This window comes from Borostomias antarcticus, assembly GCF_949987555.1.
Source record: "Borostomias antarcticus genome assembly, chromosome: 7".
In the NCBI taxonomy this organism is placed as follows: Eukaryota; Metazoa; Chordata; class Actinopteri; order Stomiiformes; family Stomiidae; genus Borostomias; species Borostomias antarcticus.
In genome coordinates, this window is record NC_140240.1 from 7,248,353 (window position 1) to 7,392,531 (window position 144,179).

General features: G+C 42.7%; 5 protein-coding genes across 8 annotated transcripts; 4 read left to right on the forward strand and 1 right to left on the reverse strand.

Annotated features, from left to right (window-relative positions):
• Positions 1-41,984: 41,984 nt before the first annotated feature.
• Positions 41,985-44,643, forward strand: cstf1 (cleavage stimulation factor, 3' pre-RNA, subunit 1; the record flags this gene model as incomplete). Its single annotated transcript, XM_084441038.1, has 5 exons — positions 41,985-42,153; positions 42,245-42,522; positions 42,631-42,828; positions 43,007-43,397; positions 44,384-44,643. 5 exons carry the CDS (start codon positions 41,985-41,987, stop codon positions 44,641-44,643), a joined length of 1,296 nt encoding a protein of 431 aa, XP_084297164.1.
• A 10,201-nt stretch (positions 44,644-54,844) lies between these two features.
• cass4 (Cas scaffold protein family member 4) lies at positions 54,845-61,202 on the forward strand (the record flags this gene model as incomplete). The annotated part of the gene is made up of 7 exons (XM_084441009.1): positions 54,845-54,997; positions 56,318-56,710; positions 57,435-57,518; positions 57,756-57,869; positions 57,959-59,296; positions 60,484-60,567; positions 60,786-61,202. 7 exons carry the CDS (start codon positions 54,845-54,847, stop codon positions 61,200-61,202), a joined length of 2,583 nt encoding a protein of 860 aa, XP_084297135.1.
• Positions 61,203-62,355: 1,153 nt separating this feature from the next.
• LOC311311410 (constitutive coactivator of PPAR-gamma-like protein 1) lies at positions 62,356-78,274 on the forward strand. 3 transcript variants are annotated; one of them, XM_084441109.1, is made up of 18 exons: positions 62,356-63,086; positions 64,275-64,521; positions 64,610-64,692; positions 65,169-65,297; positions 66,440-66,530; positions 70,188-70,285; positions 70,409-70,662; positions 71,195-71,273; positions 71,381-71,602; positions 71,816-71,987; positions 72,249-72,498; positions 72,744-72,858; positions 73,547-73,756; positions 74,049-74,247; positions 74,651-74,789; positions 75,771-75,867; positions 76,061-76,135; positions 76,545-78,274. In XM_084441109.1, the coding sequence occupies exons 1-18, from the start codon at positions 62,613-62,615 to the stop codon at positions 76,851-76,853; spliced, it is 3,243 nt and encodes a 1,080-aa protein (XP_084297235.1). In that variant the 5' UTR covers positions 62,356-62,612; the 3' UTR covers positions 76,854-78,274. The 3 variants fall into 3 exon arrangements, with proteins under 3 accessions (XP_084297235.1, XP_084297236.1, XP_084297237.1); XM_084441110.1 differs by having other exon boundaries at positions 71,828-71,987; XM_084441111.1 differs by lacking the exon at positions 76,061-76,135.
• Positions 78,275-79,186: 912 nt separating this feature from the next.
• On the forward strand, positions 79,187-98,962 carry phf2 (PHD finger protein 2; the record flags this gene model as incomplete). Of its 2 annotated transcripts, none has more annotated exons than XM_084441539.1 (22): positions 79,187-79,284; positions 82,582-82,667; positions 82,832-82,940; positions 83,244-83,404; positions 83,911-84,052; positions 84,193-84,379; positions 84,570-84,732; positions 84,919-85,006; positions 85,157-85,263; positions 89,187-89,278; positions 89,415-89,504; positions 89,967-90,332; positions 90,483-90,599; positions 91,443-91,558; positions 91,728-91,906; positions 92,076-92,143; positions 92,881-93,047; positions 94,094-94,407; positions 95,411-95,506; positions 95,609-95,718; positions 95,881-96,175; positions 96,531-98,962. In XM_084441539.1, the coding sequence occupies 22 exons, from the start codon at positions 79,187-79,189 to the stop codon at positions 96,617-96,619; spliced, it is 3,240 nt and encodes a 1,079-aa protein (XP_084297665.1). In that variant the 3' UTR covers positions 96,620-98,962. The 2 variants fall into 2 exon arrangements, with proteins under 2 accessions (XP_084297665.1, XP_084297666.1); XM_084441540.1 differs by having other exon boundaries at positions 94,115-94,407.
• Positions 98,963-141,275: 42,313 nt separating this feature from the next.
• Positions 141,276-143,886, reverse strand: barx1 (BARX homeobox 1; the record flags this gene model as incomplete). The annotated part of the gene is made up of 4 exons (XM_084440789.1): positions 141,276-141,443; positions 141,593-141,677; positions 141,854-142,145; positions 143,685-143,886. 4 exons carry the CDS (start codon positions 143,884-143,886, stop codon positions 141,276-141,278), a joined length of 747 nt encoding a protein of 248 aa, XP_084296915.1.
• Positions 143,887-144,179: the final 293 nt, after the last annotated feature.

Consider the following 144,179-nt stretch of genomic DNA (forward strand, 5'->3'; position numbering starts at 1 on the left):
GGCATCCATTATTAGAAAATGGTTAGTCTGTGAGAATGATCTGCTAACTACTAGCTATGGGCTAATTAGATACTTGCATCAAGCACCTAACTTCAATTGCTTCTGTCAAAAGAGGTGAAGAATCGCAATCTCTGAACCTGAGTCTCTCCCTAACTCTCATAAGAGGACCTTGAGGCCCGATGGCGGCCTCGTGAGCCTAAGCCAAGGCCGAGAGATAGCCGCCGCAGGTCATCACCTGACCGCCGCAGGCTGTCACCTGATCGCCGCAGACCGTCTCCTGAGAGCCGTGGACTGTCACCTGACCGGCGCAGGCCATCACCAGAGGCTCTGGAGGTAAAGTCTCGTGACCCTCTTGGCCTGCCTGAACCTGCGGTGCCCGAGTGTACATGCCTTTATATAGAAGGGAGGACGGGGGAGATTATGCACCTCATGATTATGCACCTCAAGGGAAGAGGTGGCCAGAGAGGAAAGGGGGCTACGGAGAGCGAGTCTGGACACCAAACCATCTGAGGTCAAGATCGACCTCGGGATGACCTCAGGGTTCAACTGGAGAGCAGGAGGGAAAAGACGAAGAGGATTCGTGCCTATATGCCGCAGCAGCAGACCAAGGAAGGGGACACTTCAGTTCAGTCACCCCCAGAGGATTCCTTCCAAATCATGCATTTTACATTAAACAATATGCGCTTAGTTTGACTCAATGTGATTGGAATGCATTGGATAGTTTTGAGATGTCACATCACTCTCACTCACAAGGCTCTGAGGGAAGTTCACTCACAGAGACACGCAGGTGACACAGCTGGAAGATACCCGATTGATTAATGTTACATGTGGTAAGTAGTCATACAGTACTGTACTGTATATCTACTACTATCGATTGATTGACATTTAGATAAGGTCTCAAAATATGAAATGTTGCTTGCATGTGTGAACATTGACCTGGCTAGCTGTAATGTTTAATCGACCATGTGCAATATGGCTAGCAACTGCTTCCACAAGGTGCATTTCTGTGGATGAACATGTGCATTATGAGATAAAGACATCCTTTGGGTTGTCTGACGTAGAATTTAGGATCCAGTACAAGGAGCAAAAAGTCCAAAACTAGAAGGGTGCTCAGAGAGCACAGACATCTGCCCCATGAATGCTTTCCAAACCCTGTCCCTTGCTGTAGTCTCTCTAGGCTCCCTCTTGTCTCCGGCTGGTCTCTCTAGTCTCCCTCTAGTCATCATCTAGTCCCTCTAGTCCAGGGGTGTTGAAAATTGGAATTGCAATAAAGTTCAATAAAAAGAGAATTTAGATTTGGAACTTTAGAATGGCAGAGATGCTTCCTTCTATCTCACAATTAAAGATAAATACTTTTTTTTTTTTCAATTTGGTGTGCATGGCCAGCATGAATCTGCAACTATGTCTAAGTCTGCAAAATTAATTTTAAGAGTCATGTTTTATAGAAATGTTAATAGAGTGGATGTCGAAGCACAGCCAGGGCACACTGGTGACACCACTGCTGTGAAACCCATCATGGAGTTCAGTGCCAGCTAAATACATTCTGCTTGCTTTCTGTAGTCAGTATGAATCTAGTGCTTGTTGTGATAGTTAGTGGTGGTGTAGTTTAGTTTCCTAAATGCTATCTAATGTTAGCCCCATATCTATTTTAGTTAAGATTAGATGTAGTTAGCCCCGCCTACTGTAAATTGGCTCAGGAGAGCCGAGCCAAGGGTAACAGGGCTTTACATGACTTTCATATACCCGAATGGTGTACAGATTGCACAGGAATTAAATGGCACTGGATGGAATGATCAGGTCCATTTTCACATCAGAACCAAGTCGTAAACCATACCTGAATGTATTGTTCTGGTGTAAGGTGGTAAAAGGATCACCGCTTGGCCTTTACTGCAAGAGATTCTTGAAAATAATGTAAAAGAATTACAAACTAGTGAATCTTCATGGTCAAGGACCGGGAACTTCTCATCACAACAAGACTGAACTGGAAGTTATGCATTATATAAGAACAAAAGGCAGAGGCATTGACATGTCATTTGCAGTCCAAGTGAGCAGACAAGGGGCGTGGATACAATTCACTTGCAGAATATTTAATCCAGTTCAGTGAACTTGGCGAGCTCACTTCAACATTCTTACTTGAAAGACTGGATGAGGGCCAAGGTATTGAAGCAGCCATGGTTGTGAACAAAGCTCAATACCATCAGACATACACTGAAGTACAATCGAACCATGCTGCAAAGAGCACAAAAGCGAGCACTGGGAACAAGCAGTGAAAGTCTTGACCCACAGACAGAATATAAGTGCACAAAGTCCCAGTCATCAAGTACTTCTGAAATTAAACAAGACACCTGCTTCTTCTGCAGACAACCTGCTGGCCATGGTGGCCTTCATGATGTTGCAACATATAAATTGGACAAACAACTGAGTGGTTCACCTTACTCTCAGATGCTCTGCTCAGATGGTTTGTGCAGGAAGACAAACAGCTTGTCACAGATGATGTGGGAGTCCTCAGTAAGCTACCACTTCCAGATTTGTGTTCAATTGCTCCATGTACACATGAGGAAGCTGATGGTCACATGTTATTACATGTTGCCCATGCAGCAAGAAATGGCCATCGGAAAATAATGATTCAAACTGTTGATACTGATGTTGTCATGCTGGCTATGGTAGTGGCTGAAAGTCTACAGCCAGAAGATGAGCCTTGGTTGGCATTTGGAACTGGAAAGAATTTTACCTACCCGTCCTTGCAGCAGGGCTAGGGCCTGAGAAGGCACTTGCACTTCCAGTGTTCCATGTATTGACGGGCTGTGACACTGTATCAAGCTTTGCTGGCCATGGGAAGAAGACTGGGCTGTGTGGACTGTCCTTCCTGAGCCTACACATGCCCCGTTGAAACTTGAATCTTCTGCTGGAGGATGGAAATACAGTTGTGGTCAAAAGTTTACAGACATGTATGTCATGGCAGTCTTAAGTTTCCAATCATCTATACAATGATCAAATAATAATGCTTCTTCTTACAATAATGTTTCTCAGCCGGTAGACAAACATACTCCAGGAGCTTGCTCGATCGTCTTGTTTAAAGGGGTCAGGGAAGAATTTTTACAGCTCACTTTTCTGGCCCCCAGGTGATACTGTTTTTTTTTGCTTCCCTCTGGAATATGTAGGGGTGGGATGTATGCCCACCTCCCTTGTTCTCTGTAAAGAGCATTGTGTTGCCTCTGAGTATGAAATGCGCTATACAAATAAAGTTTTGATTGATTGATTGATACAACTCATTTTTTTGTGATACAGTGATTGGAGCACATACTTATTTGTTGCAAAGAACATTCATGAAATTTGGTTCTTTTATGAATTTATTATGGTTCTACTGAAAATGTGACCAAATCTGCTGGGTCAAAAATACAGCAACATGAATTATCAATTTAAGTGATGTAGTAAGTTGTGTCAATGAAATTAGCTTTGTGGCATTGCCTCATAACTTCTTGTGACTGATTATGTTTGACTAAAGCTGGTGGTTTCTCTGAGCCTATTTAAATAGGGCTCATTTAATACAACCATTAGACTCGGCCACAAACGCTACAATGGGAAAGTTAAAGGTGCTCAGCACGGATCTGAAAAAGCGGATCATTGACCTGAACAAGTCAGGAAAGCCACTTGGAGCCAGTTCAAAGCAGCTACAGGTCCCAAGATCAACTGTGTAAACAATTGTTTGTAAAGTGCATGGCACAGTTGTGTCACTGCCACGATCAGGAAGAAAATGCAAGCTATCACCTGCTGCTTAGAGAAAATTGGCCGGGATGGTTGAGTCAGCCACCAAAAAGCAGTTCTGCAATGAATTCAAAGCTGCTGAAACACAGGTGTCAGTGTCCACAGTTTAACAACGCCATGGCCTGAGACGCTGCCGTGCAAGAAAGAAGTCCGGAAGCGGCACCTTAAGGCTTGACTGAAGTTTGCTGCTGATCACATGAACAAAGAAAAGGCCTTCTGGAGGAAAGTTCTATGGTCAGATGAAACAAAAATTGTGGTGTTTGGCCATAATGACCAGAAATTTGTTTGGAGGAGGCAAGGTGAGGCCTTTAACCCCATGAACACCATGCCTACCGTCAAGTATGGTGGTGATAGTATTACGCTCTGGGCTTGTTTTGCTGCCAATGGAACTGGTGCTTTACAGAAAGTAAATGGAATAATGAAGAAGGAGGATCACCTCAAAATTCTTCAGGATAACCTAAAATCATCAGCCAAAAGGTTGGGTCATGGGCGCAGTTGGGTGTTCCAACGGGACAATGGCCCCAGACACACATCAAAAGTGGTAAAAGAATGGCTAAATCAGGCTACAATTAAGGTTTTAGAATGACCTTCCCAAAGACTTAAACCCCATCAAGAATATATGGACAGTGCTGAAGAACGTCCATGTCAGAAAGCCAACAAATTTAGCTGAACTGTCAAGAGGAGTGGTCATAGAGTCAACCAGAAGCTTGTGGGTGGCTACCAAAAGCGCCTAATTTAGGTGAAAATGGCCAAAGGACATGTAACCAAATATTAGCATTGCTGTATGTATATTTTTGACACAGCAGATTTGCTCACATTTTCAGAAGAACCATAAGAAATTCATTTTCAGAAGACCCATAAGAAATTCATAAAACAACCAAACTTCATGATTTTTTTATGAAAGTTTTTGTTCCAATCACTCTATAACGGAAAACAAGAGTTGTAGAAATTATTGGACACTCAAGACTGCCGTGACATACATTCTTTACAAGTGTATGTAAACTTTTGACCACAACTGGACATCTGTCTGGAGGCTGTTGCTAGCTTTTGGTGACACAGCAGTGCCATTCTCTTGTTCAGTGTTTGGATGAGCTCATTGTTACCCGTCAGTGTTCTTACTGCATAAGGAAGTAGAAGGTGCTTTGGTGGTTTATGTTGACCACATGCCACACATTATGTTATGACTATGACTGAACCAGAGAAGTGACCCTCTGTGTTCGAGTCTTGGTGTGATGGTTCGGTGTGGGACCCAGGCGCAACAGGAATGGAGGAGGCAAGGAACGGTTAAGCCCGGAGGGGCGATTTAATAAGGTAACACAAAGGGGGAGCCACAAAAAGGATGCCACAAAAATATAATAGGAGAGAAAAAATAGGAGCCACCAAACTGCCACTAAATAATAAAAATGTTCTTGGCTCAAGGGAGCCGGAGGGATCCGGAGGTGGAGCAGGGTGCGGGCTCTGCTAGCTGGTACAACTCAGCAGAGGGGGTCCGGGATACTGGAGAGACGAGGAGGAGAGGCAGGGTGAGTGATAGTAATCACGAGCAGGGAACGGGAAAAGCACTACAAAATACAGGTAAGTAAAATCGTAGGCTAGGCTATACTTTACCACATAAGTTTATGGTAAGATCTGGCGATGAATGGAGAGTAGACCAGGTTCTTGTAGGGGTTGAAGGTGATTGCAGAACGAGGGACAGGTGTGGTGATGATGAATGGGAAACCGGTGAGTAGAGCCGCGCCCGCGTCATCGTCGGAGACGAGCGCGCCGTTCTTGTTGTTGCGCACGGGCCGATGTGCTGGGCATGTCGGGATCCGACTCTTCGTCACCGGAGTGGGAGGAGACTGCCGAGTCCGCGGAGCTGGCCGGAGACGGGGAACGCCCGGTAGTGAGGGGAAACTCCGGAGAGCCAGAGCGTCGCATGCCTGGGCCGAGGCGACGTGCGGTAGAGCGCGTAGGACGCCCCGAGCGCGCAGCGGGCCCAGAGGGGAGAGAGGGAGGCGGTTGTGGAGGCGAGGGCATGCGAGCCGTAACACTTGGTGCCAGGATTTTCGGTGAGCAGTCCAACAAGAAGCCATTCTAGTTGATTTGGTATGGAGATATGAGCACTACCTTTCACTCACTTCAGATTGATGGAATGGGCAGGGAGTCACAGTCATCTACGGTCTAATGATTGATCTGATACAGTATGTAGTCTGATCTATGTTCTTGTTGAAATTGGTTGACCTGGCGCTCCAAACTTTCCTCTCAATGCAGTTTTAAAACAAAAATTAATTTGTGTGTGGATGTAGCCTAAATGGTGATACAAAAGTTATGCTATACCTCATACTGATACTATATTTAGCTTATTGAATTCCATAATACATTCCCTTCAAATCTCTGTATGTAAACATGGTATTCATGCTTTAGGTTATGTTACTGTATGACTTAAGACAACAGTACATGTTATTTGGGGTAGAGCCGGGACGAAAGTACAGCTACACCAGCCATCATTTCCTTGTCTCATTTTCACTGGAATGTTATTTGCGTTGTCTTTCTTCACCCCTGATTTCACAACTTTAAAGACCACACCAACAATTAAAAGTGTGACAATGAATGATGAATTTAATGAATAAGCTGAAGTAGTGTATCCCCCCCCGCATGGTACCTGGATAGTAGATAGAACTAGATAGTAAAGAAAGTAAAGCGTGCCTTCTGCCCTTTGCAAAATAAAAAATACTTTTTTCATTTTACATTGTCTTTTAGACCCCTTGCGTTTAACGAAATAAAGGATAGAGTTGTTTTTAATTAAAACAAACAAATTAACTGCTGCTTGAACTCGGCAAAAACAGATGGCCTACAATGACAGCTTAACTCGGCCATCCTTAAAGTAGAATTAAAAGACATCCCTAAAAATAAGTGAAAGGCTAACCCCACATTTACATGCACAGACATATGCTTTCCCCCCACATTTTTTGATTGCTGAATGCGTGGCTGTAGACTACCCTCTCCAGCTTAAAGTATTTAATCAAGTCCTCCATATAATGGATCCCTGCCTCCTTGCAGACCCAAGTGGCAAATGGCATCTCTGTGTTGACGTTTAGTAAACTGAATGATTATTTGGCAAATTCTATTCATCTAATATCTTCCAAGTCGGTGGACAGTATCAACATACTCTTCCGTGTTCTATGACCAATCTGAGGTGATTTTCCTGAGCGGTTGTATCACATCCTCCCTGGTATTTTCACCCATCTTCTCCCTCATTCCTTTGATTCTCATGTTCCACCACCTTTTGTAACGGCCCTGCTCTCTCGCCTTTTCTCTGAGATCGTCAACTTCTTTGAGTAGGGTGGATACTTTGGTTTCTAAGACCGATATCTTCCCCTGGCATTCCTTCATGCTGGCTGCGTTGAACTCAATCGACTTTTTGAGGTTAGCAATCAACATTGTGTTCTGAGTCATCTTCAAATGGAATTCCTTCATCTTTTCTTCTTGACTCGAATCTGGCTGCAAGGGCATGGATAGCCTCTAGTACATCTACAGAAGAAGGGGGTCACTGTGTTTGGACACTTTTAGAGTATGAGCCTTTTAGGGGGCGTAGCAGGTGGGGAATCGCTCGTCTCATCAAGACTCCGTTTCTCACTGCCACTGCTAGCCGTGTACTCCATTTCCATGGCATACTTATGCCCCGCCAGAGCACTTATACTTATGCTCCAGCCATCTTGCTGGAAGTTCTCAAGTCGCCAAGTTGGCAACACTACCCCAGGCTAGTGTAGGTTGACGTCAAGAACGTTTGTTCGCTGTGATTGGATGAATATTGTTGCATGACTTGACCAATCAGAGGCAGAGTAGGGCGGGTTATGTCTTCTAGAAGAAGAAAAAATGCCCGTCATAGCTAGCTAGCCAAACCAAGCTACTGTGTCATTCACACGGCCTGGGTCTTACAGAAGCCAAACAGAAAATGTTGGCTTGCTGTGATGCTAATTTTCACTATGATCTACTCCATTCACTTAACAGCGATCAGAACAGCGGTCGCCTTCTGGTCGATCTGGTCAGCAAAATCAACTAAATGTCAAGAGGTGGACATCACTGGATTGTTCTTGGCCTACAGAATCTAGCAATGTGCTTTTGAGCAGTTTGGTGTTGTTATAGGCATCTTGGGTCCTGGGGTGGGCGATGGGGATATAATGGACTAAAATGGCCAATTACTGATTGTGTGCTTCAACGTGTATCAGAACTATTAGGCTACTGAAAATCCTCTCACCTACAACTATTGGATTTCAGTAGTAGGCCTATGTGAGAGGACTTTCAGTAGTATTTAAAAGGTAGGTTTTAGTGTATGGAATATGGCCTACAGCATGGCCTCTCAAACAAGAGAACTCCCCCAACTAAAATCAAGTTTCTCTTTTTTTCTTCTTTTATCACTGTGTGATGTAACATGCTGAACCGATTATAATAGTAGAAAACATCAAAGGGACTGTTGTTAGGCTCAGATGTTAGGCTCCAATGGGAATACATGATGTAATGATGGATGATGCAATGTATGAACTCTATGACAAGTGCAGACCCGGTTCTTTACGACCACTTTCAGCATGTCATTTTAAAGCTCCTGGTTTGGATGTTGTGATGCTGATGAGGTCAATGGGGTGGAGATTCATAGTTCTCCGGACCACACTCTTCCTGTTTTCGACTTGGAACGCAACTTCTTGGTCCCAGGAGGTCTGTCTTACGGCAGGAATCTCAGTTTGGCAGTTTTATGGAGCCCACACCACCTCAGCAGTTGCCTCACAAAGCCCCACAAACACTCAGTGAGATAATTTACTCTTTAGCCTCCCACAAGTGAGAAATAATCAAAAAAACACATGCACTCAGAGTACAGGAGGAGTTGGAAGATCCCGTTTATCTGGTTGCAAATTAAATGGTGCAGGGTGTTGGTTTACCAGTTTTGACTGTGAGCACGGCATACAATCTTTGTCCATTATGAGGCATTATCATAGTATGATTATCTGTGCTAACACAACTAATGATCACTTAAAGTAGTTCTTTTCACGTTGTATTTATTCCTCACGTGATTGATTTTTTCAAAACTCATCAACTGACTCAAGATAAAGTTTAGAGAAACCGATTAAATAAACACTGTTCTTTATGTTATTAGGCCTTGTAGGGAGGAGACGGTTCACCATCTTTGTCTGATGGTTTTCAAAGGAGATTAAGTGATTTACTAGAGCAAATACAAATTATGCAGCCTCTCAGGAGTCTTTGCCAAAAACCTGACATCATACTGCTTCTGTTTTCTTTAAAACACATGGCTCACTGGCCACATGGAAGCATATTCTCTCTGCCTTTTTTCCACCAAAATAAATGATTAACTACTTTCCCATTGCCAGTAGATGAGTAGGCCTGGCTGTTGTGTTTTTTCTGATGTTTATGTATGTTCTGGATGAATAAAAAAAAAAACTGGGTTGAAAGATGGCCACTCAGTAATTCCAATGAAAGCTGCGCACCCAGCGCATGAAGCTATTTTTTTTTTTTAATTGTCATACTTCCTGTGGGCCCAACTCACATGCGCAGTTGTGTTTTACTTTTTCCCATGGACCACTGCGGCGCTGCCATAGACATACATGTAGATGGGGAAAGAAGCAGCTGTAACTCTGTCTCTTTGTGGCTTCTAAATAAAAATGGACCCAATGATTTAAAACTTTATGATTCAAAGAGTTGTTTTTGACTTTGAGTGATTCCTAGAATAATTTTCATTATTATTCCTAGCTGATTCATTCCCCATGTATGTCTATGGGGAAAAAGTATTTTTGGACCCAAATTCATGTGACTTGCAATACTGAGCTTGGCCACTACGCCAAATGGCTTCACAGCCAGTGGCAGACTGGGGAAAGAATTCAGGTCGGGCAACGTAGCCCCAGTCGGCCCACTGAACGGGCTTTCCGATTTGTTGAGCGGGGGGGTGCTGAGTGGACCGGCCCATCGGGATTCGTCCCGAACGTTCACAGCCCAGAGGTCTTCCTGGGGCTTGGGTATGGGGCTTGGCTTGGGGGGGGGGGGTTAAGTTACCTTAACTCCCAGATGTCATGTTTCTAGGGTGATTGGGAAAAAGACAGTAAAAGAAGCATGGAGGCTAGTGAAAATGTTACATTGGTTAGCCCTACTTCTTTTTTATATGTTACTTATTCAGTCTCTCTTTCAAACTCGGTTCCAACGTTACGTGCAGTGACAACTATCATACACAGAAAAGATCAGTAAAGGGCCCACACCAATATTCCTTCAGGGGGGCAGAATTCCTAGCAACAGTATGCACCTTTAACTACATGCAGGCAGTGTATCAGTTTCAACTCTGAGAAGCATCCTGAACGTGTTTCTGGTGATGAGTGTCATTTGGCAGCCATGTTAAAATCAGTGATTGGGCCCAGAAAACACTGACTTCTTATGTCGGAATGGTGTAAGTAAACTTCAATGCAGTCATATGTACTGCAGATGGCCTGGCACAGGAACAAAACAAAAGGAGTACAACTAGATTAAAAGATGATACATAATATAGAAAATATGCTTAAGCTGTGGCTTCAAAGTGCCATGATGCATAGCTGTCATTCTGAGCATGTGTGTGTGTGCAGATCTCAGTCTTCGTAAGTAATTCAACTGAGCAGGTTAAACAAGAGCAGCCACAACATATTTACACAAAAATGCTACACCGCACGTCCAGGTTCTATTGCATGATAGACCTGTTAATCCTTCTGTAACCTGAGAGGGTGTATATTGATCCACGGTATTATTTGGTAGAAAGAAAGAAAAAAACAAAGAAAGAAAGAAAAATAAAGAAAAAAAGGAAGGAAGGAAAACTGAACTGAAGATCACGTCATGAACCTGAAGTGGGTAAGAATTCCTCCAGTTCAACAAACTTTGACTTCAGGTTTGACATTAGTCTAGGCCTGGCTTTCCCTTCTACATGATTAGGTGTTTGAACACGCTCCACAAGTCCTGGTGTTCTTGTCCCTAACATAAGAAGACCTCCCCGAATCTTCAGTGAGCTGCCTGAATCCCTGAGAAGCCTTGAACTTTGGGCCATCTCACTGGGGACTAGTAATAACCCACTCTGAATAAGTCGGGGGGGGGGGGGCTCTCTCTCTCTCTCTCTCTCTCTCACACACACACACACACACACACACACACACACACACACACACACACACACACACACACACACACACACACTCTCCCTCTTTATCTCTCTCTCTCTCGCCCCTCTCTTTCTCTCATTCTCTCTTTTTGTAAGTCACTATGGTTGGTTATTGTCTCCTTTGTAGCTTCAAGTCACTAATGGATTCTCATTATTTCTAAAGCGTGTGACCCCCAATCATGAAGATAAGCCATATCAGTCAAACACACTACACACAAACACACACATACATACATACACACACACACACACACACACACACACACACACACACACACACACACACACACACACACATCTAAAGGACCCATTTGAAACAGCTGATGATGATGGATAACAGACTCGGGAGCAGAGACCTCTGCAGGCACACTGGGAGAGACAGCTGTTTTCTCCTCACCTCTCCCTCGACTAACCTCTCTGCTCCCCAAAACCACATGCCTGATACAGAGGTTATGTTGAGATGGAGACATTGTAAGAATAAATGTTATATACTTTGCTAGTCACTCCTACTGTGGCTGAAACGGGCAGAATATTGTATAAGCTTGTAATTTATTACAGGCGGATATTACACAAGGGAAACCATCCAACAGATGCAATACATTAATTTGTATTTAGTCCGGGTGTGATGTTGCCTTTGATAATAGGGTAGTCTGTTCTCCTAACCAGTCACAAATGTTCTGTTATTTTGCCATCTGCAATTGATTGTAATTGTATTACAGTTGATGGGTTCGAGGTGATTTAACAAAGAGCCTGTGGCTCTTTTGTTACATATGTTGACTAATATATTCAGAGTACCTTCAGTAGGCCATTTTATAGTACTGCTATGCCTGTTAAGTGTGCCTACAAGGAGTAAGGTTTGAAGGAGTTTTCAGAATACCTTTTATTCAGCTTTTCAACTCCTTAAACAGTCAGTTGAAAAAGGACATCAAATAATGTGCAAGTTGAAAAGAATAACATCAAGTAATGTGCAATATAGACTGAATTGACAGTTTTGCTGTCTCTTACACCTCAATACCTTAACTCCAGCTTCCAGGACACATGACAAAAAAACAAAACATCTGTACTTTGAGAGTATGAAATCAAACAATAGCACACACCACCAATCCTGGCGTTCTCCCATTTACACAAAGCACATCAACGATTTATCTGTTGGATAGAGCAACGGACATCAACACCAGACAGATATAGTATCTGACAGAGCTTGTGCTCAGCATTATATTCCATATATGGTAAGCACCTGGTGTGTCGTCCTGCCCACAACCACCTGATGATTGTTGTCCAAGGCAGCCTGATTTGGCGTGAGACCCGCTTGTACGGGATCGTTTCCTGCATGCACTGCGATCCTGTGCCCAGCCAGACTGACTCACCATCTGTAACCACTGTCTGAGAAAGGGATGACATTCCTGTGGCAGATCCCGCCTCCCCCTCAGGTGCCCTGGGCTGTCCTTACGTAGCCAGAAGTACAGAGTGCTGTATGATTCATTATGTACAGGTGTCTGACTGTGTGTTTATAAGTGTATGCACTCAGGGCTGGCAGGCTCACGTGAAAGAATGTGTGGGAGCGGAAAGCTAGTTTGAATGGTTTCGGTTGCATGCGAGAGAGAGAGACACATGGCATCATGTGACACATCATGAAAAGCAAAGCTGTGAGTGTCTCGTCAGCGTTTGTGTCTGCTCGTGTTCCTGTTACAACCCCTGTCTAAAGCTCAATGATTAGCTTCCCCTCATCGTCATCACTACTGCTGGTATCCTCTTGGTCCTCCACGCTGCTCTGCACTGCTCTTAATCCACTGGTCAGTAGCGGGTAGCTATAAAATTGGCCAGTGGATAACACAGAGCAGTATTTGCTGGAACTGTCCTGCCTCGCAGATACATTATTGAGTGTGGTGTACACTGATGCTGCTGTCAGCTCCCCTCTGTCTGCTTTGTCACCCGGCAGTATGTGTGCAGAGTTCATAGTGTTACAGGGCTGTGTAAAAGTGTCCATGGGACCACTGTTGCCTGGATGAGTGTCCCTGGTCATTCCACCTGGGGCTAAACTGACATGATCAGGTTGTGACACTAGGATGGAACATGGGGAGTCTAGTTTAACCACAGGCAAAGGGCTTGGTGTTTTGGGTCTTTTTGATGAAGATAGTGTGCTGCTGTAACATGTTGTTATAGAGCCGCCATGACCTGTGGGACTGGTCTCTCTAGCATGGAACGGCTGAGTGGTACATAAAAGGCTGGTCTCACTCTGGCATTGTTGTCGTTGTTTCATGCCTGGGCGTTGGTCGACTTGGAGCAGTCGTTGGGGGAACAGAGAACTGTCAGTCTCCATTTCAAGCTGTGAGGTGTTGGGAATGCTGGTGTCAATGTTGCCTGGAGGTGATTGTCTGTTATTCGAAGTGATTGTCTTCTGTAGGGGGAATTGTGTGCTGTTGCAGGACGACACAGCCTGCATCTGAGAAAGAGGCTGGTGGGACTGTGTTGACAGCCCACAGTTCTGAAGAGAGTCTGCGTCGTACTGCTCCTCATAGTGCTGTTATTTAGAGAAGAACATTTGCGTTAGCCAGCATAGATGAAGGAATGCCACCGTAACCCAGCTGGCTTATTATCCACTTCGCTGAGCCATCTTATTACTGTAGATCAGTGCAGGTGCATTTTTTAAATACTTTGAAGCTTACCTCTCCTTTCATTTTCAACCAGTATACAGTACATGCAACAGAGGCATATTATGAGGTTTGCGTTTTTATACATACAACATTGTTTTGTTACACAGCTGTATTGTGGTAACTAACTAAAATGAAAAATGGTAGATGTCAACTTGAATTTGTTGCTGAAGACTGTAGAGCAGCATTGCTCTTGAGGTGTACTAGTACAGCACCTGTATATAAAATAGGTTTTATGAATTGTGGAGAATATTTTACCTTGGAATTGAGCTTGTACACCCACTAAACAGTGTAGTGGGGATATATATGATCCACGTTTCAATAAGACTATTTAACAAGAGGAAAATATTTTGATACACATTCAATAGAGCAATCATATGGTATTATTACTATCAAATAATTCACATTCTTTACATACACACACCATACAGTTTATCAAAATTCATAGCATTGTATAGCATATAGTATTGGCTTCATTAAAGGGATAATTTTGTTTTGTATCATGCAAATGTCTAAAGGGTAGCTACTGAGTCTGTGGTTCATGTGAATGAGGGCCATGTAATGGTTGCAGTGCCAATATAGTAAGTGGGACTTGGTAGTGTAGGATATGTCGGAAACTTTACCCACCTCTGGCTTTAAGGCATCTGTCTTCAGCTGGGTATGCAGGCCACCTGCCTCCATTCTACCCTCCCCCTGTTCTGGTACGGTGTCCCTCCTCGAACTTCTCCCTCCTCCATCTTTCTTTTCCTTTTCTCCCATGCTTTGCTGTTTCTCCATGGGTGGGATTGCGGGCTCCTGAGCTGCTTGGTGGTCCCTGGGCGTCTCGTCCGGGCTGTCTGGCTGCCAGGGGGGGGTCCTGTGGCTAAGTATCTCCTCCTGTGTCTGGGGAGAACATCCTGATGGGGACCCTCGCTCCACAACCCCTAGGGGCACAACAACAATGAAGAGCATTTGTGTGTGTGTGTGTGTGGGGGGGGGGGAGGTGTTATGTCCTTCACTCATGTCTGGGTGTCAGCTTGTCTGAGGATCCCTAGTCGATATGAGATGAGATGAGAAGGATTAATGTCAGGTATTTTGCTCAATGATATGCTGCCGATCCAGGGGATATTTTGATATTTGCTTATTATTAGGAACTACCTACAGATATAGATGGTAAAATGCCATGATCATGAGATCAATAACACTGATTAACACTGATATTTTTATATTTTGCAAGTGAGGTGTATTTGACTACACCTTCTTGATAGCTTCTACTGGTATGGTCTATGGCCAATCTAGAATAGTAAAACTGCTTTCTTGAACATATGGTTTTTGAATTCCACACAAAGAATCAGTGTAAGGAAAATAAGACATCAACTTATTCACACTATAGCCCTCGCACATATTCAAACTATAGCTCCCACATCATATTTCTTCTTATGCTTATTATTATTTCAAGGCTCATGGCAAACCCAACATCAGCCCACTCAATAAAACTAACGTAACCGCTTCCTAACATAAACAAAGACACACAGACTAACATATGGTCCAACATAATAAGCTGTGGGAGATATTTGTAATTGATGAAAAACAACTGGTCTGAGACTCTGGTCCTGTTCTGTTTGGCTGAACTCTTGCGGGTGCCTGCATGTGCAGAGATGCTTTAAAGAAGATCCTGGCTCAGATTGCCTGTCAGACGTCTGGAACGGATACAGACCCCATGCCCCCTCTAGCCCAGGGGTCTACAGCCTGAGTAGCCCCAAGGGGATCCACTGCCTCCAGAGTCTTCTGTCCTGATCCTGAAAGCATTTGATCAGTCCAACCCATGGAGGAATTGTACGCCACCACGAAACAGACCAGTAAAGCCAAAACAGATAGTGTGGACCAACCCCTCCCTCTAGTACAGAATATTTATTAGGCAGACTAACAAGCTCTATTTTTTTATATTATTCTCTAAATGCTTTGCTTTTTAGAGCCAGGGAGATTTTTTTAACTTCATGTTGTTTCAATTTAGTCGTTAGTGGAAAAGTGAGGGCTCCTTTGTTTATCTTGAACTCCACTGGCCTTTTTAGTGCATTTGTTTGTTACTGAGACTAATCTGTTGTGACCGCTTACCTTTTGAAATCTTTCAAATTGGGCCCTACTGGCAGTATTTTGCCCCACATAGATAAAATTGCTACAATCAGGACCTGTCCTAATCCATTGCTCTAGTCAGATTTGATTGTTATGTACAGTTACAGTATGTCACTGTTCAGGGGAGGCTCTTTTAGAGGCAATGTTTAATTAAGGGCAAATATACTGTAATTCTTACTGTGAAATAGCAAGATATCGTTTGAGGACTAGATACTTCACCTTTATGGTTGAAACACACAGTATAACAACTAACCAGGGACAGGAGTCACAAATTAGCCTTGGCTAGAAACCCTACTTTAACACAGCTGTTTCATGTTATTGTAACATGTGACAATGTAAAACATTTCCTTATCATGCTTGAGAATTTAATTTTGCATGGATGTTTGAAAAGAATTACTGTACTTGATTTCACCAATTATTTGATTTCACTGGTCATTTCACCCTCACCAGCTGTCTCATAGAAATAAAAGCCTAGGTGCAAACAAACTTCCTCAAAGTGCACTGTGACCAAAGACATATTACCGAACGGGCCTACCGGGCCCAGACCCAGGGGCCCAAGACCTCAGGGGGCCCTTTGCATTTCCTGTTGCAGGGACACCGATAGAAATTTAGGGTGATATTCCTTACACCAACATAAAAAAAACATTAATATTTTGAACAGTTTATAGGGGCCCACGTCTTTTAAAATAAGAGAGAAGCTTGTGTGGGCTACATATTTTCTACAGCCTACTTGTTAATCTAATGGGTGGGAATGTAGGCTACCTTTCCATAGATAAAAGAGTAGGCTATAAAACTAGTCTATAGAGGGCACTATTAAAGTTTGTGAACTCGAGATAGATCACACAGGTGCAGGTCACAAGGTCAATTGGTTCATTCTGTTTGATCTTGACAAAGAACCCTTCATGTAAAATGGAGCACCGTCACATATTAAGCGGAGCAGCAAAATGAAAGATTTGAAAAGAAAAATAGGCAGTAAGATGCTTTACAGCAGGTTCCTCGCATCTCCAGTTTTTTAAAGAAAACAAAATGAGAACAACAGTGTTGCAGCGGAGGCTGTAGGGAGGTGGGGGGAGGGAGGGGGGCCCAGGGGCCCATTTTTTTATGATCCATCTATGACTGTGACAAATAGGCCCCAAATCTCTCATCAAATCCACCCACAATTCCTCCCACACCACAGACACACATCCCAACATATCCACAACCTTGGTGCCATTTTCGATATACCCCTCTCATTTGAACCACGTCAGCACAGTAAAAACAGCCTTCTTCCACCTCAAAAACATTGCCTTCCACCCATCCCTGTCTGTCTCAGCTGCTGAAACTTTAATTCACGCCTTCATCCCTTCAAGACTTGACTACTGCAAGAGTATGCTCCATGGCACACTCACCAAAGTTCTCAACAAACTTCAATACATCCATAACTCTTCAGCCCGTCTACTCACTCATATCCACACAAGAGATCACATCACCCCTGTCCTCCAAAATCTCAACTGGCTTCCAATCGAACAATGGATACAATTTCAACTCCTGCTCACCACCTTCAAAGCCCTCCACAACCTGGCCCCCTCCTATCTCTCTGTCCTCCTCCACCAGCACACTCCCTACCGTACCCTCCGATCTGCTCACGTCAACCTCTTGACCCCTCCCCCAACCAGAAAAAAACACCAAACCTGGGGTGAATACCGTCCCCATCACCGCCCCCCACCCTCTGGACCTCCCTCCCCAAACACATCCTTAACTCCACCTCAGTCCCCACTTTCAAATCATCCCTTAAAACCCACCTCTTCAAAATTGCTTTTAATATTTAAAATTTGAATGAATGATGAAATTAAGTAACCCTGTTACTTCATTCATTTTGTTTTATTTATTTATTTATTTATTTATTTATTCATTCATCATGACTGTTTATTGTTACTGTTTTCCTCCCTTATTTTATTGTAAATGTTTTATCACAATTTTTTTTATATATTTAAAGTCTCTTTAGCCTACTTTGAAAGCGATATATAAATAAAAATACATTATTATTATTGTTCTTATCATTTTATTATTGTTATTAATATTATTGTTATTATTATTATTATTATTTAAAAACATTATATTGCTTTGTCTATAATGAGATACATGGATGGTCTGCAACACAACAGCAGAAGTCATTGTGATGACAATATGATTATTTATCAAAGTTAATTATTGTTCGTCAATATACCATGATCACTTACTGCCACCTTGTGGAGCAAGAAAAGTATGATTTGACATTCTGACATTCCTTGTGCACAGCTGAGTCAGTCTCTTTATTAAAGAAGACAGCAGTGTAATTAATTTAATTGAGAGATAAGGATCCTACCTGTTCCTGGGCCCTGGTTGCCCAGAGGGAAACCAGGATCATCTTTGGGCCTGTCATTCTGGATGCTGCAAGGCACTGGGGTAAACTGGATCAGCTGTGTGTCACTGTGGTTAGAAGATGTTTTGTCCTCTGATTTACACAGACTCTTGTCTTGTAGAGGCAAATGTTTATCCAAAGCTCCAACCTTGATACCCTCCACACCGGCATGTTTTAATGACATCTCGCAACTAGATAGGATTTCTGAGCTCATAGGTTTCAGTTCCATGAGACCACTAACATTATAAGCCCCTGTTTGTTTTGAGTCTTGTTCCCCTGGGAGGTCACAGGCTTGGCTATGGGGAAATGAAGGCGCCTTGTTGGGGAGGGCCACATTGCTATTAGCATTAGACCACTGACCAGAGCATGCCTGGAGGGGCAGATTGGATTCTCCATGCATTCCCTCCAAAGTAAAGGCATCCGGTTCAGGGGTTTTGTGCTTGGTTTTGTGCTTGCCCACATTACATGTGGCTATTTGATTCAGACGTTTGTGTTTGCTTACATCTTTCTGTAATCCATTTCCTGAGCTGCTATTCACCACAGTAGAGGGATATGGGGAGGCAGTGGCTGCCAGGCAGAGTTTCTGTTGACCAGACAGAGGCTCCGAGATCAGGCCTGTTTGGTTGATAAGCCTCTTTGGCAGGGGGCACTCCTCTGGGAGCAAACAGAGAGGGTGGAGATGTTCCTGTGCTTGGCTCATTGCTGATTTCACACCTTTCCAGGAGGTAAGAGATGCCGTAACACCGCCTCTGTTCCTCTGTTCTTGGGTGAGCGTGTGTCTGTAGGTTCCAGCATGCAATAGTGGGTCTGACAATGCAGAGGAAACATGCCAGCAATGAGACAGCTGTCCTGTTTTGGTTGGAGGAGTCACTAGTTCCACCGTCACTGGTTTCTCTGTCTGTACTGTACTGTGCTCTGTAACCGTTATGCTTTGTGAGGATGACAACTCTCTTGGATCCATCTGATTTGGAGATTCAGTAAAATTACGCCCTGTATCCGTGTTTGTACTCTCCTGTGCCTGATTGACGTAGCCTTGGTCTTCATTTGCGCTACCCTTTGGATTAGTCCTTGTCTCTGACCCCTCCACTACCAAACTGAAGTTGGAAAGGCCAGATGGTAGCGTTTGGTCCTGCATTTCAATCTGGGGTTCTATGAGAGCCAGCTGCTCATCAGATATGATCTGCAGACAGATTTGGAGATCTGCCGTCCGAACATGAAAAACATTCTGAGCAGCTGATTCTGAGCCACTGTATGGAATGATGTGGCATGGTATGGTAGCTGGCTTCAGCTCCTCAGTTATCCTAATGTTATCCGATAATGCTGCAGCTTGTGAGAGAGCAGGACATTGGCTTTGAGTAGAAACAGCAGTCAGATTCTGAACAGAGGCTGTGATGGTTGTAGCGGAGAGATTCGGTGTAAAATCCACAAAAGGTTTATTATGTAATAAAGTTGTGTATGGTTTTGCATCCTGACACTGCAGTATGGCTGTGGTTGTTGTTACAGGTTGACTCTCTACTGAGGCTTCGTTTGTAGCTGCTTGTCTTTGTACGACTGCTAGGGTAGGCCTAGCTCTGTGACTCTGTTCTGTGATTGGTAATGCAGACCGATTGTGTGTAGTGGCTTTTTCAGAAGATGTTGACTTACTCTGTGAGTCTAATCTGCTTGTTTTGCTGTGAGTATGTGATGATGGCAAAGTGAAGAGATCCCTACATCTCTTTTCTGAGGATGATGTGTCTTTCTCTCCTGTGGTCATGGAAGTTGACACCTGGTAGGATGAGATGGGACAGGTGGCATTATGGCTAATCCTCCCTTTGGGTTGATTCAAAGTCAGTGTTGACGACCCTGAGCTTGGATCTGCAGTATTAGGTAATTTGAGCTGGTACTTGGGTAGAAAGCTTGTCTTGGTTGTAGTTGGGTTCTTGGAGAAGGATGACATGCTCATATAGGTCCTATTTGTCTTCATCACACTTGGAGAAGAGCAGGTCCCATCACCATTGACAGGGGCCTTCAGCATTGTACTGGTGTTGGAGTCAACTTTTGTCCCCAGAGAACATCTGTTATCATCAGTTCTCTGCTTCTTCCTCTCTGAAGGAATATGGCTTTCACAATGCTGCTGTGGTGAGACACAGTCAATGTGATTTCCTTCATGCGTCACCCTCTCTGCAGCAGATCCACTACTCTCAGTGCTGTCTGCATTGCATGTGTTCGTAGATCCAACATGTGGTTGCAGTGTTGACAGAGATATTTTTTTCATGAGGGGACTTTTTATAGAAGAACATAAAGAATGAAGGTGGCTGGCTGTTTGATGTAAATTCACACACGTGACAAGGGGCAAGTTGGCAGGAAGGCAGGATTGATGACACACTGTTGAACTGCTTCCTGTTGCCGACCCTACTGATGGGACCAGCTCTTTGTGCACTGTCGAGCCTCTCCTCTGAATCCCCTGGCTCAACTCATGCTCTAGCTTAGTCACAGACTTCCTAGCCTTGAGAACGCCAGTTTCAGCACCATTGTCTGTACTGTACAGCTTTTTAAAAGTTCCGCCCCCATACATGTACCACTTGTTGTAGGCAAACTTCTGCGTCTTTTTCCTGCGGTACTTTCGGCTGCCTGGCTCCCCACAAATGTCAGCGCTGTCCCCATCTGAGCTGAGAATATTGGGACAGACCTCCGTCGATGCCGTCAGGGCAATGCCTTCTGGTGCCGGGTTGCAGTCCACGGCCCCCTGGCGGACTAGTGGGCGGTGATTGGTCACCTGCTGGTCTACAGAATTTGTGGCAAAACCTGCTGGGTAATTGAGTCCTGAGCTCCCTCTCCTGGCTAGAGTGATGAAGTCCCTGTGGTGGGGGTAGCTTGTGCCGCTCCTCTCAGACTGCTGGATCCCCACGCTGAAAGGCAAGGAGCTGCTGCGGGTCAAAGGGGCATGTTCCAGGCTAGTGGAGCATTGGGTGGGCGCAGAACTGTACAGAGCTTGCCTCCCTCCTCTGTCTGCTCTCTGCCAGCTCAGGTTAGAGGGCCTGGTGGTCCTTATTTCAAAGTGAAACGAGTCTTTGTAAGTGTACGGCATTGGGAGGTCAATACTGCCTTGCTTGGACAACATGGTCTTCCGAGGCCTGACATTCTCCAGGTGTTTGTCGACCACCACTGCATCGTTCTCAGATATTAGTTTGGAGATCCGCTCCTCCAGTTTCCTCTGCTCCTGCTCTGATACACTGGCTTTGGTCTCTGGTGCAGTGGGGCCAGGCTCTGTGGGGATGCGTGCGGTGGTGTCGACCTGTTTGTGAAGCTCCAGACTGGACTCCACGCAGGACTCCGTACTGGAGGTCCATGGGTGCTCACTGCTCTCGCCGAAGCCCGAATCCGTGCTGTCGTGGCTCTGCTGGGACTTCCCTCTGGATATGGAGCTCTCCCACTGCTTGGAGAACAGAGTGGCCTCCTGCCTCTGGAGGGGGAGGTGGCGATTCTGAGTCAGTGGAGGCTTTTCGTTTTCTAACCTTTTTTCTTTTTCTCCCTCCTTCGTTTCCTCAGGGTCGCTCCTACCCTCGGATGTCTTTGCATCCTGACCCAAGGAGACTTTTAGGTCATTCGTAGGGGTTAGAAGGAGGCCTACCAAAGCTGCCTGTTGCAGGGCCCAGCCTGTGTCCGGTCCAACCTGACCAGTAGGGGGCAGCACGGATCTGGCTGATATGATGGCCGGAGTGTGCTGTGCGCTGACCTCAATCCCCTGACTCCCAGAGTCCTCGCTGTGGATATCCAGAGAAAGGCTGGAGTTGCAGGTATCCCTGGAGCTGTGTAGGCTGTCCTGGCTGCCCAGGCTGCTCTGCTCGGACTCCGAGCAGAGGCGGGCATGGGTCTGGGTGCGCTTGTGCTTGTAGAGGTTGCTCTGGGTCTTGAAGGAGACCCCGCAGGTCACGCAGGGGTAGGGCCTCTCCCCGGTGTGGCAGCGCAGGTGCTTCTCCAGCACGCTGGGCTTCAGGCAGTCGCGCCCGCAGTGAGGGCACTTATGCTTCCCCGCCGACTTGGGTCTGGTCGCCGACAGGGCCGCCCCGAGGCCGGATACCTGCTGATGCAGCTGCAGCCCTTCGGGGAGGTGGAGCGTCAGGAAGGGAAGCGTCTCTTTGGAGCACAGAGGAGCCATGGAGAGGCGCAGGGCAGTGGATTCCTGGGGAGCTGCCTGTGGATGCACCATGTGTACTTGTGGGTGTGGCGGGAAAGCAGGCATAGCGTGGAGGAACATAGTCGTCAGCGGGGCTTGGACGTGCATCCTCTCTCTCTCTCTCTGCGCGGAGACTGAGCCGTCGAGCACGGTAACGTTCACAAAGCCTTGCTTGCCAGTCTCCATGGCAACGGTGCCGTTGCGATGTTCTGGTGCGGGTCTCTAATTACCTGCAAGAGAAACACAGTTTTCATTAAGCCCTTCGCTCACCGGGATCAAGAGATAACTCTATCTGTTTGAATTCGGAATGCTGCTCCGGTGTAGCTCATATCGCAGAGAATATTAAGCATAATTTGCTGAGGACATGTGGCTATTAAATTTAACTGTATTGAATAGTGTACGAATACCAGAATGATGTGCAACTTACGGTTATATGAAACATAATCAATGATGACTAAAAGATACTCTATGCAAAAGATGCTGTAGGGTGAACGTTTAACAACAAGATGAGGATGAGAAGGAGGATGATGGCAATGGAAGATCCATGTTTAAATCTTACATTACATTTGCAATGTGTGACACAGTAGAATGTAAAATAGGGTTATTTTTGATGACCGGCATTTGTTTAAGTTGACCTCTGAATGTGTACAAAACCAAACTGATACTTGCTCAACATTTTGCATGTAGCGCAGCCGAGAGATTAAAATGAAATCACGCACACACATAAGCTACACACACACACACACACACACACACACACGGCAGAGAGTATGGTAAGCGTGTAATTCACCCCAGAGAGAGAGACAGAGACTGTATTTATCTCATCTGTTGGAATATGTTGCCTATGGTACCAGTCTGAAAAAAAAACATGATGATGATATGGAGTTCTGTACTCTCAAATAGGCTCATTATATTAGGGGCGTGTACATTTCAATTAATACTATGAGTTACGTGAGTTATGGATAATGGCTGTGCCAAAGAGCTGTTGTTTGTTTAAAACTGGCTGTTTGAGGTCTGTGCAACACAAGCACATCCACTCCAAATAGACCTACAGTATTCCTTCAGCTTCATGTCTCTCATCAAAACATTGAACTTTCAATTGGATACCATTAAAAATGCATAACAGTTAAACTGTAAATATATGGTGAACCTGGCTCTCATTCGGATTTGCATATAGAACGGCCATTATGTTGTTTTTGCTCTTCCTCATAACGTAACCTGTTTTCATTTCCCATAAGCTATGAGTTTCACCCAAGTACAGGTACAGTACAGGAGTTGATCTACGATAGATAGATAGATAGATAGATAGATAGATAGATCATATTAATCTATAGATATCTATATCTATCTATCTATCTATCTATCTATCTAGATCATATCAATATATAGATATCTCTATCTATCTATCTATCTATCTATCTATCTATCTATCTATCTGTCTCTGTCTGTCTATCTGTCTATATCTATCTATCTAACTGTCTGTCTGTCTGTCTGTCTGTCTGTCTAGGCCTACTTTATTTTAAATAAAACCTGATCTGCTTCTGAATACTATGCCTCAAGCTGAACTAGAAATGAATGAAACATGTCACATGTGATCTACAGGATATAATACGCCATTTTGGAATAAAACGAAATGCAGTGTAACAAAGCCATTTGACTGCTTGGGCTAAACAGACTTCAATTTTGGCAACTGAATGGCTGTATTCATGAGTGGTCATAGACTACTGAACATAACACTATAAACATGTAAAATATGTTTTAAAACACGTTTTAATAAAAACATTTCTTGAACCCTATCAAAGATTAGAATAAGATTAATTATAGAAAACTTGAGTTAAATTCTATAATGGATACATTGGATAGTTCAACAGGAACAACCTGCCAGAGTCAACAATGATCACTCACCTTCCCATAAAGTTGCACTGGGCAGCTCCACTATTGTAGCTCTCCCACTGACCACATTATGTCACAGTCAAGTGGTTAACCTACAACACCCCTGTAGTAGACACAAGTCTCTAAGTCATCACTGCTCTTTAAGAAAGTTCTTTCTCCCAGGCTCTTTTTCAGCTCAACCGTTTTTTTGTGTTTTTTTTTTTTAGTTCTCTGCTCTTTGCAGAGGAACCGTCTCTCCTGAAGAGGAAATAGACTGCCTGTACAGTCATACATGCAAATTTAAAAAATAGGCACTAGAGAACGGTGAAAGGAGAGAGAGAAAGATAGAGAGAGGGGAGAGAAATACTTAGTGGGGGGAGAGAGAGTGGGGGGAAAGAGAGAGAGAGAGAAAGAGGAAGGATGAAGGGAGAGGAGGTTGTATAACGACACTGTTAAACAAAGCTTTCAGAGAAGTTGACAACATACATAGAGAGATCAGCAGAGCGGCAGAAGAGATGGAAAGACGAATCCGAGAGTCAGATATTGCAGAATTGAAAGTGTCAACAACATCCCTGAATATAAGGAATTAGTCCCCTGACACATGCAGGCTTACCTTTCCCAGTACACCTCTCGCAGGCTGGCTAACTGGCTTTACCTTCAACAAACTGAGAGACAGTACCTGAATTCATGCTGATACGCTCTCCCTCCCCCTCCCTCCCACTCTCCACCTCACACACCCCCACTTGCACAAGGGCACAGGAAAGAGTATGTGGGTGTAGTCGGTTGCGTTGTTTTTGCAGAGACAGAGATACACACAGAAGAGATGTATGATTGGACTTGAGAATTGACAAAGTCCCACCCACCACCACGACCACCGCCATGTTGTTGGCTAGTGTGTGTCAAGCTCCATATGTGTCCAGGACTGTAGGTGTCCTGTGTGTCTGAGTGGGCAGCTGACAGGAGGCTGCTCTCTGAGATAAGAGCAGATGCAGTCTGCAAGTGAGAACATTCAAGAACTATAATTCTGCTGTTAGTGGAATGGGTAAATAGCTAGTGCATCATTTCATTCATGCATAAATGGGTAAAAATGTAAACGACCTGGACAATCAATCAGCCTTGTATTTCTTCCTTGACAACAATAATGTTTGGTAATGTGTTGCCCAGGCTCAAAATCTAAGCATGATTTGTTTCTACTGATTATTGGTGATTAAATTAATATTTGGCTCAACAGTAAATGAGAGTCAGCGTGTGTCTCAACTGGTTTTGAAACTGTACAGTGAGAGTTGTGTCTGAGGGCTCTGTCTGAGGGCCTTTGCTCTGCATCACAAGAGAAGCTGGTGAGGCATGCTTTGTTGTGCCCCACCCAGACTAGAAGCCTCTGATATTCTGTGGACACAGGTGTGAAGTATTTCTGAAGTCTCTGTTTTAGGCAGCAGGAGATGTACACATATGCATAAATGTTGGTCAAGAAATCGGCATAACACCAGTCTCCAAGGCAACTAGCCTACTAACTAGTCATGGCTTGTGTTGGCATGGTAACCAGAAACCTCCTGCCATCCACAGCATGTGGTGGTGAGGAGTTTTGGCAAGAGAATTCGAGCAAGACTGTTATGCTGTAGGCTATCTATAGGGAATGTAGCACTAATGTTTTAGGCATACACATAGTTGACACTTGTGCTTGACACTGCTGTTCAGTAGCCTAGAAAAGGGGTATCAAATGAAACTGACCTGATGATCTTGTAATGTATTTCTGTAGACCTACATGCCAAGTTTGGTGTTATTCACCATGATTGGACTCATGAGAAATGGATGCAGGAAGTGAGAATGTGTGACTGTGTGGGTGGGTGCTGATGCTTTATGGTGTTCTTGCTCATGCAGTTGCTCAACAAACTTCTCCAACACTCAAAAATCAAATTGAGAAGTTTGAACTGTGTGCAGAACTGACATTCAACTCTTCATATCACAATGAGGCTTCATATTAGATCAGCTTGTCTTATGTCTCATAGTTCCAGTTAGACTACACACAGGGTCATAGTTTAACACAGACGTTTATTTCACAAAGGCCTACTTCATTTTGAGTTATATTGTTCATAAAAAGTGTTACACGTCCCTATGGCTCAGGGGTGACATGCACCAGTTCAATCCTATAAGAAGGATGGAAATAGATAATAGTGATGAGACAGACTGCAGTTGTCCTTCTCTTTAGCAGCCATGCAGATGAATGCTTTATTCCATACACTCAGCATACAGATCTCATATTCTCTTTTCTTTCCTCAAGAAACAGTGTAATGTATAATCTGACACAGTAATAAAATATGACTGAAATGTACTTTGTTCTCTCAGAATTCGCAAAAATATTTCACATATAAAACTAATAATCACTCACTTAAAGCTTACTGTAGTCACATTCAATAGATCCCTATAGACATGTCTGATAGTCACGTGACACATCAGGTGAAACTAGACCAATACTACCGAGAACAGGATAAATGCTAAACTAAAGAGAGAATAAGTACATAAATCATTAAATAGTCAACATGGACATAAGTAACTAACTCCTATTCAGATATCATTTTACAGAACCTCATTTTACAGAACCTTGTACCGACGCTACTAGTTACATACAGCTAAGCTGACCGCATAATGATGAATGGCAAGCTACTATTGCTAACAGGATAAGCTCTAGTAGGGTTAGCTAGCTACTAGCGCACACTATGGCACCTTAAAACGTTTTAAGTCATGAAATACAAACGAAATAACATAGGAATGGTATTTGGAGCCAGATATAAAACAGAGAGCTATAGGAGCTTGAATGATGTGATCGATTCACAGGTACAGGGTTCGCCATCTCGCGGTTATTTCAGAACATATTTAACCATGCATCTTCACACTTACAAATGATTACACACTCACAGAATAATTATGATAGTCTCTTCTAATATTCTACCCATGCTTGGTGAACTTATACCAACCTATAAGAAGGATGGAAATAGATAATAGTGATGAGACAGACTGCAGTTATCCTTCTCTTTAGCAGCCATACAGATGAATGCCGGAAGAGAGTCAAAGACAAACAATACCCCCTCGTAGTCTCACACCACTCCCCCTGCTGGTAGCAACGGATATTAACGTATCCCAATAGAAAATTAGCAAATAAGAAGTAAATTAAATTATAAATGTGAACATATATTTAGTGTGCGTCACACACTCCCCAAAAACAAGAGATGGCTCCTGACATATTAAACTCTCTCAACCTATCTACACTCAAAATGTCTGCACCCCTAAATCCTCAAGGTAAGTTTCTATACTTAATAGACATATGTGGGAATACTAATAGGCATTACTGCAGGGTAAGGCAGTACTTGGTATGGTAATATCTGATTTAGATATGTGAACTGATAGAATGGAACTGGTGCCACTAGCATAGGGGATGCACACCAAGCTGCTAAACTGTTGACTGCAGAGTAAGGCTGAAATGAGGGCTGGCCTAATGTTTGGTAAGTTAAGGTTTGTGCTGGTTTTCTCTCTCGGTTTGACCTAACTGACTGTGTGTGGTTATCAGTTGTAGGGGACAGGGTAGGCGGGAGAGGTTCCTCTTCACATGCAGATTCAGCACTCCGTTCCTGCTCACTGTCGGCCTCTGGTAACTCAAGCTCTTCAGGTGGGCCTTCCTCTATTGTTTCCTCTGGCACTCCTGGTTCTTTCGTTTCCTTTCCAGATGTCTCCACTCTAACATTTTCTCTTGCAGGTTCAGGGTAATTACGGACAGAACGTTGAGGATTACAGGTAGGTACATTGCCAACAGAGTTCCTCCGAGGATTGCTGGTAAGTACATTGTTCTCTTGTCTTCGTCCATTCTCTGTTGGTATTCGCAGCCAGTACCGGTACTCAGGTGTATCATCATCCGACTCCGTCTCACCCTGCTGGGACCGTTGTCTTCCACTCTCTGATGCTCTGTCTCTGTCATTCTTCCTCTTCTTCCTAGAGGTTGTTGCCTTTACTGGTGTCGGTAAGTCTGCAGGTAGGTCGTTCAACAGATGTAGCAAATTTCGATGTAGGACCCGTGATTTCGACCCATCTGTCTCTGAGACTACTCTGTACACTGGACTGTCGTTGACTCTTTCCTTGACAACATAGATTTGTCTCCCAGTAGTTAGTTTTCCGGGTCCCCCTCTCTCTCCCAGATTATGTACTCTGTCACCTGGTTGCAGGATGACCCCTCTCACATGCCGGTCGTAGTACCTCTTCCCTCAGGCACTGGACTGTGCCGTTCTCCGATGCGATCCGATAAGCTTCAGTCATTCTCTTGGCCCAGCTCTCTGCATAGCCCCTTGGTGTCTGGGCTTGCTCGTTGGTGTTCAGCCTAAACAGGAGGTCAACTGGGAGGTATGGATGGCGACCATACAGCAGGTAGAAAGGTGAGTGTCCTGTCGACTGCAATAATCCGTGTGCAATTATAAGCATGGACGATCTGAGGGAGGTGCTCCTTCCACCTGGACTTCTCTTTTTCAGCAAGGGTCCTCAGCATTTGCAACAGGATCCTGTTAAAGTGTGTGATAGTATTTTAAACTGATCTAGTCAAAAGATTTACCAAGATACGTTCAAAAGGTTAAGTCTGGTTTATTGTGAAAAACAATACGAGCGCAAGGACTTCCTGAAAAACGCAACAAGGGTGGTTTAGTCAGCGAAGTGAAGTCTAGGGGTATTGCTGTGGCTTATATGCAATCAAAACAAAGGTACAGTGCTTCCAGGATGTGATTGGCTACTGCATTGTACATATGAATGGCAGGCGTGGCCAAGAGTAAAGACATGTGACATGAGAAAAAGGCGGTAGTTTCTAAGAGGGACAAAGGGATTTGGGGGAGGTGATGACTTACAAAAGGAGTGAGAGGACAAAGGTTTAAGGTGTTTGGATGTAAATTCCTGAACAATCCCCCATTTGTGCCTGAACAGGTACACAAAAATAAAATATAAAATCCAAACACAGTGTAAACAGTCAGCTATGCTATACATGTGGAAAGGAAATAATCTCTCCACTAGGTGGAGCAAAAAAAAAAAAAAAAAAAAAGTTTTATTTTTTTATTTTATTTTCTTTCCACGAGCAAAATCACGCACCAAAACCCCTTGTTTCAGAAATTTGACAGGAAACAAGATAAAAAAAGATGACATGATTATATACTATTTATAGTCTAAGAGTGGACAACCATTCACCAAAAAACTTGATTTAACAAGGCAAAAAAAGATAAAATGGTTACCAGTGTAAGAAGGGCAAAAAACCTCTTGGTCAATTTAGAGGAAAAACCCAAACTTATTTATCAACTCATGTTTCAACCATTGTAACTCTTGTAAACAAATATGATATTTTTCAGATTATTTCAAAGTTCATTCACTCTTGTGAATAATCGCATGTGATGTCCTATGGAACATAGCTTCCATGTGTGCGTCTCTGAATGTTTAATGTAGGTTCCAGTGTGTGTGATTAGAGGTGCAGTCATTGCTGTTGCGATTGTCCATGTTGTCATACCACAACCACAAGAAGGAGGTGACCGGCAAGGTCAGTCTCCGATTGCTCATCAGAGGAGAGGAGAGTGTGGCGGTGACTGTCAAGGTCACTCTTGTTCACAGTGTATATCCAACAGTCATTTAGGTGACACTTCTCTTTTGGGCAATAGAATGTCACTGGGGAATGCAAGGCGTCTTCTCTTCTAGATCGCAACTTCAATGTCGCGTTGTTTGAATCAGTTATGTTCAATGTTAGTTGCAGTGTGTGCAGGTGTGTGTGCGTGTGTGGTGCATCTTGTGAGGTCATGGCTGTGGAGTTTCTCCATGTTGCCATCATAACGATCATGAGAAGGAGGTGACCAGCAAGGTCATTTTTCCTCCGATTCCTCGTCAGAGGAGAGGACAGTTGTGGCAGCTCATGGCTTTGGCCTCTGAGCCCTCTGGTTCAGCTGCATCCTTGATCTCCTGGTGTTGGCGATCCCCTGGTGGACCGTCCTCTGCTGCTTGGACCCGTCGGCAATGGCTTGCATGGATCCACGAAGTCCTCTCAGATCGCTGTCTGCGTGGTGAGTAGAACCTGGTACGGCCCGAGCCACCTCGGCGAGTTCCAGCTCCTTCGTCTGTGGTCGCGGACCAGGACCCAATCCCCAGGAGAGATGTGATGCAGGAACCCCTCCTTAGCCTCAGGAATGGCGGTCCTCACTCTGTTGAAGACATCCCTGGCATGGAGAGAGTTCAATAAAATCCATTATTACATGTTCCCATGGCCCACTTGGCCGAGGATGTGCTGACAGTTCCATTTTTGACGGGTAGGTTCCTCCCGCAACATCTACTTCTCTTCCATGTTTTCTGGCCTGTTCTCAGGCTGCTTATCTGCTCCTGGTAGTCTCTTGTCTCCCCACTGGGCAGGTCCACATAGAGCGGTCAGCCAGCGAGCTCTCGGCAGGTGAGGAGGGAGTCCCTGTCCTGGTTCAGCAGGGTGAAGGTGCGGTGGGACACCACACAGCCAGGGCGCCAGAAGCACGTACAGGCTCTTGAACTGAACCCGGTCCATCCCTGTACTGCTCCACGTAGGGCCGGCCCGGGTCGTGCTGCTGGAGGGCTCACCTCGGCGCTCCCGCTCCCCCAGTACAGGCTGATGAAGTGCTCCGTCTGTGGATCCACAGATGAGAGAGACAAACAGAGACAAAACAGAAGAGCAAAAGGAGAGTCCTCTGGTCTGGTCTCCCTGTTCCCCTCTTTGGTCAGGAACGGTTATTCAAAGTCTGTTGGAGATTCTCAGAAACATGGTTAAGCGCAAGCTCCTGCTTTGGGGAAAAAATGTTGTTATTCAGTCAGGAAAACTTAAACAGGGTGTCTGTTCAAGTGTCATTTAGAGCCAGTCTGCAGTAGCCTACAGTGACATCAGGGGCAGTGTTAGAATGAATTCAACACGCCCAGTCCCTAGTCATGATCAAGGCAATTGGATTTGGCTCTAGAATTTCTCTCGCGATTTTATGAAAATAAAATAAAATAACCACATTCTCGTCTCAACAAAACAACACCCCCTAAGGGTGAAAGCAAAAATTTCCTGAAGTCAGGATAAAAATAGAGATGGGGCAAAGAAAATGACACTAAAATGAATTGGCTTCATTTACAATTAACTAATCAAAAAAAATCCATCAAAGCTCCATTTTTATAGCTAAAAATTTGTATATCTAAAACCTCCCTCTTCTGTCATTTGAGGACAGAGTATTGGGCACTGCTTCGGACAAAATGGTCTCTTCCCTGTTTCATACTTATCTGTCGCTCACAGTGAGTCGGTGACATGGCGTTGGCCTTGCATCTCACGAACCCCAGATCGCCCATCTGTAGGGAAACAGGCCGGTAACCTTCATCTCCACCTCCGGTCCTGTGCCCGTCTCCTGGTTCGGCATTCACCCATCACTCCCGGAACGACAGTTGTCCCGTCTGAAACAGGGAGAACACTCCAGAAATGTCCAAGAATGACCCTCAAGTCATTCGTGACTCCACACAGTTCATAGCTTCATGCTGGCGAGGGGCAACCACTCCTTGATAGCCCACACAATGCACTCCAGGAAAATCTGAAAACATCAACACAGAACTTCACAGAAACAGAACATCCTATAGAAATAGACTAACCCTAAATTACTACAAAACAGAACAATCTAACCAAGGAGACGTGTACACACACCTGAATTAAAAACACAGGTGAAATGTAGGCGACATCCTCAAGCTTTATCGAACAAGACCCGCTTAAACAGAAATGATATATAATGCTAAACATCCAGTAACCTCATGTTCCTACATATATCAGAAAGAGAGACAAAACAAACAACAGTTAAACAGACAAACAGCAGGTTCCAAGCAGTCCCCAGGAAGGCATGATCCAGGCTCCTCAAAGACCTGCCGCCCAGGGTCCATAGCACCTGAAAAATAAGACTCAAACACAGACTGGGTTCAATAGCAGAGGGGAAGGCCTAAAGCCAACTCCTCAAGAAACACATCATCATTATATGAATGAAATTCATACAGTAGAATGCATAAAACGAACAGCTTATGGCCATTCATTGACTATTGAAACAAACTCCTGAATCAAACACACATTCAAAACCCTGTCAGAACCCTGTCAGACTTTTGAGTTCGCATCAATACCTAAAAGATCATCCTCCGAAACATTTACAACAACTTAAGACTCAAAGGCTCTACATCTATTTCATCCTCCCACCATCATGCACAAACCTTACGTCCTCAGCTATCTGTCTTCTCCTATTTATTTACCTTAAAAAAATCTCTCTATCTTGGCTAGTTTAAATCTCCCTTATGGGTTGTTCAAGGGAACTCCAGCAGGTGGCGCTCGACCCCAAATCGGAGGCTCTTCCTTCCTGACCTGTTCGGACGAATACCTGGTAGAAAGGGGCGCGCTTAACTCGTAGAGAGAAGGGGCGTGGCTAATGGCGGTGGCATTGTTAGGGGGTGTGATCATGGCGCAACAAGTCGAGGGGGGGGGGGAAATATAATTTTAAATCAGTTATTCTGCTGGGGAAATGGCGGAGAGACTGTCTGCTGAATCTCCTTATCTTTCCTTCCTGACCTAAAAAAAACTCTCTCGTGCTACTCTCCCAAATCTTAAAAACAGACCAGTCTATAGAATTAACAGGCTTTTCCCTTAACCTAATCATCTCAACCACCTCTAGCTGAGCCCGAATCTTAGTATTTAACACTAAAATGTCAGATGTGGATGTAAGAAATCGAAAATGCTTTAGCACATAACGAAATCTGCCAACAAACGCTCGCAGAAATGCTTCAGCGCAACAATCTCCTCAGGGCTAGACAAAATGCAAGTTAGCAGTAGAATCCTGTTGCATATAGCATATTTTAATAGCTGGTGTTACAGGGACACCTAGTGGTGCTCCCAAAATGTTGCATGTAAGACCCGGATGTTGTATGTGGACATGCGCCGTTATATTATACCTCCATGGCGTGCGCGGGGGAAATTTAAAGAAACAAATCCCTAATAACCACGACGCAGCCTAAAACCCCAAAACAGCAATGAAAGGAAACCTTATGGTTAACTCACGGCGGGAAAGAATACAATTTCGAAAGAAACAAAGACACATTAACCCGCTTAGTACTCACCCAGTCAGGAAGTTCTTTGTTCTCTGGCTCAATGGCGGATCACCGGGAGAGTTGTTTTCCTGCGTCTCCTAGACAACCAGCTAGCCTACTGGAATCTAGCAGTTACGAATTTTAACAGTCTAAAAAGTGTACAAAAATACTTACAATACTTTACCTGGATCCATGGCGCGCGTAACAAACAATACAAAGCAAGAGCCGAGGCTCAACAGTAAACACATACCAACACCCCCGTGCACATACAAGACAGAAGACAGCAGACTAACACGGGAACGCAAAACAAAGAACGACCAAAGACGAACAACGACATACGACTAGCATGCTCGAACTGCACCAGCCACTTGGTCAAGGCTAGACCGGATGTCTAGATCCTACCAAATACTGTACAGCCACTTGGTCAAAGCTAACGCTCGTTAGGTTTACCAAGCCACCCGGGATCAAAGGGACAAACGCTTCTACCAGAAACGCGGATTGCAAAACTCTCAATCACGCCCTGTAGCTACATTTGTTGGTAATCGTTCTTCAACGAAACATCAACAATCACTTCAAAGCTAGTTGGCAATCGTGCTAACACGAACATCAACAAACGGGGCTTAAGCTAGTTGGTATCGTTCTGAAACGAAACATCAACAATGAGGCTTAAGCTAGTTGGTATCGTTCTGAAACGAAACATCAACAATGCTCGCCCTACCCTCGGTAGGACTAAATACCCACGCTGGGGTTTCTGTTTTCAACAATCCAGACCAACACAAACTGAACCAAATCAAGGCAAATACAACTCAGAACCATAAGAGGGTTCGTTTAAACGTACCTGTGAGCCTCAAGAATCCAGTGGAAGAACTGAGGAAATAATCTCGGCGTGCGCTCTGGCGCAAGAGAGAAAATTGATTTTCCAACGCCCACTATAATGGACCGACACGTCTGCCGATCAATTCATCCACTGGAATCCCGAAGCAACACGCAGGCAGTTCTCCCATTACCATCCCCGTTCGCCAACTGTGATAGTATTTTAAACTGATCTAGTCAAAAGATTTACCAAGATACGTTCAAAAGGTTAAGTCTGGTTTATTGTGAAAAACAATACGAGCGCAAGGACTTCCTGAAAAACGCAACAAGGGTGGTTTAGTCAGCGAAGTGAAGTCTAGGGGTATTGCTGTGGCTTATATGCAATCAAAACAAAGGTACAGTGCTTCCAGGATGTGATTGGCTACTGCATTGTACATATGAATGGCAGGCGTGGCCAAGAGTAAAGACATGTGACATGAGAAAAAGGCGGTAGTTTCTAAGAGGGACAAAGGGATTTGGGGGAGGTGATGAATTACAAAAGGAGTGAGAGGACAAAGGTTTAAGGTGTTTGGATGTAAATTCCTGAACAAGTGCTCACCCTGTGGATGATATGGGGTTGTTCTTGAGTGTCCAACTCCACTCTAGCTCTGCAGGGTGGTGTAAAGTTCGTTTTCAAACTCGCGACCTTGGTCGTGGTGGAGTTTTGCAGGATAGCCAAACCTTGGGACAAAGTCATTGAATATTCTCTCTGCAGCTGTCTTTCCTGACTTATTCTTTGTCGCATAAGCTTGGGTGTATCTGGTAAAATGGTCAACGACCATTAGAATGTACTCGTAGCCACCTTTACTGGGCTCCAGATGTAGGTAGTCAATGGAGACGAGCTCGAGTGGTGAGGTAGTCGTAATGCCGCTCATCGGTGATCTTACATGGACAGCTGGCTTCTTTTGCTTTATGCACTGGCATCGTCTGGTGACATAGGCTTCCACATCCTGTCTCATAAAGGGCCAATAAAAACGGTCTCTCACCAGGCTCAGCACCTTCTCCAATCCAATGTGGCCCATATCGTTGTGCAGCTGCTGGAGGACCGTTGGTTTGTACTGGGCAGGTAGGACTAACTGATGTCTGTGGCTGGTCTTCAGGTATAAGAGCCCATTTTCTATGTGAAGCTTGTTCCACTCGTGCATCAGTTTCTTTACAGCACCACTGGCTCCCTGTCTCATCTGCTGGGTAAGTACTGTATTTGTCTCTTTCAGCTTCATTATTGTCCCTATGTCTAGATCAGATCTTTGGGCTTCGACCAGCACGTCGTGGTCTATCGCAGGCATAGGGGTTGAGATGCTGCCCTCAGGTGGGCTTGTTTCATATCCAGGGCCGCAACCCAAGCAACCTCCTGCACTTTCGCGGCTCTGCTCCCAGGATGTATGTCAGGGGGTTGTTATTTGTATAAACTGTGAAATGTGGTGCATAGAACAAGTAATCTCGGAACTTCTCGCATATGGCCCACTTGAGGGCGAGGAACTCTAGCTTCCCAGAGTGAAGCCTGTAGTTCCGTTCAGCAGGGGTTAGAGTCCTTGTGCCATACCCTGTGACTCTCAGCTTCCGATTCTGTCGTTGATACAGGACTGCTCCCAGTCCTTGCTGCTCCGAAGCGTCAGTATGGAGAACGAAAGGTGAATTGAAATTTGGGTAGGCCAGAATGGGCAGATTGGTCAAGGTATCAATCAGTCTGCAGAGGACTCTTTGGTGTTCTTCACGCCATGTCACCGGGGTTCTCGAGGGTAACTGAGCATCTTTTCCTTTCCCTCTCCTGAGTTTTCCTGGCCGGGCATCTGATATGGCATCTTTCGTTTGCAGTAACTCATAGATTGGACTGGCGATCTTGGAAAAGTCTTGGATGTATGCCCGATAGTAACTCAGGAATCCAAGGACCCTGCGGACGTCCCCCACAGTGGTAGGTGTCTTGTCCCTTAACGCGTAGACAGCCTACAAATCTTTTGGGTCGATTCGGACACCTTCTGCTGATACTAGACGTCCCACGTATCTCACTTCGTGTTTGAAGAGTTCACATTTGGTTGGTCTCAGCTTCACACCATGATGCTGTAGTGCTTGGAGAACCTTCCTCAGTCCCTCCACATGCTCCTCAAATGTCCTGGCATAGCACAGCACGTCATCTAAGTACGGGATACAACATTCATCTCGCAATGAGTCTAGCATCCCTTCCATGCTGCGTTGGAAAGCAGCTGGGGCGTTTGTCAACCCGAAGGGGATCCGTAGCCACTCGTAGAGACCCCAAGGCGTGATGAATGCTGTCAGATGGCGTGAACCCTCAGCAATGAATCCCTGATGATATGCTTTTCCCTGGACCAGGATTGAAAACCAGCTATAGCCACCAAGAGTATCGGTGAGGTCCTGGATCCCGGGCAAGGGGTGTCTATCGGGCACTGTTTTCTGGTTCAACAACCGATAGTCGATACACAGTCGGAGTGTACCGTCCTTCTTTCGAACACATACTACTGGCGCAGAGTAGGGAGATTTAGATTTAATTGTCCAACCTCTTGCCAGAAGATCTTGGATGTATTCTTTCACTTCCTTGTACAGAGGTTTCGGCACAGAGGTGTATGATTTCTCTACTGGAATATCATCCTTGAGTGTGATGGACATCTGTAAGCTCGGAATGCACCCCATGTCGTCTTCGTCTCGGGAGAAGGCCAGTGACTCCTCCTGAAGCATTTTCTTGACTATCTTTTGCTGTTCATCACTGAGATGACTCACATTGACAGGAGGGTCCCATTTTTCAACTGGAGCGTCTCCACAGGTTGATGGCTCGGTCTTGTTGACTTCGACTCTATCTGGTTGTTTGGCTTTCACCGTCTGCTCAGTCTCCATTATTTTTGCAATAGGTTGGATGCTTCCAAGTGCAGTCCTGCGAGGGAGAACTACATCATGCCTAGTGTGATTTCCGATGGAGACTCAGACAAAATCATCAGCTTCAATCAACCCATCCCCCATATCTAGCTGCTGGAGTTGCATATCATCTTGGCTGTGTTCAAACAGCACGACTGGCTCAGTAAGGTCTAGGTGCACTGGCACCTTGCATTTGACATGTGCAACTTGGCCTGCACGGATGACGATGTCTTGTAACCCAACTTTAACTAGGGCAGGGCCAACCTCAGCCGCAGTCTGTGTCTGGATGAAGTTCACTATTGTGGTGGCTTTCTTTCTGTAAAGTGCTAGTTTTGTCAACTTTTTGATTTGAACCATTGTATATCATAAGTAACCTTAAAACAGGGCTAAACATGATTTTTCCCTTTACTACTCATTTAAACATGTTTGATTTTACCAGAACTTCAAGAGAAAAATACTGATTTAAGACCACCTCAAACGGGGAGTGCGACCGGACTCTAGCAAAACTCATGGTTTTATTCAGACATTGGAAAGTGCATTTATTTAAATCATTTGGGTGGACAAAATGAGAGGTTATTTTTGAATATGATCCAGGATAGACCAACTTGAGGTCGAGTGGAAGAAGAAGAAGAGCCTACAACTTAAGCTGAATAACGAATTAGGCCTACTAGTTAGGCTAATTACTAACTTAAGAATAGGATCACCCTAATTTGGAAATGTAGGCCTGAGAACAGGCTGACCAAGATTTCCTTTGGCTGAAGACAGGCAGCCCTAAATAAATGAAAAATGAAACTATTTTCATAGATAGGCTAACTGAGAGTTAGTCTGACAGGCACACGCATGCTCAGTTTTGCGAGTGGTGCTGCGATAGGGTTTCCATGTAACCCTGATAACTTATGGCAACGCTGAGCAGAGCCGTTGATAGTATATGACGCGGACTGAAGGTCATTCTCGTTGTTGTTGTCATACTCGAAACGACACTGTGTAACCCAGATCTGATCATGCTGCTACAGACTAACGGCGCTCTTGCATCCAGTCTGAACATGGCGTAACACACTTTAGCGCCCTCGTCTGGTTTCCACACATCATGACCGTAAGTAGGCTATCCTACGGTATCTCAAGCCCTGCTCTTGGATTTACTTTACTTCCTCAAAGGTCCTCGTATGCATTCTGAACTCGGTAGATCTGATTTTGTCCATGATGCTCCTTATACCTGGAATACTCTCCAACAGACTCCAAAGCTTGAGGTACTTCCTTCAGTCGCAGAGTTTAAATCCATGGCTCTTGGCATTTGTACTTCGACCTGTAACTGTTTTAATTATTATTATTATTATTATTATTGTATATTGTATTTGTTCTGTTGTTATTTGTGTATCTGTGTGATGGGTCCGCACTCATCCTTCTCGGCGACTTCAACATCCAGAGTGAGAAATTGGAACCTCTTCTCTCTTTCCTCTCCTCCTTCGATCTTCACCTCTCTTCTTCTTCTCCTACTCACAAAGCTGGCAACCAGCTGGATCTCATCTTCACTAGACACTGTTCCACCCCTAACTTGTCTGTCACTCCCCTCTTTCTCTCTGACCACTATTTCATGTCCTACTCCCTCTCCATCCCCTCTTCCCCTGTAACTCCTCCTCCTACCCACATGGTTACCACCCGTAGCCATCTCCGCTCGCTCTCCCCTACCGACCTTTCCACTGCCATCACCTCAGCCCTCCCCGCCCCTGAATCCTTCTCTCTCCTACCCTCTGATACTGCCACTGATCTTCTCCTCTCTACTCTTTCCTCTTCTCTGGACAATCTCTGTCCCCTCACCTCCAGGCCTGCACGCCCAACTCCACCTGCCCCATGGCTGTCGGACTCAGTGCGTACTGATAGACGGAGCCTGAGAATAGCTGAGCGTAAATGGAGGAAAGGCAAGCTCCCAGAGGACCTTCTTAATTTCCAATCTCTTCTTTCCACATTCTCCTCCTCCCTGTCTGCTGCTAAAGCTGCTTTCTTCCGCTCTAAAATCCTAACCTCTGCTTCCAATCCTAAAAAACTCTTTGAAACCTTCTCTTCACTACTCCAGCCCCCACCTCCTACTCCAAACTCCTCCCTTCTCCCTGATGATTTCGCCAACTTCTTTGACAAGAAAGTTAACGATATCAGATCCTCTTTCCCCCCTCCCCCGGTCAACGCTCCGTGCACAAACCTCACCCCCCCACCCTCACCCTCTCTCCCCTCTCTGCTCCCTCCCTCCTCTCCACCCCCCACCTTATCCCACTTTTCTCCCCTCTCCCCCAACGAGGCCCTCAACCTTGTAACATCTAACCGCCCCACCACGTGCTTCCCTCGACTCTCCATCAGTCTGTTGCACCCGAACTCCTTCCCTTCTTAACCCACCTCATCAACGCATCTCTTGTATCAGGATGCTTTCCCTCCGCTTTCAAGACTGCCAGAGTCACCCCCCTCCTAAAGAAACCATCTCTCGACCCCTCTGATGTCAGAAACTACAGACCGGTTTCCCTTCTATCCTTTCTATCCAAAACACTTGAACGTGCTATCCTTAACCAACTGTCTTCGTACCTCCACCAGAACGATCTCCTAGATCCCCACCAGTCTGGGTTCAGGGCTGGCCACTCGACAGAGACTGCCCTCCTTGCAGTGATGGAGTCACTCCATGCCGCAAGAGCGAATTCTCTCTCCTCTGTCCTGATACTCCTAGACCTGTCAGCAGCATTTGATACGGTAGACCACCAGATCCTCCTCTCCACCCTCGAGGAGAAAGGCGTCGCTGGCTCTGCACACTCCCTGTTTGCATCCTACCTGACGGGCCGCTCCTACCAGGTGACATGGAGAGGGTCGATGTCGGAACCGCGTAGTCTGACTACGGGGGTTCCACAAGGGTCTGTCCTGGGTCCTCTCCTGTTTTCCCTCTACACTTCATCTCTGGGCTCTGTCATTCGCTTGCACGGCTTCTCCTATTACTGCTATGCCGATGACACCCAACTGGTCCTGTCATTTCCCCCTTCTGATACACAAGTGGAGACACGCATAGCTGGGTGCTTGGCTGACATCTCGGAGTGGATGACGACACATCACCTCAAGCTCAATCTGGACAAGACTGACCTGCTGTTCCTCCCGGGGAAGGGATGCCCGCACCGGGACCTGGCCATCACCATTGAAGACACAGTGGTGACCCCGACTCGGACTGCGAGGAATCTGGGTGTGACCCTGGATGACCAACTGTCGTTTTCCACACATGTCACATCCGTCACACGCTCCTGCAGATTCATGCTCTACAACATCAGGAGGATTCGCCCTTTCCTCACTGATGAAACGGCGCAGGTACTCATCCAGGCCCTGGTCATCTCCCGCCTGGACTACTGCAACTCCCTCCTCGCTGGGGCCCCAGCGTCAGCCATTAAACCTCTGGAACTTGTCCAGAAAGCCGCTGCTCGCCGGGTGTTCAACCACCCCAAGTTCTCCCACACAACTTCCCTCCTCCGTTCCCTACACTGGCTCCCTGTAGCGGCTCGCATCCAGTTTAAAACTCTGGCGCTAACCTACAGGGCAATGAAAGGAACAGCCCCCTCCTACCTCCAGGCCATGGTCAAACCCTACACCCCCTCCCGACCGCTACGCTCTGCTACCTTGGGGCCACTGGCTGCCCCGTCACTCCGAGGCCCCTGTGGTCGATCGACACGGTCACGGCTCTTCTCTGTCCTGGCCCCGCAGTGGTGGAATGTCAGGACAGCAGAGTCGCTGCCCATCTTTCGTCGCAGGCTCAAAACTCATCTCTTCAAGAAGTACTACAACAATCCTCCCTCCTAAGCACTTATTGTATTGTATTGCACTGTACTTTAGATTGCTATTCTTGCACTTTGCCTTCAGCACTAGATTATGCTCTTAGTCACTTGTTTTAGAAAGAAGATGCACTTGTGAGTTCTGGCGAGTAGTAGTACATTGGCTTTTCCTACGTTAAATGCAATTATTGTTAGTCGCTTTGGATAAAAGCGTCTGCTAAATGACTGTAATGAATGAATAATGTAATGAACTCGTCAACACTGTAAATTAGGGAAAGCTCAGTGCTTTACGAGTAGCCTAAATAAAGGTCTGAAATTAAATGAAGTCATTTGGAAAGGTTCTTGGAGAACCAGATAGTGACTATATTGCGCCTATAAGATAGTGTTCTAAGCACTGATCTAAGACTCTAAGGTCTTCTAACATGTAGGCCTTTAATCTTTGTTTTGTAGACCTACATTGTAATCTCAAATATCAGACGCAGGCAGCAGTGACCATAGACATATACATGTTCATATCTATGGCAGTGACCCTCTCCCCTCTCCAGATATGACGTAACACGCACCACGCACGCACCCATGTTGAACGCGACGTAACATTAGCTACCAGCGCATGTCTAGTGCTTTGCTTTCGGAAATAGAAACGGCGTTTTTACCAAAGGTATTTGCAACAAATGAACATAGCTTACATGTGTTTGATATTATAAAGTACCTCTCTGTAATATTTAGTAAGCCACCCACCAAAATGTAAACGCCGGTTGCTATCGTTAGCTAGCTGGCTGTCTACTAATAACTATGCTAGCTATCTAGTTACGTTAGCTGTTGCTAACCAGAGCTAGCTAACAAGTTTCATTCATTCACTCACTCCAGTCATTGGCAATACAGCGAGTCACCTTGCACGTATAACTTGCTAACGTTAGCTAGTTAACAGTCAGACAAAAAGCAATTGGAATGTTTAATAGCTGGTTAGTTTAGCTAGCTAGGAGATATAAACAAAATATAATGTGTGTATGTTGCTACGATTACTAAGCTAGCTAGTGCTAACAAGTTTAATCATTCACTTAATGAATCATTGTGCGAGTCACCTTGCACTCGTTAACCAGCTAACTAGATAGATAAAATAGTTAGCCAAAAGCAGTTGAAATGTTTAATAGCTGGCTAATTTAGCTAGCTAGGAGCTAACAAAACATAATAATGTGTTGCTGTGATGATGACAAATTTCGTTCATGTTTATTTCAGGCATCATCACATCGACTGAGAATCCAACGTTATGATGTATCGCCCCAAACCAACTTTGAGGGACCGCCAGCACCTTTACAAGCTTATAATCAGCCAGCTTCTCTATGATGGGTACACCAACATCGCCAATAATCTTATCAACGAGGTGAAGCCACAGGGCGTGGTGTCACCCTCTGAACAGTTGATGCAGCTGGCAAAAATCGGTATGCAGGATTTGTGTTGAGCTTGCCTGGTACACGTCTGCTCCGTGCAATCCCAGTGTGTTCAGAATGGTATTTCTGTCTTTTGTCACAGGTATGGAAAATGATGACAGTGCGGTTCAGTATGCCATTGGTCGGTCTGACACAGTGGCCCCTGGTGTTGGCATTGACCTAGAGTTTGACGCAGACGTGCAGACCATGTCCCCAGAGGCATCCGAATATGAGACCTGCTACGTAACGTCTCACAAGGGGCCTTGTCGTGTTGCCACCTACAGCCGTGATGGCCAGCTGATTGCCACAGGCTCTGCTGATGCCTCCATCAAGATCTTGGACACAGAACGCATGCTGGCCAAGAGTGCCATGCCCATTGAGGTGAGACTTGTCTGAGAGACAGAGGAGACATCATCAACAACTTTCAGTGGGAATCATTTTCACCAGGGGAACAGCATGTAACATTGCAGTTATTGATTTGTTCTATAGGTTATGATGAATGAGACTGCCCAGCAGAACATGGAGAACCACCCAGTGATTCGAACACTGTATGACCATGTGGACGAGGTCACTTGCCTCTCCTTCCATCCTACTGAACAGATCCTAGCCTCCGGGTCGCGTGATTACACCCTGAAACTCTTTGACTATTCCAAGCCTTCTGCAAAGAGGGCTTTCAAGCACATACAGGTAAACCTTTTTCAACAAATCTCTATTTTGCATCTCTACTTATTCACAAACTGTGTTAGACTGTTAGAACGTGTTGTATGCCTGTCCCCTCCTCCCTCTGTCCAAAGGTTACTTTCTATTGCTTTCTCACAATACCTATTACTTCTGTCCACTTCCTGTGATCTTTTCCCCACCATAGGAAGCAGAAATGCTGCGCTCCATATGCTTCCACCCGTCGGGCGACTTCCTGTTGGTGGGAACCCAGCACCCCACCCTGCGGCTCTATGACGTCAACACCTTCCAGTGCTTTGTGTCGTGCAACCCACTGGACCAGCACACGGACACCATCACTGCCGTTAGTTACAATCCAGGTGCCAACAGCTACGTCACCTGCAGCAAGGATGGCAGCATAAAGCTGTGGGATGGAGTGTCGAATCGCTGCGTGACCACCTTCGACAAGGCCCACGATGGTGCCGAGGTCTGCTCTGCCGTCTTTTCCAAGAATTCTAAGTATATTCTGTCCAGTGGTAAAGACTCTGTTGTCAAGCTGTGGGAGATCTCGGCCGGACGCACTCTTGTCAAGTACACAGGTGAGATCTTTGATTGCTGGCTAACGCCGGTCTTACACCACGCAGCTTTAAAAATCTTGACATCTGAGAAGTGTTCACATTACACAAATTCATCCAATGAACAATGTCCTCACCTCACACTACAAGGCAATTGACATCAGATTGTTTCTGCCTGAGATTTCTATTTAAATCACTTTACAGCACCAGTCACACTTAACAAGTTACAAACATGTTCATACTGTATGTCAGAGAATTGGGGTGTCCCAGACAGGTTGAGAGAACTTAACAGCCATCATCTGCGCGTCCTATATCTGCTTATACTATGGACGAGTCTCCACAATATAATTTAATTTCAAAACCTTTATTTATACTCGTAAAGCACTGAGGTTTCCCTCATTTACAGTGTTGATGAGTTCACACAGATACACAAATAACAGAACAAATACAATATACAATAATAATAATAGTAATAATAATAATAATTAAACATAGTTACAGGTCGAAGTACAAATGCCAAGAGCCATGAATTTAAACTCTGCGACTGAAGGAAGTACCTCAAGCTTTAGAGTCTGTTGGAGAGTATTCCAGTTATAAGGAGCATCATGGACAAAAGCAGATCTACAGAGTTCAGAATGCACACGAGGAACCCTGAAATCTTTGCCTGTGTCTTAGGATTTCACCCCGAAAAGAATCCTTCATCTGGGATGGCTATGACGGCCTGAAATTGTGTAGTATGTGTCTGACATTAATTGTAATGACTACTAGATAACTATGTTATTGAAGACAGATCAAGTCTTAGAAATAGATCTGTTAAGGCAGTCATGAGGAGAGTTTGGATAGTTTTAGTTGAATGAATGTGATAAGGCTTAATAATAACTGAACTGTCAAGTGTCCACACCATCCATCCAGCTTTACTTGCTAGACTGCAAGTAACATGAAAGCCATGTGTTTTTCTGCAGAGATTTTTGTTGTTGTTCAGAGTTACAGTGTGGTGCTTCCTCCCACAGGTGCGGGTTTGAGCGGTCGTCAGATGCACCGCACCCAGGGGGTGTTCAACCACACCGAGGACTACGTTCTGCTACCGGACGAGCGCACCATCAGCCTGTGCTGCTGGGACTCGCGCTCCGCCGAGAGGAAGAACCTGCTCTCGCTGGGCCACAACAACATCGTCCGCTGCATCGTCCACTCTCCGACCAACCCCGGCTTCATGACCTGCAGCGATGACTTCAGGGCCCGCTTCTGGTATCGCCGCACCACCACAGACTGAGAGGGGAGGAGGTGGTCCTCGCGCTGAGCCCTCAAAGCCGAATACGCCCAGCCGGCCTCCTGACAGCAACACCGCCATGCCCCACCATCAGAGTCTCTTCCCCCACCATCAGAGCCTCTTCCCCCACCATCAGAGCCTCTTCCCCCACCATCAGAGCCTCTTCCAGAGCTGGTTACTTTAGATATTATTTGAGAGAACATCAGTTTAGTTTTTTCTTCTTCTCAATGGCAATATATTGAGTACTTTTAATGAAAACTTGGTCGGACAATTGTGTATGATTAAATCTCTTTTAAGTCACAGCCTGGGGGCGCCACTTCTCCAGAGACAGTTGAGAGGTGAACTTTCTGGAGCCTCATTTGTGCACAATAGCCAGTGAATGATGACATTGAGCATAACCAGTTATTGGAAATGTAAAAAACGGCGACATACCCATGCATTTCACTTTCAATTATTTTTTGATAAGCAAAATGTTTTTGTTTTTTATAAAACAACTTTGTGAGTAAGTTGGTGTGGGTGTCTTTTCCACTTTTATATTTTGTTTCTCTACTGTACACATGATACAGATTTTTATTAAAGTCTTGAAAATATTGCCAGAATGACTTTGCACTTTTGTTCGCATGTCATAATGTTAGCATCTCTTCATTTTAATCCATGCACTCCAATATCTGGCAGACACTTTGGGGTATGGGGGTAGGTTAGAAGTGCCATGTCAATTACAACCACACAGAGTGAGGGATTCTCCACATAGATATGAACTTCAATAATCTCAGTGAGGTGGGGGGGGTGAAGATTTTTCAGCATAGGTTGGAATACAGAAAATACAAAGTAGTGAGAGTACATTAAAGAGACCAAGGAATATATATATAGTATGAATAAAATATACAATATACAGTTGCATCTCAGAAAATTAGAATAATGTGGACTTTTTCACAATATTCTATTTTTTTGGGATGCACCTGTACATTCATAGTTTGTATAAATATGTATAATGATGTTCATACATACAGTACATACATGTACTGTACACATCCACAACACCCATGAGTGACATCCACAACACTCATTAGTGTTGACACGAGGTCTTATGATGAAGACATGACGTCTTATGATGTATTTACCCAGAAAACCATCATCTAGTTCTCTCATGCCACCTCTTGGCTGGTCATGACTGGTATTCCTGTTGTGAAACATGATATAGGCCTGGTAGGTCATGAAATAAATGAATAATATGTTATTTGTTAAACAATGTAAAAATACTTTCTCTATTGTTTTTTCTCTTTGTTTCCTACAACCTGAGATCACAGAATCAAATTCACCCTGGCTGTCAGGGCAGAGACTCGATATCGATCCACCAACCCCCACACTGAGTCTGACATATGTCTCTATGTTGTCCTGACAACAAAGACCAGAGGCTCAAGAATTCGTCTTTCATATATAGATTAACTAACCAATTCCGACGAAATTTAACAACCAATCCTGACGAAATACTTCCCCTATCTGCAGAGGAACAAAAACTGAGGGGGATTTATGTGTTAGATGGAAACTAGTGAAACAGCCTACTTCTGTTATGAAGTAGCCTATTCCTTCAACGTCAGTGGATTAAGAGGCTAGTGAGAGAGAGTGAGGGGGGTGGGGCTATAGTCAAAGTGCCTTCGACAAAGCCAATAGGACTGCGGAAAAGCAACTCTGTTAAAGACTGTGACCATACTCTCCCCGCCCCTATTTGTAAATAATCGGGGTCTCAGTGACAGCTCAGACAATAATGTGTGTGAGGGAGAAGAGTACTGAACCACAAAGCACTGACTTCATATAGAGGCTTCACACAGACTCCCAGTCATGGTGGAGTGTCAGGGGGACCTCTGAGTTGGATTATTGAACAGACAATATTTTTTTCTTGCGTTTGGATACTTAGGACCCCAGATTTGGAAATGGAGGTGAGTAGCCTACTGCACCTGCTGCTGTGGACTATTGTTGAGAACGTATGATAATTATGCAAAGTTGTTCAAATAGGAAGTTTTCAATGTTTTAAACAATGTTCAAAAGTTCTTTATATACATAATTCTTTGCACTGTTCTCTTCTATGGTTTATCAATTCATAGGAATCTTTGCTTGAGGACCACCTGCTTAGATTTCACTTTGAGTTGCGGTGTCAGCTACCTCCTATTTCCATGCACAGCCCCCATGGCCTGCACCCCTCCTCAACACTACTGTGAAACCTGATAGTGTTGCTCCTCAGAGAGAGTGCTGAGGATTGGAGTTTATGAGCCTGATTAACATGCCCCTTAGAAGCTAGATGAACTCAGGCTGTTGAATGCTCTTAATTTAATTTCAAGGCTATGGTTTCTCAAGCCTTCTCCCAGTTTGTGAAATGTTGTACTTCTGCTAGTTCATGTGGAACGAGGAAACATGAGTGTCATTAGACTGTCAGACAAACAATTCGAGTTCAACTGGAGATCATGAATCAGAATATCTTTGCTCTGCATCTCTTGTCTAGACTGTAGGTCAGACATTAATAGTTTAATTCTCATTATAGCTTTCAATCTGTTGATGTCAGCCTACCTTGACCTAGGAGGGTGAGGGCACACTTCCATTTGCTTTGGCTGTCTAGTTATCTACTCCATTTATACCACATGTATGTTGTTGTTTGTATGCATTAGTCCCTGTCCTGACTAGGTTACAGGTTAGGTCACAGGTTACTGATATCGCATGCATGGAGGAGCTGCAGAAAGAAGAATTTGTCTGGTCTTATTTCTCTCTCTCTCTCTCTCTCTCTCTCTCTCTCTTTCTCTCTCTCTCTCCCTCTCTCTCTACTCCCCTCTCTCTACATCTCTCGTTTTTCTCTCTGTCTCTATCTCTCTCTATTTATCTATTTATTTTTCTCTCTCATTCTCCCTTCTCTCTAGTTAGCCCCAGCTGGACTCATTCTGTCACAGAACTGTTTGGATGTGGCAGAAATGTGTGTGTAATTCTGTGGAGTTTCACAGTTCACAGCTGGTGCTTAGTACAGTAGAAAGGTCATGGAATATGTATAAATCCTCATGTTGCTAAATTCAAGTAAAAGATTTAAAGTAATTACTAGATTTAAACATATAATTAAATGGCATGAACAAATATACTTGGCATTTTAATGAATTTGCAATATAATTTCTGTCATTGTTCAGACAGTAGGTAATGAATCATTATACCATCTACATCATTCTCATGGATGGTACACTGAGAACATCATATCAGTCATGAACAGAGGCAGAGAGGAAGTAGCGATGCATCATCATTGCTCTAGCTGCCCACAAACAGATCATACTATGAGCTCATCTCTCACTTCATGCGTCTCCTGCAACCTCTCTCACAGTAGCTTTTGTATTGGAAAAGTTATTCTTGTCAAGTTCTATTTTAAGATTTCAAAAGAGTAGGAGTCTGTGGATGGTTGTGAGTAGTTACATACCAGGAGGCTAGTGTGGAGGAGTAGTACATGAGGAAGCTGAAATCAGAGTGACCTCATCTGTCTTTCTTGAGTAATGCCAGTTAATCAAAGCCGGTCCCTATCCATGTCCATGACCTTGAATGTGAATCTATGGCAAAAGTAAGAGGTCCCTGTCTCACGATGTTTAAGCTGTGAGACAGAAACCCGGGGTGGAGGGATGGGCAAGCCTTGACCAAATATAAGAAAAAGATGTTCAAAGCCTTTTGTGGCTGTGGTGTTTTTTGTTACAAAAGAGGAAGAGGTTAGTGCAACAGACATGCAACAGACATGTCTTCCTATAGAAAAAAGCAGAAGACAAAAGGAAGTACAACAGGAAGTAAAACCAGAGGGTGAATGTAGATATGTTGCTGCATAAAACAGCCTGCACACCCCATCTTCTGGTCCTCCAGTAGTAATACATCACTCTACTCCTTTGGAGGCATCACATGATCTGTCATCATTTCATCATATTATGACATTGTTCATGACATTGTTTTAGAGATGATAGTCTTTTGTATATTATTTTCCATGTCCCAGGAAATTCTCATCAGTGGTTTGGGTTTGTGTATGGTATTTGACACAGCTCTCAGCAGTTCAAGTACAGGAAATACCAGGGCAGCTGTAGGGAGGCAAAGTCACTGCCATTGAGTCGGAATTAGTCTGAGCCTCATATCCAGTTTGTTTAGATCTATGTTGGGTTACAAGGGATGACTTTCCATCGAATGCTATGGCATGAAGATATCACTGATGATCTTGGACTGGACTTGTTACTGTATATGGGTCAATGACATACAATATCAGGTTTTCAAAATAGCAAAAAAATAAAACTGATATTACAACTTCCCTAAAAGGATGTTTTTATGTTCAGTGCCATTACAGTATATTAGTTATATTCAAGAATAAAGACGATAATTCATTTTTATTGTGATTCACATGAATGTGCCCTCATAAAATGTCATTCAGTATAACGCTGAGTGTTTAAAAATAATAATAATTATGTCAAAATGTCATAATCAGAAGTTTATATGTCCATGTAGACTGGCAGAAATATAACCACACAGAAAAAATTACACACTATTTTATTTTGAATACCACATTTTTTGTTGTGTCATGGGTACAACTCAACATTTGTTGAAGGTTTTTTACAAAAACCTTTGTGCCTTACACTGAAAACAATGCAAACATATATGAAAATATATTTCACTTCATCCTATGAGAATTGTTTTTGTCTCTCAAAGTCAACATTATTGCATTTTAATATAAAATATTGCATTGTATATTGTAATATACAATAAGTATTATAATATACAAAACATATGACAATATTTTGTTAGCCTTAATTACATATCACTACTGCCCACAAATATTGATTAAATGTGATTCCTTCAGCAATAACAATAATGATACTATGAAATAATATTAGTTGCAGCAATAGTCTTTTCTTTTAGCTATTTTTAAGTTAAAACTGTAAAAAACAACTGAAAACCAGGATCAGAGGCTTAATATGTGCAGGGTAGCTTAGATCCCTTCCATTATCCAAAAGATAATGTGCCTTGAGATAGCCTACCAGTTTAAAATTACAGTATTCAGTATGATAATATCCAACTAGAAAGTACATTTCCTGGAGAAAATGTGAGGTGGGCTAGCTGCTGCAGCTGTATGTAACAGCTACTGCTAGAACTACTACGGACCGGGCAACCTCCATGCACCCACCGGCGAAGACCGTGTACAGTGTACCACTCTCCAGGCCACCTACCCGCCCGCACCGGTGAAGACAATGTGTCTCTAGCCCACTCAGGGGCTGAGTTGTGGGGCCCATGGCGTGGATAGTGGTGTGGTGGTGAGACTCTGCCCCCTCAGGTCAGAGCCATTCGTGGACAGTGTACCCCTCTCCGGGCCACCTACCTGACTCCACCGGTGAAGACCGTGTGTCTCTAGCCCACTCAGGGGCTAAGTTGTGGGGCCCGTGGCGTGGATAGTGGCGTGCTGGTTAGGCTCCGCCCCCTTGGGTCACAGCTAGTCGGGGACAGTACAGTGACCTCCATGCATCCACCATTGAAGACTGTGTGTCTCTAGCCCACTCAGAGGCTGAAAAGTGGGTTCTGTGGTGTGAATAGTGGCGTGGTGGCAAGGCCCCGCCCCTTTTGGTCATAGCCAGTCAGGGACAGTGTACTCCTCTCTGGGCTACCCACCGGCCCCCACCAGTGAAGATCATGTGTCTCTATTACACTTTGGCTGAGTTCTGTGCTACCACATTAGTTATAAAAGGGTGCCTTTACCATTAAGAGAGGCTGCACATGCACACAAATTTTAAAAAAGCAACAGCTGCCACCACTCTAATCCATACTGACACTCTGATCCTAGACATGGTCTGCTTCAGACAGCTCTATCACAAAAACTATAAATGTTACAGCTTATATGTTGACACCATAGGAATCCTGAGAACTTGCAGAACATTTCTATGTATAATATGTCCGTATAGCTTAAACACTGTAGGCATGGCGACAAGTTAGAAAAAGGGTAAAAAGGCAAAATTAGCAGCTCAAAAGTTAGTGCGGCACCATATGTTTCAATGGGGAGCCCAGTTGCTGAACAAATCGTCATACCTCAAAAACGGTAAATCACACAGCTTAGATACTTACATTGTACGAATCAGCACAGTTGTGTGAACATTTCGATATATAATATGTGTATGAGCTGATAAAACTGTAGACATAGTGACAAGTTAGAAGCAAAATTAACAGCTCAAAAGTTAGAGTGCAGTGCCACATCATGAACATTTTAAAGTTTGAATGAAGTTTCTAGCACAAAGTATGAAGAACTAGTTAAGGTTCAAAAAAGTGGAGAGAACTATAATAGTTATAAAGAAAGAAAGAAAGAAAGAAAGAAAGAAAGAGAAAGAAAGAAAGAAAGAAATTGTGGGAATATCACAAGTTGGGCTAGCTTCTACAAGCTAGCCCACCTAATAATAAAGAAATAAATAGTGGGAATATCAGTTGGACTTTTGCAAGCTAGCCCACCTAATAATCATACAGGGGTTTCAACATCTTTATTTGTCACCTTGAATACATAGCTAACATCAGGGGTGCGTTCAAATTCAGCGAACATAGCGAACACTAGCGAACTATTTTCCGTTAGCTTTGTGTTCGCCGCAAACGTTTGCTAATAAAGCAGTATGGAACGAGAAGCAGTGGGATATCACGGATATCGCCATGGCTAGCAGGAGTGGTTAGGCACGACGAGCAGCAGAGTGCCGTTACACCCCGCTAGCCGTGGCGATATCCGTGATATCCCACGGCTTCGAGTTCCATAATGCTTTTATACAACGGTTGCCACATTTATCCGTCAATATTTCAAAAAGAAATACAATACGAACTTTAAAATGTATTTTAAATATAATAAAATAAAAAAGGGAGCGTTGCCAGGCAACGACAATGCTACAGCACATCTTTGTAAACATTGATCTGGACACTGCCACGGCTACTAATAAGAGGTGGATTGATATTAAAAGATGTGCGAACATTCCATTTTAGTGTGGGGATATCGTGGTTATCACCACGGCTGGAATGCAAACTGACCAATAGAGACAATGGACCGGATGCTAATAGTCTGGAGAGGTAGTTCGCCAGTAACGGAACGAGGATCATAATGGACCCAGGCTTACTGAAGATGTGCTCCCAGATGGGGATTGTTGCATTTATTAAAAGCCGTTAAAAGTTGACCGTTAGCTGAATTTGAACGCACCCCAGAAGAAAACCGTGGTTACAATAGTTATGTAGATAGCTATTACCAGGCTGTTAGCTTGCTAGCTACTGTACCTACCGCAGCAGCTGCTAATGTTAGCTTGGTGATATAGCTAGCTACATAAGTAATGTAACCACTGATTTCCTACACATATTGAACAGGCAGTTCCTTGGCCACCCAGTGGCCAAAGTAATGACCTTGACCTTATAGGTACAGTAGATTACCTTTCATATTTAATATGCTTTTTATGATCAAATATTAACATTAAAAGTATGCTTTCCGTGTTGTGCTGAAGGATATGCATTTTTGTTCCAAAGGTTACTAGAAGGTGAAAAGGTGAAATCATCAAATATTTCAGAGAGATTTTCTCACTTCATGACATTGATAGAGTGTAATCAAGGGTTTTTATTTGTTATACTGAATGACATTGATGAAGTGCAAAAATCGGGACAAAAGTTATTCAAGTTTTTATATATATTTTTAGACACAGTATCTCGTCCAATTTTCTATATATTGTTGCAAACACTAACACAAATATGCCATGGGTATTCATTTATATTTTTAGAATGAATTTCTACATTTTAATATTTTAATATTAATTTAAGAGCATTACAGCTCCTTTAATTTAATACTTTGCAACACAAATATTTCTGGGTCAAAAGAATGGTAAAGGTTGAGTAATTTAATATTGCACTGCATTTTGTTACACTGTTTTTTGTATTTTGTATTTGCACTGTCCTGTCCTGCACCCTGTCCCATGTCGCCTACAATGTCGTACCCTAGTCAAATTCCTAGTATGTGTGAACCATATACATGGCAAAAAAAGATCTTGAGTCTTGATATGTATCTTTTTATATTAAATCGATGGCCTCCAAATTTACACGTCACATCTTTGACCCATGCATCAATATTAATTATTATAAATTAAACATTACAATACCCAACTAGAAATGGTGCTCAGAGAGCACAGACCTCCACCCCTGAATGTATTTTGTGGCCCTGTGCATGCCAAAATTGAATGGATTCTAAATTGGCCCATGCTACACACCTCCACAGAGTTTCATGAAAAGCAGACTGGTAGTTTTTGTGTAATCCTAGTCCAAAAAATGAATGGAGGTGAATGGCTGTCGGGCTGTGTTCTGGAGGCTCGTGATTCACTGGGGTGGAGGTAAAAATGACTGGAGGTGAATGGGTGGCTGTATTTGGCTGGCCCTGTGGTGCCCCCCTCGGGTCACAGCCAGCGGGGGGCAGTGCGGTGTACTCTGGGCTCTCCCTCCGCACCCCCTAGTCCAAACCCTGTGTGTCTAGCACCCCCACACAGGTTCTAAGTTGGACAATGCAACACCGTTCCACGAGTTTCGTGAAAATGTGTCCAGTAGTTTTTGCGTAATCCTGCTAACAAACGCACACGCACACATGTACGCCACCGAAAACATAACCTCTCACCCTGTGCTGTCGCTGGGGTGGACGTAAATATACTAAAGACACACACACACACACACACACACACACACACACACACACCAACAAACACACACAACCATCTTGTCCACTGTGGGAAAGTTTTATATTGCATATTTACAGTATAACTTCCTGTTCAGGCTCAAAGACAGAGTTTTCCTAAGCTATCTGCTGCTTCTGTCCTGGAGATACCCTCCGCCATAGTTTAAATATTTACTGCTTGATTTACTGTGAATCATCTTATGTCATGTGAAAATATGATACTCGTTTAATAGTTAGATTGTGTGTCACTGTTAACCTGTAAAAATGGGTAAACATACATACTTTTCTTTTACCTTTACCCCTGTGTCTTACCCTCTAATTGTTTTTCCTTTTGCTCAGTCTAACAAAGTTCTGTAAGCATCACCTTTGCTTCTGGGCTGGCAGTCCCCTTATCGTATAACCCATGAGGTGGTGACCTGACCCAGGGGTCATGACCAGACTGTCAAAGGGTCAGAGGTCAGGAGGGAATGGGTTCCCACACTTCCAAGAGGGTCTACTGTCCAATGGGTCTGCTGCCCAGAAGGTCTCTGTGGTGCCCTGGAGATGGACAGGGTGTTTGTGGAGAATACAGTCACATTGGGTCGTCAGAGCTTATTGAACAATCTCACGTCATACAATAGAACATATACCATTAGACACCTAATTCATTTAGTGCAATACCCAGTGTTTACATGTTTTTTGTTGTTGCAATAGACCAGACCATGTTAATTTGTGAACAGTATGGAGAAAGAAAGAGATGGAGAGAGAGAAAGAGCGAGAGACAGCTGTATGTCTAAAGTGCTGAAGCCAGCTGTCAGAGTGTGAGCTACACAGGCAGGCGTGCACAGGAATCCAAAAGACTCACAGCTGAATCTGACCCACATGTTACTGTACTCATTGACAGACACAGAAACATATCCTTTGGCATAAGTAAGTAAACACTTCTTCTGTGAAGATTTGGGTCACTGCCAGTGCTAATATATCCCATAATGTCATCAATATGGATTGACATACCCTTTTAGACATAATGAGATGTCTAGATGATGTTAACCACAATGGATAATAAAGGAAACATATCTTGTGCAACTAGCTTCTAGCCCAAAACCTCAGTTCCACTGCCCTGGAATCCTCCAACCTCACCACAGAGTGTCTGTCATTAGCCCATGACTAATTATGTGAATTAGCAGAAAGGACACTGCTTTCAATACTGTACCTGTACATTATTTGAACACAATGGTAAACCTTCACACTGCCATTATTTTCTTAGTATCTTAGTATCTGAACATACTATATTAACATATATGAAAACTACACATACAGCTCTCATTCAATTCACCACTTCGGTGATGTAGGGTACGCTTAGAGGAAATATGTCACAAGATGAATGTTGATGGAAAAGTGTCTGACATCTGACACTATTTACGTGCACATGGCACGGGTGGGACCTCAGCATGACTCAGAGACTTATGGAGGGGAGTTTGCTGCAGCTTGGTGTAGGTGTCTGGTGGTTGAAGGATGAGGCTGTGCTGTGCTGTGGTCAGTGTGCAGGGCCTGTGCACCATAGGGCTTGCAGGCCTGCTCTCCAACAGGTGCAGGGCATGTCAGGCTCTCGTGGTGAATGGGTTCTTTGTTGTGCAGGATTCACCCACAGAAAGAGGGCAGTACCATGTAAGGCAGTGCCAGCAGCCCAGACTTATCAGCTGAGGGGGGTAGCGGGGGGTAGTGTACCTCTGTGTGTGTGTGTGTGTGTGTGTGTGTGTGTTGGGTGGGGGAAGTTCATCCGTACCATCTCCCCTAGTCCCCTTGTCTCTGGTCTCTCACACAAAAGAAAGTGGTCGAGGGTATTGTCACTTCATCATGCAGACATTAGGACAGAGATTTTATTGCTTTCCTGTAGAGTATTCATTTTTTGAAATGTGCAGGACCTCTGAGTTGGATTATGTGAAATATCCTCCCAATACAGAACTATGGTCAAACTCTGCTCATGCAATGAAAACAAATTACTTTGTGTGAATGCTGTTGAATAGTCTCCCACCTGGCAAATCCAGCATCTAGAAATATTAGTGCTAGATCAAGTGGTGGCATTTTGGGGCTAGTAAGTCATTTAATCCGACAGGTCAGTTAAGCGTGTGTCAGTGGAGTGTGTGTTGGTGTGTGCTGGCACCGAGGAATGTCTCAGCATATGGTAGCTTACATAGAGACGTATGCAGAGGGTGCAAGTACACAAGCAACGTCTGTGTGATTTAATCTGATATGTGCATATGTGTAAGTGAAGGGCTCAGTGTCCTTGAATACCAAAAGTTCCAATGGTTTCAGATATTTGACATTTATTTGCAATTGATTTGTAACCGTATCCTTCATGTGATAAAACTCATGATGATGTTGTGGTCGGTGTATTTTTAGAGGTGTGTGAGAGAGAATGCACTCTCAGGCCTACGGGGAAACCTGAAGGAAGGAAGCACTTCTATCTAAATCTAAAATACAGGATGTAGAAAGAGGCCATTCACACTAAACACCAGTGTTCAAGCATTTCTATATGCATGCCTTATCTGAGAATTAGACTAGGCTTGCACCCACCCATGAGTCTATTCTATTACTGTCTGTCGTTGACAGGATTTCATTGTGAAATTGACCCAGCCATTGAATTGTATCACAGCTGCACACAGAAAACGGTGCCCTAGTTCCTCACTGTCCCATTCTCTTCCTACAACAGACTGTCAGTTCAGCACCTCTAGTAAATAATAGGTTAGTGTGATTATAATAACAGAGCCTATATCACTGTCACCTCTATTTTATCGCCAGCATTAAAATATCAAATACTGTAACTGTGTCTGGTTAGCACAGAATGTGGGAGATTTTTTTCAGACTCTCTGCCTGTTAGTGACCTACAAGCTTTATTGTTGTCTTAGTGTGTTGTTTACATTGTGTCCCCAACGACTTCTTTATCTGACCTCCTTTGACGTAGTGTTTGCTCTGCTCCTTTTCCAGACCCTTCTTGCAAAGGCTCTCTATGACAACACTGCCGAGAGCCCTGATGAGCTAGCCTTCCGAAAGGGCGATATCGTCAGGGTGATTGATCAGAATGTGGCTGGTAGCAGAGGATGGTGGAGGTGCATTTTGTACGGACGTCAAGGTCTAGCCCCGGCAAACCGGCTGCAGCTCCTACCCAAGACTCTGAGTGCTGAAAATCCCAAATCAGCAAACTGCCAAGGCACTGACATTCCACAGAATATCTACCAAATCCCAAGTGTGCCCAGAATGTCCACCAGCCCAGCTTATGAACAAATGGACAGGATCTATAAGGTCCCCTGTACTCCTTTGTCCAGTCCTGTCTCTTCCCCACTCAAGCACAGCACAGATGGACCGGAGGGAAACTGCAAGGTAAGATTTATTTTCTCTGCATCAGAAATACTTAGCAGCAGGTTGAAAGACTTTAACAAGTGTGCTTTTTGTTGTTGTTGCAGAAATGAACAAGAACACATGTCTAAGTTATAAAGGCCAGACATTAGTCTGACTGTTGCTCCCCTAGCATAGTTGGTCCCCTTCCTATAGAAGTGTTAACCCTCCTTGTGATTAGAGAGCTAGAAGGTGGATGAAATGCTGTGTTCGGAAGCCCCCGCTGGCAAAAGAGCTTACAGATGGGGACCAGGGGCCACTCTGTAGGGACAGGCAAGCAGTACCGGGCCTTTATAGGCCTGTAAAAGACGAGAAGAGACAGACTTCAGACACCGCTAACTGCAAACAGCAGTCAATGCTGCCGAGGACCCCAGAAAGAGAGAGGTGTCTATGCGGGTGCCTGTGCGGCCAAGGGTGGACCGAGTCTGCCCACATGTTCACCATTTCCTCTCCTGCTCCAGGGAAGGCCTGTTCTCCTCTACAGTAGCCATCTTAGAGTCAATATGCAGAATGGTTTCAATTACAGAGGAGGGTTTATTGGCAAACATGGCAGGCCTAACAGGGATCTCTGGCACTCAGGGGGTTTGGGAGAAATCATTATCCTCATAAAGGTGCTGATATATGAGGTCAATGAGGTGGATACATCTAGGATCAAAGCTGTTAGAGGGGAGCCAATCAGCCCTAATATTATAGCTTCTGTTGTTTACAGGCCTCAGCCCCCAGCATCCTGTCCAGTCCCAAGGGAGAGGTTTACGATGTCCCGAACCGCGGCAGACGAACCTCTCTGTTCACTGTGAGTCTCAGTATTGTACTACTGCACATGTTTATGCATTGCCTTCTTAGACATGGAATGGGAAATCCTTTTATTTATTTATTTTTACCAAGTTGAACCATTTTTCCTAAACGTTTAACGAAATAGTACAGTACATAACAGTTGTTGAAAGTTTAAGATGTCCTTTCTTGCATTTGTAATTTTCTCCTTTCTTTTCCTTCTTTTCTTTTTTTTACACAAAAATATATGTAATTGCAGCCGTCAGCAATGCAACCTTTGACCCGAAAAGCTTCCCTGATGCCACCTTGTGAGCTGGAGAGAAGGTTTGACACCCTGGGGATCATGAAGCACATCCCTTCAAGTGACACCTATGTATGTGCTCTACATATTTCATTACTGAACGCCGTTTGTTTGTACTGTATGTGATTTTATATTTAAAGTGCCCTGTCTACACTTCATAGGTGTATGCAGTCCCACCTCCTGTGTCCCAGGATCCCAGCTATGACATCCCTTTGTCCTCAGCCACTGAAGCCCAACAGAACCTGGGAAGTGGGTACAGCAACCTTCCCAATCCTCATAAGTCAGAGTGGATCTATGATGTGCCTGTGTCTCCTGAGAAGCCTGGTCATGAGCAGGGCTACTATGGCACCATGCCCAACAAAGCCATAGGCACAGCCAGGCTGCCCTATGATACTCTCCCAGCATACGCCTGGCGTGCGCAAAACCCCAGCTCAGTTATTTCCCTCTATGATGTGCCCAAACCCAGCTCGGCTCAACCACAGAACCAAGACAGCCCCAGCCCACCCAAAGTTCTGCCAAGGGCCCCGATGTATGACAAACCACCTGTGCAGAGGCTGTCCGAGGACTGTGTTTACGCAGTGCCGCCACAGGAGCAGCCTTCCGTTCAACGCCTCAGTGACTCCCACAGAGGCCATGTGCCCCTGGAGTGTAGGGGAGATTCTGGCCCCACGTATGACCACCCTAGAGGGCGGTTCCAGCGGGGCAGGATTAGCCTGTTGTCTGCTTCTCTGCGTGGCCGGCCAGGGAGCGGAGACTCACTGCTGCCAGAGGAGGAGCAGCGAAGCGAAGCCTCACAAGTGTCAGTGGCCGACAGCCAGAGGAGCAGCACGGCCTCTAGCTCCTCCACCAGCTCCTGTGACTCCCTGCCCCTGAGTTCCTCGTCCCCAGAGCTTCTGCGGGAGGTCACCCTCAGCCAAGAGGAGGCGGGCCGCAGACTGCTGGAGCTCCAGGAGGCCTTATGCAGGGCCGTTCCCAGGCTCATGGAGTTCGTCAGCAGCCACTGGAGGAGTAAGGAGCACTTAAGTAAACACCTGGAGGAGATCAGAGGTGCGGCAGAGGGCGTGGCATGCTCTATGACATGCTTCCTGAACTTTGCTGTGGACATGAAAGGCAACGCCCGCCGCCTGAACGATGCCAACCTGCAGGCCAGGCTCCACAAGCAGCTATCCATTGTGGAGGACTCAGGTCTTATCCTGCAGCAGACAGTGAGTGCTCTGAGTGTCGCTGGGTGGCCTCTGGATACTCTGTCCCAGGACCCAGGGCAGGCGCAGACGCCTGACCAGCTTGAGCGCTTTGTAATGGTGGCTCGCACTGTGCCAGAAGATGTAAAGCGCCTGGTGTCCATACTCAATGCCAATGGGAAGCTTCTGTTCAAACCTGCACAGAGGGAACCAGAGACCCCCAACACCATGAGTCACCCAGAGATTAAGAAGTGTCAGGATGAGCGTGAACAAGGGGATGACCTTGTAGAAGATGAGAATGACTATGTTCAACTACAGGTGAAGTCTCTTTTACCAATAGAACACTGTAATGACTAGTAGCTTGCAATGACATGCACATTGTAATGGTCAAATATTGTAGAATGTTCCTTTAAATAGAATGTTCCTTTAAAAGGTGTGTTTGGGTTGCATGTGTACATGGGAAGCATAGAATAGAATATAATAGAATATAATAGAATAGAATAGAATAGAATAGAATAGAATGCCTTTATTGTCATTGTGCCAAGGTACAACAAAATTAAAATAGGCTCAACTTAGGTTTGCAGGACAACATACAACAATACAAATACAAACACATCACACAATATAAAAATATAGGCTATGTATATACAAAAAATATTGCACTGTATAAAATATTGCACTGTAATTCCTTATTGCACAGTGAGGAGGGAAGGGAGAGAGGGGGGATTAGTGCATGTTGGCATTCAGAGTGGTTACGGCTCTGGGGAAGAACCTGTCTTTCATTGTCACTGCCCCGCGCTTGGCGCCAACATTTTAGTTACTGTAGTTGAGCGATTTCCCACAAGAAGGACGTATTGGAGCTTCCATATTTTCTTTCTTTTTATTAATACTTGACTCTTTGGAGGGTGGACACTATTTCATCTCATGTTTGAGGAATATATTAGCTGTGGGACCAGGCTCATATGATCAACGTGACTAGAAAGTTAGTAAATAGGCACTTGTGAAACCCAAGTATTGGTTCTCTCCCCCTACTTTATGCACCACCATCATGGTACCAGACAAAGAAGTGTTACAATATGACAATCAATGAACTACTCGGTTAAAGCAGCTACGAGGAGTCTTTCAGTTTGTGTTGATTTAAGCGGTACTTGTGGACAAAAGCGTTTTTTCCTGGAAAGACTACTGCATTTCCCATGAGCACCACTGCTTCCTGTCATAAATATCTCTTGCCTAGACAAGCATTTGTTTTGGAAGCCAGCAAAAAGAAGTTAGGCCTACTTGTCAGGATAACTAGTGACGAGATAAATAAATCGTTTTGTCATTTCTGGTCAACTCGACCAGCCGAGCAGATTATAAAAAACAATTTAAAAAAAACAATCTTATTGCGGATGGCCGCATTTGCAAATGTAGGTAATGTATTCAGTATCAGTATTCAAATTAGACTGTTTTATAACCAACAAAAAGTCATGTATTTGCATTTGAACTTCATCTTATTCCTTCTCCAGACTAAAAAGGAGTTTGAGAAACAACAGACGAAAACACAGGAAAAACAAACGACTAAGACAACTGGAGGTTCCATAAAGCCAAAGGTATTTACCTCCTGTCACAATGGACAAGCTTTTGGGGAGGAGCATATACAGGCTCGATACTTTAAGATATTAGTATTATTTCCTTGTAATTACAGACAACATACAGCTTCTTCTATAAGTCCATACTTCTTCTGTAAGAGACTGGACCGAGGGAGAGATGAGGATGTCTAACGATCTCTCCACCCATCTCTCTTCTCCATTCCCCACTCTCTTCACAGGAGGATCAGAAACAGCGTTCCTCAGAGCCTCAAGCCACTTTGGCGGAGCCTCATAAGGCCTCGATGCCGGAGCACTGTCGTCTGTACTTTGGTGCTCTGCAGAAGGCCATCAGTGCGTTTGTGAGCAGCCTGTTGGACGACCAGCCACCTGAGAAGTTCATCTCTCATGGCAAGCTAGTGATCATGGTGGGCCAGAGACTGGTGGACACCCTGTGCAGAGAGGCCCACACTGGAGAGACTAGCCAGAGTCTGCTGTGTAAGAGCAACCACCTGTGTGCACTCCTGAAGCAGCTGGCTGTTGCCACCAAGAAGGCTGCGCTGCACTTCCCAGACAAGCAGGCCCTACAGGAAGCCCAGGACTTTGCAAAGGATCTAGACCAACAAGCAAAGCTCTTTCGAACATCACTTGACCTCTGAAGTGCACTGTATGGGTGAACTGCATATTGCTGTTTCAGTGAAATAGACACTGTCATTATTGACAACAGCAATCAATCCTTTTGTTTGGGGACTGACTTTACCCACTGCATTGTCTCTAAGCTTCACAGACCAAAATACATCTTTTTGGATATCAATTGCTAGTTTATACTATTTCTTATTGTTTAGCGCATAAAGAAAGTGCTACAGGAGTTGTGGAAGTGTTTGTGATGACTACTGTAGTAGTATAGTCATTATTCGCTAACTGTAGATATTATTCTGTATCCATACCTAGAATATGTTTTCCATGGAAGTATAAGTGGACTTCAATAAAAACATTGCACATTTAGGATGGCATATTAGCTAAAGCAAAATCTAAAATGAATTTACCAAGACAATGTATGTATGTATAAATTATGTATTTTCTTTTTATAAATTATGTATTTTCATTTTGACAGTCTTACAGATTCTATGGTCTGAATAGTATATTTGAACATATTCTTGTTTGTGCAATTTTATATCAAACCTATACAATTTTACCCATTAAATGCCTTATGTAACTCTTTTGTTTTGGGCATTATTCTTGAAACGATTTGAACCCATTACAACCCACATTTTAAGACTAAACTGCTATTATGAATAAAATCTTTAAAGGTCTTCAATTAATACTTGTTTCACTTAGCAAACAATATTGTGAATACTTCGTTTATAAGACCAAGGAGGCATGTAGCCTACAATCGCTTTGACTTTTAAATCAACACGGCATTGCCTACTATTAGTGCTATGACGCCCCCTGTTGAAGGCTGAGCTCTGGGATGGAAAAGTGAGGTGGTCTGTGCATGCACTGTCAACCAGAAGTGTTGCCTCTTGATGGTAAAGATGTCTTGATAGATAACCTAGTATTTATAATGTATAATTCATCAATATATATTATATATAACATATATACTAGCTAGTTAGATTTTGTAGATAAATTCGAGTGGTCTGCCTCCCCCCCTAGTCTCTGCTCCCTGAATGGTTAGATGCAACAGTTTTCCTGTCATTCATCACAAAGCACCCAACTGCTCCTACTGCACTGAACTCACTGACTCCTCCTTTCCTGAGCACAGTACGTGCCTTGCGTCACTGTGTTTCTTTCTCTCTGAACACCAGACACACAACCAGACATGGCTCCGTGAGACGGCACATGGCGGCTAGCAGCCATGAACCAAAAAATAACTCACCAAAAACAGTTAATGCATCAGTAGCAACCTAATTTCGTTTATTTTGGATTTAACGATTCAAACAACTGCAATATTCATACAATCGGTTTACTGTCAAGGGGAGCGGCGCACTGCAACTCCCTGTTTTACTCAGCTATTCTTTTAGCTTTCAAAGTCGTTTCAGTTGTAATTGATCTTTAATACACTCATCATGGGTGTGCAAGGTTTCCAAGAATACATTGAAAAGCATTGCCCCAATGCTGTTGTGCCGGTGGAGCTCCAGAAGCTAGCTCGGGGGAGCCTGGTTGGAGGAGGCAGACAGAGACCACCTCAAAGTCCGCTGAGGTTGCTCGTGGATGCTGAAAACTGTCTCCACCGGCTCTATGGTGGATTCTACACCGACTGGGTGAGCGGAGGCCAGTGGAACCACATGCTCGGTTACCTGGCTGCCCTAGCTAAGGCCTGCTTTAACGGCAACATCGAGCTCCTGGTATGCTTCAATGGCGCCCTAGAGAAAGGCCGTCTTCACGAATGGGTCAAGCGACAGGTGAACGAAAGACAGACAGCGCAGCAGATTGTCAGCCACGTCCAGAATAAGGGAACTCCACCACCGAAGGTCTGGTTTCTCCCTCCCGTATGCATGGCCCACTGCATCCGACTGGCACTCCTCAGGTTCCACATCGGGGTAAGTTGGTTTGCTAGCTAGCTCGCTAACGTTATCAGTAGCAAGCTAGTGCCTATGCTACATGTAGTTCTTTTCAGCTGTTGTCCACCAGCTAACGTTAGGCAAACAATCTTGACATTAGTTAGCGTTCAAGCTAGTGCTAGCTAACTTCACAGTTCGCAGACAGCAGAGTTAACGTTAGATCGCTGTCAAGTGAGTTGCCGGGCTTTAGCTTTCAGCAATTGTTGGCTAAATAATGTCGATTTTTTAATGTGCATGGCGATGCTTGATGGCTGTCAGCTAGCTAGCCAACTCTGAGAATCAAATTCATGTCATGATTGAAACTACATTTTGACTACGTTAATACAATATCGGACATGGTCTGATGGATGACTTAAGTTGAGGTACAAAAACAGTAAGGGAAATGAGTTATTCTATCTTGTATCACTGTTGCACTTGCTCCAATACTACCTCCATCTTTGCCAGGTCGATCAAAAAGGAGAGCTGTGAAAAAACGAGAACCTTTTGCTTGCATGTATGAGTGTCTTGTGCAATAAGCGTACAGTAGCGTACAACAGTCAATCTCACTATCCCGGATGTACAACGCCTGTTCTCGTCCTAACTTCTGTCATGAATGTGCTGTAATACTCTATGGTAATACTACTGTGCAAGAGAGTTCGTGACAGGAGTTGTAAGCTACTGGTAGTCTCCCCTTTGCACCACTCCTGTAGGTTCCACAGTAGAGGCCTGTTTTTGAGTAGAGGGAAGCCATTGACAGGCATGCCCTGAAACGTTTAGCTACAGTACATATTGGTTGTAATATGAAATATACATGTCACAGAGGGAGATCAGAGATGTGAGAACCAACATTTTGGCTTACAGTGGTAGTGTAAGATGATATGCATGTAAAGACTTGTATCCATGACATTGTCAATGTTGTTGTATGTCTATTCGTTGTTTGAATAGCCCATCATCCCCCATGAAGGCCCCTTTCATTGCCCATGTCTAATTTCTCTTTAATACATTAGCCTACAGTTAGTTCTCTGACCCCTTATATAGGCCTAGGTAATAAGGACTGACTTGGTTCATAATAGAATTGACCAATCCTCACATGTATAGTACTGAGTGCATAATTGATGTGATTTTGAGCTTTTGTGTATATTCAATACTCCTCTAATTGGGATTATTGTCTTTGTTGTGATTTTACAGGTTGTCCAGAGTATTGAGGACCATCACCTGGAAGTGATAGCCTTATGCAGGGAGAATGGGTTCCATGGCCTGGTGGCCTATGACTCTGACTATGCTCTGTGCAACATCCCCTACTACTTCAGTGCCCACGCCCTCAAACTGAGCCGCAACGGCAAAAGCCTCACCACCAGCCAATACCTGATGCACGAAGTGGCAAAGCAGCTTGATCTCAATCCAAATCGCTTTGTCATTTTTGCATCGCTTTTAGGTTGGTACCAATGACGCAACCTCTTAAAATTAACTAGCTTAGTGCTTCAGATCAGGATCTCATTAACAATATTGCTCCTATGCTGCAGGTAATCACATACTGCCTGATGAAGACTTGGCTGCCTTTCACTGGAGTTTACTTGGTCCAGAGCATCCCTTAGCATCGTTGAAGGTAAACTATAAATGGATAATTATTTGTGTATCGTTTCTTGTTTTTAATATTACTATTTAACTTCAAATGAATTGTTACTCATTTCCCTAAACAATTAAGTACAATTTACATTGGCATGACAGTGCTGAACACTGGGCAATCTCACAGCATAGCATTCTTGTAACTGGGAAACCTAAAATTGCCAACATCATGTGGTAAGATTCAAGAATAGGAGTTACTTCAACTGCTGCCACTGTGGCCTCTTTACTGAGCCCTATATTGCCCAACAGATGGTTGTGTTTGTTTAAACGTGGAGCCAGACTGGAGAGCAGCCAAGCACGTTTTCCACTGTGAGGCTCTGAGAGCCAAATTTGTGGACTGTGGAGATGTTTAATAAGATATTTTGATCATTTACAGGAAGCTTAGTAGAGGAATTAGTTATTTAGTTTGGTCATCAGTGTGAACACATTCATATTTCGTTGTTATCCATTCCATAGGTGCGTGCCCACCAACTTGTGCTCCCCCCTTGTGATGTCGTGATCAAGGCTGTAGCTGACTATGTCCGCAAAATGCAAGACATCAGCGACCTGGAAGCCATAGCTAAGGACATTTTCAAGCATTCACAGGTATTTGCACTGTACAACCAAGAATACATAGGTTTTTGATTTTTGAAGTTCTAGTATCATCTTAGGACAATCGTGATGGCAAATCCTGCATAGTACTTCAATTACATTACATTAGTCATTTAGCATACACTTTTATCCAAAGCGACTTACAGTAATTGCATTTAACATTGGAAGTCAGCGTACTACTACTCACCAGAACTCACAAGTGTATCTTCTTTCTAAACAAGTGACTAAGAGCATAATCTATTGCTAAAGGCAAAGAGCAAGAGTAGCACCAAACTTGAAATAATAGGTGCTTAAGAGGGAGTATCCTGGTAGTACTTCTTGAAGAGGTGAGTTTTGAGCCTGCGGCAAAAGATGGGCAACGACTCTGCTGTCATAACGTCAGTGGGCCGTTCATTCTGCCACTGCGGGGCCAGGATAGAGAAGAGTCGTGACAGCGTTGATTGACCACAGGGGCCTCGGAGTGGCAACCAATCTGCCCGAGGTAGCAGAGCATACTGGTTGGGAGGGGTTGTAGGGCTTGACCATGGCCTGGAGGTAGGAGGGAGCTGTTCCTTTCATTGCCCTGTAGGGTAGTACCAGAGTTTTCAACTGGATGCAAGCTTCTACAGTTAGCCAGTGTAGTGAAAGGAGAAGGGAAGTTGTGTGGGAGAACTTGTGTGGTTAAACACCAGGCAGGCAGCAGCTTTCTGGCCATGTTCCAGGGGTTTAATGGCTGATGCCGGGGCCCCAGCAACGAGGGAGTTGCAGTAGTCCAGGCCGGAGATGACAAGAGCCTGGATGAGCACCTGCGCCGTTTCGTCTGTGAGGAAAGGGCGAATCCTCCACACCCCAGTTCAGTTGGGTTGTGGAGTTGTAGCTTTATTATCCTAAATTGATATATTAATGACAAACTACTCTGGACAGTGGTGAACAATGATGATCAGAAGACGATTTGGGTCATATTGTCAGCACTATTTTCCTACTGTCAGTTCAAAATTATGACTTGTGCCAAATCAAGTAACGATCAGACCATAAAACTGCTCCCCAAGTACAAGTGGATTGTTGGCTGTACTGTTTGATCCCAGCCCGAGTTAGTGATTTACCTCGTAGTTTTGCTGTCACTGATAGGCGAGTCACTGCTTCTCTTCTTATTTCAGTCAAGAACTGATGACAAACTCCTCCGCTTCAAGAAGGCAGTGGAGTACTACTCGGCAGCCAGCAAGCCTCCTCAGTTCTCTCCTTATTTAGGTAAGTTCAAAGATCACCTGCTTTTCGTAAGTGATGCTGGCATACAGTTAAGTCTTGACTGCGCGTTGCAAACTGAAAACGTGGTAGTGCAATAGTTAGTGGCTAGTCATGGTGTTGGAAAAAAGATAGAAGCCTGTTTGCTCCTCTTGTCTGGATTACTCAGATGAATGACCAGTCTCTGTTTGACTAGGCTGGCCACAAGCCAATCTACACTTGCTAAGCCACTCCCAACGTTTCTTTGCTAGTTATGGCCTGTACATGACTACACTATTTTTTTTGTCTTTCGTGATGGTCACCATGTCAGATTAGACAATTACACTTTCATCCTATTGGTCAAGGTACATCGTAAGCATGGTCGCAGGAGATGTCGGACTAGGCAGGAAAATACCAAAAATTCTGAAATACTAGACTTTTCGTCGCCAAATTGCTGATCTACGATTATGTCACACTACAAGGCTTTTCATCGTTCCCAATGTTCAAAATCGGGCCCGACGCTGGACACTTTGTCCGCGACAGAAAATCGCCCTGAATTTGTGTAGTCTGTACTGTGTGTGTGCATGTGGGTGGGTGGGGGGGGGGGGGGCAGTGGAGTGAGCAGAGCCGAGAAGCTCTCAGTAATGTGAGAAATTTTCCCACTTGCCTCGGACCTTGTGTGCACTCTGGAATGGCTGCTATGCACTGTGAATACAAATAGGCTGCTTTAGAAAGGCCTCTTGCATAGCGGCTGCAAGTTTGGAAAATTCACTAGTCCTCATTGGTCTGAAAGCAGAGTACACATGGTCCAATTATGGGCTAGCACACTTGAATATACTATGGGCTCCAAAATTACTGGCACCCCTGACTGGCAATGCAACCAAACAATACATAAAAATATAAAGAATATAACTTTAGAGAAACGGAATTTCTTAAAATGTGTGAAATACTGTACTTTATTCATGTTTCAATGAAATCAACCAAAATCATTATTATTTAACTCCTCTGGCAAGGATAACAGCATGGAGTCTTTTACTGTAATGTTTGACAAGGTTAAGAAACACATTTGGAGGGATTTTGGACCACTCCTCTAGGCAGATCCTTCCAAGTTCCTTCATATTCTTTGGTTTGTGCTTATCAACCACCCTCTTCAACTCAGCACACAGGTTTTCTACTTGATTGAGGTCTGGCGACTGAGATGCCCATTGCAGAACATTCTTTTTTTTTGTCGGAACCATTTCTGTGTGGATCTTGTGGTATACATTGGGTCATTGTCCTGTTGGAAAGTCTACCTACAGCCAAGTCTCAGCCTTCTGCCAGTGGCAACCAGATTATCAGACAAAATTGCCTGATACTTAGTGGAATTCATTATGCCATCAATCTTAACCAATGCGCCTGGACCTTTGGAATTAAAGCCCCAAAACATCACTGACCCACCACCATATTTCATTGTGGGTATGAGGTGCCTCTCCTTGTATGCATCTCTGTTTTGACGCCAAACATGCCGATGCTTTATCTGACCAAAACATTCAATTTTGCTCTCATCTGACCAGAGCACCTTCATCCAGTCATAATTTTAATGACATTTGGCAAACTCCAACCGCTTGCGTCTGTGTATTTTGATCAGAAAAGGCTTTCTTCTGGCAACCCGTCCATAGAGCCTGTGGTTGTGGACATGGCGTCTGGTTGTATATTTTGAAACCTGGTGACCCCAAGACGCCATCAAGGCCTGCAATTCATTCACTGATTCTTCAGGATTTTTTTTTTCTTCTCTCACCATCCTCCTCAGTATCCTGGGGGGCAACATGCAGTTGTGTCCTCTACCCATGAGGTTTTCAACAGTTCCACTTATTTTGAATTTTTAAATAATTGCCCTGAGAGTGCTCCGTGGTGTATTCTATCGCTTGTGGATGTTCTTGTAGCCATAATCAGATTTATGAAGGTCTACAACCATCTGTCTCTTTTGAACTGTCAGTTCTTTTGTTTTCTCCATGGTGATGGAGGACAAATGGATATTGCATGCATGTTACCTCGTTTTTACACCATAGTGGAACAGTAAGTAATGGCTTAATATACTGTAATTCCTTAAGACTTAGATTAACTTAAATAAATGGAATTGAATACCTGGTTTCATTTTTGTAGATGTTATTTACAATAATCGTTAAGGGTGCCATTAATTGCGAAACCTTGACTTGGAGGAAATAGATTTTTTTATTAAATCAGTAAATGGTTTTGGTTGCATTACATTAATCATTAAGCTGACACTTTTATCCAAAGCGACTTACAATAATAGCATTTAACATAGGAAAAGACAATGTACTACTTCTTGCAGAACTTACAATCTCCTTTCTAAAACAAGTGACTAAGAGCAAAATCTAGTGCTGAAGGCAAAGTGCAAGAATAGCAATCTAAAATACAATAGGTGCTTTAGAGGGAGGATCGTGGTTGTACTTCTTGAAGAGATGAGTTTTGAGCCTGCGGCGAAAGATGGGCAGCGACTCTGCTGTCCTAACATCAGTGGACAGTTCATTCCACCACTATGGGACCAGGACAGAGAAGAGCTGTGACCATGTTGAACGACCGGAGCGGCCTCGGAGTGACGGGGCAACCAGTCGCCCCGAGGTAGCAGAGCATAGCGGTCAGGACAGGGTATAGGGTTTGACCATGGCCTGGAGGTAGGAGGGGGCTGTTCCTTTCATCGCCCTTGGTTGGTTCCATTGGAACATTAAAGTCGCACAGAAATGAAAAAAGCATTCTGTCCCATTTTGGTTCACATAATTCGCCTTATTCACCTGGCAGCCATATTGGTCAGTCTGGGGTGCGGATGCGGAAGTGCCCGTTGACTTCAATGTTAAAAGTTTTTACAGTGAACTTTTTTTTTACTGTGTTTTTACAGTGAACTTTTATCATTGAAGGAAACAGGCACTTCCGCATCCCTAATTACGTCAGACTGACCAATATGGCAGCTGAGGTGAATAAGGCGAATTGGTCATAGTGTTCACCTATTCAACGCTGTATGGCAAAAAAAAATACAAAATTCTACTTTTGTTGTAATCTTATATTAAAGTATATAATTTCTTACTTCCTGGAAAACGGTAGGTCATGTGCAATTACGATAACAGGTACCTTAGATTTTAGGCCAATAATCTCACGACATCCACCCGTCAATCAACGCTATCCTTCTATCGAATCTGTCTAAAGTTCTTAAAACCCGTCCACTTGTCAATGTTCCAATCAAATTCCTCTAAACATTATGTCCCACCCTCATAGCTTGTTTGCGTTGGAAATACGTCAAACTACGGAAGTTAGATGATCTCAAACGTCCGTTTCTGTGCGACTTTAATATAGTACAGTATTTATCACATGCTGGTATTTGGAGTTTCTCTATAGTTATAATGTTTAAAATTGTAAAAAAAAAAAAATTGCATTGCCCATCAGTGCCAATAATTGTTCAGCCCAAGGTACTTTGACTGTTTCTGTGATTATGTTCCTTTGTTAGGCTGTAAAATAATTTTAAACCAAACTGCCCTAATAGTTTTGAAAGGGCCATATCACCCCAAATGACCTAGTATTGAGACTCAGGCTCTCCTGTGCTGTCTGTCCAGTGTCAATGGAGGTTTAGGCTTGCTGTATCAGAATGCTATGCTGTATGACTGCTAAACTGCCATCTCGGTTTGCACTCAGTCAGACCAAATCAGATCGGAGTGCCTGCAGCAGTGCCACAATGTGCACCTCCACAAATGCTCAACATTCCACAGGCTCCGCTGCCCGCGAAACCTGGGGTGAGTCCTCCCTCTTTGACTACACCTCGAACATTAGAACGTTACACACACGTTTTTTAGTTCAACCCGAAACCATGGTGAGTATAGCGCAAGCGTTATGTCTCTGCGTTGTTGTCGTTCTAGGTCCAGCACACCTACCCGACCCCGCTGGTGGAGCCTGGTCTGGCTCTGGACTCGGCAGGGAAGGGCCTCCCGGATCAGAACAGCTTCAGCAACATTCCTCACGAAGGGAAGCACACACCGCTGTACGAGAGATCCTCTCCCAACAACCCTGCTCCGGGCAGCAGCCCCGACCACGCAACCGACCCCGCGTTCCTCAATGCCTCCTCCGCGTCGTCCTCTTCTGCGAATGAGGAGAACACAGGCGCCACTGCCAAGTGAGTACAGGACTGCCTCGTCGTAAATACAGCCCTCTCCAGATACGTATGCGTTCCGAGGGAAAACACTGGATACTTAACAGCATCTTCATATCACCATCCTCGCTATTTTGTATGCTTTATTTCGTTCTAGTGCAGGTTGAATTTCTGCAGTAATAGTCAGTCGTGGCTTGTTTTTAAGTACTTCTTTCTCAGTAGAAAAAGGAGTAGGATAACTCCCAGATAAACAGTCACTGGTGGCCTGCTAACCCAGAAGCTGACTTAGCCCTGCCTGAATGGAGGCTGTGACAGTACAGGCTGTACTCTGTGTTCGAAATGGAAAAGGAAGCCACTCTGTGCCACTGTGCCTTTATCATGCGGCCACACAATCCACACATGATAATCCAGTCACTCAACCCTTTACGTAGTAGTCACATAGTAGTAGACATTTAACAGAGATTATGCTTGTAACACTTGGCAATGATATGTTGTGTCACTGTTGCTTTTGATGCCCTCCTTAGAAAAGATGATGAATGTTTTTCTGTCCCTTTAGTCATGTAAGTGACCATAAAGGAGGATGGGACAAACCCGGAAATCAGTTTGAGAACACCCCAGAGGGAGACCAGACAAAAGTATGAAGCTGGAACCAGATTCACTTTCATCTATTCAAGTTTAAACTATGTCAGATCTGTCTTTCCCGATGCTAACTCATCAAGATGCTCTTGTCCCTCCCTCCCAGGCTGACCTCACGTTGACCTCTCACGTTAGTGCGGGCTTGGAGGTCGGGGGTCACAACAGCCTCAGTGCCCAGATTCCATCCCTTCTCTCGATGCCGACCAGGAACCACATGGACATCACAACCCCGCCTCTTCCTGTGGTGGCCCCGGAGGTGCTACGGGTCGCTGAGCACAGACACAGGAAGGGCCTCATGTACCCATACATCTACCATGTTCTCACCAAGGTCAGATGAGAAGCTGCTAGTCCAGCCACCACACTGCTAACTTTATACTAGATACTGCAAGGGGAATGGGATCTTCTTCTTTTTTTGATGTCTTTTCATAAGTCAATGCTTTGTCTTGAAGGTTGCATTTGCACAGGACAGCGATGGTTTCATTTCTATCCATCTGTTATCTTCAACACAACACAATGCTTGGCTAACAGTCTCTCTTTGCAGGGTGAAATTAAGATATCTGTCACCATTGAGGACGAAGCTAACAAAGACCTGCCTTCAGCGGTGCAGCTGTTCCGGCCCATCCGCCAGTATGTTTACGGACTGCTCTTCAGTCTGGCAGAGGCCAAGAAGAAGGCCGAGAGGCTAGCAATGAGGAGAAACTGCCTCCCTGAGTGTGGGTTTAACTGTACTCAAGCTCTTTCACATCCCTGTAGGGGTTCCCTAACCCGTGCACCTAAAAACCCAGACAGTCCAGATGTATGATTTACCAAATCTCACCGCCTTATATTCACCTCTGCGGAAACCTCTTGCGAGCGGCCTGGAGCTGTCAATCAATTAATCAAAGCTTTATTTGTATAGCACATTTCATACCCAGAGGCAACACAATGCGCTATACAGTTACTGTCGGCTAACACTTCTGTCCTGTTTCCGGTAGATTCGCCCGTGATCGTCAAAGAGTGGGCAGCCTACAAAGGCAAGTCTCCCCACACCCCAGAGCTGGTGGAGGCCCTGCCTTTCCGGGAGTGGACTTGCCCCAATCTGAAGAAGCTCTGGCTGGGGAAGGCGGTGGAGGACAAGAACCGCAGGATGAGGGCCTTCCTGGCCTGCATGCGCTCGGACACACCGGCCATGCTGAACCCTGCCAACGTCCCCACATCCCTCACGGTGCTCTGCTGCGTACTGAGGTGAGCGGGCGATGGTGGCCGGGGGCCAAGACACGGAGGCTTATTATCCTCACATTATGGACAGATTTATGGCCCCCGAGTCACATCTCACACGGGACGGGAGTAGAGATAACTTGTTCGTTTTTTTATTTTTATTTTTTATGATTTGAGCCTTTGATGAAAGGGCGACACACTTAAGACAAGATAGTTGATTAAAGGTCAGTTCCTGCATTTTGTAAAATGTCACCTTTTGTGTTTTGCTTCAGGTTTATGTTACAATGGCCAGGAGTAAGAATTTTGCGTCGTAACGAACTTGACGCTTTCCTAGCCCAAGCACTTTCTCCTAAACTATATGAGCCTGACCAGCTGCAGGAACTGAAGGTGATTTTATAGTGATGATCATATGTGGAGTGTCCACGAAACACCTTGTGGCAGACATCAAAACTCTTTTGACAATACCCTATCAAATCTTGTCATGGTTGAAAGTCTAGACTGGACAGTGAGGAACATCTCATAGCATAACATGCTTCTTAAAGGAGAGGTTACATGGGCTGTTGTTTCAAAGGACACTCCTCATATTGTGCCGGCAAGAAAATATGCGCAACAAAACATATTGCTGTTTTGCACAAGCGTGTTTTCTTTAGCTTTTGCAGTAAAAGATATTGCATCTTTGAATGACAGGGGTGTTTGTACGCGTGGATGGTTTATCGACTCCCCAGTATTCTTATTGGAAAGTGTATACCGATTCCCATTCTTACTCTGGCCATTTAAACAATGGCTGAGGTGTAAACCATCCACACGAGCTGTGCGCTTTGATCCTGGTAGTCTGTCTGTATGTCAGCTCTTGTCAGCCTGCGTCTGCTCTGTGCTCTGACTGTGTAGGTTCCTCTTGCTGGCTTTGTGTGTTTGCTGGATCAGGTTGCCAGATACCGTATGTTGGCAGACTGAGTGAATGGGCTGCTCATGCTTGCTCTGTGCTTTGCTCCTTTTTAATTAGAATGCTCTTGGTGTGGGTAGTCTTTTTCACCCGTTTGATCCACTTTTAAAATCTGAACGTTTGTCCCTGCAGATTGATAACCTGGACCCTCGAGGTGTCCAGCTGGCTGCTCTGTTTATGAGCGGAGTGGACATGGCTCTGTTTGCCAATGACGTGTGTGGCCAGCCCATTCCATGGGAGCACTGGTGTCCATGGATGTACTTTGATGGCAAGCTGCTTCAGAGTAAACTCATCAGGGCCAACCGGGACAAGGCCCCGCTCATCGACCTCTGTGATGGTCAGGTAGCTTTACCCAGGCCCACCCCAGTCCCACAGCAACACGGTCTCGCCTTACCTAAACACTGCGCCTTCGGTTTTCTGCAGAACATTCCAGTTCCACTTTTTCCTTTCAAATACCTCCCTCGTGTTTGTGGTGCGTGTAGAATACTGGTATGATAAGGAATTCTTACTGCGATCTGTCTGAAGTGGTTTAGAGAATGAGTAGCTAAATGTTCCGGTAAGGTGGTTCCGGGCTGCTCGATTTCCCTAGTGAACGAAGAGACGGAGCTCAACCATTTCCTCCTCTTCCCTGCAGGCCGAGCAGGTTGCCAAGGTGGAGAAGATGCGTCAGAGTATCCTGGAGGGTCTGAACTTCTCTCGCCCACCTCACCCCCTCCCGTTCCCCCCTCCGCCACTGCCACCTCCGCACGGCATGCCTTTCTACCCACACCCCGGCTCCTTCTACCCCCCAGCACCCATGATGCCACCTCAGGGCAGGGGCAGAGTCATGCCCGGTAAGAAAGGGAAAGAGAAAGGTCTGGCCGGACTCATAACCATTCTGGGATGGGGGGGGGAAAAAACATTGTATTTCTTTAAACCAATCCCAATCGTCCTCGATGGAGCGGTTGCTAGGTTGTGTTGTTTCATGTTGTCTGGCTAAATCTCCCATCGCTACTGATTGGCCGACTACATGAATCGGCGCCACTGATTGGGCAGTAATAAACGAATGACAAGGCTTATCCCTAAAACCTACATCGGTTGAGTCGGACTACTATACACGCAAAGTGGCTGTCAAATAAATCTGGCTATAAAATCAAACACCAGACCAGACAGTACACATCATTTGGGGGTTAAGCCAGAGACACTAATTCAATGTGTTTTGGTGGCCTTGTGTTGTCTCACAACCTTCCATACCAGGACTTCAAGCCATGTCCTCACAGGGTGGTAAACTGGAGATAGCTGGCACTGTGGTGGGTCAGTGGGCGGGGAGCCGCCGGGCGCGTGGAAGAGGCACCTTCCCCATCCAGGTGGTGTCTGTCGGAGGACCCAACAGAGGGTAAGACGGGGGGGGGATATTTTCTGTCCTAACGCCCAACACTTGCCAAATCTGGTGAAGATTGGTTGTGAAGTTGATAAATCCCTCCAGCCTTGGCTTATTTTGGTTCAGAAATAATAAGCGGTTAGAAAGGAAAGCTAACAGGTGCAGATGTGTGCTTTCCGTTGGCTAAATGAGAAACAGCTTGTGTATTGACTACTTATTAACTGATCCCCAGCTTTCCACATCTATTGCTTTGTAATGTCGGTGTTCGCCATGACGTATCTACACCTGTTAATACACACTTTTTGACCTCTGTTAAAATAATGGCTTATTTAGCATATACAATTGAATGTAAAACGTTTTTTACATAATAAGGAATTAACTTGAACTTGAACTCATTGTAACCTACACTGTAAATGCAATTAATTATTTTGGCTGGTAAATTTACAAAAAAATCATTAACCTGCCAAATTGGCTGTTGGCTGGTAGATAAAAAATAATAATTGGCCCCGGCTGTAATAGATTGCGATAGGGATGTAACGATAACCGGTATAATGATAAACCATGGTTAAATGTTATTAAATTTATCGTGATAAAATGATCATTAAAACAGTGTTTGATTGCCCCACTTTTGAAAAACTCACTGTAAATACTGTCCAGCATCAGCCAAACCTAGCAACAGTCTCAAAGACGCATTATTTTAGTGTTTATGCAAAAAGAAAAGTGCAGTGCTGCTAATTTTATTTGTGGTTTTCAATATCAAACTTGGTGAAATTATTTCAGCATGTGTAGTTTTAGAAAATTTGCAGCAGATTTTACAATACCGCGATAATACTGATAACCGTGATAATTTTGGTCACTATAATCGTGCTATGAAAATTTCACACCGTTACATTTCTAGATTGCGACTATGTTGATTTTCTTTGTTCTCTGTCAAACACAAGCAAAATAGTTTGCCGAAAATCTTTGATTGCTGATTGCTGAATCTTTCTTTCTTAGTCGTCCGAGGGGTGTGATTTCCACTCCAGTCATCAGGACGTTTGGCGGAGGAACCAGATACTACGGCAGAGGCTTCAAGAGTCAGGGAATATACCAGGTAAGGCGTGCTACCGAGAGGAATGACGTTAGGACAACTAAACTTCCCAGGAATATGAAGTACAACTGAGAACGTTTGACGCTGAGGTTGCAGTGTTGAATATTACAATATGTGAAGTCTGTTCTTGTTAGGTGTTACAATGAGATGGAGAATGCAGCTTGTGCTCTCTCTCTCTCTCTATGTTTAATTACAGTGCAATGGCAGTATACAAAGGCATTGTCTCGGCTTTCAGTATGGGCTGAGTGGGAACATCCCAGCCTCTCAGCAGGTCTTTATGCAGTTCGAAGCCCCTTCATTTCACCACTAATTAACTTCTGAATTGCTCTCAGCTTCGCCTCTCTATCTCCCAGCAGGACTTCCAACCTAGCCTTCACATCTGTTTTTATCATTGTTCCCAATGATTATAACAGCCTTTGCATTGTTATAAATTGACTAATTTTCCCCCAATTTTAGTCTTTCAGGGCTCTTTTGGATTGTATACAGCTTGCTGGGATAGAGGGAGAATTAAAACAGTCCTCTTCATGGATCACTGGGTCACTAAATCCTAACAGATCTTCTCCAATCCCCCACCAACTCCCTTCAGTATCATAGCTAATATAGAGTGCCATGATGTGCCATAGCCTGGTCTGTACCACCAGAATTGTAATTTGTGTTTCATTTTATTTTCTATCGACCAGAACAAGCCTGCTTATGCTTCCTCTGTGGACGAGGTTTTGAGGGAGGGGAAGAGGCCCAAGCCAGAGGAGGCCAAACCCCCTGCGGTGTCATCAGAGGGCTTGGCCACAGAGAATGGCGTGGACGGTAAAGAGGCTGACCAGCTGAACGGAGATAAAGAGGAAAGCAGGGCTCCGCTCCAACCTGAAAGTGCCTTTAGCAGTGACTCCAAGATGTGCAATACTAATACTCATTTAAATGCACTAACTGTAGACAGTGATTGCCACAGAGACGAAGTTCTTGGCACCTCTGTCTTAAAAACAGAAGAGTAAACCTATTTTTATAGAGAGGGAGAGGGAAGAAAGGGGGTTTAGGGTTAGGAATATCTGGAAAGATGGAACACCTACAGTCAATGTACATTTTTTCCTCTCCGTAAGAGAAATTGAGGACATACAATTCAGATCCTTCTTTGATGTCAACAAGTGAAACCAGACTTATGAGTATTTCTTGGTTAAAAAAGACAAGTCTACCAGTATGAAATACTACTGGAATAAAGAGGAATGCAGATGCTCCCTCATCACTGATATATACATGTCTCAAACTGGCAATGAGAGTGTTAACTTTACTTTTTCTTGAAATACTGAAGCCTCAAGATGCTTTCATTTGGCAGTCTTTTAGTTCTTATAGGTTGAGATACTGTTCCAGTACTTGGCACCATATATTTGCCATTGTAATTGATTTTGTGTTGTCACAGTAAATACTTTTTGAGAATTTGACTCACATGAAGACAGAGAAGCGCAGAACCACATCCTCACATGGGTCATCACTGTGGGTTTTGTGTTGCAAAAACTAAAGTAACTAGTAGATGAAATCCTGCAGCATTCATTCTGATGAGCACAGTAAAGTAGATGTCATACTTAAGCTTTATAAGTAACATTTCAAGAAACGGTTACAAAATCACAGAGATCCTGATGGCTCTGTCATAATTAGTGATTAAAGCGACTTCTTGAATCTGATGTAGAACACTAGTATGACTGTTTCAGCTAAACTTTCTGCATGGTTCACAATTAAAAGGTGTGTAGTTATTATGCATGTTGTCCTTTTCCTTCCATCCTTACCAGTACTGTGCCCATTTGCAAATTAAAAAAAGGCTAATCAGCAGCAATGGTCCTTAAAACGGTGTTAACTGTTAGTAACTGATTTGCTCTAACCTTTTTTTGTGATATTGACATCTGTTGCATTTACTCAAAAAACAAAGTTATCTAGCCACTTTTGAATATTGTTAACCCTGGTGTACTCATTACTGTATACATTATTGTTCTCTGTTACTGTTTTCTACATTCACATTAGTAAAGCATCTCTCTGGAAAAAAGAAAACCCTCTTATAAAAAGCTTTGATCTAAAATGACCCCCTTTGTAGCTGGAAACAAGTAGGCAAGGTGCTTGACCTTCCCATTGAAAGTTTAGCAAAAGCAAGCAAATCTGTATTCATTTTTGATGTTTACTTTAGTGTTTTCAAACTTAGTGTACTTCTAAACCAGAATTCCATGTTATTCTCCCGAAGCTTGTCATCACTCATAGTGATCAGAAATACAATGTATTCCCCAGACCCCTGCCCGCAAGAGCTAAATCCATAAATAGATTACCTTGATGTAAGTTGATCTTCTTCCTAACTCATGGGTTGTAAAAGAATGAATGAACTACTGTTGGTTTTGATTGTTGATGGATAGTGGTGTGGGTTATTCGAAGGCAGTTGAATGCAACTTACAATGCTTAATAAAAGTATATTCTTTTAGTATAATCAGTGTCCTGTTTTTGTTCCGAACATGTTTGATCAGAATATTTCCCCGTGCATTACATTTAAATCAACCTGAGACTAACCAGCAAAGATGTTGCCTGCCACCTACTGGCAAATGAATGATGGCTTAACCTTGATTCTTTACTACAGTATATGTTTAGCTATAATTTGGATAATAATAGATTATATTCTGTATAGTGAACTTTTCAGCAATGGGACTTTGCTTGAAAGTCACGTTATGAAAATAATGATGTGCACAGCCACCTGAATTAATCCAATAAGATTAAATATAATCAATCTTAAATCTATTTTAAGGATATTAATTCCTGCAGATTTAAAGCACGAAACAGATTTGTCCACATCATCTCAATTGGCAGATCATGACACTCGTCCCTTTCGGTATGTGAGGTTTACACCATTGAATGTGGTTGTGTGTTAAATTGCAGAATTTGTTCGTCTGTGCCGACGTAAAGTCTCGGATTTTGAACGTCCTGGGACACCCGGGGAAACAGCTGCAGTGTTAATGAGATGATTCATTCATCTGATTTGAGGACGATTTTCGTCTTAAACGCTGACGTAACATTATTACAATGCAAGGATACATTTTCTTACGGTTCATGAACGTCTCAATACTGTACAGTCACCAGGGGGCATGCACACTATAATGCATTTCAGGAAACCTAACAACTTCAGTTTTTCATCAAGAAGATCATTTTTATGCAACATCAGCGAATGATGGACTTTTGGATTTAAATTCATGTCCCGCGGAACAGCCCTGCATCTGGAAGATCTTCATATTGTATTTTGTTGCAGGAGGTTCCTGCTGCCCCCGTCTCTCCGACGTTGTTGTGAATTGATCTAGCGAACATGGCGACTGTACCAGTATATTGCATCTGCAGATTACCTTACGACGTAACCCAGTTTATGATCGAATGTGATGCTTGCAAGGATTGGTTCCACGGAAGGTAATTATTTCTATCTACAAAGGCAATTTTTGGTCAGTTTGCATTATATTTTGTGTGGTATTTTTACGTTTGACAGCTTATTGCACATTCGCTGGCTGAATTGCCATAAGAGCGAGGCCGCTTGAAGAAGAAGGCGGAGTTAAATATAGCTGACTGGGTTATGACATTTTTGTGAATAACCCAAAAAAGATTTAGTCAACAAAATATAAATTTGGTTGTATCGGCAAGGGTTACGAGTATTTTGTGTGTTCAATAAACATTTTACTGCTTTATCCCGCGTAACCCCATTATCATTGTTGTAGTGAGTGAACGAGCAAGCGAACGCCAGAACAGTGGGTGTCTGCGTTCATCAGACATTCGCAAGGCTTTCAGCGTTCTGTCTGATCTAGCAGCCTACATTGTTTCGCTGTGCAGTAGCCTGATTTATCTTATCGTTAAAAATATAGAGTGTTGGGTCCTTATGGAATGCTTATGTTTTCTCAATTGCTTTATCTCACTGTAGGCTATAGCTGATTTTAAATGAAGACTGACACGGCTGACAATAGCCAGTTGCCAGTTTGAATTTTGCCTACATGACAGACAATAGCATGCTTAGCCTACTTGTCACGTTCAACCAGAAAATAGCTTAATATGCCGATTATGTTCAGTAGCCTACACGTATCGGTATGTTTGATTACAATGTGTTCAGTAAAGTAGCGAGGCCAATTCCATCCAGTGCTATCACTTTTAGCCCGCCGCACATAATGGAAGTCGTTGGGTTCGCATGTTGTATTTCGACATTGTCCATGCTCTAGCGACACAATATTAGACTATATCCAGGGCATACTGTAGGCTAGGCTACATATTTTCTGAGGGTGGAAGTGTTAATCGATCTCTAAATTGAAACCACACATGAAAAACGTTTCAGAGTAGCCCGCTGAACAACATTTACGCGCGTTTACATTAACCCTTTGGTGATATCCTGCTTGAACGTAGCCTGACGTTGGCCAAGGGCTTGTATCGAATCAAATGAGGCTATAGCTTTACTTGATAGTGTATCTTAACAATGCAAGTCTAGTGAGCGTTATTGTGTGATGATGGTAATGCAATCTAGCCAAATCAATAGTCAGTCTGTACCAGACAGTAGTCTCTGAACTGTCTAGGACGTCTAGTTGATATGGGCTATGCTTTAGGATATGTTGCTGCCTGATGACACCTAATAAGACGGATTTAAACCCAGTTGGTTTAGAATTTGCATATAGCTCCTATCCCCTTATCTAATTTTATTGTTGAATCATTCCATAAAAAAATTATAGCATGCTGTTGATATAAGTTACTGTTGGACTGACATTTTTATCTGCACCTATCATTATGATGGACAGGTGCCTATGTAGCTTGTATTTGGCTCAACTCAGTCATGGGTTGATATATTTTGCACAGGTGAGTTGTCTCCCTTGCTCAATCTTGGCCTATAAGGTCAGAGTTTATATGCCATCTCCCTCCCCCAGATTGCTTTCTTATTTCTGCGTGCCTGCCTTATACTCACAATGATGCCCCCATAGACTGAGCTTGATGTATGTGCCTGTGCTGTAGGTTGGTTTGTGTCAAAGTGATCAGTGACATTGATGTTTAGTCACAATTAAAGTTTTGTGTCATGCCCTATGACATTGAGATGACGGAGACTGACAATGCAGTAACACTGCTACTCTCATCATGTTTATGTTGTGTTTGATGTCAACATTATTATGAAGCATGGAGTGTTTCTGTCCGATCAAACTGAAATGTAGAATGCAGTGTTGGTGAAATGGCAGGCAGGTATAGCTCATGGACTGTAAACCCCTCACATTGCTGCGGCAATGTCCTTGCCAATTAAGTTTTGCTGATGCCTAAAGGATTTAGTGTGGAGATGCGATGTTAGTGATCAAGGTGCAGCAGATCTAGGCTTACCTGGAATGTGCCTTCTGGTCTTAATGGGGTGACTTTAAGGTTCTGTTGAGGTACACTGTATTCTCCAGTGTAAGGATTGGATATTTTCTATGTTGCTTGCTACAGTACTCATTGTGACCTTAACAAAAATTGTTTTGGAATTGATTAGGTTTGTACAAACATAGTGAAATCAGGAAGCCCCTCTTTCATTACACCTGCTAAACTGTATTTGCTCCTGACACAACATGCTCAGGGGGATGTCCCTACCCTTAATGATGTCATATTAGTTCCCTACTGGCTGAGGCCTGTGATTACAGCAGTCATGTCCTACACGCCCCCAGATTCGGGATGCTGTTTATTTATATTAATGCTTATATATATTATAGCAATACTCCAGTGTTAATTCATGACAGTACACTCCTACTGTCTGTGTGACTGGATCCTTCATATGCAGTGACATGTCCTTGCTATGGTTGAAACATATTTGTTTTCAGGTAGTTTACTGGAAATGAATGTGAATATAGCCTACTCTTAGAGTTGACTAACAGTGTTCTTTTCATCTGTTAGGTGAATCTATTTTTTCTCTTAATCCACAGTTAGCAGCCTTACATCTCCCCTCATGTAACTGGAGATCAAACAAAGAGTTTCCAATTCTTGGGATTTCTTTTGGGATTTGTTTCCCTCTTTTGGTAGACCTTGCCCTTTATTGTTGTTGTACAATGGTCTGAAATGATTAATGGCCATTCATCTCTTGATATCAGTGCCTGTTAATGAATAAAGTGATGACATCATCTGCTTTATTAATTGGCGTAGTTCTATTGTTAGAGATGTCAACTGCCAATATCTCAATGAAAGTTAGTCTTGACTAAACATCAATCATACTGGTGCCGAACAGCCGGGCTATGATTGTCATTTTATCTGCACATAGCCACACTTGTAGGCACACATTCATTTGTTGTATGTGGTGACAGATGTGTCGTTGGACGAAATATCAGAAAATCATATTCACTTTTTCCATCATGCAAAGACACCACCCATTCCCTGATTTGCCTTCATACAGGACATGCTGTTATGACGAGTAGCTGAGCATTGAAACTGCCCACAGTCAAAAAAAGAAAGAAGGAGGGAAAAGGCCTGGGTGTGGGAAACTCCCGGGTCAATATGCTCGGCAGCAGCGCCCCCACATGGAAGGAATCTGCTCTTGTACTATGGCCTCTGCAACTAAAAATATTGTGTAGTTTTGGTTTATTTGTGGATTATACAGTAGTAGTACAGTATCTTTATTGTGAGATATATTTCAATCATTGATGATTTTATTTTGTATAGTATGTTGTTATATCTGTACAACAATTAATGCTTACATGGGAATTTCTTTTTTGTATTTTTTTTTAGCTGTGTTGGGGTGGATGAAGATGATGCTCCAGACATTGATATTTATCACTGTCCAAACTGTGAGAAAAACCATGGCAAATCCACAAGTAAGATCCACATTCTACTGGCCTCAAGTGTGTGTGTGTGTGTGTGTGTGTGTGTGTGTGTGCGTGTGTGTGTGTGTGTGTGTGTGTGTGTGTGTGTGTGTGTTTGTATGTTTGAGTGTATTGCATTCATAAGTATTACAGTTTATTTCTCGTTATGCCCTTAGTGAAAAAGAAAAAGAACAAGCAAGACACGGGCCAAAGCACAGATGTCAAAGCTGTTCAGAATGGTAGTCAAGTCTTCATAAAGGAGCTTCGCAGTAGGACATTTCCCAGGTAAATACCATTTTTTATATTGGCTCTAGCAAAATGTATGAAACGTTACACATCTCAAACTACATGTCTATTGATTGGACCTAAAATAGTTCTCCCTGGAAGATTTAGTACTTTTTATAATTCAGGGAAATCTCACCAGGGGGCGCTCTGTGATCATTTATGGACGTGTGTCATGAGCTCCCACTTATGTTATTTCTGTAATAGACTATTTCTGTTCATACATTGCCACTCACATTATTCTCTGGAGTATGTCTCTGGAGTTGAATTGAATGATTTGGATCATGTTTTGTATTCCTCTTCTAGTGCTGAAGATGTAGTGCTGAAACTGAGTGGCAGTCAGCTGACGATGGAGTACCTGGAGGAGAATGGGTTCAATGAACCAATCCTAGTCCAGAAGAAAGACGGCCTGGAGATGTCCATGCCAGCTCCAACCTTCTACATCAGTGACGTTGAGAACTACGTTGGTTAGTGTGACATTTTTTTCTTTCTCTGTCACCTAAACTGTTGCATTACAGTGCAGGTCCACTACCACTGTAGGCAAAAAAAATCAGGCAATATTTGCCTTCATTATTTTTCAATGGAGGCAAGCAAGGGTGTGCGCAGGGCATGATGGGAAAGTTGCCGAACCGGCCAGGAGGTGGAAAAGCGGCAAGACAGGTGGCGATAAAGTTCTCAACCCCTCAACTCGACTAATGAGGGAGAACATTAGCGGTGAATTGACCAATCGGGAGAAGGCAGATGTGGAATGGAATAAAACATTTCTCTCGTTTTCAGCAGAGGGCGCCTGTGCCCTGCTTGAGAGTGCATTAGTGACTTCTGAAATTCAGACACAAAAAAACACTTTCACTATCACCTTTACCACATTTTGTGTGACATTATCTATTTCATGTAAAAGGTACAGTATGCTTTTCTACAGTATGTGTGGCTGTAAATGTGCCTAATCACTTACTCATTCCTCTTTTTGTTCTAGGTCCAGATGTTGGTGTTGACGTTGTCGAAGTTACCAAGCAGACAGACAGCAAGATGAAACTCAAGGAGTTTGTTGATTACTACTACAGTACAAACAGAAAGAAAGTATTAAACGTGATCAACTTGGAATTTTCAGACACAAGGTAAATAAATATATTGTATCCAAAGACCTGTTATCACATGCATGAATGACAAAAATGTATTTCAGCCTCATTGCAATGTCGTAGAGTTTTTCCCTTTGTAATACAATAACGTTATGGTTGTATACTCTTTCCTCTCAAAGGATGGACAGCATAGTGGGGAGTCCCCAGATAGTGAGGCGGTTGTCATGGGTCGAGAATTACTGGCCTGACGATGCTCTCCTTGGCAAGCCAAAAGTCACCAAGTACTGTCTCATCTGTGTAAAGGACAGCTACACAGACTTCCATATTGAGTGTGGTGGTGCCTCTGTTTGGTATCATGTCCTCAAGGTGGGTGAAATAGTAACCTTTATTATTAATAGTAAACTTTAATAGCTAGCTTTATTATTTGCCCAATAAATTATTGGTACAGTGATAGGAATCATATTGTAGAATGAACCGGACACTTTGAACAGTAAAGAGACTGACCCTATGAAATCCTCTGTGGCCTCTGTGTGTGTGTTTGGTGTGCTCTTTCTAGGGAGAGAAAATTTTCTTCCTGATCAAGCCGACCTCAGCCAACCTGTCTCTGTATGAGCGGTGGAGGTCATCATCCAATCACAGCGAGATGTTCTTTGCCGATCAAGTGGACAAGTGCTACAAATGTACACTGAAGCAAGGACAGACTCTGTTCATTCCATCAGGTCAGAATTGCACCTAGTGAATTAATGTTTGATATGATTGAATTCAGTTAGACAGCACACAGTCAAATATGTTGTAAAATTATGTTGCATACATGTTTGATGTTTCCACAATTACCATAATGATAAGGTGAAGTGTATGTGACTCAATTTGTAATTACTTGTGTGTGCTTTCTTTGATTATTTCAGGTTGGATAAATGCAATACTGACCCCCGTTGATTGCCTGGCTTTCTCTGGGCACTTTGTCCACAACCTGAGTGTGGAGATGCAGATGAGGTGAGGATGGGTGCATTGACCTTTATATCACCCCTCTAGAGGTCTGTGTGGGTGGGGTTGTTAATGCTTAACTGTGTTAATGAGATCATAATGATTTACACTTATCGTTCCTTATGTGTTTTTTATTGAATATGCTTGTCTCTCTCACAGGGCATACGAAGTCGAGAAGCGGCTAAAGGTGAAAAGCCTCACTCCCTTCCCAAACTTTGAGACAGCATGTTGGTATGTGGGACGACATCTCCTGGAGCGGTTCAAAGGTAAACATTTATTTCATGACACAGTGGTTTGATGAGATTGTTTGTTTTTAAAGGAGAATGCTCGTTTTTGACAACCTGGACCTTATTTACGGCAATAATAACCTTATTTTACTTATAATAATAAGACGTTTGACTCACCGAGATAACTTTGGTGTAATTCGGAGGCCTGTAGAAGAAATTTAAAATCCAGCGCGAGCCAAGTATATCCATGTAATGGCGGTGGACGGGGCACTGAGAATGCATCTTCTAAAAAATTTGCCACTGTGCGCATGCGTGCTGGAGCAAGTGGGGAAGCTATTTCGTTTCTAAAGACGTTTCTAAAGATCATATTACAGAGGCATGTGAAAAACCACAACAAGCCCTCGCTCTATGCAAGCACAACTAGCGATTCATAAAGACAGATTGATGAAAACAACCGTTTCGCGGTAGAAAATAGATTTTTTAGAAGCTGCATTCTCAGTGCCCCGTCTGCCGCCATTACATGGATATACTTGGCTCGCGCTGGATTTTAAATTTCTTCTACAGGCCTCCGAATTACACCAAAGTTATCTCGGTGAGTCAAACGTCTTATAATATGCCGTAAATAAGGTCCAGGTTGTCAAAAACTAGCATTCTCCTTTAAGGTGCTACAACTTAAAAAAAAAAAAATCTAATTCTACCATGTGTTCAGCGTAATTTCAGTCCTCATGTCTGTTAATTTATTTTTGCACTCTAATTTTATCTTAACATCTATGTACATTAGGATTTAAAAAAGAATGAAGTCAATGTTAGGCCCCTCTGAGTAAAACTATGATAGCACTTCCAGATCTTCCACGTTCTGTGTGTTTCTGGCTCATGAGGTCTGCTCAACAGATGAGGATCTGGATGCTCTAGTATTATTTCAGTCATTAAATCGGTGAATCGCAGAGTTCACAGATGATTAGCTTCAAAAGGATTGGCTGAGGCAGAATCACTTGCTCCATTACAAGCCTGTGTTTAAACTCTCCTCAGCTGGCCTGGAGCAATTGTTTATATTTCCACCATCTTTTGTGTGTGTGTGTGTGTGTGTGTGTGTGTGTGTGCGTGTGCGTGTGTGTAACATGGCCAGATTGCTATTGTGTGCACACCACCAACATACAGAATATTATAAAGCCTTGGTCACACTATACGGCTTTTTCTAGAACCGCCCTGCCTTGTCCCAACTGAAATCAATGGGGAGTGGCCGCAAGATCATAAAAGGTGTTTGCCTCAGCAGAAACGCTGCCCCCAGCACCTCTTTCCGGCAGAACGGAGCATTTTGTGCAGAGCACTCTGGGGCGCCTCAAGTTGAAAATAGTCCAACTTTTGGCCAGGGCACGTTGCTATGGCAACAGAAATTCACATCTGTCTTTTCTATCCAAAGAAGTGCTCTAGTGTGACTTAGGGTGACCTACATTATCTTATGACCATTGTTCTATGAAAGGAATTCACAGATTTCAAGCAACAGTTGAATCAGAATTTCATTTCCCAATGCAGGAGCCCATTCTAGAAAGCAGGTTTAACTAGAAATGGAGCTCAGAGAGCACAGACCTCTGCCCATGAATGCATTTCGTGGCTCTGTGTGCGTGCTCATGTGAGCGAACAGGACGTGTTTGGTATTGCTTCATTTGCTAGGCCAAGAGATTTGTGCTAGTCCAAACCCTGTGTCTCTGTGACCTTCCCATGTTGAGATATGGCTGTTTCAATTCCCCTCATTGACAATGAATGGTCCAAAAAATGAATGGAGGTGAATGGCCGGCCATGTTTGGGCAGCTCGTGGTCCCACTCCGTGATTCGGATCAGCTCCAAAATGTAATGGGTTCTAAGGTGGACCATGCTACACCCCTAAGGTAATGTTTTCGGTGGCGTGTGTTGGTTAGGCTTGTCACAGTTGTCTATGTTACTGGTGTTACTCTGTGTTCGGGTATACACCGTGTATGCACCAAGTCATTACTTAAACACCGCCACACCATTTTTCCGTCCCCACCGTAATTTGGCCTATTTAGTTCATTTTCACATATCAGCGCCCACTCATCAAACTCAAACAAGTGTCTGTGATCTGCCCCTCTGCGTGCACATGCAGCACAGAGCGGAGTCCAGAGGAATCAGATTTCAGCCTCAATTCACATGAAGAGAGTAGGGAGAGGTTATGGCTATAGCCTCTCGTGGCTAGCTAGCATAACTAACGTTAAAAGCTAACCTAGCCACCGAGGAGTGGCGGTTGCCATAAGCTAGCAGGCTAGCTTATTCTAGAAGCCTGTTCTCTTGCCCATTCTAGCAGCGTTCCGTTCATAACAACACCGATTTGCGGAGGCAATTTGGTGTTATATGCCTCCACGGGTTGCCTGCAGATATGCTATCACAGTAAGGTAAGAATAAGATAAACGTTACACTCGGTCCTGTGCTTCTTTATAATCAGAATCAGAATTTATTTATTGCCATGTAATTTTTCAACTACTAGGAATTTGCTTCGGCGTGGTGCATATTCCTAGTAGGCTTTGTTGAAAAAAGTCATGGCAATGAACAAATTCTGATTATAAAGAAGCACAGGACTGAGTGTAATGTTTATATCTTATTTTACTATGATCGCGCATTTGCAGGCAAGCCGTGGAGGCATATAAGACCAAATATAAATAGGCTACACAACAGTGCTGTTCAACGTAAGGCAAAGGTCTAACGTTAAAGATTACAGTAAGCACTCTATTGTAGGCTAGACGGTGTTACCGGTAATACTGGTGTTGTCATGGACTTATTAGTCGGTGAGAAAAAAACACACCGTGACATCCCTTGTGTTGGTGCGTTAGTTTGTTTATCTATTTATTGTTTGGTTTGTTAGCAGAATTATGCAAAAACTACCAGACTGATTTTCACAAAACTCGGTGGAGGGGTGTAGCATGGGACAACTTTGAACCCATTAAATTTAGGAGCAGATCTGAATCACAGGGTGGGTCCATGAGCCGCCCAAACATGGCCAGCCATTCTCCTCCATTAAAAACATTAGACTAAACCAGGTATAGTCTCTATGGCTGGACCATATGGGTGTGAAATCCGCTGAATGTGTTTGTCAAGTGCACGCTTCTGAGGAAGATACTGCAGTCAAAAGAAGGTTTTTCCTAAATGTGCGTGAGACAAGCCCAACATGAAATCATGCAATAGAGCAGAACAGTGAGGTTCAGGAAGTACTCATTTAGTCAACATTTATGTTTCAGAAAATTCTGATATATAGAGTTTTAAGAGTGGAACCAAACCAACTGGCTAGCTGAAGGATTTTCTGAAACATCAGTGGAGTGATTGTAGTACTGTAGGGGAAATTCACCTCCAGAACTGAAGCCCCCCCAAAAAGTCGGCGGTCACTGTTGCGACCACCTCTGGTGGTCGATCGGAAGTATTAATAACTCCTATACTGTACACTCATAACGAAGGTGAAAAATAATTTGTGGATCAGCCCTGTCATTTAGATCCGCTCCAAAATCTAATCAGGTCTAGGGTACCTTGGGCGGAATATAATGTACCAAGCATGAATAGTTATTTGTTTTCGAGCTAGGGTGCAAACAACATGCCCATGCAGCCACATGCCCACATACAGTAAATACATCCATGGTACATACATACCCACATACCCAGACTGTAGTGAACAACCTACTTGTGCGCCTCGCGGTTTGTTCTGTTTGCCTATTATTGACCTCATAAAGCTTTGGTCATATCTGTAACAAATAATCTGAATATGCTGTGTCTATAACATATTAGAGGGATTGATGACATTGTCCTTTTTGGACCTATGCCCACCACCCTCCCCCCCATTGCTCTCTGTAAACGAATTGTGTTGTCTGTGTATGAAATGCGCTATACAAATAAAGTTTGATTTGATTTTGATTTGACTTTGTGTACCTAATTGATTGTTTTGTTTTTTTGTCAAAATCCTACAGGTTTACACAAGGCAAACAAGCAGCCAGCTCCATACCTGGTACACGGTGCCAAAATCATTAATGGAGCCTTCAGAGCGTGGACTAAAAAACAGGTAGGCTAAGCTCCACCTAACCTTACTAAAACCTCTCACCATAGTTCTTATCACCGAATCTTAGGATTTCATTTTAATTTGTGACAGTTTCTTATTACAAGTGCTGTTCTTTCTTGCATATTTTTCTTCACATCAGGCTCTTTTGGAACATGAGGATGAGCTTCCAGAGAATATGAAGCCCACACAGCTCATAAAGGATCTTGCCAAAGAGATCAGAATTTCAGAGGTGTGGTCCTGTTCTTTTGGCAAGCTTTACAGTGTTCTATTGTTGAGACACATACAGCACACTACACTACAGTTACAGTGTTGACCTACATTTTAATTGAGTGAATTTGGTTTCTTGCCGTGAGCTCCCAGCCAAGTGTATTTATTATCATATTTAGTGTAAATGACATGAAATTGATATGATTAAGAGGTGTGGAATCCATAAAAATGTTGTGCACATCTGTAGTACGCTGGTGCAGGACAAAGAGGTAAACAATTAAAAATAGTTCCTGACAAAGACCTTTGCAGGTCGAAACGTTGTGTGTTGGACAATTTTTGCACAAAAATTTAGGTGGAGCAGCAGCTGTGTGCGGACCTCACTATTTTTAATTGTTTACCTCTTTAAATGATTAAGAGGTATGTCACCTCTTGTCCATCCGCTGAATGTGTTTGTTAGGGTTTAGAGATGTCATTTCTTGTCCAGAATGCAACGAAAGCCATTAAGAGTGAGCCCAGCGCCAAGCTGCCCGTGGAGGAGCCCCCCTCGGCCCATTCCGAGCCCGAGGAGCCGGTGTCCCCAGCTCACGTCCCCTCGCCCCCTAGGGACAAACCAGCCAGGAAGAAAGCATCCAAACCCCCCAAGCCCCCCAAACCCCCCAAGCCGCCTAAACCCCCCAAGATGCCCAAGGCTCCCAAGCCGCCCAAGGTGCCCAAAGTGAAGGAAGGTGGGAAGAAGAAAGGGAAAAAAGCTAAAGAGATTGTGCCCCCTCCAAAGCCCTCCAGCTTTGCTGCTCTCGAGTCCCATGCTAAGGACATCCTGAGCAAGATGGACCAGCCAAAGAAAGGAAAGGTGAGTGGACCCACTTGACCAATACCACATGGCCTTGCTCTCCCCTCTACACTATTAAAACATAATCGACCTATGTCAAGAAATTAAAACGCATGCGGCATACAGAAGTCTTTTCAAATGTAATAAGAGAAAAATATTCTCATCTTTTAGGCTGCTAAGAATGTTTTAAGCATGTCAGAAAAGGAGACAACTAAGCAGAATAATGTGGAGAAGTTTGAAATGCGAGAGCAGAACAAGAACAAAACAGAAGCAAAATGGAAATATAAGGTAAGACAAAGGGAAGGTGTTTCAGTTCAGAACGTTTAAATACGTGCTTAGATATGAGACCGAAGTAAACAACAGTGTAACAATCCTTAAACCATTAAAATACACTTTCACCTGAACGCTATTGAGAGGAGATGCTAGTGGAGTGCAGAATTTTCACAGCAACATGTTGGATCATCCAAAAGTGATTTACACACTTCACATCAAAGCAATCAGCAGAAATAACACTGTGGCTTTAGTCACAATTCGGGCCTGGTGCTCATCAAAGCTACTTCAGAAAAATTCACCCAGAGTTTACCTAATGGAATTACGCTATGTCATATCCACAGTATTCCACCTAAGTATTTACACATGCCCTCTTTTTTCAAAAAAGAAGGTTGTTGTGTCATTATTGCTGAATAACATGGAATGGTTTTTGTAGGAAAGCTTAATTTTGTTGAACGGAAGACATTAGAGGGCTTTAGTTTCATGGAAAATTCAATGCCAAACTGCTTTGGAATGTTTGTAGTCACTCCAAGGATCTTGATCTAAGTGCTCCTTAGCATCAGGCCAAACATTTGCAGATGGGATAGATTCTCTGTTAGATATTTACCAAGGTCATCACAGACCACATCTTCAATCTATCACTGTTGATCATAGTCAACCTCGGTAAAGGTTCACAGGTCCTCTTCTCAGTGTGAAAACCAATGAAATGTTAGTCTGGTGAAAACACAAACCAAACGCATAGTTCACTTTGATGCACTCAACAAATGTATGCAAATTCAATGGCAAATCTACTGATTTGATGTTTTAAAAGATAGTATTGTGGTCTACCTAATCTAAGCAATATCCCACTTCATTTAACAGAACAGTAAACCAGATTCCTTGTTGAAGATGGAAGAGGAGCACAAATTTGAGAGAACACCACTGTCTGGCAATAAAGACAAGTTCGCCTTCACCATGTCTCACAAGAAATTACTTGGGTATGTATGCATCACATTTTCACCTACCCTCTGACTGAAAGACATTTATTGTTTTTCACGAGGATTTGTAGCTATTTGACTCTTAGTACAGTATCCATTATTTCAATGTGGGTGTCTGAGTGATGCAGACCTGTTATCAGTTCCTTATTGTCCTGCGGGTCCCTCTCAGCTCGAAGATGTTGAAACCTCAGACCAACTCGAGTGTTTTTGGATCATTACAAAACTTAAAAGAGGACAAAGCCAAGCCGGTGAGAGATGAGTATGAGTATGTCTCGGACGAAGGAGAGCTGAAGATAGACGAGTTCCCCATCAGGAGAAAGAAGAATGCCGTCAAGAGAGACCTATCCTGTGAGTCCTGAAAACAACTTCAAATATATATTACTTTATAAACCTATTGTGGATACTCAATTTGTGGCTGTCAAAATGCAATTGTACTTAAGCATTATTATGATTTAATTGTCACGGAGGGGCTTCCTTGTGTTTGAGTTGCTGTTGACTTACTTCCCCATTTTTGCAGTTTTGTCAAACATCAAAGAACCTATTCAGCCAGCCAAAAAACCAAAGCTCCAACCTTCAGATCAGAAGGTATGTACAGCATGGTTTCAGTTCATAATTATAATATCCATGGAAATCGTAGATCAAATTCGAATTAGCCTCTTTGCTGTCCTATTAGAAATCTAACATCCATAACAAATTATATTAATTACACTCTTCTATTTGCATTTCATAGTCCATGAAAAGAATGCTTAATGACTGATTCTCAGAAAAGTTGGACAAAAACATTGTACAATATTATTCCATGAGGTCTATAATGAATTCCGTGTGATTGTATTTAAAAACCAGTCATGTACCGATGAAGATCACATGTGCCAGAACTCCGCTCTCGGGACAGAGCTAGCATACTGGGAGCGTGCTGCAATTCTCCCTTAATGTTCCGACTTAAAACAACATACAGTATGAATCAAAGAGAGAAAGCTCATGGATTGGGCCAAGGAACACCACAAACTGATTAGGGAAATAGTTGCGGTGTGAATCAAGTAACAGTGAGAAAGAGAATTACGCCAGATGTTCATATCGTTGCTAACTATGAGGTTATGAGAGGCCATTTAATGACCTTGGTCTACTGTTTCATTGACTATTTTCAGCATGCTTTTAAATCCCCCACTCAATCCAGCCAAAATCTAGCATCACTGTTCACTAGTTCACTGATGATAAACTTGACAATGTGTGGAAAATGACAATGTGTATGTGATCAATATCATGTGATACTGTACTGTCGGTGTGCCATGCTCATTGTTTGTACCCACCTCTTGCATGTTTAGAGTGCTGACACCTCAGACGAAGAGTCCCTTCACATAGACACAGAGGCCAAGCCAGAGGTCAAAAGCCGGAACTCCAAGGTCAAAAAGAAGGGTGGCAGTGCAGCAGGGATTCTTGACCTGTTACAGGCAAGCAAGCAAGTGGGTGGGATCGACTACAGTGCAAACAGGTACAGTGATTAAATCTTGACATAATGATTTTTCCTACATTCAATCATGCATGTCGCATAAGTCCAACATGGTTCCAAAAGCGTAGTATAAACACAGTATCAGTGCCCACAGTATACATGGACTATACGATGAATTGCTCCCACTGGGCCGTCGTAGTTTGGTTTTACTGGGAAACGTTATTCCATTGCCCATTACTCACCCTGATGAAACAGGCCATTGACAATAAAATCCAAATCAGTTTGATAATTGGTCACTAGGTAATAAAAATAATACTTTTTGCACTCCGACTGCTATTACTGAAACTCAAACCTACAAAGGTTTTACCTGTACACTGCGAGTCAAGCCCTGACTTGGGTCATGATTTACACAGATTCTGTCAGCAGTTTACGTGTTAAGTTAGTGTTTGTTTGATCCCCCTTCACTCGCAATTAATTTGTCAAAGGCAGCCTGGCCTCAGGCTATCCCTCCTGGTTTTGCTGTTTGCTGTTTTTGTCCGCTCTTGATGGTCCATTTCCAACACAATGAGAGCTACAAATGACCAATGAAAAAGAGAAAGAAAACATGACTAAAATATGTTAATTTCTCAAATTATTTACCTTCTTTGAAAACTGACATATTTGACTCAGCGATTGTGGGGGAAGGAAATGACCATGGTCAATTATAACCAGATTAAATAGGCACTTTTCTCATTGTTTCAACTCACTGGTTAATTACTTAATAGGTGGTAATCTGGGCAGTCTGAATTTGTTTCTATGGCAGCTTTCCTAAATGGACAGGCAGTCCATAGAGAATATCTTACTTCCTTGATAGTTTTGTACATTCCCCTATGAGTAACATAAATTATTTTCAGCTGGCAAAAGATTAAGATATGACCACTTTTAATGCATTATTCACTCTGTTGATATTGTCTATGGTTAGGGCTTTTGGTCATACTTGCCGTTAAACACTCATTCCTTTCCTCTCTCGATCTATCTTCATTCCCATTGGCTTATTGACTGGTGTGTAATGTATGTGTGTTGTGTATTTCTTATTGACGTACTTACAGTCAGCCACCTGCATCCCCCAGCACACAGGAAGCCATTCAGGGCATGTTGTCCATGGCAAACCTGTCCTCTTCAGACAGCATACCACAGACCTGGAGCAACAGCCAGTCCAAGAACAATAGCCAGTCCAAGAACAACTCGCACAGCGGACCGGCTGGCAAGAAGGCCACAGGCGCCAGTGGCGGTAGCAGCAACAACGGCAAGCGGCCTAACAAACGCCTCCCGAAGAAAACCCGGAAGAGCAGCAGTATTGACAGTTTGGAGTTTGACGATGATCAGGATCACATGGACGCATGCTTCAAGGACTCTGACTATGGTAAAATCAAACTATCCTGTGTCTATTTCTCTTTAAAGCATTCTCCCACATCTTGAAATATGCCTTCTTCAAACATCGTCGTAATTGTGGGGCCTAATTCTACAGAAGGATCCTTTGAAAACGAAATGTTGTTTAACGTGCGCTAAGAAAGTGATTATATGGACTATGATTGCTGTGCCCTTTTTCCCATTGCCGCTAACAGGTGTCTTTAAAAACAAATTGACCTCTGTTATGTCAACATGTCGGTCCTTAATTCTAAATTTAACCAGGAAGTTTTCATTAGGAGTAGATGACAGGGTTTTTGTTTACTTTTCGTATGCTCTTTCCAAACCCGCCCTTTAGTGTTGCTCAAACTTGGTGTTTTTCCCTGCAACAAGCTCTTTTTGAACCCCATCCAAAAACAGCAGAATTGACCCAGCCTGCCTGTTAATATCCCATTAACACAAGTTAAGAAGTGTTGTTTTAAATGCGTTTTGAACTGATACTCTAATGAGTCATTAGCGGCACAAAACATTCCCATTCTTAAATCACACCACCAGGGCTGCATTTTATCAAATCACTCAGGCACTTTCTTCTATTGTAAACAGGCCATATTTTATCTTGATCATTTAATTATCGGAAAATAAAGTGCATGCACTTAAATGGTCACGTTCAAAGGGGCTAGGTGCAAGCAGGCAGAGAGGGGGCAGTGAACAGCTGTCTCCCAGCTGTCTCAGCCCTTACAGGGGAAAAAAACAGTTGGGAAAGTCAAATACAAGTGGAATGCACACATTATATGACGCATATTGCCTAACTGACCTTTCCTGTGTGACATCATATTTCAGAGAGGAATGTGTAAATACATAGTTTTGATGTGTTATCTTGTTTCTTTTTCAGAAATGAAAGATGGGGAATGTAGATTGATTGCGGTCCGAATGGTAGAGACAATGCTTTGACAGGCAGTGAGTAGCGTTCAGTCAGATTTATGTTTTCCTAAACTAAACAGATGATTTGTTTTGTTCAGTTTACCCTTCTCTGGAGTCTGAAGAGGACAATCCTGTATTCAAATCCAGATCAAAGAAAAGGAAAAGTTCTGATGACACTCCTTACAGTCCAACAGGTACGGCAATGTAGATCATACAAGTTTATATTATTGTAATGGTTTTGTATATACTGTGTTCTGAAGTCATGGCTGTGTCTTTTCTTGTGTGCGTGGTTGTAGCACGTGTCGGCCCCTCAGTTCCTCGACAGGAGAGACCAGCGCGAGAGGGGGCGCGAGTGGCGTCCATAGAAACTGGACTGGCAGCCGCTGCAGCGAAACTCTCCCACCAGGTCTGTTCTCTTACGGCGCTCTATTCAGATTCCCTGTAAGGCACGAGAAGCTAGAATACAGTATGCACAGTATGTGAATCTTAGGAATTTCTCTCGCGAGGTGACTTTTAAGTTAACGCACAGACAGATTGCAACCCTAGCTGACCCCTCTGTATCGATCAGGAGGAGCAGCAGAAGACCAAGAAAAAAAAGAAGAGTGCAAAAAAAAAGACTTTGGTGATCGAGGAGCCCCAGAAAATCTCTCAGGACAGCAGCTCCCCAGAGCCTACCCTGGACTCTCAAGATAGCCTGGCAGATCACGAGTACAGCACCGGGACAGGCAAGACACCGCCTGGCGGCCCCCAACCCATGGCCCCGGGGGTCTTCCTCAACCAGAGGAGGCCCTCAACGTCATCCCAGAACAACTCCAGCACACCGAAAGGAGGGGGAGATCGCGGGGTCTCAGCCGAGGCCAAAGGTGAGTGGGGGCTGGATCTCATCTTGTGTGGCAGGTGTGCAGTTGAATTTCATAGTGTTTACAAGACAATTATTGACCTGAAATACATCTGCAACTTGATTATTATTTATTGCTTAGGACCTAATAACTTAATGGATTTTCACTGTGAATCTTGTAGATGGTGAATGGATCATCAATGGCATAAAGTAGCTGTGATTTAATTGTTTTCCCTATTATTATTATTATTATTATTATTATGCACTGTGAATATGCAGTCAAGTGCATAATAACCCATAATCCTCCCACACGTATAACACAGTAATTTCTGTCTCTTTTAAATAGTCCTCAACCGCCTCTCTGTGACCCTCTCTTACAGCTAAGCGGTTAAAGAAAGGCATGGCCACAGCCAAACAGAGACTAGGAAAGATCTTAAAGATCCATCGGAACGGGAAACTCCTCCTGTAACACAGACTGTGCGGGACTGGGATTTGCTCCTGATGTTTCAGACTCACAAACTGGTTCTATCCTTACCCACCTCCTGTCCTCCTCCTCCTACTCCTCCTCCTCCTCCTCCTCCTCCTCCTCCTCCTCCTCCTCCTCCTCCTCCTCCTCCTCCTCCCCCTCCTCACTGATCAAAGCCAACAGTGAAAAGAACTGAAACACAAGGGAGGATGAAACAAGTCACACATTTTTCAATTTCTAAGAAGAACATCACTCAAATAGGTTTTTGCCTCTACTTATACTTTATAACTTTCAGATATTAAAGTGTACAGAATACCTGCTATAAATATTTTTTAAGAGAAAATGTCTCATTTTACTACAGCTGTCAGTTTATCAGGGGTTGCTACATTTTAAGTAGAAGTACATTGCAGTCATTCCAAGATTCTGAAAGTATCCCTCGCATGTATTCAGTTGCATGCACGCTTATGGGGTGGGGTTTGGGGGTTTACAGGTCATTTAGGGGACTCATTCCTACTATTTGGATGTGGCTTATCATTGCCTCCCGATGTTCAGTAATTTAGGAAAAGAGTGGAAAAATGATGATCTCCTGGGCCAGTCTCAGATTCCTCTTGATCATCCCCAGATCAAAGCTTTGATCACCTTCCTAGGCCTTTCTATGTTTTACTTTGTTTGCTAAGCACTATCAAAATGATATTTATTAATGTTATGATGTTTCATGTAATAGATAGGAAAGGAAAGCCAAAAAGGCACTTATGAAACAACTATTAAGCACAAAAATGAAGTGAGTTCCTCAGTAAAGTTAATGTTATGGTAACAGCAATGAACTTTCTCTCAGTTGTATTATTTCTTCTTTCAGGTTTATCTATGATGTAGAACACATGCTAAGATATACAGTCTTTGTTTTTGACAGTACTGTATGTGTCTTTACATACAAACAAACACATCAGTAAACAGGGGCAAGCATGTTATATAATTTAACTTTGAGTGAAAGCCCTCTGAAGGAAATTCTATTCTTATAAACAACATTGATTGGCTTGTTGAATGAAACAGCTATCTTGTAGTTTTAATAAGCACAGAGTATCACAGGGAAATATAAATAAACTTTATGTATTAATGTGGTATTAATATCTACATTATATTAGGGTTACATCTGTTTTTTACACATTGATATTCCCTAATATAACAAGTAGTCTGTTGCTAGTAAAATACTGACTGTCAATTTCCATCTTTTTTCACAAAAGGAGTGTAGGAGTGTAGAAACTATAACACTAAATGGGACCTAAAGACTAATGATAAGCCTCATCCATCTCAGTTTCTGTGGCTACATGGGGATACTTTCTCTCTTCTCTTGTTTCACAGGCAGCACCGATAACCTAGGCTGAAATATGCATTTATATTGCTTCACATTACAGTATGTAGAATGTAGCTTGTACATAGCCTTTTAAATAACTACTTTTTGTATCTTTTTTCCTTAATAATTCATTATACACTTTTTTTTACTAGTTTTGCAAATTCTAAACAAATATACTGTATATGAATATATAGATAGTCCTTACTTTTGATTTTATTAGAACCATGATAGCCATCATTCATTTTTAACCATTGTTTTTTTATAGACTGGTGTTGCCTGAAAAACAACTGAAGAAATAACACATAGTCATATGGCCTTACATACACAAAGCTAACTGTATTGTGATTTTGTTTGGACAAGAGAGGAAGCTTTGAAAAAAACACAAAGAGCTAAAAAAAAACTTAAAAAAAAAAACTAAACAAGGTTTCTATGACCAGCCTCTTGTTCAAGTCCTAGTACCCTGAGGGGTTTCAAAATTATTTTACTAGCACCTTGTGAAGTGTTTTCTGTGTCAGTGATGTAATTTATTAATGTTTGTAGCTTTTTATACTTGTACAATTCTTAAGAATTATGTTTTTGAATATATCATCAGCCTGTGAAATTCCCCCTAGCAAGTACGAGTATGTATTTGGCATCACTGTTTTCAGGCACTATGAGGTCACTAGTATTGGTAAAACATTTTATCCCTTTTTGTTTTCACTTTGTCAATGTTTCATGGTCAGCCGTCAAAATATTATTATTGTTATTGTCATTGCTATTATTATTATTATTATTATTGCCATTTTCTTTTGGTTAAAAACTATGTACAAGGTTTTATATGCTCATGCATATCCGTGTTTTAGTCACAGGTGTATATCATGTATCCACGTTGCAATGAAATACACTCAGATCAAACTTTGTCAATGGAACAATTTCAGGTTTTATTTGTACAATACGTGTGTTGCTTTGTTGTGGTTTATTTTTGTATGTCCAACCTATTAAATGCGTCCACTGTGCCAGGGCAGTGAATGGTACCTGTTGTAGCTGTCTTCCCTTGTTGTTACATACGGTACTTTAATGTACATACCAGCCCTCTTGAGCTGAATATATTTTTCTGTATTCAGATTATTCTGTTGGAGGGTATTGAATCACCTTTTTGATAGGAAAACAGACATTTAAGATGAGCAAAACTATTGTTATTGAATGAAATATGATCATCAACCTTACTGCAATACAGTATCTTCAAAAACATATTTTGTAATGTGTTCCTCTACTATTGGGATGGGGTAACCTTCATGATGTGGTTCAAGTGATCACTGCTTCTGTAGTGCTGTTTTGATATCCTGGCCTTTGTCTTAAATACAATCACCATCATTTACAACTACACCGTCTATAGGGATTTCAGAAACACATTTTTCCTTATTAAGAGGCTAGGGTTCAACAATTGTTGTGGAATCTTACCCCTGGCCTGAGGACATTGGAGGCCAAGTGGCAGTGTAGCAAGCTAGTGAGCCCAGCCAAGTCATTAATTAAAACCAAGCCAAGGTCAACACCATTAACCAGTATTACCATAAAGGGACTCTTAAATAGCAGGACTCTCTTTACACATTGAACTCTTGTGTGGTACTTAACACACCTAGAAGGCTTGGATTTAGGTACTGTATGTATTATGTAGATATTACATGAGTTGAGTTGCTATGGATATCAACCATTGGAGAATGGCCTCAGGACTGTCCCTTTGGATGAGGTCTATTGTTCAATGATGGATGTATACTATGTTCCTGGGAACGGTATTTCTTTGATCCTCCAGGTCTATACCAAGATAGCATGTGTCTTAGACCTGGAAGACCAGAGGTAATAGTGAGTATGCACCACTAGATGGAGTTATAAAAAACAATATCTTTTCAGATATATGAAAGGATTTTATTGTAGGAGCAATCTGCTGTTTTTTGCTCAATCTAAGTGACGTGTGATGGTGAATTAATATCTAAGTGATCTTATGAGAGTTGGAGTATTGCCTAGTTCACATTTGTTGCTCCTGAACCCTGTCTATGTTCTTCTTCTAAAAAATGCCCTGTTAGTAATCAACAGCTGACATGTGTCTTTAACAGCAAGATAATTAATAGCTCCAGGGACTGTTAACGCATAATAGTAAACTAAGTAACTCTAAAAGCGCTTTTAGAGTATCAATGATGATTAAAAGAATGTTTGGTCCTGAGAAAATTGCACAAAGAACACTATTTCAGATCGCTATCATTTGTTTGTTTGCTTTCCAGTAACAGTGTTTGATAAACATTTTTATAACAGTTAACGTAAAAAAAAATATTCCCTTTTGAGAAATTGTGCATGATTGATTGGAAGGAAGTAAGCTTTGGTAGAAAGCCTCTAAATTGTCAGGGTACTGTAATTCATTGTTTGTCAGGGTTTCTGTTAGCATTATTGTGTTTTTAATCAAGTGCTATTCTATACTTGGTATGATGTTGATATTTTGAACCTCAAGTCACTAGTTCTTAAAGCCGCTGACCTACTTTCCACTCTGGTTAGTGTCAAAGCGAGTTGTTAGTGTTACTTAATTGTTAACACAAGTCGTGAAGTGTTTCAATGTCACTAAATGAAACAATCACATAATTTGTGCTCACAAGGTCTTTGTACTCAACATGAAAGAAAACCTAAAACGTTTATGCACAAACTTGAACTTCAGTTTATAACCATCTTTGACAAATAGTAGGTAACTGCATAGTAAATATGGATGTAATGTATTATTTGATATTTATATAGGTTGAAGCAGGGAGAGAGCCGAAAGAGACAAATCTACAATATCAAGTGGGCAGTAACAGATCTAATTTTCAACTTTGAATAGAGACCTTAGTAAATAACTTAAACAATTTTGTTTTTCATGTTGCCAGATTGAGTTTTGAATAAAATACATTATGTAATATCAATACCACATTAGTTGTATAAAATGTTTTATTTATTTTTGTCATGTAAAAAAAGTATGCATGATGTGCTCAACATACAAGTTCATGAAGCATTTTGTTGTTTGGTCATATATTTTCTGTTTTTATACTACTGTTTGAGTATTCATAGCTTTGGTTCATCAGTTGCTAAATTACTGTGTTGGTCCCCTTGAAAGGGCAAGTGGGATCACAATTTGAATGTCAGTGCATTAAAAACAACGCCTGCTGAGTGTTATATTTAAACGGCATTCATGGTCATTGTGCGTTGAATAGTGATCACAGATGTGAGTGGCCAGCACCATGTACTTCAGTTGCTTTGAAAAGCCCTGCGGTGCTATACGTGAGTCCCCTGTGGTCAGCTGAAACGTGCCATGTGAGAGATGTCTTAATTACAGTGGAATGTCAGGTTATGGCTTTGCCTTTGTGTGGCCATTCAATGATGCAAGCTTTGGACTGTTGCTGAAGGACTTTTTTTCCATTACTCTGGTGGTGTCCGCTGCCTTTTATTCATTGCATTCTTCAGCTCAAGGCTGTCACCAGTGATAATGCACTCTGATTCTACTGTGAACAGATTGGTAAAGAAGGAGTCATAACCAAGAGTTGGCCCTCTAGCAGTGATCTTCTATGAATGAGTCTTAAGGTTCTCTGGTTTTGTGCTAGTGATGAAAACATTCAGAATTAGGTTTTTATTTCTGCAGGGCTGTTCAGAGCTCTTCCCATCTGCGTGGATTAACTGTTCTGTCAGCTGGCCATTTCTCCTCTTCCCAAGGCTGCGCTGGTGTAGGAGAGAAGTGTAGGTTTGTCTCTTGTCTTAACACAAACACAGGGACACTGTTTTCATGGTGGCATGTTTCTTTAACCTTTGACAGACCTGAAAAGTTGAACTGGAAAACAACACTTCATCCTTCATTTTTGTCGCCCATCAAGGAAACGACAGTTGTGACAGGAGCACCCACCCAAATAAGAGTCTGATCAGCCTCTCCAGTCTTCGCTGTGTTACTCACTGCTACACACACTGACCTCAGCATAGAAGTCAGTGTTGGAGGTAAAATCAATTTATAAAAATTTACTGTGATTGATTCTCTTAAAAGTGTAAAAGTATAATAATGTACTACAAAAGTGCTTAAATCACTGGAGTCATTTCCCAAGAAATGTATGAAATGTTTACATTTGTATATAAAATGTATTAGAATTGAAATTTGGTGTTTGAAAGAAAGCGATACACTTCACATTATTGTTATGATAGTAGTGAGAAGACAATGAAGAGAAAATGACAGGACAGAATGATGTAAACATCATGCATTGCATGAACATTGAACTCTTTCTGACCTGTGTAAGCAAAAAAGAGAGAGAATGAAGTGTTTTACACTGAGGTAGGATCAAATCTTCCCAACATAAATAGCCATGATCTTCACTTTGTGATGGATCTTTATAAACAAAGAGCCTGGGTAACAGATGCAACATATTTAGGTTTGCACAAATGCAAACATCTGTTTTGTTCCCACACATTTTACCAGTTATTTTGAGTAGCAACTGGAGCAAAGGCAGAAAACATCTAAGAATGAATAATGTATATCAAAGGTTATTTGATTATATATTTCATTACATTATATATACATTATAACAAATACATGGACATACAACACACACACAAACACACACGCACTCATTATCACCATCGTTATTAACATCAGTAACACACAACACATTAGTAAGAACATTATATTATAGTTATCTTTTTTCACAATAAATCAGATTTTATTGTGGATGAAGTGAGAAAAAAATTGTGTTCAGCTGGTTCTGGGAGTCTCCCAAGTACAATTACTCTGTTTACATGCAGTAGTAAAGAACGGAAATTGCTTTTGAAAGGGCACTTTCGGGCTATGGCTTTGTTGCTGTGCATAAGCCCAATGTTTACCTGAGTATTTAAAGGAAATTCAACGCCATGCCACGCATCAACAAGTGTCAGATGGCAGCACAAAGGGGTAATTTTTTGTAGAACTGAAGCAAACGCTCACCTAATCCTCCTGAGATGCTTCTGTGACAGCCCTGACAGTGAACCACCATGAGTAAGCAAGATCAGGACACTAAGTGAAGACTCTTAAGCGCCAAATACAGTAAATAAACAAACAACTCAAATGATCCGCCATATTTACTGGACTACTGTACATACAAAAGACAATTGCCTCTGTGAGAACTATTCACCATCTTCAAGCCTTACACCTGAAACTCGAGTGATCATCTGTTGTTGATTATTCATCATTTGGCCAAATATTCAGGGGTCCCGTTGATGTGTTGCATTGCTGAGGCAGCATTACCCCTCTCTGAAACAAGTGGGTTTATTTTTGAAGGGTACGCTCTCTGCTTTTTCTCCACAGCCAGATTACCCAGCGAGATTGCCTTTCTCCCGGCTGTGTAACAGATACCATCTAAATCATTAGAGCTCATTCATTGCCATGTGCCACCCCTGGGCTCAGGTTCCTGTGACCCTTGGGTCAAGCGGCTGAAAGCACCCTGACCTCCAGCACTTCCTCTGAATATTAACAGGGTAGTTATGTAGTCAAAAGCCCTGATATAGAACATTGATTCATTTAGATAATAGCCAATCAGGCCAGACGGTGAGGAGTGCGGCGATCTCCTCAGGATGGCCGGGCCTTTATGTGGCTTAGTGAGGGCATAATGACAGCAAACTGAGGAAACGTAGGCCTCTCCCGTCGAAATGATGCGGTCACATGCCTGCCGGCTGTAATGCTTTCCTTTAACCCGGCTAAGTTGGCCTCTTACTTTACAGGGGGACAAATCCAGTCAGCCTCTATTATGAAGATGAATGTTGCACATTTATCTGAAAGACATTCCCAGTGTGATACAAGGCAGAGGAGGATCATGCTATCCCTAATTTGTGGCAGTTATGCTAAATGTTTCTTACCATACAACTTCTGTACATGACAGTTATTCCAGGAAGATCTATTATTTTGGCGATGATTTTCGTAATAACTGAACCAACTATGATTAAAATGAGATAGTATGCTGTTGCTGTTTAATTGTGTCTAATACGGCAATCATCCCCCCCCCCCTTTCTGTTTAAACAGTTGATACCACTCAATTATTTTATTTTCTAATATTTCTTCTGTTTCATTTAATAAATAATTCAAGGAATTTTTTTTGTGACACGGTACCAGCTAGCATATACGTACGTAGCTTCTTCACTACAGATTAGTTGGTTGGCATTGCTCTGAATGATGGTCAATGTTCTTAATACAAACACCTGCATGGATATGTGCCCCTCAATTTTAGCAGTTATGTAAACGCATGCATTTGCAGCATGAATGTATTTGACAATTTTCAATGTACTTTATGGAAGTAAGCATACAATTAGCCTTATTCCACACCCTCACAATATGTTGGGGCCATCTTGGAGTGACCAACACGAATGCCATTTGATGTCCGTGACACTACGGCACTGTGCGCCCACCCACAACATCAGGCCTTTCATGAGGAAAGCACCCCTGGGTGTTTGTGGATCTGAGACGGAGCGTGACGGTTGCTGCGGGCTCTCGGGTGACGAGGGGGAGTCGCATCGCCACCCTTTTTGTGTTATTCTACAGATGCTATCACGCAGAGGTGAGGGATGAGGCCTCAATTATTGTCAGTTGTGGTCAAACACTTGATGATAAGTCGTGAGCATCTGCTGGCTTGGGTAAACAGAGTCATATTGCTCTCCTTGGCCATGAGCAGGATCAGTGGATGTTCGGAGCTTATGCACTCAGCCTGCTCCTCACCGTGAAACCGTGGCATGAATGATGTCCTCGTTGATTATATTTGGCATCATCCTCGGCCTGTTCTTGGAGGTGGTAGCTCTGTTGTCTTTCTTCTCCTGGGGAGGCTGACACTTCTTTTAATTTGTTTGTTTTGCTTGTTCCCGGCTGTTTGTCTGTTCTCAGGTAGTAACTGTCTTCACATTAGGAAACTACCCACTAAAGAATAATATGAGTCAATCAATCTACACAGTGTTGTTTTAGCATTACCATTTTTAATTTGCTTTGGGCACTTTCAGACCCATGGAGAGCCTAGGAAATGCCTTCACCCGGGCTAAGCTTGAATACATTATGGTACAGTACGTTCTCCACAGCCTCAGTGAGTAAACAAACACTGTAAAACCAGGAGATAATCATCCTTGCCCCTTTTGTCTTTGTGTGGAATATGGATGACACATGGAATCTGTATGCCAGGCATTCACGCCACCCTGCCCTATAAATAGTCAGCAGCAATCAAACAAAATAAATGAACTGTCAGAGGCACAAGTATTTACAAGCTTGGCAAAATTCAAGTAATTATAAGTAAATTTGTCACATTTCTGAGTAAGTGGTAGCAGATAGGACCCTGACAGGAAACCAGTGGTGTGTGACAGCCTGATTTAGAGTAGTAAAGTTGCCCTGGTCTCAGTCTTACTGAGAACCCTCAACTCCAGAACAAAGAGACCACTCCACTTCCCTCTCTGACCACTTCTCAATGGAGAGGAACGCTAAAGACATCTGCAGAGCCATTATGCAGTACATTGGGGAACAGTCCGCTGTTCTGTCATTTATCCTAAGCTCTTTTCAAAATGGATATTTTACTGTTTATACTTTTTCCAGTAGTATACCTTTAGACTCTTTTTTTTAGTTTGTATTTAATTGGCCTACAATTTTATATTGTGCATAGCAGGTCACCACAGGTCACAAACATAATGTAAACAATGTGCATATCTGCACTACAGCGGGTTGGATAAAGTTCTGTCATCCTTTCTACTGGACTGCATTGTTGTGAGTTGTTAATGGAAAACTCCCAACACTTAGTTGATATTAAAAAGTAAATAAGGAATGGGAAACGTTTCTTAATCGTATTTGTGACACAAATGCAATGATATGTAAAGAGTAAAGTATTGTTTTATCTATCAGTGGCATCACGCATGTGGGCCTCCGAGGAACATTTTCAGCTCTGGGTAATTACAGGTCTATCTGCACACTGGATGTATTGCTAACACAGAGGAACTATATAATCATGAGATACATTCAACTGCCCCCCCCCAGATCTGTTATTAACGCTGTGTGTGGAGCACATTAAAATCACCCTTTGTTGGAAATCCCAAACAGGGTGTTGGAAAAGGTAAACACAACAAGCATGTAGAACAGAGAATGTGTGCACTTGCAAAGATGTGTTACCTGCACAAAGTGAGACTGTTTAGTTAAGTGTGCAGGGGGAACTTTCCAATTATAGGGCCATGTGGTGGTTTTCTTTTTCCCCCCACGCTCTCTGGAGCGACCCAATGGGACAATAAGCAAATGACAGATAAGGAATGATTTGCTAAAAGCAAAACCTTGAAAATAAACAAACCATTATAGTGTGCTGGGGGAGAGCTAGTGCAGCGAGCTGGGTTAGCCCTTCTAATTCAGGTGAATTGCAGACAAATTTCCCCCGGCTGGCACACTTACAGCTGTGATAATAGTGAGAGGGCAGCTGAGTGGCTGGGACACAGACTGGCCTGCACAGTGTCCAGACATGGTCCAGGTAGACTAATACACTGGCCAGGTCTGGGTCTGCCGGCAACACCTCACCTCTCACAGCAGACCTGCCCTTCTGGGTGCAACCGGGAGAAAGCCTGGCTGAGGGGGCTCTGTGTGCAGAAAGACAAAGAAGGAAAAGAGACTGCAATGTTTTCTTTTCAAGGAACAGTGTTTATTTTTTGTTTCTTTGGTTTCAAAGCGTGGGCACCAGACTGCAAAGGAAACCAGAATAATTAAGATTAAAGTGCTTTGATTGAATGCTGTTTTCCCAGCCTGTGGCACAAACATTTTAGATTTGTCCTTTTATAGTCATTCTAATGACCTGTTGGGACATTTTCACTCTAAATGATGTGTTACAGTAAATAAACTTCATAAAGATATGTTTTAAAATTTGACTCAAAGGCAGATTACCTAGATGTAATGGATGTGATGTTTGCTACATTAAGCCTAAGCCTCAGAAGCCCATCTTTCAACATGCAGACAAAGCTAGAGCCTACAGTCGTTATTTATCCAAAATGCCAATAACCCAGCTGTCCATTATGGCATGAATATTTGAACGTTAACACAAAGCAGAGGAAAGGAAAATTGTAGCTACATTAATAGGGAAAAGCTAATTCCCCCCCAACATTTCAGCGAAAAACACAAAAGCCCCTCCCCCACCGCCACGGTGCTGCTAGCCTGTGCTGAGGAAACCCAGCTCATCTGCTGGTTTGAACTGGTGTGTGAGTGTGGAGGGCAGAGCAATGACACGGTCCTGAGCGCCTGATTGCAGGCATCTTGAAAAGATCTGGCTGGCCCAGCCTCACCACAGGTCTCCTTTCAATGGGCTGTCATTACTGCGGAGGTAAGCTCTCACACACGGACCCACACACACTGACACACGTGCTCGGGCCAGGGGATGAATGAGTGCACTGAGGCCTGGGCCTGATCAAGCGGCCGGCGGCCGGGGGTTGGTGTAAGGAAATCCTCTGGTGGGACTATCAGAGCACATTAGACTGACCAGGCCCAGCCCGGGGACACACAGCTGCTGGGGGAGCACACACTGGGGCAGTATTTCACCAGCCCTAAATGCTCTCACTTTAATCCTAATATAAATATGTTAGCAAAATTGGAAAAAGAGGCCTCATTTTCTTATTTCACAAATATTCTATGTTACGAGGATTAATTACTTATGCAGACATTAATCATCAAATAGCAATGTAAAGTAGAAGCAACCAAGGTGCAGAGTGACTGTCTGGCCACATAGGACCTACTTGCAGGAATATCATAACACTTTTGAGGGCTTTTTGGTGACCTGTCCTGAAAATGCCAAAATTAAACATGTGATTTAATGAAAATATAAACTGATGGAAGTTCTTCATTTGCGGTTTATGTCAGTGAATTAATCAGAGATTAATACAATATGCGTGGGTTAGGATAGTCTAGGGCAGGAGTTTACACTCACTGTCAAAATCCTTATCTCACCTTAAACCGTGGGCCTCTCTGGAGTTCAGACTTAATCATTGCATGTTGCTTGGATCAGACTCTGGAGGCTTTTTGACAGGTGTGTGGTGGTCTAGTGGTGCTCTCCTTCACAAAGTAACCCATGCAATTGGAGACTGTTTGTAAACAGTCTGTCCTTTCTCAAAAGAGCCTCAGAGATTTGCGCAAGGAAGTCAAATTGCTGCAAAACTACCTAATTTGGCACTGGGCTTCAAGTTGTATGCTTGAGTGACCATAATTGCTGTGGGACCCTTACTTTCATTCCTCTATCTCTGGCCATACCTTTCCCTAATGGCAACTGAGGGCTAAACAGAATCCCCGCTCTGTTTGGCTCTTGAGGTGATTAGTCTGAGAAGCTGGAAATTCAAATAGCTATAATTGCACAGTGTTATTTATATTTCTTTCAGATTTATTGTAGAATTGACAATTAATTTGAATGGATTATCTCCATTCAGTTGCAATGCAATTGTGTGTAACTGGAGCATGTTGGGCAACAGATGGGAGTTCACGATTAGTTGCATCATTTTCCATTTACACATCAATATTCTCTTTTTTTCCCCATTGTTAAGGAGGAACATGTGCATATCACAGTTCTATCCAAGTTTTTTTGGACACTTTTAGAAAATGATGCTCACATAATAAGCATCATGTCCTAATAGCAATTCATGTATGAAAAATAAAACACAATAAACCAGAGATTAGTGTAGGGCCGCAAGTGTGTTGAACCACCATTGTGACGTGTCTTCTTGTCTAGTTCTCACTCATGTTCGTACTAATGGAGCGGTAGGCTTGTCTGAGAGGTGTGTGTGATGGGTGTGTTAGCTGACACTGAAACACAGAGATGTGTGGTTGGTGTCAGACTGCCTGCCGAGGCTCTAGCTGTCAGCACAGATGTTTTATGAGGGCACTTCCTCTGGTGCTCTGACAGCTGCTGTCACCTCGGTGTGCTGGAGAGTTCCATCTGCCTGCTAACGGCTGCTACTGTCAACATTAGCTCCACAACAAGGTGTGGCAGGACAGAGAGTTGCCACACAGCTACCTCATAGGACACACCTCTGCTAACCAAACTAGCTGTCTGCATGGCCCTGCAGGGAAATATCTTCTTTTTTTTTTTTCTGTTGACTGACTGGTTCTATCAGTAAATTCTGTGAATTCTGAAAATGTCCATACATTATTTATTTTTTGCTAGATGCTATTTTTATTCAGATTTATGGATTACATGGCCAATGATTATCTGGACATTTTCTGATCTTATTAATCAAATCAAAGATATAGCCCAGAAAATCCACTCCGCAAAATCCCATTGCAAAGCTAATAACTAACAAACACAATAAGGCATTTCCACTGACCCTGCCTAAAGCTACACGTTTTTAAAAGCTCTACTCCACACTGAACAAAGAGAGAAGATTATTCATTTTGGCAACCTGAGGTCTGGAAGAGTGAGACGGTTAGTCTGAGCAGGCCACCGGACCACCCCTTGGGGAGCAGCAGACAGTGTTTGTTGGGTGTGATGAATTGGCTTCATGCTTGAACCTAAAGGTTGGCAAATTAACAGTTAATTAGTGGTTGATAAATGACAGATCGGCACAAGCCCTCAGCTGCTGTAGCCCTCTTCTCCTATCTTACTAAGGCAAGTGTTTATGTGCTGGTAACAAGTGTCGGAGCAGACTGTTATGTCTGCATTTTGTCACACAGTGCGATTGCTCTCAGATGTGCCCCCCACCCTCACCCTCTTTGAGACCTGCCCCCATTTACCCCTGGACCTCCTCGCCTGGCCTGCCCCTCCCTCGCCTTTCTGCACTCTGGTCGACACACTTATCATTGCGGGCCAGCACACAGCCATAAAGGACCGAGGACTGGGGCTTTTTATGGGGCTACATGTTGAACATTTAATAAATGAATATTAATGGTCTCAAAAAGTCTATATTGTTCTTCAACATTTCAGAGTAACAGTCTGACATAATACTTGCAATATATTCACTTAATGACACTGCACTGATATCCTCTCTCACCAGGAATCATTCTGGGCATGATAATTGCATTTTTGCTGCTAGTTCATGTTCCCACCGTAACTGAAGGAAGTAATAATTTAGGTCCTGACGATGTAAATTGGAGACAGGTCCTATGTGCTTGACATGTATGTAATGAGTGTGGAGGAAGACATATTTAACCTAATACCGCCTGTCGTTTGCAATGGGTTTAAAATGATCACCTTTTTAGAGAGAGAAAGTAGCTTAAATGAATCTGAAACAGACCAGACCCAAATTAGCTGGGAAGTACAGGAACAGAACTCTGAACATAACCTACATTTCCATCAAATCCGTTTGATATACTGTATATACTGATATATTATACAATAGTATTGTGCTTCCTCTTCCTCCAGATACCACATAATACTTCTGATATTAGTAAGTGATTAAATGTATTTTGTAATTATTACCCATCTACAATTGAAAATATAGGCCTAGTATTAATAAAAATCAATAAAATACAAATTTTAATGTACTGTATAGGCTACTTTAAGACAAAGTTTAATAACATGTGTTTACATTGTTACTATATATCCAGTAACCATTTACTGTACCTTGTTAATTATGTTGTCTTTTTTGTAAGTATGACATTTGATTAAGTGTTGCTATGGTCTGAAAGCAGGTTTTAAAATATATCCTAGACTACTTTTGAGAGTCATTCATGTTTCAACAGCAGAGGGGGAGGCCAGGAGAGTGGAGGAAACGGGAGCATGTATGTACATTCATTACTGTACGTTTGGCTTGAGTGGAGAAATAATGTGTTTCAATTCACTGAGTGACTGCCAGAACAGCTCACTCCTTCATCAGCCCGGTCCGTGCCCTGTGTACACAGCTCCTCCACCCCCGCAGCTCAGACCTACTATAATATGAATTAACATGAGCATTGCAGGTTTTAATCTTTTAAGCAATGCAGGTTTTGAGTATGTTTTATGCATGTTTTAAACATGCAATGTCGTCCTCAACAATATCATTGCAGAGGCTGAATTATTTTGAAAGATTTACATTACCGTGCCCATTTTTACAGTGTAATTACATTGTACATACATTATACAGAATGCAACAAGTGTTGTAATGCACTGTACACATTATGGAATAGTCTGTAATTACAGTACACTGTGTAATTATATGCCTAATAGTCAATGCTTTTTACAAATTATACATTTTTGCTAAAATCACAAAAATTATATGTTTTTGCTCAGCTGACTCCAGTTGGAAAGTTTAAAGCTTGGAAAAGTAGTTTCAAAGTGTTACTCATGAATGTGCACTGTTGAAATGTAAGCTCCACCCAAGGTTATTGCGTGCAATTCCACCAAAATGAAGCATACAGTATGTGTTAACATGGCTGAATGATCTTACAAAACAGATGGTCAACTTCACAAACGAAGGTCTACCATAGTGGTCTTAACCCAGATGAGGAATGATATGCAATACACATTACTTCAACTAGGGTAGTCATGTGGGAACACCTTGTAATTACGTTGTACTTTAGTGGATATCACATCGTACTCCGTTAGATGCTCATCTGAGCTGAGACGCCAGTGAGATTGAACTTTGATTTGCTTCATGATGAAAGAACTCTTCATTTACAGTAGATGCAACTGCTACAGCTATTAGTATGTGCTCTAACAGCACATTATAATATGTGTTAAGCCAGCGATATACTTGCTGTTTAGCAACACGTTCGCATAGTAACACAAGTATTTAGCAGCAGGTTAATTTCTGCGTAGATGCACAGTCAACCGCAGCCGACGCACCAAAGATACGCAGGAAATGCGTGGTAGCGTACGCATAGTTAAAGCAAGTATACTGTGGGCTTTATACATATGGAAGTGTCACCCAGAGTGTCTCATTGTTGATAACTTCAACCTCATTTATTTTTTCCATCTTCCTTTTCTCTTTGGCCCATTTCCTTGGAGCTAGCCTAATGGGGTCGTATCAATCATCACCTCAGAATAAAACCCCATGAAGAGAAAGCGGAAAGAGGTTTTTGCGGAGCAGAAACCCTGCAGACCTAGAAGGTGACCATTAGCCAAGGTTCTGACTGATATCACTCAACCTCATTGACTCAGTTCTGCTTGGGGTTGACTTGAACCCTGGACCTTGGTGGAAAAAAACTTGTTTGAGAGGGCCAAGCATGGATTCATTCCAGCTGTTCTAGATGCTGGAGCTGCAGCTGGTTCTGGCACTGCCCGGTGTAGGCGGCTCATCATTTTGGGAGCACCTAGTGTAGGAGAACCCTCGACATTAACACACTGAGAACAGTGCTCACTGCCAGGCCGCTGCGCCGAGAGGCGCTCCATCTCAAGCCAAATGTCATAATGTTTGTATTCCTCACCTAACTGAGACGGAAACAGTTTGGTTTAAAAGGCCTATCGGCATCTGAACTCCAAAAACATTGTTATGTATTCAGATTTCTGTGTGCAGTTTCTGTCCTTCTGTCCACCACCCACGGGCAGGAGTTTAGCCAATTTCGAAAATGAAACTAAACTCTCATTATTTCATAAACTCCCTCAGTTCAGATGGTAAGAGTTGAATTCAGGGTGCAGAGGGATATGAATGTGAAAATCGGGGGGTGGGTGGGGGGGGGGGTGGCATCTGGAATCCGCCAAACAATTCCTGACAGGGCCGTGCCTCTCTCAGCCATTTCCCTCAAACGGCAATCAGGCCGAATCAAAGCAGCTGCTCCGTTTCTGAATACTTCAATTGCTCTAATCAACACCGTTTAAAGGGACCCAGGCGGGGGAGAGCGGGCCAGCAGCCTGAACGGTAAAGTACCTGCCGAACACAGACGGGCTGGTGCTGTGGGCCCAGGCCGCCATTCAAGAGCAGTCAGGAATAATAACACTTATTTTATTAGGCCTGCTGGACCTCTGCCAGCAATGTTAGGAATCTTAACATTCCTTAACATAATGCATGCAGGCTGGAGAGCTAGAAATGGAAAGGGTGAGGATTAAAGATTCATACATTCATTTCAAGCCAGGCAGAGCTGCTATACTTAGTGGGAGAGCGGGGTGGAGATAGAACGGGGCAGAATGTGATAGAGCAGTTGAAGAGGGAAATGTCACATTATTCACTTGGATCTATTACTCTGCAACAGCTGTTGTGTCTATTGTATATGACAATTCCAGTCTAAACAACATGGCACTAATCCGCCAATTTCCATTCAGTCAGATGACAACTATTCAGGTTAATCTAGTGTGTTGAAAGATACGGAGCAATGATCCAAACACATGTCTAGAGGAGCCAGAGTGCAGCCTACCCTTGGATGCCCTGATAAAGAAAATAATACTTATTGTTCTGATTTGCCTCCTAATCCCAGTTGTAGGGGAACCCCCCAATACACTTATTTGACCTTCTCGCCATGACCACCATTACAAAAATCCTAACCCTAACGTTTAACACAGTGGAGGAAGCAAAAGCACACAAAAAAGTGGTTCAATGTGGTTTGGCTGCACAGCTTGGCCCAGTGAGAGACTTCCTCTGTGAAGCATTTAATGTTGGAAGCGTTCTCTCTCCAAACACAGTGCACCTGGGACAACAGCTTTGGTTCCAGAGCCAGCCTTAATCAGCGATGGTGCAGGCGAGCCGTCAGCACAGGCCGCATGAACACAATTAATACTATGGGACGCTTTCAAAAGTTATACAGCCTCACTTATGAAAACAAAACACCAGTACATGAAACTGCTCTCACACTGGGGATGGGGAGGAGCTGTGTGGTACATTGAGGGAAAATCATTGATTGCTGAAAGGATTTGAGAATTTGGTGGAAGCTAGATGAAGAGAAATATTCAAGGAAGGGGGGGGGGGGGGCGGGTCATGAACATTTTGTTCAGACAAAACTGTCTATTTCCATCAGGAGTGGCTAACTGGGACAGCAATGAATAGCGTCAGGAAAGTTTGATGTCAAATTAATCAATCAATAAATGTTATTAAAGCTATTATATCAGACAGATTTTAATATTAAAAGTAGCCTACAGTATATCATAACCATCTAGACCACTAATACATTCAAGAAAGCTGTTCAATACCATTTGACTCCGTCACAGGTGAAAGGCAAGAGACTAATAGTCTATTAAAAATGCACACTGGCAGCATTTGAGAGGTCAGTCTTGTCATTAAGTTAATGCCCTCCACAGTTTGGTCTAAACACAGTGCCTTTTATGGAATTATCGTAATTAGTCTGACCATTAGCCTTAATGGGGAGTAATGGCCAGTTAGATGTTATTTGGTAAAACAACACGCCACAGGCTAGAGGTGTTTTATTACGTCTCTATATAAAGCTCGTTTCTGGAAGGTAAAGAATGTTTCCAGATCATGGGCAAAACTGGCTCGGCGCTAATTCAGTTTCCACATCAAGTGGAGGAGGGACCACCCACTAGGAAAATAACACTGTAAGTCTGCTAGCTGTATGCTAATAACTGTGCTGCAATGAGAGGTTCACTCAGTGTGGAGTTTTAGGAACTTCATTCAGTGACTAGAGCTGTAAGCTGGTCATGTCTGTCAGCGCTCTAGTTACTCACCCTTAGAGACACATATGGACTCCTTAGCTCTGGACCAGGACATAGAGAGTTTGTTGCGTGATATATATTTTGTAGCTTTCTCTCTTACATCCTGCCAGGGACAATACATTTCTCCATTACCGCTTTTCACTGTCTAGACTTCCCTCTCTAGAGATAACAGCCTACTTTCGGCACTCACCAGTGAAGACGGTTTTTGACGGTGAAAGTCTTTTCTCCGAGGTGGCATGACTTTCAGCCCACCACCTTTTGTATAAAAAACGTTTTTCTTTTTTGCACTTAAATAGCACATATCCACTCCTGATCATGTGATCTTTATTCACGATGGAGAAACAGAATGTGAGATCACGTGATCAGAATGGCAAAGCCAGGCTAGTGAATATGTGCTATTTAAGTGCAAAAAAGTGTTTTTTATCCAAAAGGTGGGGGACGGAAAGTCATGCCATCTCTTAGAAAAAGGTTTTCATGGTTCGAAAATCGTCTTCACTTCGATGAGTAATGAAAATATGTTACCTCTAGAGATAGAAGTGAAGACAGAGTGAAAAGCAGTAATGGAGAAATATGAGAGAGCTAGCAAAAATCTACGCCCTGGACCAGAGATAATGAACTTCCATGGTTTTGAAAGGATGTGAAACTGATGTTCTTCGGCCCAACCAAGCACTCTGCAATGTTAAGTCCTATTTTCCAATAGCATTATTTTTTTCAGGAATTTGTTTGTTAGAAAATTCCTTTTTAAGACTCTCTTTTTTTTTTTTTTTTACCCCAATGTGCCTTTCTGAAAAGGTGTAACGCATGAATCGGTGCCTGGGAACACAATAACCTCTGGCATTGCTCACATGGTGAAAACCTTTTTTTGCACTGTTGATTTTCTTGCAGTGCTCTAATTGCATTGTTTGTGTTTCATTCCCTTTGGGGTGGCTCAAGGCATTATACCTACTTAAAAATGTTTTGATGCTCACTGCAATTGAACCATTGCCAAAATCACCCAACATTACTAAGGCAACAAAAATCAAATTACGTCAATGCAACATGGGTTCCTACGGATGAGATCTTGCTTGTTCATCAAATACCTTCCAGATCACACTTTAGCTGCGATAATCACTGTTTCCTATGGGATTCCTTTACACAAAAGCTTTTGGAAGCACAGCCAAGAACAAGTTTAATTGCCGCACAGGTTGAGTGATAACCAGCTATTCAGTGTCTTAGCAGCAGTGAACACCCAAGTGTGAAATGTGGATGGAGTGTCACTGCAATAGAGTGTCTCAGAGATTTATGATACTTTGCAAACTAGTTTAATGCCAGCATTGATGTTTGAGCTTTTGTCGTGGGCCATTTGCTTTGCACAAGCACCATCTTTCTTCATTTTGACTACACATTGTCAGTCTTTATGAATCACATCCAGTGAGAGAGAGACATTTTCAAAGACCTGTCCTCCCCTTAGATAAACTTGTCGTTTAGCTGATATATAGGAAAATAATTACGTTTCAATCACAAATTTTAAACCACAAAATACTTTATTGTGTTGTTTGCCATTGAGGCTAAAGGTTAAAAAAACTATCTCTATTTACTCTTCTATCAGATGATTGCATGAAAGATGACTACAGAACGTGTAATATATAACTTTCAATGATACCTCTATGTGTGGTACGTGGAGACATAAGCTAGGGATTTGGTGGCACAACAAGAACGGTTTAGTTTTCGATGATTCATTAATCAAAAGTTGAATGACCTGCTGAATGAGTGAACAATGCTAGTTTGTTTGACACAGGTCATCTCTTAGCTGAGATGGCAGACTGATGTCATGAATGTGTGTATGAACATGCTGTGGGAGCACATTGCATACCACAGTACATTTGATACAGCATGAACAGATCCACATAATAACATGTACTGTTTTGAGCGGACTGTCAGTTTAGTAATTAAATTATAGGAATGACAATATAATTATCTAATCACAGATCAACTCATGACATGAACAATGAATTTCATGAACATTAAAACTGTGGAAATATGCTCAGTGCAAATAAATTCTCATTAAGTCATGTTAAAGTAGAATGCCCCAAGCCACCCAACTACCTCCACTAAACACCTTGGCATGCTAAATTTATCATAGCAGAATCAGCCTTTATTGTTGGACGCAAGTTTCCAGGCAAGCTTTTGTGCACCTGACATGTGCTGGCTTATCAATGGCAATCTTTCTGCCTTTTTAAACGCATGAGCAAAATTCAACTTCAGAAGTATGCAGATGTTTAAAGTCAGACATGAAATCCTTTGTGATTGTCAGGCTGGTTAATTTAGCGTGACTGAAGTTTCTGCAGCCATCACCGTGTTTCGACTCCGGCTAAGCTTGGCGTGAGGATTTGTGTTTTCTTTTTTGAGGGCAATTGGAGGGGAGTGAATGTCTGCACAATGATATGATACTGTCTGCAATTAACTCCCAATACTTACATTCACCTAACACCGTATCCTTCAGTTTATTGTAAAATCCGTGTACTCTCACACTCCAAGATATTACTTTTACTTTTCTAAAATCTATAAAGGAGAATGCTGAGTGAGGACACTTACAGGATTGGAAAGTGATTTCAGAGATCATCTCAAAAGGCACTTTCTAGATAAACACAATTAACTTAAATAGACAATCTCTATAAATGTCTGTACTGTAACATGTCTTCAATTTTTTTGTGTCCGTGAGTGAATAATTGCATCTCACTGCAGAAGAGCAAGGGCTTATTGATTGATTGTTCATCTGACAGGCATTGTAAACAACAGAATGTAACAGAGCATTGAGGAATGCCTCAAAGTCCCTTGCTGCTAAGTTTGAATATGTTTGATAAACACTATTATCAGACCTAGTTGCTCAACCAAGACTGCAAATGGTTGATGACAAAACAAACCCTTACCTTTCCTTGTGTTGTATCATAAATTAGTTTATACGGCATTACACGTGTTGGACCCCTAGCATTGCTGCTGCTCCTGGAGTTGTCAGTATGCTGTATCCATAGTTTTTATGTAATGAATGCCTGCCTATGTACTGGACCCAGTAATCGTGTCATGTGGAGGGCCCACTGTGCTGTGTGTTTGTTTCCTATACGCGCAGCTCGCTCAAAGCAGTTGAGGTAATGCTCACGTCCACGTGCCACTGTGAGGGTGAGTGAGATCCCATCTGGGATTGGTAATAGTCTCTCCAGTTCCCCTGGAGACTTTAAGATCTTCCCTGATTACATGTGGCAGCCTCTGACCTGCACTGAAGACCCTCTCCTGCCATGGAAGATTGACGATTATCGATGCAGAAACCTTTGTTAATTCAGCGTACAGGGTTAGTATGCTTTCTGCAATGAGCCAGGCAGATGGCTGGCTAACTGTTTTAGCCTCATCTGTGAGCTACATCTGATGAAATCAATGTTTTGGCAGGGATAAAAATAACCAGTGAGCTGGTATAGCTGCTCTGGGAGTTTTTAGCTTGTGGAAACCAAATGAATTGTTCTAAAACATGTGCAATACATTGTAGACAGACGGTGCATCAGAATGAGCAGCCTGATGATTTCAGCAATGAACTGACACAAGACATCTGTTTGATGCAACATGTAATTTGGAATTCATAGAGTGTCAAAAGAAACTGAAGCTTGCTGACTTTGATTGAGTGGATCACCTGCTCTGTATGGAAATTATAAACACCAAGGAGGAATTTACATTAGGCGCTCAGGGGAAAAGTGCACCATGGAGAGGGCTTTGTCTGAACGATGGAGTAATAAAATCTCTTTTGTATACAAGACAGGGTACCTGCACTTCCTCACAGCAGCTCTTTAAAAGCCATTTCATCCATCCTCAAAAAGAGAGGAACAGCCAAGTGCAATCTTTTCCAAAACATTTAGAGAGCAACTGTAATGACACGTTTTTGTTGCTTAGATTTTCTAAAATAATTGTTTCTTCTAATTTGGCATCTAAATGTGTGCCCCAGACCTCCGGAGTAACATATACACAGTACAATATAGGCCTCTATTTGTCACCTTCACCAACATTATGAGTATCATTTGTGATAATGGGAGGTATTCTAACACCAGTCACTGGTCCAGATTTAGCTTCACCATTATGGCTGAGGCTGAGGGTGAGCAACCGTTCCTTAACAGCAGTTACCAGGGCTCGTTGCGCTGCACAGACATTTAAATCCACACCCGCTGTCATTTTAAGTGCACTTGAGGCCTCATTTATTGCCGAGCACTTGTAAACTTTCCCATAAAAAAACAAGTGTAGCCCTATTGAGGATGTTAAGTGTAGTTTTCCATTTATCACTGGCCGGGTTGCAGCCAGGCAGATGTGCAGGGAGGCGAGTGTTGCCAAACTCTCTCAGGAGACATTAATGTTACAGAGCACACTCATCCTTAAGAAATTCAATGACGCGATTAATTGCTAATCTGCTTATCATCTTAACCAATTCCACATTGGACAGTTCCTCTGACAAATCTGGAGTCCTTGAGTACATAATTGTGTCCAGAGGAAGAGAAGCCACAACAATCTGCACTGTCCTCAAATGTGCCGGAGGGCATTCCAAACAACTTCAGTGAGACATTATGGAGACCGAAGGTAGGTACTGCCGAGTAAAATCAGTGGAAGACAGGTAGCATAACACTAAAGAGGTAAATGTTTTGGCTTTGTTGAATAATGCATATTGTGCACTGGTCATTATTACATACACACACGCACACACACACACACACACACACACACACACACACACACACACACACACACACACACACACACACACACACATCACATTAGGTGTAAAGAAATTGCAACTACATGTGGTTCACAGCTGAAGATGAGAAGGGATGAGTGAAGAGAGGGAGAGAGAGAGAGAGAGAGAGAGAGAGAGAGAGAGAGAGAGAGCAGGGTTGAGTGGCCTTCGTATGTCTCTCTAACTTGGTGAGTGAACACATGGGTCTGCTGGGTCTGCTTAACATCAACATGAGTAAGTCATGTATCACTTAGTTTCCATGATTTCTCCACAATTAAATCATTAAGTGTCATTAAGGGGATGTAATAGCCCCACTGGTGCTGGTGGGGCAGTGGACAGAACTTTTTCTGAGCTTGAGGCCCAATGTGCAGCTAGTGAGAGGGAGTATAATGAAATATACAATACTATGCCATAATCTTCCTAACATAATATCGATTCGGAATAACTGCAGAAAAAAGAAGATGAGCGGAGCATTATTTCTTATGTTATTTTAATAATTAGAAGGGCACTCAGAGAGAGCAGACCTCCACCAATGATGCATGTCATCAGCATGTGCAGTGACATTTGTCATCTCACGCGGCCAGTCTGACTAGATAGCAGCCCTGCAGTCCAGCCAGCTGCAGCAGCCAGCGGACACTGTGACCGCTCTGAGCAAGAGCTGAATTGTGCATGCGCAGCTTACGACCAATCAAAGACAATGATTTTGTACAGTTACAGTAGGTACAGTATAATATTTTCAGATATGTTTGTACATACTTGTAGATATATTGTTGCTTAAATACTCACTCTTTTTTTTGTTTCATTCTCAAAAATCCTTCACACGGTTCATTCTCTGTCAGTCTCACTCACACTGCATATCTGTAAAAAAGAAAAGAAAAATCTAATGTTATACCTGTAGCTATATAGGCAACAAAGAAATATGTTTGTAAATACGTAAATAATTAGTTTGTTAACTACCCGATCTACCCCTCTTTCAGAATTGCAAATTATGCAAATTAGTTGATTATGTCATCTAGCTACTTCTTGTTACTTTTGGGAGAGCCAACAGCTACTTCCCTTACAGAGGAGTTGGCAACACTGGTGATGCGTCACTGTTGCTTTTGACAGAGCTGGCGTTGGCTGAAATGCTCTTTAGCTCTGCTCTCTGATGTATCTCAGCTACCTAGCTACAGTAACTAGCTAGATATAGACAGCAGTAGGCTAATCTAGCTATGAGCATATCTAGCTAATCCAAAGCGCTGATCTTTCCCATCATTAAATTGTTTGGGTCCTAATACACGCAAAATAACTAGGTAGCTACAGTAGCTATCTGAATTAATCCTTCCCAACATGCTAGTGATTACATTATAACTAGCTAACTAGCCATGGATGTATTAAACATTGCAAAGTACCCATACATGTATGTGCTGGTCTAGTCTCTCTGGCAATGTTAACGAAAGTGAAATAAATATTTGTGGATCTGCCCCATGATTTTAAGGGTTCTTCCTTGGCCCATGCTACACCCCTCCACCAGGTTTCATGAAAATCGGTCTGGTAGTTTTTGTGTAATCCTGCTGACAGACAGACTAACACATGCCACGAAAACATAACTTCTCTCCCAGACTTCGGGTAACACTTTACATACAGTGACAGAGAGAAAAACTGTGTATACAACCAGTAACTGACTCACATCTCTATACCTATTTCAACCAATGGGAGGTAGATGGTCTCTGAAAGGGGAGGGGCTGGGGGAGTTTAATGTTCTGCATTTTCTCTGGCTGACTGCAGAGCTACAGTATGGAGCCAGGTCAACATTGTGGAAAATGAAAGAGTCATTATGAATGGAAATGAACTTTTATTTAGATCATTACTTCACTCAGTAATTATACAGGGTGCAATGACTCATTCCAAGACGATTAGCTGGTTAAAACTTTGGGAAACAAAACCTTGGCAGGCACTGGATGTACACACAGTGACCAGAATTATCAAACTGTAAAGACTGTAATTTTTCATGGTACATGTTATAAACATGAAGAAATTGATATGTGTTTTGTGTATTGGACAGAATACTATAAAGGTTTTTAGTCTTGGCTTTTAGTCAGCCAACTGCATAGAACATTTAGTCCAGGGGAAATGTAAGCTATGTGCGATCCTAGTGTATTTTGACACTTAAGATACTAACTGGAACCATTACAAGCAGAGCAGTACACCGAAGCGTAATGCCTCATACCTCTCTAATGAACAGAGGTGTAATAACTTTAACAGGCAGTTTTCAATTACAACCTATTGGAAACAAATGTTTTTTATCCTCCTGGATTTTTATACAACCCCATGCAAATATCTTGTGTACTTGCCGCTTTGGTAACAAATTGCCGTATCATGTGTTACAATTACCTCCTCAGTTTGGCCAGCCAATACATCTTTCCAATGAAATGGTTTGAAAGCTATGAATTATGGCCATATTTCAGTCTAAAAGAAACAAACCACTAATTGCAATGTGGCCTCGCAGTAATTTCAAGAGAGAGCCCAGAAAGGCACTTCAGCATTGGGGAAATCATTTACTTCTGCTCCTGCTTTATTTTGGTTTCAAATAACAGACACTACTAATTTGGTGTAGGCCTGACCTCTGTCCCCCCCCTCCTCTCCCCTGTCGTCCCCCTGGGGAACACTCCAATCAACCCACAGCTCAAGACTTTTTTCTTCCATTGCAAGCCCTCTTCGCTACCAGCAAACTTGAGACCGCCTTTCCCAAATGTTTCTGCTAATTCCCATTTCCTTTATAATCACAAGCTTTCATGTGAGTGGCTGAGCGGGCGGGCTCAGGGGGAGGGGTAATTACTCCAGGGTCCCGAGCATTAACCCTACCAGGTGTCACTGGATGGGCTGTTTACCTCTGTGATTAATGAATGAACTGCTAGTCCATGTTAGCCCCCCCCTCCTCCCTCTTTTCTTCTCTTGTATTTAGCATGGAGCGTGCCACTGAATCAATTTGCAGAGCAGTGACAGATCTGAGCCACATCAGGCCTAACAGGCCGACCTCCCCACCATGGTCCTTTCTCTTCCTACCATGCTGGCTGATCTGTTAGGGGTGCGGATGTAATTAGGGCCGAGTTTCATGAATGGTGAACCAGCGTGTGCCCTATGATAACATTTGCGTACAGCGGTAGGTTTGACCAATGATAGATACGGTGCTGATTTGTTCCCCCCGAAATGAGACACATGCATTTGTCTTCAGTAATGTCTTGCGTTGTAGATTTGAAATAGTGACTAACAATAAACCTATTCTATACCAGGTTGAAATGTGAATAAAGTGTTTTTTCCCTGTACAAACAGCCTCTTTCTCTGTCTTTAAAGTAGGACAATACCTCCCACAGATAGGGCTGTGCTGTAGTGCTGATGTCAAGGTAAAGCCCCATTAGCCTTCACAGGTGCAGGATTCAGCCCGCTGCTGGTAACAGGCCTGCGAGCTCTGCCTGGCTTGCATTAAAAGATTAACTTTTCATCATTTCCTTTTTTTTCTGCTGATTATACAATAGGCCTGAACAGACCTCACCTGATGACTCTTTGGTAAATATATGTTTTACCATCACATAGGCTACAGCCAAGCTGTTATGCATTCAGTGATGAAAAGAGGGTGTGAAAACAGAACTGTGTCAGCCGCTCATGTCTGCCACAGTGTGTAGAGAGAGAGAGGGGCGAGGAGACTTTGTGTGCACAGGTGATTAGCTAATCAGCATGTCCTCACTAAGAGGGGCCAACAAAGGTCCACGTCAGTCAGCCAGCACAACCAAGCCTCTGAAAGCTAAATACACTCCCATTGCTATGATACACTACAACAATAACAGGAGCCATTATTGCAGAGAGAGGGTTTTACACAAAAGGTGTACAGAACCCCCATGTGTACAGCATTTTGAAAATGTTTATACCAGCATACAATAGCCCGATTACCTACACAAACCACAGACATTTTGTAATCCTTCTCTGTGTTAATCCCTATTTACTGTAGCAGAGACTGTGGTGTATATTGTAGACTCTACTGAAGAGACATACCTTGTCAAAAGTCTAATTTCAGAAGTCACTCTGAATCCTGTACAGACACGTACAATGGATCCCCCAGTTCTTAATCACAGCGTGTCATGACAAACCTCATTGCTCCACAACCTTTCATGCTCCAGCAGTACACCATGACATCACTATTCAGCTAACAGTGAACATTAAGACAGGCCATTAAGGTACCCGATGACTAACAAGCTAGTGCTTTTATCATTTTTGGTCTCTTAATGGATTGCATTTTGATTGTGTCAACCAACACTTCAACAGTCTTTACACGATTGGCTTACGTTCGCCCGTACACTTCCAGCAGCTGTTTGTCAGGATTGTCTGTCAAAACAACACAAGAGGGGTTTTGTGAGCCAGGCAGAGGCTGTTGTTGGGGTGCATCAGGTGTTGTGACTGCCACAGGTGGGGAGCTGGATGAGGAGAGACATGATGAGTCACGATCAGCGCCCCAGAGCTGTCACTGTGGAATGCCGCTAGGAAAACCACCACCACAAAGTCTTGAAACCTGTGTTCACCGGTTACTGGATGGTCAAATGCATTATTGTAGCATTTAATGAAACAAAAACATGTCATCTAGCAGCCATAATTGCCTGTCAGTGGTGCCATCATACTCACAGGGTCTGAGGTTTTCTGCAGTGTCTGAACTTGTATGTTATCATATGGGTTTATATAACCTCCTCTGAAAGGTGAATGTAGTGTTGGATTTCGTTCCATATGAATGTTGCTTAAAGTACAACATGATTATGGTGTGACATGACTATAAATGATAACCAGTGCTTTTGTTTGTTTGATAGGGATTAGCTACATTCAGCTCTCTGTTGAGGAGTTAATTACATATATCCAATCAAATATAAAACACCAGAAAAATACATCAGTCAATCTTAATCCACATCAATTAATACATTGAAGCACGTTTTCACAGTTACTGTATGACTGAAATAAGTGAAGAAAGTGTTTGATAGGCACCATATGGAATTGTGAAAGTAGTACTTATTGTTCCTGTGGTAAATACTAACTATTAGAACAGAAAGGTTTGGGACTCACTATCTCATAAAAATAAAAAAGGTTTTTGACTTTGACAGATGATGACAAATGATTTACTGAAAGGTTAGAATTTTGACAAATGACACTGTAGGACATTCTGCCAAAGTTGATGGTGCAGAGCTAAACTAGGTCTGTCATAATGCAAGATTATTTTAACATCTTGAACCAACATTAATTATATCACCTCATCCAGGATAAAATGCATTTATGTTTCTCAATGAGGCAATGTTATAGTGCTTAGACATTTTATACGTGTTGCATATTTGTTTTCCTATGCTAAAATATTGTTGTGTCCAATTGGATAAAGCCTACAATAATGCTAAATGTTCAAGTCTGTCACCAGGGTCCTTATATTGTTACAGTATGGAGCAATTTACAGGAGTACAGTAGTTTAGCTCTGCTTTATAGCTTATCGTTCCCCTCATTCTCTCTTTCCAGACCTAAACCCAACCTGAGCGTTTTTCCTTAATAGGATGCTTTTTGACTTGCTTTCAGCATTTGTGCAAAGCAATTTGGCATATGTGAAATCAGTGTGTGTGAAGGAGAGAGGATGGTGGGGGCTGTCTCATGTGACCCCTCCAGAACCAAGCTTGTGCTGTTCTGCCTACAGTAATAGAGAGGAAATTGAGCATTAAATACAAATCAACGGTTATTAATTTCAGCGTGACAGCATAAGGGTGCAGAGGTAGGTGCTCTCATAACTCTAGAGAACATGCACTCACTGCTACATTACCTGATGCCCCTGACTGAGGGGGTATGTGTGTGTGTGTGTGTGGGGGGGGGGTCACTGGAGTATTCTGCCTGTGAGAGAAGTCAAATGACTGCTCTTATACACAAACACGCAAGCAAAGCAATTTCACAAGGTATCCATCAGAGGCATCCTTTGTAGGTCCAGGTAGTTTGGCAGAAGGGTCATTGGTCAACGCCTGGTCTCCACCTCCCTGTGCATCAGAGGAGTGGTGCTGACAGAGGGGGGTCGAGGTATTGATCAGGCTAGGGACAGGGGCCCTTGACGCCGCTATTTAAAAGCCAGAGAGGAAGTTCTGCCCCGACCTAATGTTCTCCAAAGGTGCCAGTGGAGGCTGTGGACACCTGCACTATGTCAATCTGTTTAGACTCTGAGCTGAGTCTGATAGGGCCAGCTGGGCCTCTTTCATTAGATCTAACCACAGACCATAACAGTGGAGGACATAGCATGAAAACACATTAGATAAAACCTAATTTATGACATCTGATGACAAGAGGATGCCTCAGAACCCAACTTGAACATTAGCTGGCTAAATTGATGCAAAGCACTTACGGAGCTCATTCACTGTCTAGTGTGAAGATGCTTGTCTGCTATAAATATTATTTTTGAGGAATATTTCAACTTGTCAAAACAAAGCACAGTGATGGCTTTTAACATCCTTAATCTTTGGTTGATTGTTAAAACAGACTTTAAACAAACCCAGCTAACATCTGTTGAGTCAAATTCCATCACATCACAGTATTTAAGGAGGACAACTAAAAATGAGCTAAAAAGTGATTTACTTTTGTGCATCATGTTTTGAGTCTGACTCAAGCAAGAGGACGTTCTGGACTCTACAGAGGCTGTGGTGGGTCTTATTACTCAGTCTAAATAGTTACTAATTGCTGGGACTAGTCTATTTTCCCTGAAAGAAATTTCCTTTGCCCTTTCCATAAACACTTACACCTAGAAATATAATAGAAGTCCTGTATTCAATATGTCAGTGATTATACCACCCATAAGAACATGTGAGCATGGTAATGCACATAGTGAGCCTGTCCACAGTTGTCACAGGAGACGTGGACCTTTATATATTGCCAGTGTAAGCTTTCATATAAAACAAAATTAGTGTCACGGTAGTCAGCTTTCGTCAATGCACAGAGTCATAGTTTTTGAGGCTGCCGAAGGTTGGCTATAGTTAGAATGGGGGGTAGAGAGGGAGAGAGAGCAACAGGCAAAAAGACAGATAGGGAGTGAGCGGGAGTGAGAGAGTGAGAGAGAAAGAGAGAGAGAACAGTCTTGGGTAAGGTTAGGAGAAAGGCATTCCGTCTGGCAGCACAGCTTTTGAATGGCACATTGTTAAACAATGATGCAGTTTGACAAATTTCAAGAAGAGCTTATGAAAAGATAACATAAACACAATAGTCACTCTGGGTTGAATGTCCACCTTTGTGCGTGTCACCCCAGAGTGTGAGGTAAAGGCTACAGCTAATGAGTGGAGCTCTGCTGTATTAAGGTCTGTGTAACGTAAATCACTGTCAGATAAAGGCCTGTTGTTTATCGTTCCATTAATATTTTGATCAGCATGTTTAAGAGAGTCAGCTCCTTAATGCACAGGGTCTTGTGATATGGTGGGATACGCTGGCATCACCACCCATTGTCGTCAATTATGTAAACGTGTAAGGAGTCTTTTACCAACTTGAACATTGTTCTTCTCAACAAATCGTTTCTTCTCCCTTGTGTGCTCCCTTTCCATGTTCTGTCCAGGACTAGGTGAGATATTCTTGGCAAATGTTGTGTTATGAAATCTGTCTTTTTGGCACATTACTGTCCAATTATCCATCTTTGAATTGCTTGTAAAAGTAACTGTAATGTTAAAATGTGCCACTCTGGACTGGGTGGCCGTTTGGAACAAAAACGTCCTTTTACCTTTTTTTTCCAGCATCTTTGCTCAATTTAGAGCTTGCTCTTGAAGTCTGGTCTGGCAGGACGGCTGGAGAACTCATTCATTCAAACATTCATATCTTCAGAAAACATTACTGACTATACAAATAGAAAACCATAGAGTAATGAAGATTATCTAGGCTACTTGTAAGTTAACATATTAGCTGAATCTGATGAGTCTGTTTAGCTCCTTCAAGTTCAACCAAATCCTGTCCCTTAGTCTGAGATGAAAGCTGGGTCCAGGGTTCAGGGCATTAGTCAGGCAGCTCTCAGATGGACCATACATTTCTCCATTATCACTTTTCACTCAATCTACTCTTCTTCAGTCACTAGAAATAATACACTGAAGTTAAGAGGGTTTAGAAATGATAAACAGATTTTCTTTGAGGTGGCTTGACTTTCTGCCCTTCAGCTATTATATAAAAAGCAGTTTTCTGCACTTCAATAAATAGATATCCATGCAGGTAGGCCAGCTGTGTTCACACCGGGCGCGGCGAGAAAATTCGCGCCGCCCAGTTCGCCCAATCTCGCGGCGGGATCAATGGGTTGCCGCGCGAATCCGCAGCAGAAAGTCCAAAAAAAATTTAACTTTTGCGAATGACGCCGCGCGGCGAGATACATTTTCTCCGTTCCCTAGGTAGTTCACTACATGGTGAACCCTATATAGGGAAAAGGGAGTGAGGGAACGAGGGAGCGATTCCGATCACAGTTTATGTTTCGCTAGCCTTAAATCATCCTGATCTAGCGAGCTTACATTCTGTTTCGCGCCATAGATCAGTCTGGTCTTTCCCCTATCGGCCCGTCCCCACTGGTCATCTGTCACTCGCGTCAGTTTCCGCGTCCAATTCAAAACCAATAGAGGGAAAGTGAAAACATGCGCCCCTAGCGGATTTGTTCCTATCGGAGAGGAGTTTCAATGTAAACTCCCATAGACCGGATTTTCTAATAATTACTACAAGCCATTTCGGTGAAGTTATCAAAACAAAAACTTGTGAGTGTCAACCCACTAACTGTGAGAATTTCAAACAGTAGGCTATTTCGCCTCCTTTCAAATTTTGGAAATTGCTCCATTCCTTTCATAAATGGACTACAAAGCCGGGTAGGCTATGTCACTCATGAGAAAAATGTTGTGCTTTGCGCCAGATTGCTCCCATCGGTATGAGACGAATGGTTGCAAATTCTACTCATTTCCAAAAGATCCCAAAGAGCTGGAAAGATGGATATGTATAATAAGTTGAGTTGAATTGCATACAGTGCTACGTTGTGAAATGTCATAACCAAAGCCTCCTATTAACGTGAGCTGGTTAGGATGGTATTAGCTGGTCAGACTGGTCTTAGCTGGTCTGATCCGCAGGTGCGCCTGGCTATTCTTACTGGTCCGTAACCCTAACCTTAACCCCTAACCATAATATAGGCTCACTTATGATGCTAACTCACCGTAACATGATATGACCGGTCCTTCATGCTAGCCCTGACGACACCCAACAGCTCCCCCTGCGAATAGCGGCATTTTTCTACATGGCCAGATCTAAAATGATTGTCAGCACGTGGGATGCACTTCTTGTTATTGCTAAAGTATTCTGCCAGCCATGCAATGCATATCGGCATTTTCATAGGTGTACTGATTTGTAATTTGTAATTTGGTTGTATTGTGTTAGATGTTAGCTGGTAGAGTCAGCAAGCTCGCAGAGGTGCACAAAATGACGTCATGCCGTATGTAGTTCTTTACCACCTCGTTACAAAAAATATATACATAATTAGGGCCCGAGCACTGGCGGTGCGAGGCCCTATTGTATTTCGAAGGATTATTATTCTCCTTCTCCTTCTCCTTCTTCTCCTTTACTCCAAACAAATGCCTTTTAGGCGGCCTGAACATCGATGAAAACGGATGAAACTTTGCAGATACGTCAGTCCCGGTGAAAAATTTGATAATTCATGGGTGACGGAAATGGGCGTGGCAAAACGGCTCAAGAGCGCCCCCTGGAAAGTTTCAAATGGCGAGCCCCACCTTTCAGTTTGATGTAGGCGAACGAAATTCGGAGGGCATATGTATTTCATCGAGCCACACTTAAATGTCTCTTGGAGCTATACCCAACATGCAACAGGAAGTCCGCCATTTTGCTCTTAATGTGCCATTTTGTCCTTGTTTTGACCATTTCCATGCCTCGTACTTCGACGAACTCCTCCTACAGATTTCATCCGATCAACTTCATATCGGGTCAGCTTCATCTTAAGACCTTTGTGATCAAAAGTTATCAAAAAAATTGAGTTTTCACCAAACACCCTTGCCGTGGCGCCCCGCCAAAGTTTGACATTTCGCCATAAAACACGAAGTCCTCATAACTCCTCCATACATTATTCAATTTGTCCGATATATGTCACGCTTCATGACGGTTCTGTCCTGAACACATCTATGTGTCAGTATTGCGTCATACTTATAGCGCCACCTATTGGTGAAACAGTACGTCCTCATAACTCCTCCATACATTATCCGATTTGTCCGATATGTCTCACGCTTCATGACGGTTCTGTCCTGAACACATCTATGTGTCAGTATTGCGTCATACTTATAGCGCCACCTATTGGTGAAACAGGAAGTCCTCATAACTCCTCCATACATTATCCAATTTGTCCGATATATCTCACGCTTCATGACGGTTCTGTCCTGAACACATCTATGTGTCAGTATTGCGTCATACTTATAGCGCCACCTATTGGTGAAACAGGAAGTCCTCATTACTCCTCCATACATTATCCAATTTGTCCGATATATCTCACGCTTCATGACCGTTCTGTCCTGAACACATCTATGTTTCAGTATTGCGTCATACTTATAGCGCCACCTATTGGTGAAACAGGAAGTCCTCATAACTCCTCCATACATTATCCAATTTGTCCGATATAGCTCACGCTTCATGACGGTTCTGTCCTGAACACATCTATGTGTCAGTATTGCGTCATACGTATAGCGCCACCTATTGGTGAAACAGGAAGTCCTCATAACTCCTGCATACATCATCCGACTTGCAACAAATTGCTGACGCTTCATGAAGGTGGTCTTCTGAACCCATCTATGTGTCGGTATTGAGTCACACTTACAGCGCCACCTACTGGTGAAACAGGAAGTCCTCATAACTCCTACATACGTTATCCGATTAACTCAACATTTCTCACGCTTCATCAAGGTACCGTCCTGAACACATCTATGCTTCGGTATTGATTCACGCCTAGAGCGCCACCTACTGGTGACAGGAAGTTTCTCTCAGTACTGCACACCGAAATAGCACAGCCTTTAACGGCGCAGCACCCCGACACGCGTGGGGTGCGAGGGCCCGCTCACTGCTGCTCGCAGCACTAGTTCAGATTGTGATTGAAAATTAACTATGATCACTAGAATCAATAAAGTTGGTCTCCAAGTATATCATATTTAATGCATTCTACTAACCTTTCAATGTAGACCGAGATATAATTTTTCAGAAAATGTGCTATGAGAAATCCCATTAATTCTCTCGGCATTAGGAACACTACCACTAGGGGGTGATGAGATTACTTTCCCTCCCTATGGAGAGCGGTTGCCGGAAGGTGGAGTCGAATGATCTGCCGGTTGCGGGGCAACCGCCCTGGCTGCACGACGTGGAGCGGCGAGCTAATTAGCATAAAATAGACGTTCATCCTATTTTATGCTAATTTCCGCATAGCGGTGTGCAATCAGGAGAGGGTACACAAAACGGATCTCTATCGAACATTGCCAAACTGATGTGCGGAGTGAAACAACATGAGCTCGCGAGATCAGGATGCTCTCACAAGGTTAAAATTCAGTTGGAATGGCAAAAACGTCTTTTCCTCCAAGAAACTCAGTGCATATTCTTGTTCTTGTTTAATTGTTATTATTAGGGGTCCTACGCTAGTAAGGACAATTAATAACTACCAGTGTTTGCTGGTAATTGTCTCGTAATAATGTAGATATTGACATAATATTACCCTGGTAACTACATTGGTAGCTACTAATAGTAACTGATGGTAATTGCCATGGTATTACTGTGGTATTACCGTGGTATTACCCTGTTATTACCAAGCTGTAATGTAAAGTGGCACCATATTCTCTCCACCAAGGGATATAAGGACCAGTTGTTTTGTTAAAAATTGTGGGATTTGTGGCATGACAAAGTTGCCACTTCATGCGAAGTACTGCAGTGCCCATTCAAAATGTGCACACAGCGCCCTCTGGCTGCTAGGTGGTATATAAAATTGTGCCTATGGTAAATGTGTGACACTAAATTTGCTGGGTTGAAAGATGTCCACAATACAGTAGATGGCACTATCATACCCTACTGGAAAATCCAGCTAGAACCTGCTACAAACCATAGTTGGTCATTAGCTCTTGCTGGATTTAACTGGTGGGCCAGCCCATCTGTCTGTCAGTCTCCTCCTGTCTGTCAGTCTTAAAGGAGTAGTAAAGGGGATATCATGTTTAGCCCTCTTTTAAGGTTACTTATGATCATATGCAATGGTTGAGATCAAAAGGTTGACAAAACCAGCATTTTTGAGAAAGTCTGATAATTGCTCTACCAACGTTTAGGTCATACAATGGATGTGGGTGGGCACCGTGAAAAATCATTCAATCAATTCATTCAATTCAATTAAACTCTCGATTTCAAAGACAAGAAGCTCACCGAGGGGGTAATTGGTGTCCGTTGGTGTTCTGACATCAAATTTGCCGCAAAGTATGAATCGTTTAGGGTTTTATTGATCATTTTATGAAATCCATTGACTTGTATTGACGCGACCATTGTAGATGTGTAGATCAATCCACAGAGGGGATTCAGGAAGTGGAACTACTTCAAGTCATTGCGCGAGATCGGAATCAGTTCAAGCAGAAGTTTACACACGTATGTGCTGCGACTAAATAGTTATATGCTAAATATTTATATGTATAGGCAAATTATATGTCAGAACGCCAACTAGCACCTCGGTGAGTTTCTTGTCTTTGAAATTGTGAGTTTAACATATTTTTTATATGATTTTTCACGTGCCCACCCACATCCATTGTATGACCAAAACGGTGGTGCAATTATCATTAACCTTAAAACAGGGCTAAACATAATTTTCCCTTTACTACTCCTTTAATGAGGCGTATCCATAGGACCCTGTCTCATTGCCGCTTGTAGCTTTTTTTTAGTTTTGAGTCTATTTCTGCAATAACTGCATTTATGACTGTTTATTCTACAAACGTTAACGTTTCTGCTCGTTGCTTTGGGAGACCAATCTGGGGTTACGTTCTACAGGGGGAGAGAAATCGTTCGAGATAGGGGGAAGTCCAGACCGATCCGCAGAACGAAACTGAATGTGAACTCACGAGATCAGGATGGTCTCACGAGGCTAACCTTTCATATAGCTGCGGCTCTCAACATAGCCAGACTAATATTAATTTGCCTCTTTTAATATTTTTTCCCTCGTTCTGGAAGAATTGCTTTACAGTTTTACGATAAACTGCAACTTTCTTGATTTGCAAAAGTATGTTTTAAGTTCACAAATGTCATAATATGTGTATGGTCATGGCACAATTAAAGTAGTTGACTACTTTTTTCCTAAATAAGGTCCCATGGGACAGCGCTTCCTGCTTCCGCTTGGGCTCTCTATGGAAAAGTGTATGGTCTCTAGCAGGGCGGAACTGAGCCTCACTAACACCCTGGACCAGAGCTAGGATGGAAAACACATTTTGAGTTGTCTTTGTCTTTGTCCATCTCAAGATAGCAATTACAGGCAATTTGAGCAATCACTTTGTCTTAAAAATGTTTTGGTTGAATAAATATATCTGTCTAATGTAGGCCTATGTAAAGATGATAGAAGTTAACAACGAACATTTGTTAATATGTAGAAAAGTGTCCAAGGCATTGAAAACTCATGGAGAGTTGAGGAATAATTGATGTTGACACTATCAAACCCTTGCTTGATAGTGAACTGGCAAAATATGCTATTTTGCTTGCTATAAGTCAGGGTCATCTTTCTCATTTGTGTCATGTGTGGTCTTTCATGTGTGTATGCACATTGGGGGTAAACTATTCCATATGAAAACACTGCCACTAACTTCATCGTGCAATACAAAAATTATAACTGTCACCATTACTTATTGTCTCAAAACCGATCATAGAATTACTTGTGATGGCTGTGCCAAGAGTTCCTGATTGTTTTCACTGAAATCCACAAATTGTCAATGAGGAAACTTCCCCCATGATCCAAGGCCCATGTGAAGCACATCTGGGAGATTACTGAGCCTGTGTCTCATACAAACAGAAAAGATCTCTGCTATTTTAATCCACTATGAATATTTCTGTTGCACTGCAATCAAACAAAATGAGAAAGGATTTGACACACTGCGGAAGTTTGGTAAATTAAGAACAATTGCATGAAATTAGGGAATGTGGTTGTTTCATGCTTGTCCAATCCCTGCTAATGACTGACCACCATGCATCTTATTCTTAAAGTAAATCTACAGTATGATATGGCTAGTTAAATTCTCCTGTACTTGTTTCTTCAATACACATTTTATCAATTAAGAACCATTATTCTAAAATTGTAATGACATGACGTATGCAGAGTCCTTGACATTTCTAATGGCTTAAACATGGTTTAGACTTGTCATGTTGGCTGCTACACTGACACTGGGTTAAGATGCATAGCACCCCTATCAATGTTTCCAGCTTAGTCACCTTGACTACGTATCCACAAATGTGAATATGATACAAACAACAAAGATGAATGAAACCTCAACAGAAAAGAAAGATAATATGAAACTGAATTGATGATATATTGGTTTCTCAAACAAAAAAACAATAAACTGTAGGCATGTAAATTGTACGGTTGATGTGTGTTCACATTTTCTTTAAAATGTAAAATGTTCACAATTCTTTTCCAGACCATTACTTTTCCAAAACTCTTTGGAATAGAATGAACGGAAGTATTGAAGTTATTCAAGGATGTAAGATAGTAACTAAGTCAATAAACTGCAGAGGAGAAAACAATAATGCATTATTTCATTGGTTGGCCACTAATGGCTGCAAGTCTCTGGACCCAAACCACAGTCATGCTGACCCACACTATCCTCACACAATATAACATTTTGGCTGCCTGAATTCACAATTCCTGTATTTTTAGCACTTTTCAATGGTACATTTTGGTCTGATACTGTAATGTTTTATTTTTTAGGTTCATGAGTCAAGAGGAAAGCAAAGTCCTGCGCGATACGAATCGGGTGTCAGAAAGCACACTGGTAATCTGTAATAAACTGACTAAGAGGAAATGACCCAGTGCAGTCCACTGTTAAATGGGTGACTTGGGTCTCTACTACAGTAAGTACCTACATGCTGGAACACAAACACTGTTTTAGGAATACATTTGACAATAACAATGAATAGTCTCAGTCAGTTGAATGCACAATCTGGTTTTGTGATCTGTCACACTGTGGGGTGCCTGTTTGGATATGGTAACAGTTCTTTAATCACCTCCACAGCTCGATTAAACTGTGAGTAGAGCTGCTATACAAATGCTGGTACGCATCCATAAGTCAGAATGATGGCAAGCAGTAATGTGAGATAAAGTAGTTTATGTTAGAATGAGTAAGGATAAGACCTCTAAGCACTGGTCAAAACAGCACTTGTGAAACAATTGTGGATTGTACATGAAATGTCTTGGTGTGTAAGAAATAGCATACTCTTATAACAGTGCATGCACTGTTTGTTTAAAGACAACAGCCTGTGTTATAACAAAAAACAGTTTTCTTAGTTCCACAGTTTGGGGGTAAGCATTAGCCTAATACTACTTCTAATATAAAACATGAAAATTACCTCAAAGACCACTCACAAGGAAAGCATTAAACATGCATGAAAGGTCTAAGGAATGATCTTGTTGTAAAACAAAAAGCTATGGAGAATCACACACACACACAAAAAATCATGATTGGGAAAATCCTTTTGCTATGCACCATAAGTTCATCTTGAACTTGTTACGAAAGATACTGAAAAGCAGACACAGAAAAGGCATATCCTCTGCTCTCTTGTCATGTCTTACTTCTGAAAAGCCCTAGAAAGTGGGATTGACTTTCAAGCTGGATTTTGAAAGGAAAGGGTTTTTGTGCAGTAATTGCTATATAATGAGGGTTTCAGTGACCTCCTGCCACATCTTGGCCATGTTTTTTTATTTACTCGTCTGGTGAAAGCCAATGGTTCAGTTAAAGAGATGGAAAAAATATGTCTTTCCAGCTCCTGCAGGAATTTTATTTCTCCCAACAGCTGTCTTGCTTTATACAAGCATGAAGTCAGGGAATCGCCCATCTCAAATCAATCACGCTGGTTGACGTTTCCTGCAAACTGTGTTCACTGGGCTAACTGGAGGGGTGGAGGACTAAAAAGGGAATATCACATTGGCAGACTAGCGGACAGAGTGATGTGTTCTTGTTTATGTGCTCTAATGCCTTCTCCCATTAGTAGCATGATTTTGAGCAGTCATTCCAGGGCTGTAGGAAATCACCTGACACTTGCAGGAGAGGAAATGGCATTTTTAAAATGAAGTCCATTAAACGTGAAAATGAGGGGCTGCTAGATTAATGATATTGCTCAGAGCCCCTTTCAAGGGCATGTTATGGTCTTATGGTCTTATAATTCTTCTGTAATGTAATCATCTCGACTAGCATTGATAATTATCATAAGAGCAACAATGCTGAAAATAGCAATAATGATATCAACAACAATAATTGGTTGTAGTTATGTAAATATATGTCAGCAAACCAGTATTTAGGTCTTGGTAAGATTTAAGATACCCATGGGTGTATTTTGCTAAACTCCTGCAATTTCAAAGGAAAATAACCGTCTCCTAGATGGATATGGCAGGTAGAATGTACATTTAGGTCATTACGAATTATAAAGTGTAACTCTGAGGACTGGGGACACATACAAATGGTGTTTATTTTAAACTGTAGCCTTGGGTGAGTGCCCACTCACTGGCATGGGTTTGTGTGAACAGAGAAACAGTCAAGACCTTATTCTCCATCACTTCAAAACCCAAACGTTCTCCTCCATAAGTACTGTCCAGTTCATTGCCCTATAGAAGTGGTGAAAGTTCTATACCACAATGAATGGGACATTGAAGTGGATATTATGTGAAAAGCCTAAAGATATCTAGTACTACCCAAGTGTACGTCTGCAAGTGGGAAGCAAGCAATTGTCTACCTGGACAACAGATGTTTGACAGGCTGCAGGTATACTGTAGTTTTGACTGTTAATTTGGATGGAACACCTTGCAAAAATACTGATAATGGCTCTTTTCGTTTTCTCTTACATGTTGGCGAGCACAAAAATGGATTTAGGAAAGTGTTTATCATCATTTGTCATCCATCTGCATGCATTCCCATCACTATGATGCAGAGTAATGATAACATACCTCCCCTAATCTCAACATCATTGGGTTGGAATTATCGCTTGAAATTTCATTTATATCAGTTTGACAAAAAAGGCATGTTGTGCGGGGACGTGTCCAATAAAAACAAAGGGAGAAATGGCAGAGCTAATGTGGAGCTGGGCCTGGACAGAGTTGGGTTTCAGTCTAATTGGGATCATACGCCGCATGTGCAGTTTTGGCACATACGTTAGATTAATCAGGGGGGCTTTAATCGTGGAGAAATTCTCCCGTGTGTGGCTGGGCGGACGCTCAACCACAAGCCCCCAGCCTGGGCTCTGTTTAAGCATGCACCTTTTGACTCCATAAACACCCGCCTCCAAAATTGGGGTCAAACCCTTCCTTGCTTGCACCAGAATGCTATCATGCCACCACAAAGGGTCCCCTTAATGATTAAATTGCATTGAGCATGGGATGTTCCAAATCTGCAGATTCCTGGCAGCTGACTCTTCCTCCTGATTGTAATTTATGTCGGAAGTCATTGCTGTCCAACACTCCACCTCCTCTAAACCCAAGAGAGAAAATGTGCATGTGGATAATGCCTGCCTCATCCATAGTCTACTGGAAATAGCAGTCTACATTACTGTATATGACAAAGGCAACCTCACACATTATGAGTGCTGTTGAAATTCAAAATTGCCAATGGAAATTAATGTGGTCAGTGTGGGTAGAGCTTTTGTGATGTTTTCCCTCTTTTTGAAAGAGGGCTCTTTACCATCCTGGGGGCTGATGTTTGGGTTGACCTGTCATTAATCTGCATATGATTAGGCCCTGACATGATTTTGACATGCCAGTGAACACTAAGGACTGATTAGTCATTTGCTGGAGATTGGGGGAGGTCAGGGGGAGCTGCAGATGTCCATGTCAGGCAGAGCTCTTTAAGTGAAATTGAGAACTGTTACAAAGGACCACCAAGCTCAGGAGAGGTGCACTTGGTAAAATTGATATTTTGGATGATTAGCAGGAATTTCAAACATCCAATCCCAGATAATTGAGAAGATTCTACACAGTTATGGTGAATATAAATACAAGGGGTTCTGAAATGGTTTAAGGAGGGGATTTCATCTAAGAAAGAAAATGATGTTGGTTTGCCTGTCATACAGTAAATTTATAACAGGAGTGCTATAATGAGCGGTCCCCTTATGAAATGACAAGCTCACGCTGAGTATATTTCAGCCACGAAACTTGGCTTCAATACATTATTGAACAAATGTGTTTGTTGTATCAACCGCATTATGGTCAAGGTAAAGCCTTATCTCCACATAGGCCTAAATATGGGTTACCCTATAGGGTATAAGTAAGTATAGCCTACTTGGGATTGAGACACGATTGAAGTAACACAGATGTATTGGTAGGCCTACAATGTGGCTCAATAATATAAAGAGATTTAAGTCATCTAGACTATGTAGGTTATAGTGATGACAAGACGTTTTGTTCAGTAGAATATAGAGAGTAAGTAGCCTATAGGTCGAGGGTTAGGGTATGTATGTTATATGACCTGTTTGTGAGACAATAGCCTATCTAAAAGCACAAATCACTGTTACATTTCGAATTCGAATCGATTTCTACTATAGCATAACTAATCGTGTGAAGCAACTTCCGCGGAGCGGTCAGATGAATATAGGCTGGCTGGGTATAGGCCTGCCGAAATTAGACAAGGGCCTACCATGGAAATGCAGAGCCTAGGGTTCTTCATGAGACCCCCGTAGACGCATTGCCTCGATAGCTCCTACTGATTTACCAAGAAAGAAAATGTAATTCTTGTCTCAGAAGAACTATCACAGGTTAAGATGACAGCATCTCGAGTTAGTTAAATATGTAGGCTCAGCCTGCAGTAGCAAATTACGAGAGCTAAATGTAGCTAGCCTATACCCAATAGAGCATGTGCACACTGTTTGGAGCTGTGTCTGACTGGTGATTATTGTCACTTTTTCCGTTTTGTGCAGGACTTTGTTTACATAGTTTCATATTCCATTTAGTAAACTAACTGCGCAATTAATTGTGTTGTGTGGGAGAGTGTCAGGATCCCAAGGATTCGAGACTAAAAAGAAGAGAAGCTCTGACACCTGCAACTGCACCGCATCTTTTTGGATTTTATAGGGGCAAGTTATAGGCTGCACCGGTATTCTTAGTTGGGCCTACATGCCTAGGGTTTTAATTCATGTGTAGGCTACCCTTTCAGGTGACTACTGTGTTTAAGTGACATTATGCCAAAGTTGGGGAACTTTGAGAACAATATTCATGCGGTGAACAGCACGTTTAATTTTGAATCATATACCATAAAAGGAAAATAAAATGACGCAATTTGCAAAACTTGTGCCACAGATCGTGAATTATGTCAGACACTAAACTCTTATTCTTGAAACTCTGTTATCATTAGGAATGGGATCTGACTGCAACAGCAAAGGTTAAGCTAATAATGAAGACTTTTGGTGCCCTGCATTTTGCTCTTCTATTAGGCCTAGGGCTATATTATATATTGATCTTCTATTGTAATGCCATAGTGACAATAACTTAGCATATTTAATTAATAGCCTACTGCACCCTGGTAGCTTGCATAGTGAACTTGATTCAGTACGGGAGAGTCACCATGGTCATCAATGCACTTGCTGGCTATTTATCGGATTCTTTTTTAAGAATTGAAAACCGTTGAAAACCATAGATTCAGTGGAAATTACATATGCATTCATAAACAATTCTAGACTTGGCACAATAGACTTCAATTGCCGGCTGGTCCTGCATCTGGCCTGGAAGGGTTAAATATCGATTCAACATTTTCAGTCCCAAAGCATAAATTCACATAATGTAGCCTAAGACTATCTGTCAATTTTGAATAGAAACTAACATTGCCTATTTATTTTTCAACTTAATGATAGCACAACAAGGCCTAGGCCTATGTCAAGAAGTCTCCTCAACATGTTTCGTTGCTAATAGATTTCCCTTTCAATGTTTTCAAGTAAAATGTTCTAAACATTTTTGTCTGTTCTCACGAGTTGCACCGCCGCCTGTGACAGTCTCTGCGATTAAACCATGGTTACAAAATATCACACCATTTGATAGCTGTAAGAAAATAATATGATTCGTTTTGCAACAGGTCTATCGCCCTGCACCTGGATCGCTGTTGATGCTCTGCGTTATTCATAAAACATTTAGGCCCATGCTACTAAAAAATCCTGCAATCATGCACCTGATATTCATTCTGCGTGACATCCCCATTTAATAAAACAAGGTGAAGAGAAAAAAGGAAGGCAAATCCAATTAGGCTATGCAAATTGTTGAAAAATAGGCCTATTTACTGAAGGAAGCTGTTTCTTATTTGAATAATAAGCTGATATTTGCGGGGTATCTGCAGTAGCAGGCTAATAGGCACTCAATGAAATGCGCGTGCAGTTAATAGGCTATAGGCTAAGGAATTTGATTAGATTTACCATGTAAACTAATACGTGACAAAAACATGCCTTACAATCGCTCTAGACAGGTATTCAGTACCCACACCAATAGCCATATGACTGACTCGTGGGTTGAATTATTTGATGAGAAAGATTTTTGTAAATATTTATGCGACGCACTGAAAATATTGTGTTCCCACATATTTATATAATAGACTGTAAACATGTCCTTACAGAATATAGCATTTTAAGAAAAGTTAACCTCAAACCAAACATTCCGTCCAATGGGAGATTTAAAAAGATGTCTCGTGATGTGGCTGAAACTAGCCTTATCCTACTTCTTTATTGAAGAGTCTTTAAAAGTTTAAGAGCTTAATTATAGACTATACGTTTGCGCTCAGAAAGCATTGTCTATGTTTGAAGAAATGCAGCATATCCTTAAAGCATGCCACTTAAAGGAAATCCACAATGCAACCAAATGGGATTGATACATACTGATACATTTGGATCAGACTGTAATGAATATGTAATGTGCATTGTAGGGTAATTGGTCAGACTTCCTGATGATAAATCTAATAAGACTATTGAACGGAATCGCCTAGCGATAGAACAATTTGAGATAACCGAATATTTGATGGAAATAACGGTAGGCTAATTATAAATTGGCCTGTGTGGGCCCAGGCCTACTTATAGACATGTTTTCAGAATTGACCTTGTACTGAATATTCATGTAGGCCTATAGGCTATATTGTGTCTGTGTGTTTGCTCCCCTTGACTAATGACCATCGGTTCACTTGATTCAATCTCAGTGCAGTTCTCAACAGTCTAGCCTATCCTATATTTGGCTATATGGATCAAATACATATCTTCTAATTATTCATTCTCCCAAATATGCTGATAGGCTATTTGCAAGACGCAGCTGGACTAAAGGCTACATTTAGGTTACACAGGGCTATAGGATTAGGGTTCAAATATGAAATATTTCCCCTAATCTACGAGCGATCGAGAACAAAATCGAAAATCATGCCACAAATGGCAAACGTTTGCTTATGTCTACCGGCTATTAATTTCCCTCTGACAAGAAAAAGTAGGCTATTAACTGTCAGTGAAAAAATATTTAATGATTCCCCAAAATGTCCTTACGATAACATGGAGGCATATAAAACAGAAAAGAAGGTCCATCGAATGCAATGAAAGAGTTGACCTACTGATCAGTGTTTCTGTTCCCTCCTCTACTCGACCGCGGGAAAGTTCATCGTGGCGCATTGGAGGGGCATGGTCTACTCAGAATTTATCATTGTGAAAGCAGACATGTAACAATTTTGAGTTCCGCTGTCAGAAGGCCAATGGGCCTACAGTTCTTCCGAATGTCAATAATGTCACGACACTGAAGCGCTTCAATCCAGGGACGACCGTTACGCATCCCAGAGGCTAGGTCTACAACGCCTCACACAGTCAACATATGAGAGAGCATTACTCCTCTTGATTGTTGTCTGAATGTGATGAGGTTGAACCGTCCGATTGACGGTCAAGGTCGCGAGACCTTTCCTGCTCCGAAAGCTGATCACTCGAGGGGATAGAGTTCTTCTTAGGACGGCCTTTAGGTTTGGTTGGCGATTCAAGTCCTCCGCCTTGTAAGACCTGCAACATCACAATTAAATTAATCCATGAGTAGCCGCATAATCAAACTAACCTCGTTTCGTTCCGAATTCATATAAGCAAGATCGAGCTTCATAAAATTAGCCCTAGCCTAAGCTAGCCTACTCTTTATCATGGTATTTACGACTTACTATTTTCTTCCATTTCATTCTTCTGTTCTGGTACCACGTTTTGACTTGCAGTTGACTTAGGCCCAACGACTCAGCAAGGTCTATCCTGTGAGAAAAATACATTTCGTTAAATCTGCAAATCCTTAGGCATGACAAGCTTATGCTCCATAGGCTACAGGGTCTATATTAGGCTACTTATTCTACCTGTAAAAAGGAAAGAATACATCAACTGCAACACTCAATCTGATATGCCCCACCGATGATTACACTCCTAAAGCCTACCTGTCTGGTGTGGAAAGATACTTCTGCTTCTCAAATCTCTTCTCCAAGCCCATTAGCTGCAACTCAGTGAAGACTGTTCTACTCCGTCTGCCCTTTTTGGTCTTGCTTCCACTGTCGGTGCCGTGCTCAAGTTTACTGCGGAGGTGCAGATCTAGCGGGAGGTGATGAGAGACCGAGCCGACTTGCAGACCCGGAGCACCGGATAAAAGTGGAGATCCTAAAGGCCCCCCGAGTGAGCATGATAGTGGGGACATGGGGAACTTCAGGATGCTCGTCTGGTCGGCCTTCAAAACTGCAGGCAAAGAATATTGCATGGAGTATAATTAATTCTGCGGACTAATGTTTTAATTCTACAAATACTCTAGCCCTAAAATGACGATCGTCGGTAAAACAATGTAATTATGATAAATGATGACAACAATACTACTAGCCTACTACTATTACTACTACTATTTCTACTACTACTACTACTACTACTACTACTAGGTCTACTACTACTACTACTGCTACTACTACTACTACTACCACCACCACCACCACCACCACCACCACCACTACTACTACTACTAAACCTACTACAAATAATAATAATAACAATAATAATCATTTCAACAATAATAATAATAATAATAATTGTAATTATTAGGTAATTTAGGTAAATATTGTTTATAGGCCTACTATTGTTATTATACTAGAATAGCCTTGGTAGTAGCTAATAATAGCTATGCTTATAGGCCCAGATATATATTGAAAATAATATAATATATTTTATGTTAAGCTATTTATGTCCTAGACGACATAAAATAAGGACATGTAAGCCCAGACTCCTATCACTAAATCAGACTTTTGAAGTGATGAGCAGAATGCAACGTCCTTAATCAAATGGCGATGGCCAATGCGCATAAAGAAAAGTCCTACATCCTTTACACAGCATGCTGATAACAGCTGAGGCAATTCCCCAGTCATTTCTGTAATGCTAGATGTGTACAGTACGTTTGGATCTCCAGCATCAAAATGTAATCCTTTGCAAAATGGTCCAACGTAGGCTAGCGGTTGTGTCTTTGATGAATATGCCACACTGGAAAAAGCAGCAGGCCTAACCGACGTTGAACAGGCCTATCAGGACAAGTAGGCTAGAAGGTATGACTTCTATTCATTTGTTATTGATTGTGTGAGAAGCTCTCTAGGTTTACACATTTCATTGTAGGTTGCAGGCTACCCGTGCCTTGTAGGCCTGTTATGTCAAATAAACCTACTTGAACTTGAACTTGAGAGTATTTGACGTGCGTAGAGTTCCTGCCAACGTACAGTCGACAAAGGAAGATAATAATTCACAAATCAAATATTTTGTTCACATTAAGATGCACACCTATATACTTGCAATTTAATTTCCATTTAATCTTAATCGAATTAATATTAGTGTTTTACAAAAACAGTTCACTCCACCCGGGTCTATGATGCCTAAATGCTATAATATTTGAATAATAGGCCTATCAGTTTATCTCCAATATTTGGAGCCATATGCTGTTTTATTTCAAAAGTAGGCCTATAAAAGCTTGTCAAGCAGTGAACGCGAATTTCAAAAGAAAACTACACCCTAGTCAGACACGTTTTGATACGATAGGCTATACCTTTCTAAAGCCTACTCTAACAACTCCAATGCAAAGGACTGGTAGGCTATACCCAATTTCCCAAGTAAGATATTTTAGAGTAGCCTACAGTAATTATAGGCCTAGTGATAGCCCAAGGGATAGCCCGAGTAGATCTAATATAATGAATATAAATTACAAATGGTCTAATTCATTAGGTTTATCATTGTGACCTGGCTTACCGAAATGGTTTTGGAACGGACGAGCCGATAGAAGCGCGTGTACTCCAAATTTGAGTAGCTCCCCAGCCGGGGCAGACACCTTGTGATCCGGATGATCAGTCAGAATCTCCTCAATCATAAAACTTCTGTAGCGATGTGATCTGTGGTCGGGATGCGCCTCCGGAGGGTAGTAATGTGCCCCCATGTCCAAGGGATGCTGCATTCTTTTTTTCAATGAGTGCAAAACAGGTTAAACGAATCTTATTCCTGGGCTGTATCAGAGAAGCCTATGCATTCACATTTGCCGGTATTTTTCTTCTCTATAATTTTCAAGTTGAAAATGTCACTCTTATGTCAGGGTTTAAATTAAACATCCTTGAGCAGACACTGAAAGCCAAAATGAAATCCTATTGAGTCTTGACTATCCGATACGTCCTCTTCTTCTCGAGGCTTTCCAGATTTGAGGAAATATGGATCATAAAGGTACGAAACCACGTCCAAAGTTTTTGTTTGCCT

What these genes read in the sequence shown, in the direction of transcription:
- LOC311311410 (XM_084441109.1), top strand. Translation starts at nt 62,613, where the DNA reads ATGGGTGTGCAAGGTTTCCAAGAATACATTGAAAAGCATTGCCCCAAT. An exon ending in TCCTCAGGTTCCACATCGGG is followed by an intron (nt 63,087 to 64,274) that starts GTAAGTTGGTTT and finishes GTGATTTTACAG; the next exon opens with GTTGTCCAGAGTATTGAGGA. An exon ending in ACATTTTCAAGCATTCACAG is followed by an intron (nt 65,298 to 66,439) that starts GTATTTGCACTG and finishes TTCTTATTTCAG; the next exon opens with TCAAGAACTGATGACAAACT.